The sequence below is a fragment of the Prinia subflava genome, chromosome 11, assembly GCF_021018805.1.
Source record: "Prinia subflava isolate CZ2003 ecotype Zambia chromosome 11, Cam_Psub_1.2, whole genome shotgun sequence".
NCBI lineage: Eukaryota > Metazoa > Chordata > Aves > Passeriformes > Cisticolidae > Prinia > Prinia subflava.
Window position 1 is genome coordinate 21,539,194 of NC_086257.1, and position 138,606 is coordinate 21,677,799.

Sequence of the window (138,606 nt, forward strand, 5' to 3'; positions counted from 1 at the left end):
GCTGGTGGTGCTGTCAGCTGGAGCTCACCACGGTCTTGAAAGTGAAGCAAAACAAGAGGGAACAACAATTGGAGAAGGTTTTCTCTTTTGCACAGATGTAGTCTGAGGGGAGCTCCTGGTGTCAGCCATCCACAGCTCTATCCAGTGTCCAGGGAGTGGTAAAGCAGCTGCGGGGAGCCAGTGGATGTGAAGAGAAACAACAACAAATGGCAAGCATGGGGACCACAGACAAGGACAGGAGAGCAGCTGCAGCTCTGAGTGTTGCTTTCAGGCAGTCAGAGAATAAGGAAAAGAATAAAACCAGGGTTTCAAAACTGCTGGTTGTGAGGAGGGCAATCAGCTGACTGCACTGTGGCTCTGTACTGTATGATGTGATGTGCGCTGGCCAGAGTGGCAGGAAGGGAACAGAGCATCCTGTCATCCTGTGATGACACCTTCTGCTGGCCAGCAGCAACCTGGGAGAGGTCTTTTCTGTGCCTGTTTGGGAAGAGAGGGACTGCAAGGAGACTTCAGTGAGGGAGGGAAGAGAGCAAGGTAAAGCTGTGCTGGAGAGAGGAAGGAATCTGGTGAGAAACTGGGAAGATTATGGCACTCATCTGGAAAGACACAAAAGCTGCCACAGAGGTCAAGGCTGCAAAGGGAAATGGAGATGACACATGGTCCGTTCTCCTGGCCAAAGACAGGATCATGGACATAGAATCATAGAATAGTTTGGGTTGGAAGGGACCTTTAAAGGTCACCTAGTCCAACCCCTACCCCGTCTGTGTTTATCTGTGCAATGTCACTGTCTGTATGTCCCCAGAAGGTCACTGCCATTGATGCAGCTCCTGCAGGGTCACTCACTCAATGTTAGGTAAACATTGGCCTCTGCACTGAACAGGTTTCACTGAAGGATCCCACCTTTAAGTTTTATTAGCAGATATTAATTTCAGTTTTTGGAGGATGAAAGGTCTCTCTCCACTGGAGACACAGCCCTCGTTTGGAATAAGTCCTGCTAGAAGCTATAGAATGAAACTGTAACAGAGACTGAAACCAGATCCTCCCCAAGCATCACTGGAGATGAACCCAGTTTGGATTTGATGTCAAAATGGTCCAATACAGACACAGACAGGGAGTATTTCTAGGGAAAACCAAACAGCAGAAATTGAGAAACAAAACTGCTAAAAGGAATAATCTTGATCACGAATTTCAGCTATCCTCTAAAGTAGCTATGGATATAAAACATTAAATATGTCCTGCACCTGATACCTGACTCCTCCCAGCCGGGCCGTGCAGAGGGCTGGACAGCACAGCATGCTGCAGTGCATGAGGCATTATTTTAGTCCTAATTCTGCCTGTTCCGGGATTACAGCGTTAACACCCAAATCTCACAGTGCAGCTCAAGGAGAAAACAAAAACCAGGCTCCCCACGCTCCGTCCCTGGGGTGAGGAAAGCCCTGCGCTGCAGGAGGCAGCCAGGACAGTTATTTTCAGCCCCCAGACAGTTTGGGAGAGGCCACCCGCAGCCCTCGGGACACTCGGACAATGCAGGGAGGACTCGCAGGGAGGGGAGGTGGCAGCACGGGGGCTGAGGGAGCTCTCCCGGGGCCGGCACGGCCCGTGGGTATTGCCGGCGGTCACATGCGGCAGGCGGGGAGGGGAAGCGCTGAATAATTGAGGAGCTGCAGCGCCCTCCTCCCTCCCTCCCTCCTCCATCCCTCTCTCCCTCCATCCCTCCGTCCCTCCCCCTCCCTCCGCCCTGCGTGCGCGGCCGGGAGCCGGGGTCGGCGGTGCCGGCGCAGCCCCCCCGCCCCGCCGGCTGCAGCAGCGCAGCCGCCCCCGAGCACCGCCCGCCCGCCCGCTGCCCTCCGCGCCGGCGGTGAGTGCCCGCTCCGCGGGGAGGGAGGGAACGGGGGGCGGCTCGGAGCCCCTCGGAGCCCCTCGGGGTGCGGGGAGCGAGCGGAGAGCCCGGGGAAGCTCTGCCCGGCGCCCCGCGGGAGCGCGGCCGCGGCCCCCCCGGCACGCAGCCGGAGCCGGCTCCGTGCCCCGCTGGGCAAAGGGAGCGCGGCGGCTCCTCCGGGCCACGGGCAGCGGCCCCGGGGGACCCCGGCCCGCTTCAGCATCGCTCTGCGCCGTGGTTACGAGTGCCGGGCACTCCGCGGGGAGCAGGCGGGGGCGCCGGAGCCGGCGGCGCGGGATTGATCGGAAACGGGGAAGAACGGAGTGACAGGAGGGACAGCGGGTGGCCTGAGCGGAGCACGGCTCTCGCTACAGGTGACCGCACGGAAGATGCCGAGGGAAGGTCGGGACGCTGCGGGAGGGGGGCGATGAGGGGAACGGGATCCGAGAAGAAGGGAAACAGCCAGGGAGGCGGGAGCGGGCAGGTGAGACCCGCGGGGCCGGTGCCACCCGCTGGGGCCGGTGTCACCCTCGGGGCCGGTGCCACCCGCTGGGGCCGGTGCCATCCGCGGGGTCGGTGCCACCCGCTGGGGCCGGTGCCATCCGCGGGGTCGGTGTCACCCTCGGGGCCGGTGACACCCGCCGCGGCTCGGGGTCGGTCACACGGCGGCCGCGGCTCCGGGCCGGCGCTGTCCGCGGTGCTGAAGCCCCGACGGGGCAGCCCCGGCCCCGCCGCGACCCCGCACACGGGCCCCGGTTCCGTCTCCGTCCTTCCCCCCGGCGCCTGTAAAACTCCCTGCGACTTGGAGGCCGGTAATGGAGTTGGCTTCCTCTTTACGTCACCCCGGCTCGGTGCTGTTTGTTGATTCCACACGGGTATTTTGGAGCTGCCTGGTACCAGCCGCCTGCCCTCCTCGGGCTGGGCGAGGGGTGCTCCAGCAGCACTGTGAAAAAGCCTGGTCTCTGCTCTCACAACTGCTCTGCACCCGGGTTTTGTGGTCTATTAAATGATAGTTTATGCAGATCGACTCGGTGCCCTCCTGTCATAGCACCGGCTCTGGAGAGGAGGGGGAAGCCGGGTCTGGTTGACCCCAGAGGTGATTTTTGTCTCAAAAGAACCATGTCTGATTTAATCTAGTGTATTAAGTAATTAATCCTCCCAGTGTCCCTAAGTAGCAGGCAACTGTATTTTAGCATGCCAAAGCATTTGTTTAACTGCCCAAAAACTGTCATGAGACTGAAAGTCTGATTGCTAAAGATATTTATATGTGTTTGTTTTATTGGTACACATTGCTGAGGCATGTGACTTACCAGAGTTGAAAAACATATTGTAAATAAACAAAACCCCTCCAACAAGCCAAAAATAACAGTAGAGGGAAAAGTTACCTAGATTAAACTCAGTTCTTAAAATGTACTGCTCCATGGGGAATCTCTGTTGCATGAGAACAGAGAATTAGGGGGTCTTGCAGAGGTCCAAGGTCTGATTTCCCATTTTCATCTATTAAAGCTGGTAAAAATTTCCAACAAAACTGTTACTGATGAGTAGCAGAGTCAACACAGAATCTTGGGTCCTCTTGACATGAACTCAAATGTGCAGTACATATCTGAGAAGACAGCACAGATGCAATAGCTGTGATAACACAAGTCATTGAACAAGAACAAGGAGGAAAAAAGCTTGTTTAGTTGCTCTTCAGTGAGTGGAGATGTAGGAAGGAATTTTTACCTCAGCTCTTGAAATCAGACTGCTAGAGTATAGCAGACATCAACAAAAATGACAACAAAATTGGAAGTAAGGAAAAAAAAAGGAAAGGAAAGCCAAAGCCTGTCAAGAGAGAGGCCCTTATAGAGCAGGAATTACATCACCTGAGAATTCACTTCATTAATAGGCAGGGTGGGAGGTGATGTGAATCCTTGAGTCTTAGAGCCTCTACAGAAAGAAATTACCAGGCACTGAGTTATTCCTCTGTCTGCCAAAGAGAGGCAGAACGTGAACTAGTGCCGAGATGCTAAAGCCAAAACATTCCAGTTTAAGGGAGGGATCACATTTTTGAACAGAGGAGTGCTGATGACCTGATGGAGGAGCCATCAGAAAATGTGCTGGATTCTCCATCTGTCTATGTCAGGATTTGATGCCCTCCCAAAATATGCAACTTAGCCAAAGCGAGTCATTGGGCTCCCTGCTGGAGTAATTGCCTGGAAATTAATGGCCTGAGATTCAGACAGAATTAACTCTTTAAGGGAGGACTTAATGGTACCTTTGATCCTTAATTCCCCAAAGGCACGGAGATGTCACAACTTAACTTCCAGGTACTCCAGCCACCCCTCTAGATAAGTACAACCCCCGCAGTGGGTGGGATTTTTAACCACATGCCAAGAGCAGAACAAATGAGTGACCAACTTCTATTTTGAATCCTCCAATTTTCCAGCTGGTTTCATTAATTAACTCTCCCCCAAAAGAATCTCTTTGTGCATGTTGCAGTAAAGGGAAGCATTTTAAAACAGAAATCATTCTCCTCGGGGAATTATTCATGACTCTCAAGTCAAGACATATCCTTCTCTATTTTTTTTTTTTTTTTGATTATACAAAAATGATGAAAATTTATTCTTTGTGTAACTTCAGAGTCTCAGATGGGATCATATCAGAAAGGATTGCAGCCAAAATCATTTTAAACGATATATTTGTAGGCTGATTTGACATTACTTCCTTCTGAAGACAGTCTGTTTTCTCAGTTCTGAAATCATGCACATATAATAAAATTTCCTCCATGTTCCCTTAAAGGCAGCAGGAGATTTTATAGAAAATTCAATGAGAATAGGAAAACCTCCTAATGGCAAAATTAACAGGTTTTCTCTGAAGTCCTGCAGTATTCAAGCAAATAGGATGGCAAGAACTTACACAAACATAAACGCAATCCTGGGCTCTTCATGAAGCCAAGCAAAAAAGAGGATAACAAAACAGTCTGTAACTGACTTCTTACTCCATAAATAATCAAAACTTTCCTTTCAGAGCACCTGAGCTATTAAAATCATCACAATGTTTAAGCAACATATTGTTGTTTGGATTATTAAGACATTTTAAAAATAAGAATGTAAAAACGAAGCAAATAATCCTTCAGCTGTGTGAGCAGTGGGATCTGTATGTCACACAAAAACAACATTAGCAGGGGGCAGCATTTGTGACTCTCATATTAATAAAAAAAAAATAAAACCCCCAAATCACTCCCAGATTTGTGTCCTCTATAATATATAAAGCCATGGTTGGGTCTGGGCTTGTCAGCCCACGAGAGAGAGTAGATCCAGGTATGCAAAGTATCCAGAGCCCAGAAATACAGCAGGGAATTTTCAGCTGCTTCCTATGGATATGAAAACCTGGCCAGAGCCTTGCCTCAGTCCAGGGTGAGTCTGCTGAACTCATTAAACCACCCACGAGTAAATGGGAGCAGACTCAGATCCACAGAGACTCCAAAGACATTTTTCATTTACAAGGAATGAGACGTAGCTAAGCTGTGGTTGTCAACGGGAAAATGCCAGAACTGAAAGAACTGGAAACTGTAATTTTTCTCTTGTATGTTGAGAAAAATTCTCTTGAGTTTTCTTGGCTCATTGAATAGCAGTCCTGTTTCTAGATTATGCAGTCATCTTCAGGGGACTGGGTGCTCTGGCCAGCATTTATGCTCCCACCACAGCCCATCCCTTGCTGTCAGCAGGCTGGAACATCTAAGAGAAAGCTATTTTCCCCCACAATAAAACTGTCAGAGCAAAGCCCAGGCACTTATGAAACAAAGCCAGCGAGGTGGAGCCACACAGCACATGACTCTGTTGTTTCTGTTCCTCTGCACAGTCACAGTATCAATAATTCATTGAAAGTCATGATACCATAAATGAAATCTACCTGACAGGTGAACAGAAGAAGAGCTTTTGCAGCACACGTTTCCAGCACCACATCCTGATTCTGAGAGGACAGGATCAAAGGGGCTTGCTGCCTACAGGGAAATGGGTTTCTGTTGCCATGCTACAACTCTCTATGGGTGTATCTGTGTCAAAACTTTAGTAAACATCTATAAAACCACGTGTGTGGGCTCAGGGCAGCCCTCTCAGCAGCCATTGGCTCTTGTTTATTGGTGACCATGACCTCAGTTAGTGGTTTGGTCCATTCCTCCTGCACATCCTCAGCTCCCTGAGCGTGGGCCCAGTCTTCCTCAACAAAGTTTTTAAAGCTGAGGATGGAGACACCCCTTTGTGCATTATTTTGTGCATACCTGGGCACATTCCACCTGCAGCAGCACAGTTAAAACTTAGCTTTAAACGTGTACCTGAGCATTACTGAACCAGGCCTTAATGATGGACCTGTTGAGCTGTGCTAGATGAGCCACTGCCCCGTGGTGCTCAGCAATGCCAGGGTGGCTCCAGGTAGGATTTGGGCACCCTGATCTGGTAGTGAAGGAAACATCTGCCTCTCCTGGCTGTCCTTCACTCCCAGGTGGGAACAGGCAGGAAGAACCAGGCACAGGACTTGCATCACCCCAGCCCTGGAAGCACCTGGATTCTCCAGAGCCTTGTCTAGGACATCTGGGCACCAGCAGGTGTGTTCCACTCATTAAACAACCAGCTGGGAAGCAACAGGGACTGGGAGATGTGCAATTAATAACTGGGGTCACCAGCTCTGCTCGAAGGAAATTAAGACAGAAAGAAGCAATATGTCAAGTTCCTTTGGCTGAGAGCTCTGGCACAAACAGGAACTACAGCAACAATATTTCAGCAGCTCTTCTCTTACTCGTGTGCAGGCACACCAGTGGAATTATGCCTGCCAGGCAGGGCAGCACACCCTGAGGACACTCTACTGACTGTAGCTGAGAGACAAAAGAGCAAAGAGGTTGGGTTTTGTGGCCTTTCTGCTAAGGGAGACTAAGACCAAGGATGCAATTAACTACTTTAAGCCAAGGTAATCATGCTGGCTCTCTCTCTCACACTGATTCCCTTGCTACATAAGGACATCGTCGGGCAGTGCCTGTGCGTCACTCAGGAATATTGTAACACTCTGATTTTTATGCTATTATCACTTTTAAGAACACATAATTCTTCATTTAATTCTGTTTCTCTACTACCGTCCTAGAGACTCATTTAGTGTTAGCTGTGAGTTTGTAACTCACTGGGAAACGTCAAAAAGCCCTCCTGCTGCAGCGCCAGGTATTACTCACACTACACATCACTGAGGTGTTGCAGTGCCTTTGCCTGACTGATGATGATAAATGACTAAACACATGAACTCTATTCTAAATCATCATCTTTGATCCACTTGTGATCACATTACTCACATAATCGGTTGTGCTGAAACGCAGCAGAATTACTCATGTAAGGAAAGGGGGGTTTTGTCCCAGTGAATAAGAAGAATAAGCAGCAAAATGTAATAAAATCAGCAGGACCTGCTATTCACTTCCTTGGAAGTGCATTGAACCTCAGGCTTCTGTTGAGGAATTCAGACACAGAGGTTACAACCAGCCCAATTCCCCCCAGCTCAAGGCTCGTATTTGCATATGCAAAAAGCTCCCTTTGATTTGCATATTCTACTACTGCTTCTTCTGGAACCTTTCATAGGCTTGGAATTGAGGAGTGTGTTTTTCCATCTTCTGAGGAAAGCAGTTTTTTGAGATCCTCTCCTGCATTAATTAGCTGATAGCCAAAACAGTGGAAGTGGGGCAGCAAGGCATAATCAATTACATTTGTATAACTGCTGATGAACACGATAAGTAATTAATGAGACCATGTGCACATACAAAAGATAAGTGCATCTGAAACTCAGCAAGAGCTGAATGGTGTTTGTAAGCTTGATGTGCTTACTGTGTAAAAGGCCAGTTCAGACTCCTACTGAATTATTACAGAAAGGTGGAAAGACTGCTGGTAAGTGGGAGTCAGCATTGAGAGGAAAAAGCCCAGCAGTTTCTTAGTGGGGAATAAAGGAATCTCTATAAAACCAGCAATCTTCAAAATAAAACCAGAGATTTAAAAATAGTGGATTTTCAGGTCCTGTATTTGATATACAGGGGAAATTTTTCCTGGTTTGGATGACAAAGCCTCAGTATTAAATCAGTTCTTTACTGAAGGATTTGTGTTTTCGTCATTGGGTTCAAAATGCTACCCAGAAATTAAATAAGTTGTCATAATGATGTATCAGCCAGACTCTTGCAAAAGTAAAAATCCATTTTGTTTAGAGAGGCTCACACATTCATAAATAACGCATTCTGTGAATTATGTCAAATGAAAAAAGCTCTCCTGTCTGGCCTGCAGCGAACCATAATGACTTTCATTCTGCGATGTAAAAGTATGGATCCACTGAGGAAAGAAAAAGAAAACACAGCCAAGTAATTAGAGATTTCCTCTTGTGTGTTGTTAAAGCAAAGACAGTTTTTAAAGGAGTATAATTCTAGAAGGAACTGTCTGATAGCCCAGGTCTACAGTTTCAGTGATCCAAAGGCAGCTGTTGCCTACTCTCACTGTGAGATTTGGTACAGAAAATGTGTTATCTCATCAAAGTGGTGATTACTGAATGTACAACCCAAAAACCCCAAACCAGGGAAAAGCTCAGAGTCACAAACCCGAGGCTGCAGCCATCCCACTGGTGGCACTGGCAGTCGTACTGTTAGAGGAATCCATGCCCAGCATTGCAAATGGGCAGCTCGCTATATTCCAGAAAAATCAGGTGATGCCTCTCCTCTTGTGACAGCTCAGGGTCTGGAACTGCTACTCCCAAAAAACGATGTTTCAGAAGGACGTGCCAGCATATTTGCAAGGCCAGGTTGGATGGAGCCCTGGGCAATCTGGTCTAGTTGAAGGTGTCCCTGCACATGCCAGGGTGGGTTGGAATGAGATGATCTTTAGGATTCTGTCCAACCCAAACCATTCTGTGGATCTATGAGTCTGTGTGAGACAAATCTGCATTCCTGGACACCCCTCCCATGGTGTTTAAAACGCCTGAACCTCAGTGGTCAGTACTTTGGTCCTTGAAAGCCTGAGCAGCCAGAGCTGTGAACCCAAACTTCCTTTAGGAGTTCCATGTGTTCGACATCACTGCAGTTTGTGACTGCAGAAAGGTGGGGGAGGCTGAGCTCAAGGAATTGGAGTCAATATCTGCTCTTGGAGTGCAAAATCACACAGCACCATAAACAAGCATTTGAAAGCACACAGAGCTTCTAGGGTCTTCCTGCAGATGAGCATGTGCAGGTACAAAACCAATATTGACTTCAACAAGGCACGTCTAGGGGACCATTAATAATTTTCAGCATTGTTTCTCATCTGCTTCCATAGAAAACCCAGATAGATTAACCACCACACGCTTCTTTAAGGCAGTAAATTTCTCCATTTTACTGGTGGAGCAACAAATTTTACTAATTTTGTGTGGTTTCACTACTCTCCTAGAGGGAGCCTGTCAGAACAGCTCCAAGATGTTCCTGGTTCCTCACCTCCTGCTCAGCTAACTCATCTATTGATTTGCCATTTCCCTGCATTGATGCAGTTTTTAAGGCTTTTACCTTCTCACCTCAAGACAACAGTGACAAACAAGGCCTTTTTGCAAATGTGCAAATTGATTACACCTCTTTCTCTGTAGCTCTCTTATTTTTTTTTTCCTTCTGGTGGTTAAATAGCTTTGTTGCAAACCCAAATGGAGCACTTCATGCATATTGCATTATTTACAACTGGGCTCCCACAGACTCTTTTATCTGTCACACCCTGCACACATTCCTACACTATTCTGCACCGTGGGAATGATTGGTACCCATGCAAAAAGGGCAGAAAACAAGTGGAAAACCAAAATGCCATTGGACTGGAGCAGGTGGATTTTCCAAGGGAAGTGTCTGCAAGGATGTGCGTGAGCATCTCCAAAAGGAACATTTCAGCTTCCATGCGTGTGCATCCAGCCCTCAGGAAGGAGGAAAATACTGCTCCTTTCAGTCCCAGAGCTGTTCCCACCAGGGAACCCAAGGGAACCTGGACCAGCTGCTTCTGAAGTTGGCATGTAATTAATCCTGGCAAAGTTTAGAACAGCTCAATATCAAGGGATCTGCTGGCCTTCCCTGTGGCACGCTCCAATTTCACCTCTGAATGTGTCACCTCATCTCCCACCTCATCCAGGCAGGAAGATGAGCCCTCAGCCACCAAAACCTTCTCATTTCTCACCTGCACGGGCACAGATCAGTGCTCAAATATTGATTTGCTATTTACTTAGGATGAGGGAAACACCAGCTGCAAGACAAAAAGAAGCTTTGACATCACTCCTGTCCTTCCCTCTGCCTTTTCCCTGATTATCCAGGCAGTCCAGTCTCCCCAGAAAGGACAGCAGCTAAACACTGTATCCCCCCTGAAGGCTGGAAAGAGGAAGAAAGAGTGATCTCTCTGTAGATGGTAATTATATCTCTAGATGACACATTTATGCTCTTTTAATACTTGCATTATAGATTAAATACAAAGTTTAGGAATTCCTGGGGGCTGCCTCTGGGTGCATGGCATCCTTTCGTTGTCTTTGGTCAAATTAAACATTTTGCGTTTTATTTTGCTTATTTGTCAAAAGAAGATAATGATGTTTAGCCATCTTAGAGCAGTGCTAACACTGCCAAAGCACTCAGTATAACATTGAAGGAAATACCATAGAAAAGTGCTGTTCAACCTCTCCACTTCCATTTTGCCATGAAGACACACAGAAAATATCCCATTTTTTAGTTGATGCACAGAGAAAGTTGGTCTTAAACCTGAAGTGTTGTCAGTGGTTTAATTTAGAGACTACTGTAGTTTAAATTAACCACAGCTCCACTCGAACTGCTCGAGCAGAGGTAAAAATGGAAAGATTAAAAATAAGAAAAGCCCAAAATTACCAGCAAAGGCACAAGGCCAGATTGCTGAAGCTGGAGCCACGTGAGAGGCGCCGGGATGGGCAGGGACCAGCCCTGGCTCTCGGCTCCGTGCCTGGCTTTTAAATCGCTTTGAGGAGGGCTGCTGATGGGGACAGAGCCAGCTTTTACAGTGGCAGCCCAGCTGGGGAGCGACACTGTAAAAACAAGCACATAAAGCTCCAAATCGAGTCGTGCTCGTGATGAAAAACATCGTAATGAAAATATTTCTGCGACGAGCAGCCCCGGCAGAAGGCATGGCCCGGAGCCCCGCACCGCCCGGCTGAGTCAGGCTCTCCCTGCTGGAGGAGCCGCAGTGAAACCCAGCCCCTGCCTCTCTCCAAACCTGATATCCAACTAAAGGGAAAAGGGAAGGGGCAGCAGCCAGGTCAGCCTAGCACTTTTGTTCCTCTTTTCTCTGGGATTACTGTCAGGAGCTGCCTTTTCCATCATCTTAGGCTACCTCCAGCATCCCTTTGGGGCTCTGTTCGTCCGGGGGTGATGCCCTGTTGGAGCTCTGAGGGCTGGTGCTCCTGCACCATAAAGACCAGAATTAATATTCCTGGGCCCCACCACAGGCACTGCCTCGGGGCTTGATAAGAACCAGCTTCAATCCCAGATTTTTGAAGCACAGGTCCCCTGGGCAAGGAGAAAAGGACTTCCCCCCTAAAAACCCCTGCAGCAAACCAGGCACTGGTGTCCTGCAGGCCAGGGCCAGATCCATGCTGATACAGCTGCTGGAGGCATCAGCAATTGTTTCTCTGCAGTAATTAATCTGTGAGCCATGGAAAACCAGGGAAAACCCAGCTTTTCCTCCTAACGAGTGCCCCTGCCTGGCTTTCCATCAATACAACAGGAGCTCTCTTTGTTCTATTTACCACCATCGATATTCTGTTCCTTGTTGCATTCCCAGCAGATTTTAACAGAGATCTTTGCTCATGGATACCCCTACAGGCTTTTGGACAGAGGGGAGTCAGTAACAGAAAATCAAAAGCCATCCCAAGGCACAGGTGTGGTTTGGGGACAGTTTTCTGGAGAAGCTGGAGCTATGGGGGGCAACGAGGATGGGAGGTGCTGGGGGGCACTGTGCTGCATCTCCCCAGCAGAATGAGTTTTACATGAGCAATAATTCAGCATCAACACAGACACTAAGATCCATGCCTATAAACACCTAGGCCTCTCCTCCTGGCTTGACTGCAGTTTTACTCAATTTACCCTGATGAAGAGGAGTGTTTTGGTACAAACAGTGGTGTTGAGAAGTACGTGGTGGTAGCAGCAAGTGCCAGCCAGTGAGGAAAACCAACCCAAACAGGCTGATGGTGGAGAGCTGAGCAGCTCCAAAACCCAGCTGCAGCTTGTCCCCTCTGAGCCACAGCTCCCTTCATCTTCCTGGGCTTAGGGTGAGAAGATTAAAAAAAACCAAAACAAAACAAGTAAAAATTACTTTTGCTTCTGACTGTCTGCTTCTGGCCAGGCAGGGTTAGTGGAGCAGAGCAGAACTGAGCTGCCTCTCCCCATGGAGGTGGTTGCCACCCATGACATATTTTATCTTAGTTTCAAATGGATGAAAGGAGCTTTTCCAAGCTACAGAGCAGCAATATGCTGATCTTCTTAAACAGCTGGAATAGTTTTGAATGACTGCTTTAATTGAGTATAGCAGCAATTATAGAGTTATTTCATTTCAGAGGTTTTGAAAGGGTTTGTTTTTTCCCTTGATGACTTATAGGAGAAGACAAAACCCCATGAATTGCAGGGCTCTGTTGGGCTGCCATGCAGGAGGGCCTGGTCACAGCCCAGCCCCAGGGAGCTGGAACAGCTCAGCAGCCTAAATCTGGGTGCATCACTAACCCATCAGCCAGTTCCTGCTTTAAATTTAAACCATTTAAAATATTTAAGGGTTTTTCTCATCATTTTAGCAGTTAAGATTATTCCAGGACAAGACTACCATGTCTTCCTTATGGGGTTCTTTGCGATGCTGGTGAGAAAGTAATTCCTGTACCATGATGTGTCTTGAGAGTGAACTGGCCCGTCCAAATCAGTCATCTCTCTCCAGTTTGAGGAATACACTAATTTTTCCATTGTGGATGTGAATTCCTCCAGTAAGAAGCGTATGCCAGCCTTCCCAAAGCCCTCATCAGATACCCAGGGACACGATGATGAAAAACTGGGCTCCCAATCCCCTGAAAACACATCCCATGCCAGAGCATGACCTTGTGGTGGCACCAAGGACCAGCCTGAAGCTTTGGTCCCTTCATCCCACACCATCCTACCTCTTCTGAAGACCCAGCTTCTTGACTAGTTTAAGTCAATTCAATGCAAACCCTAGCAGAGCAATCCAAGTATTTCCAACTCACCTAAGAGAAGCCACAAAGTTCAAGGAAATAACTAAATAAAGGATGGGAAGTGGGAAGCACAGTTAGACCTCTTTTCCAGCCCACACTCCAGAGGTGCCATGCTTTGGAGGAAAGGAGGAGGAATTTTGGGTGGTTTTTCTCAGAGTTGTTTTCCACATGGCTAAAACACATTCCTTGCAAAGCAGAGCCACTGTGGAGGTGCCAGGACAGGAGCACTCTGCCCTGAGGAGAAAAGGAGGCTCAGAGGGGACCTTATTGATCTCCACAACTGAAAGGATGTTGGAAGCAGGTGGGAGCGAGTCTCCTCTCCCAAGTAACAAGTGACAAGAGGACAAGAGGAAATGGCCTCAGGTTGTGCTAATGGGAGGTTAAGATTGGATATTATGAAAAATTTCTTCATGGAAAGGGATGTCAAGCACTGGATCATGCTGCCCAGGGAATTGGTGGTCACCACTCTTGGGGGGATTTAACAGATGCAGAGATTTGGCACTTGGGAATCTCTGGCTCAGCTGTCTCCTCTTCCAAGACAAAGCTTCCTTTAAACCAGAAAGTAAAACCTCACCTGTGAGCCAGCCCATCCCACAACCAGCTGAGCAACCCAAAAGCCAAACCCAGGTTTTATTCTCAACCCAAAGATCCACATTTGCTCAGGAGCAGTAACAATTTCTCATTATTATTCCTAGCTAGAACATGCAGCCTTTTCAGCCTGTGGTTGCTCGAGGTAAAAAATCAACACAATTAGAACAGTGATCAACCAAAACGTGAAATGAATGCTGTGTTTCATTTAATAAACTTCAGCAACACAAGGCTGCCTTGTGGACACAGTGTAATTTGTTTTGGATGTAAAGATGGAAAAAAATAATTGTTTTGTCTTCAAGGCAATTAAAATAAAAGAATATTTCTGTATTGACAGGAAAGAAGCTGCCAGGTAAAAATTCATATTTAATAAACTATTCTTCCTGATCCCTTGTATTACCTTGCAGCTTGTCAATTCTTCTTGGTTTGCTCAAAATCAAGAAGTCATCACTTGGAAGTCTCTGCTGCTGATGCTATGAGAACTACACAGTTTGCTAAAGAACAGCAGGAAGGGAGGGAGGGAGGGAGAGAGGGAGAGGCAGTTGCTGAATCGTTCTTGAAAATATGACTGGGGATGAAAAAAGCACAGAGAAACAGAAAACCAAGATAAGGCCAATGTTTTTGACACAATCCTAGAGCAGATGGGTTTAAGCAAGATACTTTAAAAGTATTAAAAATGTCTGCAGCTGGCCATGCTGTTTGTCACTCACTCTCCAGTGGCCAGTGGAGCTCACACTGCTCCTGCTGAGCTTCTCTCCCAGTTTGCCTTAACTACAGAGAAGCTAGACCCCAAAATATATTGCAGTTACACCAGCAAAACCATATCTTTCAAATTAAAAAACTATTCCTTACACAGTATTTAAATAACTGTGAGAATGAAGAAACCACACCAGCAGCAGCATTGGTCACAGTAAAGCTCTGCCAGCACCAACAAAAACCAGCTTAGAGGGGGGCCCTTTTGACTCTTCCTTATTTATTTGCCATTTCAGTCAAAACCTCTGTTCCACTCTCTTGCAGGGCTGCCAGTGCAGGATGGAGACGCGGCCGCAGCCCTGAGCGGGTGCTCCTGATTCCGTCTGTGACTCCCCTTGCCCAGCCCAGCACCATGAGCGGGTTCCTGTCCCGGCTGGACCCCCGGCGGGTGCCCTGGGGGGCGGCGGGCCATGCCCTGCGCGCCCGCGTGCTGCGCACCAAGCCCGTGGAGTCCATGCTGGAGGGCACCGGCGCCGCGGCCGTGCAGGGCGCCCGCCTGGCCAAGGTGCTCACCACCCTCGACCTCATCTCCCTGGGCGTGGGGAGCTGCGTGGGCACTGGCATGTACGTGGTGTCCGGCCTGGTGGCCAAGGAGATGGCGGGGCCCGGGGTCATCGTGTCCTTCATCATCGCTGCCGTCGCGTCCATCTTGTCAGGTGAGCTCTGCGTGGGGTTTTGAGTCGTGCCCTGCATCCTCTCCCTTCGTGGGTGGGCACCTACTCAGCACCACAAGCACCTTCCCCACCAATTAAAAGCTGTTTCCCATATGTCTCACACAGCTCGTGGGGTGCACTGTCCCTCATTGCCCAAATATCAGACCAAACCTTGTGCTGGGAGCCAGCCCAAGCACGATTATCCTGATGAGCTGCCAATGGCTTCTACAAGGATGGAGCCTCTGGGCAATATTTTTGAGACATTTGAGAGTTTTGCAGAGTATGTCCCAGGCTGAGAGTGTGGCCAAGCCACAGCACTAGAGCGAGAGTTTGTGGGAAACTCAGTTCCAACAGGAAGAATTGGGCAGTACCAGTACCAACAAACTTCTTTTGCTGACATGGCTAACAGTTAAAAAATTCCTCAATTAGTTCTGGAGTTGATTTCATTGGCTCCCATTCATGCAGGGTCAGTCTGAATTTCCAAACAAACAAAAAAACCCCCAAACAAATGTGCAGGGAGAGAGAAATTATGTATTTTAGTGAAAACATGGTGAATTCTATCTCCTCCGTAGGAACCCAGCTGAGCATATGGCTCGAGCTGCAGTTTCTGCATGGAGCCAGTACTGCTGGCATTTGTCCTTTCCAGATCAGTGCTAACACGATGATGTGATGTTCCTGCTCTCTCTGCTCAGAGGACTTTGCATGCTGTGTCAGTCTGATATCCAGCTTTTGTCTGTGGGTTGGATAAGGAAATCTGAGCAAATGACAAAGGGCTTTGATAACAGACAGGAAGAGCCAGCACAGCAAAGTGACCCAGATCAGCTTTTCAAAACTCTGGATTTTTGTCATGAGCGGTGGAAGCACATCGTGGTCTTTCCCTGGAGGTTGCAGTGCTGCTCCATGGAGATCCCACCAGAGTGAGTGGGAGTATGAACACCTGATGTCTCTGCAGCCCAGAGACACGACCCTGGCCCAGCCCAGGGATGAGCCTCAGGCTCTCTCCACAGCCCACAACAAGAGTCCAGAGCCTGCAATGGGTTCCAATGCTTATTTGAGTTCCCAATACAACAAATGTACCAAATTGCCTGTTTTTTATCCAAGGCAGTAGATAGCATCAGTGTCTCTCCTTTCCCACTGCCTGCTTTCTCTCCTCTGCAGAGGTTTTGTTGGCCGTGGTGCAAACCAAGAGCAAAGGGAGCTTGGGTGGGTCTCTGCTAACAAAAACACACTGTCCTCCAAAAGGGGTTTTTTCACCCCAGACATGAGCCTTGCCCCGCAGCAGGAGCTCCCCCCGCCTTCGCCCACAGGAGCCTGCACTGCTTTCATCTCCCCTTGCTTTTGTAGCCCTGGGGAAGTGTTTTGTGAGGGATGCAGTGTTTTGATAGTCTCCTTGGCTGCTTCTGCACTTCATCCTTAACGCTGCTGTTGTTTGTAACAGCAACACTTTTTTGGCAAGTAAAAGCAAGTAAGAATTCAGGAGCAGGACAGGCTGTTAGACTCCTTGGGGATGTGATTTCAGCTCTCCCATTGTGGTCATGCCTGATGTGCCAGGCACTAAGTTTGGGCAAGTGTGCATGAACAGATTTTAAGGAACTTTTACTTTATCTATCACATATCACCAAGTCAAACCCCACAGCTTGCAAAAGTGAGCCCAGAAGGCTTTTGGATTAAAAAAAAACAAAAAACAAACAAACTTAAACCATCCAGAAGGTCATGTGGCTTCCCTGGGAGACAGCTATAGGGAAACCCTGCCATTGGGAAGCCTCTTTGCACTATTAAGCCTTGTTTCAGAAAGGGATTTTTCCAATTTCATCTGCTCAACAAATTCTACTTATGCCTTCCATAGTTTTAAGCAACACATACCCCACCAGGTACTTACAACACACTATAATTGATTAAACTGATAAATTAAATCAATCTCTTTTATTCTTTCACTAGAAGGCATTTCATTTATCTCTCAAGCAGAAACGCTTGCCCAGCTTCCCTCCACAAAGCCTCCAGTGCACTTCTGCCATCAGCTGCGACCACCAGCATTCCCCACTTTCAACCCTGTTTGTCCAAAACCCCTCCTGAGCAAAAATCAGCAGTTTGCATCTCACCCAAACCCATCACTGTTTTCACAGCCTTTTCTACCAGCCAGTTCTTGTCCCTTTAGTGATTTTCTCTCCTAAAGCAATAACTCATTTTGGAGCACAGTGCCACACTCTTACCTGGCACAGGATCAGCAGCAGCCAGGATGCACCATGGAACAGGGGGAGCTGAGCATGGGCCTCAGGTGCTGCCTGGCTGCAGGAGGAGGGCTGGGCTGAGGGGCTGCAGCTGCCTGGGTGGAGCTGGAGAGCTGGGAGTCCTTGCTCTGTGGGAGTTTCCTTTATGGAGCTGCCTTTTATACATCAGCACATGGTGATCATGAAATGCAATGGACAGGCTCAGTGGCTTGATGAAAATAATATGCCTTCCTCAATAAGTTGGCTGCTCCCAGTTGATGAAAGATGGTCCCTCTGGATTTCTTGTGTGGCAACATGAATTATTTGGAGTTACCTCCAGAGCAGCTGAAAGGCCCCTCTCAGAAGTTATTTTTCACCTGAAACATCACAACCATCGTGTCATTGCCCTGTGGGATGTCTCATGGCTCCTGTGTAGCCTTGTGCCAAGTATCAGTGGCAGGGTCAGCATCCACATCACAACAACCACCATGCCAGCACACCAAAAACACCAGTTCCTCATGCCACCAATTGTGCTGCCCCGTGGCTGTTCTGTGGATGGGATCTTGGAAGGACAAAGACCACTCAGCTGTGTTTATGTCCTGCTGAACAATGTCAATAAGTGTATAATTACACCAGTCTAATGACTGTCACACCAACTGCACAAGGGTAGAAGATATTCAAGGAAAAGGAATGGTCATCTGTAGAATGTTTGCTCTTTCAAAAAACCACTGTGTTTTCTTGTTTCCTTCAGAAATTGCAAATACTCTTGATTGAGGGAAAGAAGATAAATCTGTCTCCAAATTAAACAGCCGTGACAGGGAGGATGTACCCAGCCTCTCTCTGCAGTCCCAGAGCTGGGCTGGCTGTGCAGGAGCACTGGGAGAGCTGTGTCCCTCTGGATACAGGGGACAAGGTGCTGAATAGCTTGAGCTGCCAAGGAGTAACTAACACAGCTTTATTTTGTGGTTAGATTGTAAAAATAAAATAATAATAATAATAACAATAGTAATAATAATACAGTGCAAATACAGCAGACATTAGTATATATTATATATACATGTATGTGTGTGTGTAATACATTCTGACACCTAATGCTGATATTCTGAACCAATTGCTGTACCCAACCCATAGTGATAAACTGCTCTTCTATTTTGGGATCCTAGTAGAACAATCAAAAACTGCAACATTTTATACATATTCATTTCTTTGCTTTGGCATTATCATTGTGTATCAATAACCATCCTCTTCAATCATTATCTTGTCGTTGGCTAAAACAAGAGCTGCCTACAAGAAAGGGTATATATATTTTTTTTTCTTTAAGGCCATCAAAGAGAGAAACTAGATACTTGTCTCCATCAGAGCACCAGTTTCATAAATCATTCAGGCCTGTAGTTATCTGTGAGCGCCGTACCTTTGCCGAGTGCATGCATTTTTCATCAGCTTTGAATAATGACAGTCGGTAGGGCTGGATGGATGATGGAAACGTCTTGTGGCTCCTGTTGGGCTGCTTTACAGAAATCAAATTTTGAAGAGTCCCATTGCAAAGCAACCCACATTCAAGTTAAGCAGTGAATGGAATATAAAAATCCTCCAAAAGCGAGAAAAGAAGCACCACTAAATTCGGCTTAACAGATTCAATAACTCTGTGTTTGTACAGTGTAAAAATGGCACTTAAAGTAAGAGCAGCCACCTCATAACATTTTTATAAATTATTCATTCCCCTCTCTATACTAACCTGATTGCAAATTTGAAGCAATTATTATCTTCTAAATGGAAAATATCAGTTGATAGAGAGCTCAGTAATTACTATGTGTTTACTCAATGGTAGTAACAGCCTTAACCAATTCACTCATATGAACATTACTGGGGTCTTTGGGGCAGGGGCTTAATCAGTGTTAAACATGCAGGACCCTTCCAGCACTTGTCCTGAATAATATTTGGGGAATTTGAGACTAAGTACATCCATTCCATTAAACAAAAGAAGTGAATGGTTGTTATGATACATCAGCGTGTCAGGGTCAGGTTTTTATTAAAAATTAACAAGACGTAGTAAGCACACAAGGAGTTGGAAAAATAATAAAATCTGATTAATTCTCCCCCAAATGTTTACAGTTAAATACTTCTTTTTGCTTTTCTTTTCTTTTCTTCTTCTGCACAGTTAGTTTTGCAAATATTCTTTAGAAGACTTAAATATAATATTTTTTAAGTGTTAAAATAAGTCAAGTTCTCTATGTAAGAGGTCTTCAAACTCCTCTTGCCTGTATGAACAAGAGCAGGGATGATCTGGGCAGTGCTCATGCCTGGATCTGCAGAGCAATAATGCAGGGTGAGTGTTTGGAGACTGGAAGTTTGGGGGGAGGGAGAGGTGTAGCCTTCTGTGAGCCCTCCTATGGCGTTTTTCTCTGGGATGAGGCTGTGCAGCCCTGGTCCAGGATCCCATGTAAATCTCTGGCTGGTTTGAACTGTGTCTTCTCAAAAAGAAAGACCCATCACAACTTGATTTTAGTGGAATTTTTTCTGGTTTTTAAGTCAAGAAACCAGGGAAGGAGGGTCACCATGCGATACCTCTATGTTCCTGATGTTCACTGCAGTCCCAACACCTCCTGGCACCTCTGGGAAGGTGACACCAAGGCGCTTTTGCTCCTTCCATTTCCCAACCGCGTTCTCTTCACACCGCTCCCTGTTTTTCCGGACAGGCGTTTGCTACGCCGAGTTCGGCGTGCGGGTCCCCAAGACCACGGGCTCTGCCTACACCTACAGCTACGTGACCGTAGGTGAGTTCGTGGCCTTCTTCATCGGCTGGAACCTCATCCTGGAGTACCTGATCGGGACGGCGGCGGGCGCCAGCGCCCTCAGCAGCATGTTCGACTCGCTGGCCAACCACACCATCAGCCGCTGGATGATCAACAGCGTCGGCACGCTCAACGGCCTGGGTGCGTCCTGCTGGGCAGAGATACCTCCATTAATTAGGGCCTGGAAAGTAATTGGAAGCTCGTCAGGAGTCAGACATGGATATTAGGGTTCATTCATTATTTAGGGTCTGTCAGGCTCTGGTGCTTTTCCTCAGCAGCCTGGCGCACAGGCAGGATTGGAGGGGATGAGGTGCACGATACTTTGAGCTCCTTTGGGGTGAGCTGGTGTTTAGAGCACATGCACAGAAATAGTCGAATGTCAGAGGGTAAGGGCAGCACAGAAATACTTCACCCACTGCAAACACTCTGCCTGGTCCCCTTGGGGCACACAGGATTTTGCTGGAGAGCACAAGCTGGTGTCTGCTGTACTGCCAGGGACTGGGGGCTGTGGTGGTCCAGTATGACCAGCAGTTCCAGCAACAGCCCATGAATCCCACCAGTAAGCAAACCAGCCAGCTGTCCTGTACCTGTGTCATGAAAACTTCATGGCTGATTGATTTTTAATGAGTACTTGGCAGATACATGTTATGCAAATTGGGACACAGTCATTGGTTTGCTGTTCTCCCAAAAGTCTGAACGGTGTCTTGAGATATCAAGATTTATCACCTTAATTAAACAACTTTAGCTAGTGGAGGCAGGGGCCTCTGGAGACCACTTTTGCAATGAGACCAAAGAGTTCTACAAAACTTCAAGGTCTGAAAAGTGTTTAAAAATCCTCCACAGGGTACCTGGATATTCTGTAGAGGGAGAATAACACATCTCTTTTCTCTCACCTAGGGAAAGGAGAGGAGTCATACCCCGACCTTCTTGCTCTGGTCATTGCTGTCATTGTCACCATCATTGTGGCCATGGGGGTGAAGAACTCGGTGGGCCTGAACAACGTGCTCAATGTCATTAACTTGGCAGTTTGGGTCTTCATCATGATTGCTGGTCTGTTCTACATCAAAAGTGACAACTGGGCTGAAGGGCAGTTCCTGCCGTTCGGATGGCCAGGGGTAAGTGCTGGCAGCACAGAGGGACACACAGCACCTAAGTGCTGCCACACACCCAGCTTTGTTCATGGTGTACAACCCCAATTCTGCTGCACCCTCCAGAACCCAGCCCTGCTAAATCCACCTGTGCTTTGGCCAGGGACCTCCAAATCCCAGGAGTTCAGGCTTGGATCCAGACCTTCTCTCTCCACCAAACCCAAAGAGTATAGCAATGCCTTGCCCTTATCTCCTGACTCCTCTTAGCATAAACCCAGAACTTTTCAAAAATGTCCTTCTGCGGAGCCAAACTCCACATGAAAGTATCCCCAAGGCGATGCCACTGATTTCCAGGCCATGGAGCAAAATGCTGTGGCCATCTGAGACAGGGTGCTCCAGAGAGCTGGCTGAGCCTCTGCAGAGCGAGGACATACTTTTGTTGGCTGGTTTTCAACAACAATGTTCTCAAGCATTTGTTTTGAGCACTTCATAATGCCACCTGCCAGTACTTATTTTATGGATGTTCCCTCAAAGCTTACTGAGAATTTGGACATATTTGGCTTTTTTAGCTTGCTTGCACTGGTTTTTATCCAAGGATGAACAGAGACTGAAAATATCTCAGCTGGCCTAAACCCAAGATAATTTCTCAGATTTACACTGCTCGACTCCACTGGGGTTTTGTGCAGAAAAATAAGCAAGAAAGTAATGTAAACCAAGAATCTTGATTATTGAAAGGGTCCCAAACTGCCACACAGTCGCTGCACCTTCCTCCAGTAAATCAATGCCTCTTTGCCAGAGAACAACAGTGAGGAGAAGAACCTGAGGCTCACTTGAGAAACAGAGGTCATATTTACCTTCAGGTTGTGTTTTGTGAATTTGTGAATTGTTATACAATACGAGTGAAAAAGAGAAAACAGAAAATATCTGTTTTGCTCCAATACAATGCACCAAATATCTCTTGAAAGAAAAAAAAAGTACTTTTAGAAGATAGCAGGAGCGTAGGGCATACTTTAAAATTATAATCACAGACAGTCCCTGAAAGAAGTGAGTTTTACTGTGTGCAGTATCACTGGACAGCTGAGATGACAGAAGTGTGATGGACAGGTGATACCCAGCAAGCTGCAAGGGTTTCACAGCTCCAGATCAGCTCACTCACAGCCAGGCAGTCTTTGCCCTGCTCCAGTGTTCCTTTCCTATAAATGTCCTCGTTAATATTGTATATTTTAAAAAATCACATAAAAAAAAAATAACCAAACAGTACAAATAATTCATCATCCAAGTGCTCCAATGTGTGCTCCTAACCTGTCTGCAGCTTCCAAGCAAAACAGAGGTTGTTTGGGAAGCGGCTCACATCTGACAGCGGCTGCTCTCTGCTGCTTCCTCTGCAAGCAGATCTTGCTGCCACATGAGACATCTTGCTAAGGCAGGACATGTAAACATGTTCAAGATCCCCACTCATAAAAATGGATTTGGGGTGGAGGATTGTGAAAGCAATGGTTGGAATTGGTTGATTGTCTCCTGTTGGATGTCACTGGCAGGATCTCCCAGCAGATTCAGGCACTGTGGGCGCGGGTTTGTGGGGTGAGCTGCGGATGCCTCCAGTGGCTCAGGGCACAGACTGGAATCTTCCCCAGGTCAGACTGGTAAGTTAGGGGTGCTCCCAGGGTCAGTCCCCAAAGCTACATGTACACCCCCTACCTGTGGCCACTCACCCTTTAGGCTCAGACAAGGCACAACAACAGGGCTGCTCCATTTTTGCTCAGCTCCCTCTCCCTAGCTGAGTGCTGGCCTCTCTCCTGTCACCCAGATGTTTGATCCTCCCCACAGGTGCTCAAGGGGGCTGCCACCTGTTTCTACGCCTTCATTGGCTTCGACATCATTGCTACCACGGGAGAAGAGGCAAAGAATCCCAACACTTCCATCCCCTACGCCATCACAGCCTCGCTCGTCACCTGCCTGACAGCTTATGTGTCTGTAAGTAGTCCCTGCACAGGTGTGAATGTACATAAATATGTATGTATTCATATATCTATGTATATATGTACTATGTGAGTCCCTTCTGGGCACCTGCACAGTGCCTGCCAAGGCTCCTCTCCATTTGTCCCCAGGCTCCTGTCACCTGACAAGACCCCTCTGCCAGCTGCAGGGACCTGGTGGCAGGCAGTTTTATTCTCATCCCCATCCACAGCTATTTTTGCACCCAGGAGAGAAGCAAAGACGGAGGAGCAGCAGCATTGCAGCATCCTTTCTCTGTGTTTCTGGGAAAAGCAGCACTGCCTCTGCTGGAGATATGGGAGACGATCCAAATGAGAGGAAGGATAGGCAGGGATGGCTCTGTGAGATTGCACAGCTCTGCACCCCAATAAAAGCATGTTTGTGCTCAGAGATTTTCCTTGCAAAAGAAAAAAAAATAGTTATGAAGGAGAAAAACCACTGTTCTGATAATTTCAAAGAAACTCACCCACTACCTCTCCTGTCTGGGAGTAGGCTTCTCATGAAAACAAATTCTTTGACTCAAACAGAGTCAGAGTATTGCTCTGAGCAATGCAATCTGGATTTGGGGTCAGCCCCTGCATTATTTCCCACACTGGAATGCAGCCATACTGAGTGTTACTAACCCTGGCAGTCCCAGCAGCCTCACCAGTCTCACCAGTCCCACCTGACTCCTGCATCACCCCTAAGCAAGGTTCAAACATCCCCTTCTTGCCTTTGGGTAGCAGAGACTCAGACCCTACAGCAAAGTGCAAACAGCCCCAACTCAGCATTTTACATCCCCTCCACCCTGAGACTCCCCAGCAGCCCCCAGTGCTGATGCTGACACCCCTGTCCTGCTCCTCTCGCCTTGCCCAGGTGAGCATGATCCTCACGCTGATGGTGCCCTACGATGCCATCGACACTGAGTCCCCACTGATGGAAATGTTCGTGGTCCACGGCTTCTACGCAGCCAAGTTCATCGTTGCCATTGGGTCCGTGGCCGGCCTGACTGTCAGCTTGCTGGGCTCCCTCTTCCCAATGCCCAGGGTTATTTATGCCATGGCTGGTGATGGGCTGCTCTTCAGGTCAGTCATGCCCATGCTGGCATTTATTTTTGGGATCTGAGGGGAAATTGTGCTGCTGGGTTTGGGGGTCCCAGCTCCCCCAGAGTGTTGTGACTACAGGGAGCAACGGGCATGCATACACACAGTGGGTGCAGAATGGGGCATGAGCCAAAGCAATATCCTGGGGGAAAATATCAGGGGCAGCCTATCTTACAGTTTCTCATTTGGTCCTGGTACCTGGAGATTCTGATTATGTGAGGATGAGGAGAGCAGTTTATGTGGATAAAATCTGGGTCCTTATTTGCGAGTATCCTAGTGCTCATTGCAGAGCTGTCAGACCCAGATCCAACTCCAGATTCAACTTCAGCAATGTTGCCAGTCCCCACCTGAACCAAAGTTCCAAAAAGCAACAAGACCTGAAGGGATCCCTGAGACTGTCTCCTGCAACCAGGGAAGGGTTCTTGCAACAACGAACCTCTGTGATTTTAACTTTCTGTGACTGTCCCACCCTCCAGGTTTTTGTCCCACGTCAGTTCTTACACAGAAACCCCTGTGGTGGCTTGCATCGTGTCCGGGTTCCTGGCAGCTCTGCTGTCCTTGCTGGTCAGCCTGAGGGACCTGATTGAGATGATGTCCATTGGCACCCTGCTTGCCTACACGCTGGTGTCCGTCTGCGTCCTGCTCCTCCGGTACCAACCCGAGAGCGACATCGACGGCTTCGTCAAATTCCTCTCCGAGGAGCACACCAAGAAGAAGGAGGGCATCCTGGCCGACTGTGAGAAGGAGGCTTGCTCCCCCGGCAGTGAAGGAGAGGAGTTCTCCGGCCCGCCAACCAACACGTGCGGGGCAAAAAACCTGCCGTCGCTAGGAGATAACGAGATGCTAATTGGGAAATCAGATAAATCCGCCTACAATGTGAATCACCCCAATTATGGCACAGTCGACATGACCTCGGGCATAGAGGCAGATGAGTCTGAGAACATCTATCTCATCAAGCTGAAGAAGCTGATCGGCCCTCGGTACTACACCATGCGGATCCACCTTGGGCTGCCGGGTAAAATGGATCGACCGACAGCGGCCACCGGCCACACGGTCACCACCTGTGTGCTCCTGCTCTTCGTCCTGATGTTCATCTTCTGCTCCTTCATCATTTTTGGGTCGGACTACATCTCCGAGCAGAGCTGGTGGGCTGTCCTCCTGGTGGTGCTGATGGTCCTGCTCATCGCTGTGCTGGTGTTTGTGATCTTGCAGCAGCCAGAAAACCCCAAGAAGCTGCCCTACATGGCCCCTTGTCTGCCCTTCGTCCCTGCCTTTGCCATGCTGGTGAATATCTATCTCATGCTGAAGCTCTCCACAGTCACATGGATACGATTTGCTGTCTGGTGTTTTGTGGGTGAGTCCCAGGTTCATTTATTTTAACTTTTTCACTGACACTCTTTTGGAAGGGTGTTGATAATAACAACTTCTCTAATTAGAGTGCATAGGCTGATGCCTGGGACATACCTAGTTCTTCTCACCTGCCCCTTGCCATCCTGAAGTTCTCAGAAATCTCATTTTATTCAGCCCCTGAACCACAGCTAAATGGAAAATTACACCTCCAGAAAACATCAGTTTCATGACTCCACGCATATGTGACTATTTTGATGTCTTTTTTGATGCAAAGTAGGCGGGTCCTGGAAATTGCCTCGCAGGCAGGTTTTGTACAGAAATCAGTCTGATTTTGCTATGTCACCCACTTGAGCTTTTCAGCAGCCCACACCAGCATTTCAGCACTGTGTTTCCAAAGTCCAGAGCTGCCCAATCCCAGAAGCCCTGGTCAAGTCAGATCTGTAGACTGTATCTCATTTTAGCCCAAGGTTTTAACTTTGGGTTAGGGACATCTTAGGACTCACAGACTCTGTTGTGGACCCTTTTTTTCCCAGATTTAGGTTTTCTGACACATAACCAGGACCTCAACATATCTGTAGTGCTTTACATTCTAACCCAGTTACTACACAAACCAAAGACAAATAAAGCAGCTCTCATAGCTCCTCCAAGCTGAGCCATTGTGCAGGAGCTGCTCTCTGAATTTTTGGGCTGGAAAAGACATACTCAGTGCTTTTTTGGCCCTTGAAGGCAATACATGAAGCTGCAAATCCAGGGAAAGTCCTTCTACCTGGAAGAAAAGATTACTCCAAAGTGTCAATTTAATCTGCTGTAATTAAGCACTTTGCCCTGTGGGTACAACTAATACCTCTTGAGCTGCCAGCAATGAGTCAATTAAACCTCTGCATTAGGTGTGATGAGCTCCACCAGCCCTTCCATGGCTGTTGGATGGGACATCTCATTGTTTTTTCTGGGAGAGATGTGTGGTCCTGATTTAACCTCACATGAGTCCCCCATAGCTAGTCCATGGCATGTGGAGTCTGGATTTCTCTGTGCAGATGTCTGGGGTAGGTTAATCCCATGATCCACTGGAAATCAGATCTCTGGATATATTTGCTGCCAGCAAAAGTATTCGTACAGGAAGATGACATCAGGTAGGGCTAGTGGGACTAGTGAGTAGTCCAGGTCCAACCCTCTTTCTCTTGCCCACCCCAGGTCTGCTCATCTACTTTGGCTATGGGATGTGGAACAGCACGCTGGAGATCAGCGCCCGGGAGGAGGCCCTGCACCAGAGCACCTACCAGCGCTACGACGTGGATGTGGACCCCTTCTCCGTGGAAGACGGCTTCTCCTTCGCCCCCGAGGGCGAGAGCTACCCGGCCTGGGGCCCTTCTGAGGACAAGAGCTTCTCCTACCAGCAAATGGCGGGCGCCAAGGAGAGCCATCGGACAAGTAGCAGGCCGAAGAGCAAAGGCCGGCACAAACCGCCGTCGGATGCTCTGATCGCCAACGACGAGTTGGACTACTCGCCCGAGTAGCAGGACAGGCAGCGGGGCGCCGCGCCGCCCAGGAGATGAGGAAGGGTCCCCGTGGCTCCCCCGTCCTGCCCCATCCTCCCCGGGTCCTCCACCGCCCTGCCTGCCTCCGGCACACGGGACATGCTCTGCGATTGCCGATGACCCCGAACCAGAACCACCCGTGGTCCCAGCCCCGTTCACTCTGGTGAATGCTGGCTGATCCCCCCGCACCGGCTGATCTCCCAGCACCAGCTGCACCAGCGGGGGCAGCGGGGTGGGAGATGTGCCAAACCAGGAGGGTGTTGAGAGGTGGAAGGAGCCGCATGAGGGGACAAGTTAAATTGTCCCTGGGGAATGTCCACCCATGGCCGCAGCGGTGGGATGCCACTGTGAAAGTTTTGGCACTTTCTTGGCATGTGTGTTTTTTCCTTTGAACCACCTAGAAGTGATAGCTGAGCCAGAGGCATAGAGAGGTGGGTAGGAACAAAATGGAGATGGACACACTCTTCTCTGGGAGTAGCTCAGAGATGCGTTGTTGGTTCCATCACACAGTGTTTCCATGGCCCGTTCTGGCACGCTGCACAGAGCAGTGCTTCCCTCATGTCCATCCCCACACCCCAAATCCCAATACTGTGATTCAAAATTAGTCCATGTCTCAGTCCAACCTTTAAGTCCCAGCACAGCCCAACACTCCAAATCTGTGGCTGGGACCCTGATCCCATTCCTGGTCACAGTGAGGGCTGTGACACACTCTTGGCTCAACCCTCTTTGTACGAATGGTCAACAAGGACTGCACATTCCTCTGAACGTCACCAGTCTGAGGTTGGGCACTGCTTCCACCACCTTGTGTGTTTTACAAAAATGACTGTGCAGTAATTCTCTCACCATGCTGGACACCTTCCAGTGCTCACTCTGCCCTCAGTGGTCCAGACATCTATCCATGCCCTCACAAAACAGCAACATCCATGGGTCAGCCACATCCTGGCGGGGCTGGGCCATGGGTAGCAGGTGGAGAGGACTGGGCGGCTAAATCTGTCTCCCTACTGCCGTCTGCACCTTGTACAATATTCTCTGTTTTTCACCTTGGCTTGGTGGGTGCTGTATGAAAAACACTGAAATGCTGCTCATTTCGTAAGTGTCCGATTTCAGTCTGAAACCAAACAGAGCTGGTGGCTTGCAGGGCAGAGGTGGTCAGCAGGTGGGTGTTAAACCCCCTGAACATGGCCATGGCCCCCAGAAGTGCCATCAAACTCCCTGCTGCCAGCGTCCCCACAGAACTGTCAGTCAGCAGTGATGGGGTTTGGTCAGTGATTATCAGCAGCTCCAGCTGTGGAGCCCATCATGCTTTGTGCAAAACGCTGTGGTGGAAGAACATCTTTTTGAATAAACAGTAACCAAAACCCATCAGACAGCAACTCCCATCCTCCCCGCAGCTGCTGAAGGCCGCAGATGCATCCATCCCAGGGCCTCCAGTGCAGTCCAGACCAACCCCCAGTACCATGGGCTGCTGCTGGCATCCCAGGGGACAATTTAACATCAACAGGGGCAGGATCTCCAATATAGAAATATCCTTGTGGATATTGAGAACGGTTGATGCTTTGGTACACTGGATGAGGCTCAGGCTCCTAAAACACCTGCCTGGCACTCTCTGTGGGCAAGCAGGTGTAAAGGGTGCCAGACTGTGCCCATCCCCATCACTCCTGGGATGCAAGGTTTGGTGGAGATGCTCTGCTAGGGCTGCAAAAGTTTCCCTCCAGCTCCTGTCCTGACAAACTACAGTCCTTTTCCCAGTGGAGAAGAGTTTCCAGTTCTGCAGAATTTAACCTGGAGTGCTCCGGGCAAGCCAAGGGAAGTTTGGCCTCTGCAGCAGCTTCAGGGTGGGAGTGAGGATTTGGCTAAAGGACCTGTAAGTTTTGCTCTGGCATCGACACCTGCTGTCCACCCTACCACGCTTCTGCCAGCAGAAATCCTGAGTGTGTCCCACTGAAGATCTGTTGCAATGTGCACCGCTCACGGGCCGGCTCGGGAAACCTCTGCGGCGACGCTGAGCCCCTCTTGCGACGGCCACCGCTCACCCACGCTTGGCTGCTCTCCTCCTTGATGCCTTAGAAGTACCCAAGAGAGATGGCACCTCGCAGGTCTGGCTTTATGTTTTCAGGGAGAAAGATTGATGCTATTTTCCTACCAGCTCTTGTACTATACCGTATCCAAGGTAGTCGTTTTGGTCCTGCTTCCGCACGGTATTTGGGCATCTGCCGAGCCACAAACTCATGCCCAAGCACCCTGTTGAGTCGAAGCCTGTTCTTCTTGCAGCCTTAATCTCTTGCTATGGAGCAGTTACCAGTACCAGTGTCTGTCCGCTCTAGTTACGCCGTATAATTTGGCAAGGGCTTGACCCCTTGCTCTTTGGTGTCTGTAGGAACTTCTCCATTGGATCTGAGCAGCCTTTTGGCTGCCCCCATTCCTGTTCACCCATCCTCCTTCCCTTTCCTGGGGAAGTGCTGTGGCAGGATGGCTGTGCCCCATCCTGGGACCACCAGGGAACAACATTTGATGTCCTGGCACAGTTGGATGTGGAGGGGCTGCTGTCAGCCCTGGCTGTGCTGGGGGTGGGAGCTGTACCCTCCTCCTGAGCCGACCACATCCCACCCAACAGAGGTGTTTAGGAGAAGGTGACCAAGTCACAGATCTTGGGGGTTTGCCAGAGGCCAAGGGCTGGTTTACAGGGTCCCTGCTCCCTGTTCTGGATGGCAGCTCCTGGGAGATGTGCGGGTTCAGCCTCTGGGAACTCACGTGCTGTCTCTTGTAGCACCATTGGGCTCTTCAGTGGGCACAAGCAAAGGCTGAGAAGGCAAAATGTCCAGGTGTGTCCATCGCCTCTGGCACTGCTGGCCAGGGGGCTGGGAAGTGGTGCAAGTGCTTGTTTTGCTGTATCCCCAACTCCAGCCTTTCCCCTGGGTGCCCTGAGGGAGTTTCTCACATCCCTGAGCTGTCAGGAGGACATGGCAGAGCAGGACCATCCTGCTCCCACCTCTGGTGAGAGGCACAAAGCCCCCTGTGCCTGCCTGCCCTCCACGGGGCACACGCCCTGAGGGGCCAAATGCATGGTACAGATGGAGCATAAATACCTCAAACCTTCCAGGCCGACTCAAGGGTCTCAGCCCCTCCACAAATTCACTCTACACAGTCATGACCCCTTGCTCCAAGGCCCAGCATCCTCCACATGGCAGCGAAATCACACCCCAACAACATGGGACGTTGTAAATCCAGCTTGTAAATGACCTTCACTTCATTTTGTTTGGTCTTTCTGATGTGTATCTTGCTTTTTTTTTTTTTTTTTTTTTTGCAGGTGGTACTTTCTGGTGTAACAATTCTCTGCAGTTCTGGTATGAAGTTGGTGTATTTGTTAAAAAGTTTGTTCTATCCATTTTTTTTTTTTTTTGGTGATTTCCAGAAGCCCATTGGTGCATTGTACAATGGGGTGTTGTAGTGTGTCATGAGAAAGAAAAAAATATGCAGATATGTTATGGAGTGATTTTTATTTTCAAACGACTGTGTTGTTGACAACTATACATATAATACATATATATAATCAAGATACTAAGAAAAAAATCTAAATTTACCAAAATCTGTATATTTTAATAAATGCATAAAGCTTTATTGTGTGCCTTTACATTTAAAAATTGAAGAGGAACTAAGAGATTTGTAAGGAAGTCCAGAGACAAATGTGTCTTAGAATTAGTTTCCATAGTAATGTAAATCTTTTAAATGAAAGACTAAACCAAAAAGTAATAATAATAAAAAAAAATCCCATGTAAATTTTGTTAAGCCAAGCAGTACCTGAAGTTCTGATATTTTTTCAGTGCTAAACTGAAGGTAAAAATTAACAAAATCTTGCTTTAGGTGTTACAAAAATTCCAATTTAGAAGATCCATTTCAGTGGGCTCATTTTGTTATTTACTTGCAGTGTTGCAAGAGAAAATGGTTATTCATTTACATTAAAAAAATTTAAAAAATAAGAAGGGAAAAACCTAAAGCCAGTGACCACAGGTTGACTACTGCAGTGCAAAGGCCTGGAGTGCACCAATGTCTTCCCCCTGCTGGCACTCGCCTTTCCTTGGGGGAGCTGTGGTGTCACAATGTCCCCTCCCTGCATGGCAGCAGGGCTGTGGAGAGGCAGACACAGCTGCCTGTCCCCTTTGGGGTGCTCAGGGCCACCAGTGTGCCCCCCCAAGGGCTCCTTCCTGCTGTCCCCTGTTTATTTGGGGAGTGGGGAGCCTGCCAGGTGCTCTCCCCATCATGGGGATGGGATCAAGAGCTCCAGCTGGTCCTGGTGGAGCTGGGGACAGCTCTGCTGGGCATCAGGGACTGTCACCTCCACTCTGGGGTGACCACCATGGCTCACAGCCACCACTCCACACTTGGTGTCAGGAACGGTGTGGAGCAGTTTTTCGATCCAGGAGAATTATATTTGAGCCTATTTTGAGGCTTTGGGTCAGCAAATGGGCACTAAAAGCCTTCATGAGCCAACAGTGCTGTAGCAAATCCAGACCAAGACAGCCCCACAGGCAGCAGGGTGTTTGAGGGGGGGCACAAAGCAGGGGTTTTAGCTTTGATCCTTTAAATCTAGAAAAGTTTCATGTTCCTTGTGCTTCCTCGGCACACTTCCCCTCTGTGGTGCCAGCACTAATACCCGCCACATTCTTGGCTCCATCCCCTCGCACCCCATGGCTGCAGATGGATGTTTTCCCTGCAGCTGCTGGGGGCTGCTTTGCTTTGTTTGGTTTTTAATAATCTTCCCTGAAATAAAACTCTCCTTCCTCTGAGGAGCACTCCCAGGGCCTTTTTGGAGTTGGATTTGGGGTCGGATGCTGGTGACCTGTGGCAGAGCACACAGAGCCCCGGCACCACCCCCTGCCAAGGGTCCCCAGCACCAGGATCACGGAATGGGTGAGATCGGAAGGGACAAGGTGCATCCTAAGGCTTGGGGCAGAAAACAAAATCCCGTAAGCGCTGCCTGGCGGGGCTTCCAAACAGGTCAGCACTAAAACCCTCCCCGCGGCATCCGACACAGGCATTCCTGTGCTTTCCCCTCCCAGTTTGCTCCAGGGCTGTTTGCAGGCGGCATTCCCTGGGATTTCTGCTCCGAGGTGTCCCACGCCGCGGTCAGTGCCGGGGTTAAGAGGGCGAATCCGCGGGCACAATCCACAATCCCCGGGCAGCCTGCACAAGCTGGCACGTCTGTCCCCCCTCCGCCCGGGCACCCGCGCATCAATGGCAGCACTGACAGCGCCCTGGGGCTGGACAAGAACCGCCTGTGCCCTGCTCTGATGTCATGGGCACCGTGTCCTGCCACCGCCGCCGCCCGCCCGGGGGACCCTGCACAGACCGCACAACAGAGCCGCCTTCAAGGCTGCTCGGTGGGGAAGATGTTCGGGCTGCTGCCCGTCCCCGGGCCGGGCAGGAGAAGGGTTCTTGTGGAGCACAGGCAGCCTCCCTGTGGCTCCTTTTAAATGCTCCCGCTTCCAAGGATGGGAAGCTCTCATCCTTGCCCGTGGCTGCATCACTCAGTTTGGTTCTCCAGCTGAAGCAGACCGAGGACAGTCCATAATGCACGAGGCTTGGCTGACAGCCTTGTTTTCCCATTAGTCATCACCCCCAAAAACCTGGATACTCAGACCCTTCTCCTCCTCCTGCCTCTCCACTGGGGCTCTGCTCTTACCCATGACTGAACAACAACGATCCCTCTTTTCCTTCTCTTGGCTTACACAAATTGTTTGAACTAAGTTAACATCTCTGGGAACAGATGGGATTTTTTTATCAGTGTAATTAAATTGCTACAGCCTCTGGTATGGACAGAGTTAGATCTTGATCTCACACAGTTTTAATCAGAGCAATGACCCCAGATCAGGCTCCTACTTTAGTTGAGAGCATTTTCAGCAACACGAGGTCTCAATTTCACAGTGCTCGGGGTCATCTCCACAACTTCAGGGGCTTTCTAATTCTTCCCAATATAAAGAAACCCACGAGGGGTACCACTGGTACAAGCTACTACTGGGAGCATTGAAAGAGCCAAAGGATAAGATAATGGACAGTCCCATGCAGGAAGATTACTCATGTTTTAGATATTCTTCATTTAATGCCACAGCAGAGCAGATTTTTTTCATCCTGAACTGCTATAAAAAAAGAAAATCTTCAAAATCATTGGCAACACCCTGTAATGGAAAAGCTGGCTATGGAAACATGCAGGAAGGAAGGAAAAAAAGGAAGTCAGGGGTTGCAGGTACTCTGTTATTTATTGTACAGTATTTCACTGAAAGTACAAAGGCATCATCAGTACTCACCAGAATTGTATTGTAACAGGTACATTATACTGCATGTTAAAATATGCTGCTTTAACGAGGCAAGACAGAACACAAACTTAGAGTAAGAAAGAAAGGAGTTTAAAAAAAATGTAAAAATACGTTTTTAGTAACTGATCTGTACAAAAAGAAAAAAAACAACTAAACCAGAGGGCAGGGATTAGAGCCCCCAAAGTCATTTATAACTATTTAAAAAGGCACTGTTATCTACCATGTCATTAGGACCTTTGGGTTCGGTTTCCTTCATACTGATGACTGTGGGGGTGGGGGAAACACTGTTACTAAAATGGTCAGACTCATACAAAAGTATTTACAGAGAAAGGCAGAAAAATCCCCTCCTCTTGTTCCAAAAGAGAAACATTTGCCCTGTGGGAGAGGACAGCCTTTCTCCCTATCCTCTCCCAGCAGCCGTTCCAGAGCCGTGACCTTGAGTGGGAGAAATCAAACAGTGAGGATGGGGGAGAAGCTGTCAGAGTCCTCCTAACAGTGGGGAAAGTGTCTCTCTCATTTCTGTTTTATTGCTTTAAACTCTCCTATAATCAGGGGAGCTAGAACATAAACTAAAATCCCTAAAACCCACACCACAACCCCAAACCACCCTGTCTGCAAGAAGATGGGGGCAGGTGGCCGGGGACAGAACGGTGAGGACCAAGAGGTAGGGCTGGCTGGAGCTGTCTTTCTAGAGAAAGAGGGGAGGGGACAACAACGCTTCGAACTACCAGACATTTGTGCTGCTTTTCTAAATCTGCCCCCGGGAGCCCCACAGCCACTTGCATCAGCAGGAGCAAACCCAGGGCCAAACACGAACCCACCGGCCAAAGCATCCGACGGCGGTGGCGGCGCCTACACGTGCGCGCTCTTGGCGTGGGTGGGCGAGCTGGAGCCCGAGCCGTAGTAGAAGCGGTTCTCACCGAAGGTCTGCGCGTCCCCCGAGCAGCAGACGATGACACAGCCACCGAAGAGGCAGAGGGCAGAGCCGATCCAGCCCGTGTACAGCGAGTAGCCGAAGCTCATGATGGTGGTCTCACGGTGGGCGCACACCGGGAACCAGATGGTGGCCACGACGCCGCACATGGCTGGGGACAGAGGGGAGGGACGGCGTCAGTGCTCCGAACTGCTGGAGGCCTGGGCACTGCAAATTTTGGACTTTCTGTGCTGACCCCTAGGGAAGCCGTGCCTTTGACCTCAGGGCTTGGAGGGGGATGCCAGGGTTAAATGGTGCAGCTGGGATTGTGGGTGTGTACTTTGGATAGAAGCGTGTAATATCACATGGTGGAAAACTTGGAGTTTAAGGTTTTAGAACATAGTAATATTTATAAAGCAAGATGGAAGTTATATCGTGAAGGCTAGTCCTTTTTTACCTTCTTCACACTTCTGGGTGGTATCTTGTAATTGGATAGAAAAATCTGCACTGCAGGCCACGTGTGGTTACTTATTGGGTTAAAAGTAAAAATAATTTAGGTGTCATTCCATAATTGGAGAATCAATCCTTTAAAGACCTTGTAGAGAGATAGAGACAGAGCAGTTTTCTACTTTGTTAGCTAGAATTCACAGCTTGTGAGACTGTACTCTAGATAAGAATTTAAAAAATCTGAGTCTGAACACAAAACATGGTCTCTTGAGCGTTTAATCCTGACTCTGACAGGAAAAGAAGATTAAAAAGCAACACAAACTGGAGGGAGTGACAGCAGAGTGTCACCCTGCCACGGGACACATGCACTTGGGGACAGAGAGGAAACCCATCCCTCCTCCCTTCCAGTCCCATGGTGGGACCCAGAAGCAGCAGCACCAGGGCAGAGTGTGAGAGATCTCCAAGCAGGAGGCAACCTGGGAGCCTCAGGAGGGAGAGATGGAGAGGGAACAGGCAATCTCTCTCAGACACCAACAAGAAGGAAAAACAACTGCTGCCTGACACTATATAGTATATTAATTAGAAGGGAAACAGATTTGTTCCCTAGAAAGATCTCAAAGAAGGAAAAATGAGAGTCATCCCTGAAACTGATGTTCTGGAGAGGTGCAGAATTAGGAATGGATTAGATACGAAGCAAGGCCATGAAAACCATATGGATCAGTGAGAGAATAAAATCTGTGGACCAGTGTGAAGTGGTTTAAATCCCTATTTCCTCATGGATTCAAGTGCTGTGTCCTCAGCCCATGTCACTCCTCATGATTGCAGTGGCTCTACTGAGTGGTCACATAAACATCACCAAAATATCCCAGCACTCTAACACAGAGTTTGGTTTATGAAATATGAGGAGAAAATGTGCAGGGACAAAATAAGCAGCAGTTAGGCATTGCTGGGGCTTTTTTCATGGAAATGTCTCGCAGCCCTGGAAAACAGAATCTACTTCTCTGTGGAAAATTCCTGTCAAGCGACAGGGACAAACCCAGCAAGGCTCTCCAGACATTTACTGAATTGAATACAAATGGGATCTGAAGAGTCTGCAGAAGCAAAAACAGGATCCTACCCAGGGACTACAGCAGGTCAAAAAATAGCAGCAGGCGTCACATTTTACTTGATATTCCACAGGGTTTTTTCCACAAAAAGCCAGGAGGCAGCTGCAGCGGTGCTGTGAGGTGACATGAGAGGGAGACAGTCCCCACAGAGTCCCCACATGCACCGAGGGCAACGGGAGTTGATGGTGTTAATCACCTCCCAGGAGCAGGTCCTAAAACAATACTCCTTGATGGCCTGTACATCTGAGAAGAATTAATCTGTCAATATTTACTTGCCTCTGGGACAAGCTGTGCAGGACTCCATCCTTGTGGCTATCAGAGAATCAGAGCAAAACAATAACAGGGCCGTGGCAGCGTTACAGATTTCCACCGACCGTGTTAAAAGGTATCTGGAGGCAGTGTCAGAAAGTTAAGGTTGCAAGAGGGAAAAAGAAAGGGGTGAGATTAAAAATAAAATTGTTTAGTTAAAGCAGAGAACAAACCGTAGCTCCTGGCCGGTACAGCAAAAAACCCATCCCCAAAGCTGCAGTTATTGTGAGAGAAAATATTTTCTTATGAAAAAGAGAAGAACATTTGAAGGATGCTTATAAAGCCAGAAATAATTTTGGACCTCCTCAAAGGAAGGGCCCCGCAGCTTTGGAAGGAATTTTGGAGAAGGCAGGGAGGGGAGAAGAGCATTTCTCCTGAGTGTGGAGTGGTCCTGCAAACAGCTCATGAACCTCCAACCCTTCCAAACAAAAATGTATCAGCTGGGAATCCACAAAGCATTCTAATGGGCTCCAGGAACAAAGCTGCTTTGTTGTCCGAAAAAACACAATCATCTTTTCTTTCTCTGTCAGCAGTAAATATATATATATATTTGTCTATAGACTATAAGAGCCTTATCTCTCCAGACCCTCCCCCACAAGACAGGACCCAAGAAAACACTTGCACTGGGGTGAGAAGAGCTCTCAGGGATGCTCACACAATGGCATCTCTTGTGCGTGTGGCTCCACTACATGTAAAACCACGTTATTTTAGTGCTGACAATACCAGAAAGCTGTGAAACACAAGCCAAGCACTTTGCATGGGTTCACTTGACCTCTCTGTCCTCGGAGGCCACCAGCTGCCGTCAGTCACCAGTGACCCTGGTGCTGAGCAAGAGGAATGCCCTGGGACAGGACTGGGTTTCATCGCTCTGCATAGATTAGGCTGGGCTGTAAATCCTCCAAGGGGATGGGAAAAGGACAGTCAGCAATCGCAATATCTCTCCGTGGGCTCAAATTTTATTCTGTCTGTACCACAGGGAAAGGCTGAAAAAAAAGGTGATTTGACAAGAAACCCAAAGAGGTTGGAAAAGGAGTTTTCAGGCAAGTTTCACATTCTAAAATGGCTGCCTACATGGAAAAGAAGTGTAGCTAGAAGTTGTTATCCCTTTTCTTGTGCCAATGCCGAGACACACTTTGCATCTCTCTAAACATGAAACCTTCAGACAGTAGAGCTGCTGTAGCCACTATAGCAGAAAAATAAAAGAAAGTCTGCAAAGAGAAGGAATATTTTCTATTAGAGCAACCAATTCAGTTGGGAAAACAGGCCTGATTTGTGGCACACGTGTGGAAATCCTGCCTGCTTTTTGCAGCTGGAGTAGGCAACCTTGTAAAAGCCACTGCCTCTACCTAAAACATCCTCTCAGCACTGCGTGGCATGAATGCCCTTGCTCCATCAGATTGCTGTGAATCCACAGGGATACATCCCAGCTCCCAGCGTTTCAAAGCCTTTTTTAACTGTGGATTTGCAGTAGCTCAGTCTGCTGAAACCCTTAACACTCAACATCAGAGATGTGTTGGAGTCAGAAGGACGTGCACAGAGACAAGAAGCACAGAAGGTGCTTGGGGAGGTGGGGGAGAGGGAACAGGATTGTTCTTACTCAAGGGACAGTGAGTCCCTGCCAAATTCCTTAACAGTAAGTTAAAGGCTTTCTGCAGAAGAAAGAATACTTTTCTTTCACATCTAAATTTAACTATTCCGAATTGCTGACTCAAAGTCACACGGATTTCTCTTTCAAAGCATTTAGTTGAAAAAATAGATACCTTTTTTTTTTTTTTACTGTGTTCAAGGCAATCTTTTTATCATGATATCTACGGTTTTACAAGTAAACCTCCTGCAGTCTTCAGAAAAACTCATTAACATCCTTTATATAGCACACAGAGGTTTATTTTGTAGTAGCAATTCCCACTAACATATATTTCATCTATTTTCCAGTGTCTGAGCCCTTCTCCTCTATTGGAAAAATGCACCCTTGGTTACCAGCAAGGGGTCCTTCAAATTAGTATCAACCACATGGGCTGGGCCAGGGTTTTTCCATCAACACCAACGTGTGAAATGTTTTCATACCAGCTCAGAGCAAACCTCTGCTGACGGTTGTTTTCAGCCATAAATCAATTCTCTGGGTCAGATAGGATCAAGCAAAGCTATAAACACATCAGCAGCAGAATAGCAGGGTGTGCACACAGGTTGCACTCTGGCAGCCCGTGATTATCAGTGAACAGAAAAGTCAATGGAATATCTGAGCCCATTGTTTTCCTGGCAACTTTTCAACTTTTTCTATATATTTATAATTTTTTTTTTGGCTCCATGCTGTGTTTCAATCCCTGTTTTCCCTTATAACAAATTTCAGTGACAAACTGCCATGCCCTCCCTGGGCAGCAAGTGAAGTTTGCCATGGGGGCAGCCCCCCTGTTTGCATCCCCACTCCCTATTTCTGCTGCATTAGGGAATGTTTTGGGGCCCATTTTCTTTTAACCAGAGCTCTGGGTGTTGCTCTTCCCTAAGAGGAAAACTCTGAAGCCTGTGATGTTGTGGAAACCATGAGTGAGAGTTCAGGGGCTGGCAGGTGAATAAAAACAGTGCAGAGCATGTTACTTCTAGAATATAATGGATTTTAACTCAGTATTGTATCTTTCAGGGTCTGATCCATGTTTGTCAAATGCTCTGGAAGGGTGACACCTCATCTCGCAACTAACAGATCATTAATCATCTGAAATAATGTCAAAGTCCTAAACTCTGTACATTATTCTTCTTCCAAAGGGACTGTCTTGCAGATGAGCCTGGAAAAAAATGGGCTTTGTAACTGTAAATGTGTGTTGGTTTGCTCTTTCTTTTTTTTTTTTTTAAAAAAAAACAACCTAGGAGCAAAAGAAGCTTATTTATTCTTCATTTGTGATCTGACAAAAAGAGCATTATTGTAATTGTAGCTAAAACATTGTAACCAGGCTGCTGATCCCAGCTCAGATCATTCAGGGCATCAGTGACACCAGTAAATCATTCACCTGTAGGTGCTTCAGAGCTCACAGGGGTGAAAATCAATAAGATCTGATCCAAATCTCACCCCAAGAGCATTTGTCTGCCAATGTCTCTGTGATACAAATGTGAGAGATGTGATCTCTCACGTTTCCTTTCCTCACAGGATCTAGGTAGTTGGAAAATCATGTTCTGAGGGAGAGGGGAACCCTGGTTATGGAGCACCCCAACTCTCCATCATCCCCTCACATCTGTTCTCCTCCCTGATGTCCCACTGCAGCGTGACTGGCATGGGACAGTGGCACACCTGACACCAAACCCTGGTGGGACACTGCAGCATAAAGGATTTTACTTGTTCTGATACAGTGACACACAACCCTGTCACTGCAATTTGTCATACACGAGCTGGTCCTGCCATCCTCTCACCCTTTGGGATTTTTAGGGGCAGTTCTCCTGCCTCCCCAGCTGCAGCCATGCAAGCAGGGCTGACCTGCAGTGTAGTTCTCCTTGACTGGAACCAAAATCTTGTGGTTTTTGTGGCAAAGTGCAGCTCTGCTGGGCATTCCCATCCTGGGCAAGGCAAATCCATCAGAGCAGACTCCTCCAACACTAAAATTTCATTCACAGGCAGAAAACCTCCAGTTTTTCTTTCACTTTTCCAAGCCCAAATACATGAGTCAAGGTTCCAGGGCAGGGATGAAGGTGACATTCCCACATGGCTGTTTATGATTGGGATGTCCTAGACAGGCCCTATAAAGCTGATGTTAGGACATCCAGCTGTGCTCCTAAACTCTAGGGGCACCAACAGGGCCCCTTGGACTCAATCCCTCAGATTTGGGATGTATAGACTTGTGCTAACCACAAGGTGATGGAGGAGGGATGACTTGCATGGAAGGAGCATCCAGAGGACAGCCCTTCCGAGTGTGCAGCTTTATTCAGTGCCCACTTGAAAAAAAAAAAAAAGAAGAAGAAGAAGAAAGAAGAAGAAAGAAGACGGGCATGATGTCAGTGCTGGCTGCCAGCGAGCAGCAGAGCCACACAAAGAGGCCACTCTGCCTCTCCCCTCCTCCCCTGCACAGACGGGTGAAAACAAGGCCCCGCAGGCTGTTGCTGAGATGACGAGGCCTCAAGAACATGCAGGTGTTGCATGGGGGACAATGAGCTCCACAGTCTGTGCTGCTCAAAACAATCTCCTCCACAAGCACCAAGGACGGGAAGAAATTCCCAGGGGAGCTCGGGGGCCAAGGGGGTTGGGAGGCACAGAGGGCATGCCAGTTCTGTTCCCGTGCCAGTCCTGTTCCCGTGCCAGTGCCATCCCTCTTCCCGTGGCTGTGCCATCTCCACGCTCCTTCCCCTATGGCTGCCACAGGAGCAGCCCCATTCAGTCAGGGCTTCCCTTCCTACACGTCTCAACTTGCTTTCCCTAGACGTCCAGGGAAAATCTGGAGGCTCTGCCTTCCCTATGAGTAGCTTGGAAGTTTAGACCCTTTCCCAAAAATCCCTTCCACAGCGAACCAGCACAATCCTACAGGCACTGCCCGTGTGAGATGGCCTTCCAGGAGAAGCCGTGCCCGAGGACACCACAAGGCAAGGACAGAGGGATCCACAGCCCTCTAACCCTGCTTCACTCCCTGCCTCCTGTCCTTGTCCTCCCACTCCCGTCCCTGCCTTTTGTCACCCACAGGCTGCAGCAGTGCTGGGGAGCTCCAGGGCCAGCCCGGCCTGCAGGAGCCCTTCCAGGAGAACACGCTCCCATCCAGGAGCAGGGGACGGGGTCCTGCCCTCCCCACAGAGGAGCCTTCAGCCTTACCCAGGAGGATGATGAGGATCCCTCCCAGCTGGGAGCGCCGGTACTTGGCGGCCCCGGGCTCGTGGCCCATGCGGATGCAGGGCAGGACTGTTATCAGCAGGAAGATGGCAGGAAGGCCCAGGACGGAGGCGGCGATCATCAGCGCCCGGCACGCCTGGACATACCCTGTGGGCAAGGCAAGGGTGAGGGGTTTGTTACTTGGCACGAGAAAAGGAGGCTCTGCACAACAGCTCCTGTTTGGTTAGAGCCCAGTGTAATCAAACTGAGTGAGGGAAATGGGCTCATCCCTGTGTGAACATGGAATCCTCACCAGGCATAAGGCAGGGAGGGTGCAGGGAGGGAGGGAACACGGGATGTGCAGGCTCATGGTTTTCCAACAAACAAAGAGCACTGCCTGGAAAACACAGGCTCTTCCCAGAGAGACACCGAGAAATCATGGAGCTGGAAAATACGGGAAGGGAAAGTAGGAGAAATCTTCTCTAGGGAGGAGTTTCCTATATCTTTTCATAGCGAGAGTTTGATTAAAGAACAAGAATTTAAACTCTTCAAAATCAAACAGCAGTAATTTAAAGCCTCAAAGACTCTCCCATCATTCAGAGGGCTTGAATAGTTGAAGACCCTTGAGCTGCCATGACCAAGGGCCACGTTATCCCTCTGGATTCCTGTGGGTGTCACAGGATCCCCTGGCACTTCATCAGCTCCCATTGCTCTCCCACCTGTCCCTGTGCACAAAGCAACAGGAAACAACAGGGACCAGGGGCTGTGGCGGTGCTGGGCAGGACCGTGACATTGCTGCCACTCTGGGAGGGTCTGTGTATCATAATATATGATTTTTAAATATTTATATATGATATGTATATCTAAATTTTATAATCTGTATTTTATATGTAATGTACATATGCTATACAAAAGTTACATATAACTAAATTACACCAGGTCAGATTTGTCCTTTTCCCTGGTGATCTCCCCCAGTTTTCAGGACAGTCTCAGCCCAGTGAGTGTGTGGGCTCTCTGCCCCCTCTTATTAACAAAAAGAAGCTGTCAGATGCAGACATGGAAATTCAAGGTGCTTCAAGCAACACCAGCAAAGAAGGCCCTTAAGCACATCCCACTGACACACAGGTACAACACCAGGAATGAGGATTTTACTCTTTGTGGAAATGAAGACCCTGTGTGTATTGAACATTTCCTTGATTTTTTTCAAGAGGAAACTTAAAAAAATATTACCTGAGGAGTTCAGGATATAAAAGGAGACCCTAAACAAATGAGATGGCTGTACCCAGTTTGGATTCTGTGCAATCCATCCCAAGTAAATGAGAATACAAACAATTCATTTTAAAGACTTGACTCAGACAATGAAAGGCTCTAAATATATTTCAGCTATTGGGCACACCAGGATAAATTTCCCTCTCATGTCAAGCTGTAGGTATCAAACAGGCTACAAGCAGAAACTTCTTGGTTTGTGATTTGCTTCTGCTCGAGGGAAGATTTGCTCTCTGCTACTGCAAGACCTGTTCACTTCTTTATCAAGTTGCATTCAGTAATGTTTCTTTGGGGCAAAATCTTCCTCTGTCTTCTCTGCTGGATCAGATTTAACAACAGAAGCAGTAGGGAAGGCACTTTTTTATTGCTAAAATAAAAGTAAGCACACACAGAGAAAGGGAGAATGAGAGACTCAACATTGCTACGCACTGTGGGACACAGACCAAGCTCTGTAACAGAGAGAAACTCAGGAATTATATTTTTAACCTCGTCTAAAATTATTTTCACAACAATTTACACCAGTAAATAAGGAAACGTGAAAGAAAATTACAAGGAATCATCATTTCTGCTCTGTCAGCTTTGAGAGAGGCACCTTTGACATGCTAGGGGAGTTGCAATGTAAAACACAGAAGAACGAAGGGCTGCAGAGTGAACAGTGATTGAAACTGGCAAGCTCACAAACTAAACTTACAGGGAGAAGACCTCACAAGAATTTGGCAGGTTCAATTAGCTCAAAAGATGTATTAATTAGCTCAAAAGATGTATTAATGCTGATTAAACACCTTGCTTAATTTTGCTTTGGAGTAAACTAGATGAAAGTTACTGTATCATTAAAAAATAACAAGTTAAATATAGTTACATCACTTTGCTGTGTAAAAGTTCTGTCTTGCCTCAGAATCTGTGGGAAGCACAAGACCATCAAGACTAATGATGATCTTCTGAAAGATTAAAAGCCATAGCAGCATTAATAATAGATGCTGAAAGATTCATTATGCTCCAAATCACTTTAAGGAATCAAACCTGAACATTTGTAATAGTTCACCATCCCCTTGAAATGCTCTATTACACCTCAGCGTGCTCTGTATGTTTTGCAGAGCAATCCAGAGACAAGACTTGAAAGGAGCAGTGAGATTTGACTGAGAGCAATGATTAAACATTAACTGGATTTTAGTAGCCACAGAAAACACGAGACCTGGGTACGATTAAAACCAGGTGTAAATCAATGAGAATCATGTTAACAGCTATCATTCACCTTCTTTAATGCATTTAATGGCCCATCTGCCGTGCTGATGGAGCTGAAGGAGCCTCACCATCACCTGCAGTGCTCCGGGCAAGGCTTCAGCCCTCGCTGGGAGTGGGAAGGGAGGGTGGGCCACACTCACCTGGCAGTATGAGGATGTCCACGAGGGGCTTGCAGTGATAGAGCCCCGTTGCCATGACACAGTCTGCCCACAGCCCCTTGGACCCCAGCTCGTCCATCTTCCTGCAGGTGGTGATGGTGTAGCCGCAAGTCACCACCCAATCGTTGGTGGCCGTGGCCACAACCACCCCGATCCACCCTACAAAACTGCAGACAAATCCAGCCAGGTGCAGGCAGGTGGCCACCATCTCTGTCCTTTGGCGAGCAGAGCTGGACAGGACAGCGCCCACGGGGGTCAGCGGAGCCGCCCGGAGAGGATGGGCTTGGGCAGGACGAGGTCCCCGATCGGGCTCTGCTGCGAGCTCTGGGCTGCCTCTGCCCAGCTCCGTCCCTGGGAGGGGTCAGAGCTGCCTCCAGCCCCACAGCGCAGGGGAGGAGCCAGGGGGGAGCCCCAAGTCCTGCCCGAGCATCCCGGGGGAAGGAGGGTGTGGAGAGGGGGAGATGCGCCATCACACCCAGCCGGGCTTGGAAAACAAGCCCGAGGGGTTTATTCAAATGCAGACGGCCCGAGTAATCGAAATTTAGCATAAAGAGAGAAAAATTAAGGGCGGTGTTTGCGAGCCGAACTTTAATAGTTACACTGGTACCTCCTCGTGGAAAGATAAGGGGAGAAATGTGCTGGACAGAGTTATCAAGCGGTGGAACTGATCGCTCACCAAAACCATCAGCACAGCTGCAGTGAAGGGGCAAAATCAGTTTGGGATCTTTCCTGTTGTTTCCAGTAATTGTAAAAGTATAAAAGACCCCTCACTGCTTTCTCTGCTGTGCCTGGGCTTTCAGAAGTATTAACCAACACTCACTGACTCTCGAACATTTCTTTAACAGCACCATAGCCCCACTTTTGAATCCTCAAATTAAAATGAGCTGCTTTTAACTCAGAATTCTAGTCCGGGTAAATTTACTATATGAATTTTAGTACATTTGATAAAACAGGAGGAGCCCGCTTCAAAATGCCAGAGGTGGAGAAACTTCACCCTATCCCGTTCTGCATGGGGAGAAGCAGGCAGGCAGGACATTTTGCTGACTTCGCTCTGTATTTTCTCAGCACAAATGCACATTCTCGGATGCCAGCACATCTCTGAGGATGTTCCATGGCCGTGTGTCCCCCTCCAGCGCTGCTGGTTTTGCGAAGGGAGGTTCGGAAGGAGGCGATGCCGCAAGCCTGCAGAGACCACTAGCGGAGAGCTGCCCGCGGTGCACGGCAGGGAAAAGCGACAAAAAAGTGACACAACAATGGTTTCCATTCACTCCTAGAGCCGCCAGGGAGAAAGAAATACGGGAAACGCCGCTCCAAGATTAAAGTGCTGGGAGTTGAATATATCCTGCTCCTCACCCAAGGGTAGTTTTGGCCATTCTTTAACAAAAACACCAACAAGAGCATCCTAAACTTCATTTGTCACCTGCTCTTTAAATCCAAAATTCAAGGACAAGAGGCCGCAGTTTTCTGTCAAAGCTTCATCTGAACACTGGAATACTGCCAATATAGTTGAAAATTCTTTTTCAAGAGAAGCTTTTATAATAAATATAAATTTATTAGTTGTTTTCACATCTGTTTTCTATTGTTGGTTACCCCTTGGGTTTTTTCTACACCTGGTTAATGATATTTCTGTGAAACCAAGCTGCCAGCTGGCCTTCCATGAAATTTCCTGATGTGATTCCACCTTCCTGCACAGCTTATCCTTCTACTGCACCCACCTCAGCTGGAGTGTGCTGTTACTGATAACCAAACACAAATTTATGTTGTCTAGGGTTCAGTTCTAGGTGGATTTAATCTTCCCCTAAAAAATATTCCTGCTTATTTATTTTTCAGGAGATAAACTTGTCATCTTTTAGGTGAAAGTGATGTTGTTGCATTTCTTGGACTGAGCAATTGCATTGGACAGATCATGTGTCACCTCCTGAATTCATAAGGAGATGACAGATTTTGTCCCAAAGATAGTTTTGGAACAATTTTACACAGGGAATAGTGCAGACACATCCTAATGAACAATATAAATATTTTTAAAATGCTGCAAGCTATTCACTGGCATGTACATCCTTCTGTAATTCAGTCTCCTGAATTAGATGTCAAACATTTTTTGTTTCCTTAACCACAAAAGTTTCTTAACTCCATGATTTCCTTCACAAATGTATTTACTGAGGAGAGTGCAGGAGCAAGGAGTAAATTTGGCACTTTGGTAATCAGGACTATTCAACAGAACTTGAGCTGGTGTCCACAGGGCACAGTGTGAATTATTTCATTAATGTCAATAGAGACAGGAGACATTTACCATTTTGTCAGGGTTATAAATCACATCAGCCACAGTTAAGTGAATATAAGTTCAAACGAGGCAAGTGGACAATGATTTACAAGATCAATAAAATAAGGAACAACACGACTTGTCAGCTATGTGCCAAATAAAGTGATACACTTTGGGCAATAGTTTTAAAAGCTGCCTTTTTAAAAGCGAGGCATTTATTCCAGCAACAGTTCAAGCTCCTTAGAAATCAATCTTTTTACCCTTCACTCCCAGAGCTCTTCCTTGATCCGCATTGTTCTCTCTGACAAAAGACAGGCGTTGCAATTAGTCATAGCTACCCAAGCTATCAACACCCCAGGGCTTTCTCATCCAAATGATTCACCTTGAACCTTTTCTTTACATTTTCAGCCTCATTGTGTCTTCCCTGTTTGGAAATACAGCAATATAAAAAAGCAAGATGGGATGTAGAAATAAACAAGTTAAAGTCAGTTCTTAATTTTGTTCTATACTAAAGGGTGAGCTCATCATTGTAATTTTCATCTTTCTCCTCTTTTTTTTTCTCTTTGTCTGTGAAATACATGCAAGCCCACGGTAGCATGAAGGGTTTGCAATTATCTGAAACATCATCAGGATTTCCTATATGGGAGAGCAGTTCCTTAAAACAAAGTAATTTTGCACTGATTAAGGGGAAGAAAAAATACCAAAATGTGTGTGGATGTGCTTTCTTACACAAGAAAAAGTTCCCAATATGAATAAAATCTCCTAGAAAATTTCCAAAATATTATTTGCAGCAAAAGTTACATTTTTCTACAATGTAGGGGAGGTTTAAGTGACCAACAGAACAGTTTACTGTTGTAAGTTGTGGAAATTCAATGTAAATGAAAGACTTGTGGAAGAATATGCAGCTTAGAAAGTGCTCCCTCTTTTCTCCTCAATTGCTCCTTCCCTCACCTACTCTGATTTTTCTGCTGTTTAAGCTCCCTGATGCTACACAGAAATGTTAAGGTGATATAATCACACGGTTTACAAAAACCAAGAACTCCTGAGAGTCCTTCACCATCAGAAGTATCTATTTTTTCAGTAAATAGAGTAAAATCCTCATTTCTGATTTTAACTTTGTATAATCTCAGCATTTAATCTGGCAACGTGTGGTTTTAATCTCATTTATTACTGAGCTATGGAAGAGAGTTGTGAACAACTCACACATTGCTTGAGCAGTCAAGCAGCAACAAAGCTGAGCACCAGAGAACTTGCCAAGTATGCAAGGAGTTCTATTTTCAGGTATAAACACCAAATTTATGCCAAGATACACAAAAAGATTGGTGCCAATGTCTTTACAGAATCTTAAGAGCTTTAGAACGTGGATCCATGGGAAGGGATGGCTTTGATCTTGCAGACTTTGCTTAAAATCCCTTTTAGAGAACTGGGGACCTGCTGCAGGCTGTGGGAGCTCTGCTAACAAGTTTCAGTGTAATCAGATTTTAATTTACTGTAATCAAAGCAAGGAAAGCTCTGTCTTTAGAAAAGCAGAGTTAAATACCTTCAAAGAGCCAAGTTTAGAAGTCAGTCTTCAAAAATACAACAGAGACAAGTGTTCTGACATTACAGTTCTTTATTTGCTTTTGAGTCCACGATCTATACAGGTATTTACAAGGCATGGAAATGGATAACAGCACAAAATACAATTGAGGTATAAGCTAAGAGCACAGTATGTCATGTTTCAATAAATATAATTCAAAATTTGTAAACTAAGTGACCAGATAGATGCATCTTGTCTACTAAAACCATATAAAATATCTGTTAAATCTCACGTGAGGTAGAGGACAGTTTTGTGTGTCATGTAATGCAACCACAGCAATGCTGACAATAAGACTGTACATCATTGGCAAAGTAGTAAAAATTGCTGAGTGCACTGATCATTTTTCACAGGCTTTTCCTGTGGTTTCAGAATATTCACTCAGCCTGTTGCCTCGAGCTAACACGGACTCAGTTGTTTTGCAGCTACTTTCTGTCGTTTGAGAGAATTGTACTGGCATGTCAACAGCAATAAATACTTTAGAGTGAGGATGAAAACACAAAAAACGTTCTGTCAATCACAGAAAGCAACGTGATGGCAACAAAATATTTCAGACCAACTTTTTGTTATTTCCTAGGATTTGTTTAAATACAGTACAGCTGTGCTTTCCTTTAAGTGAGGTATCTCTTAGAAGAAAAAAAGTTCAATTGATATCATTACACTTAATTTTCAAATAGCAAAATTTTATACCGTGTTTGCTGTGCTTGATGAAGTGCTTAAAACTCATTTTTCAAGCATTTTCCAACTGAACCACTAACCCTGAAAAAAACCAATTTGCTAAGTATTGGAGACACACTATAAAATCATCGTGCAATTTGTAAGCAATAACTGCTTTCACAAAAGCTAAAAAAATTACTGGATTTTTTAAATAGATATATGCAGCAAATAGAAAATTCTACAAGCTTTCTGTAAAGAAAACCAATGAACACTCACACTACAAATGTAATGAGCAGAAAGAAAATTGAAATTTTGCAGCTTTCTGCTGCTTCCTATTGATGGCTTAAATAAAATTACCAAAATATTGCAAGCACAGATTAATAGGTAGGAGAAATTACATCTTTTGTCGACTTCACCGTGTTATAGAAAACTCTGTTGTGTGGATTAATTACACGAATTAAGTGCAGAAAAAATACAAAGTTGTTATCTTTACTGACAATCAAAATATATACTCTACAAACAAGTGAATTCTAGGAAGCTGACCATGACAACATTGCAAGGCCAACTTCCCAACTAATGCTAGGAAAGGTTTCCAAAAATTTCATAACACATTCTAGCTATCCCGTCCCCCAGTACGAAACAAAAATGTATGAATAAAACATTGTGACTTCTAAAATACAGGCCAAGATTTCTTTCTTTTCAGGCCACCAGTAGCTTTATGCTCCCACCCAACTTTTCCTACATCACTAATTGCATGATGCCTTTACTATGTACAGATGGTTTTACACCTAAGCTATCAATATATTAAATATAGAATAAAATTAGTTTAAGAATGTGAAACATAACTACATTCATCTAAATACTCAAACTGAATGATATGATTTACAAAACTAAAACACAGACTTAACTAAGTTTGGAGATTTAGATAAAAATCTCTTTCTTTGAGGGACACCTGGTTACACTGTGAGGGTGTTTCCAGACTGCCAAAATTACAAGAGTTTTACCCTCTAAGCTCTTATATTTTATTGATTAAAGTATACAAAGCATGTTAAAATTCTCTTTTATAAAAGTATAGGAGCAAATTAGGTATTCACCTCGAATCCTACTTATTCCAAAAGGTGCACTAGGCAACTTCCATCTTGGTGTAGGTGTTTAATAAAGCAACTTTCAAATTATAGACAATTTTAGGACTTTGTTCTACAGGCTTCATGTCACAACTACCTGGGAAAATTACTTCTTGCCTAAAAAAGCAAGCAATGACTGAAGGCAAACCAAATAATACACAAAATGAGCATGCTATGACTAAAAGCAAAGACCTCATGACTGATTTAGTCTCTACCACTAAGTGTGCACTTAAGTGAGGGCCCTCAAGTGTGCATTCCAAGTTCCTATGTCAGCCTATAAAATGAACCATTCAATAGCATTAGGATAAGGTAGCAAAAAAAAAAAAGGTAAACATATATTTATTCTAAAACTTAAGAGCATTATTTACAATTTGCTAAAAAACTATCTTTCAGAGACTGTGAGCACACAAAGGTCTATGGCACATTTATGTATACATTATTACTTAAAATCAGTATAAAATCAAGTCTACATGTATGAAAATTGTTTATGTTACGTCAAGAGCCTGAAAGTAGCATTTAAGAATTTTAAGAGGATTACAATAATTTAAAATGCATTCTAACTTTAGATTAACTAAATGGAATATTTACAAAGCTACTTTTAAGGTCATTTTAATAAATGTTCCATTTGCTTGACCAGACAGATGTTCAAAAAACGATTAGGAGGCCTTATCTGCAATTGGAATTGGTGAAACTTCCTATAGCTGCTGGAGCTCTTGCAACAGTGAAAGTTTTGGTACAAAGGGTGGCCACCAGCATTTTCAGAGGCTCCAGCAGTGCAGGCTGAGGCACAGGAACCTGGGCCACACCAGCCCTGCAGTGCCACTGCTGAACCAAGGGGCACAACTGAGCAGGAGTCACAGAGCACAGACAAGAATGGAAATGGAATATTCACTGTCCTACATAATCCCAATGTTTGGAGGGGTCTAAATATTCCACAGCTAAGCCATGAACACTGTGGTGCATCAGTCACTGCAGCTGTGAACAAGCTGTGGCTTTACCCACACAAACAGCCCCAGCCTGCTCCACAACACTGAGAAGCAACACAAAGGGATTCTCTCCCTCCATCCTGCAGCAGCAGCCAGGTGAAACTGTCCCATTTCCCTGCTCATCCAACACGGGATGTGCCAATCCCACTGGGCAGCCTCAAGCTCTGCTCCTAAACCATCACACCCCCAGCAACTCTCCTGCCTGCTGTCCCTGCATGCACGGCTCTGCTGGCTGCACAGCAAAACATCCCTGGTGTTTTTACAGCCAGTGCTTAAAAACACCACAACCAGAACCAGTCAGTCAGCACCTTGCCCTCCAAACCTAGCTGCAAAGGCCTTTTCCTTTTTAGTTTATAGGGTTTTTTCATTTTTTTTTTCAAAGGAAAATTTTGGAGTTGGGAGCTGAAGAAGAGAAAAATATAATCCTGGTCTTCTTTTCTGGCAGGAACTAGATGATCTTTAAGATCCCTTCCAACCCAAGCCATTCTATGATTCTCAACACTGACAAAGAAAATTGGTTTTTTTTCATCTAACCTGTTTTACTTGTCAGTGTAAATATGACACAGAGCTCATAAACAAAATTGTACAGTTATTGAAAAAGTCATCCTATGACTCCGTGACATTTAATTTACCACCTCATTTCTCATTCAGTTTAAAGATATGTGCAATTTTATCTTTCTCTGTGATATTCAGTCCTGTTATATCACTAACAGAGAAATAAAAAAGAACAAGAGTTTTCAGTTTTACTAATTGAGGGGGGAAAAAATCAGTGTAGGCTTTTACTAGTGGTTTTATCCAAAATTAACTGAATTATTAAGAGAATATTAAACTTAAGTACCTCAACACCAAAAACTAAAAGCACAAGTTAAAATTATGTAGTGAAACACTAGAATTACTAAAATATTCCTATCATTGACATAATCAGCTGACATCTAGCAGCTGTATCCAATTTTTTGGAGAGAAGTGCAAAAAAAGTTTTTCTTCATCCAACTTTAGCCATGCATTTAACCCACTAGGAACCAGACTTCAGAAGTACTCAGACATTATCTATATACATAAAACAGTAATTCTGTACAATTACACATTTCCCAATGTTATAGCTTAACAAACATGCTGTATTTTCTTAATTCATGGTAACCCTACCATGCCATTCAAATACAGAGACTATCAAAATGATTTTTCAAAGTGCCATACCTTGGAATTTTATATTTTAAGTTATGATCACAATGTCAGTTAAGGCCTGTTCTATGTAATGAAGGAAAAATCCACAAGTTGGCAAGAAGGTCAAAGTGTGGAGGCTTAGGGTACTGAAGAAATTAATACATATTCATTAATAAATATTATTTTCCTTGAAAGCATTAATATCTGAAAAACAGGTAAGTCAGGCTTTCTCTGTTCCTAAAAGGAAAGGCCCCACCTTTAAGCCTTTTATTAATGTTTCTTTCATATGTATTCTAGAGAAAAAAAAAACAAAACAGAAGAAAACTTGTGAATTTTTAACTTCCCAAGATTCCACTGTAATTGCAAATTTTTTAATTCACAAAACCAAACCAAAACAAAAAAAACCAACCCCTAATGTTTTCTTCTTCCAGCACAGCAAGCAAGTGCCGGCTCTAACACTCTTTAGATTGATAATGAGTTGTTAAATAGACAATACTGAAAAGATCAGCTGACTTCACACAATGAAATTATGAGAAAAACTCATGCTGGTAAATCTCTTTTGATACTCAATCATCAATCAGTTGTGGCAATTTTGAGCTCTGCCTTACAGACAAAAAGCTGCCTTTACTTTCCTCAGTTTGAGAATATTTAATTCTCACTGAAATCCAAACTATTTAAGACCTTGAAGAATTGAGGCTATTTTTAATGTATTTTCATACCTGGATGTGCAATTGATAGCAAAATAAAGATATCCACATATGTTTTAACAGACAATGTTAAAAGGTGTAGAGTCCTTAAGACTGCATTAGAAATAGACAGAAACTGGTCACTCTAATCAAGAGTTTCTTATTTTTCATTGTTTGAGAAAAACCAGTACAAATCAATGCAGATTTTCATTGGCTAGGAAAATCTAAAAATGTCTATCTATCTATCTATCTCTATTTATATCTATGTATATCTTCATCTGGACCTGTCTGGGAAGTAGAAATCCATAGAGAACACCTTTTCTCAGCACACAAAAATTGTTCACAATCATTAAAACCAAAACACCCTGTTTGAAGGACACAGTCATGCTTCCTCTTCCAATTTCTATTTTCCTTTCCCATTTTTGGAAGATTTCAGGATCTGTAGCTTCAATTCTTTTATCATCATCTCCAGCTTTTCCCGGGCCTCTCGCTCCTGTCTCAGTTCATCCTGGAGCTCTTGTCTGTCTGCCTCTGCATGATCCAGCCTCTGCCTCAACTCTGCCAGCTGTGAAACACAGAGACAGAAAGGCAGAATAAATTTTAGCAGACTCATTTAAAACATCAAAGGGTCACAGATGGCCACTCCATGCATCCAAGTACTTCAGTCCACCAGAATTATGAGTTATCAAGAATTAGGCACTTACCTGCTACACCATTAGCGAACAATGTCAATGTGCAAAGTTGCATAAATATCATACCATAATTTTAAAAAATGAGGAAATCTAATATTTAAATGCATATAACTTGTAGTTATATGAACTGTCACACCAACCTGTCAATAGCACACAGAATCTACTGGGAAAAATTGTGATGATGTCTGCATGGGATGTGTCAAAAATCCCAGAACTGCATTTTTCCATTTCCCAGGTCCATTTCTCTTACCTGACAAAATATTACTTCTTTATTTTAAAGTCTGAATGTATTTCTAGAAGAAACAAAACAAACCACCAACACTGTCTTCTGACATTCCTCAGTATAAATGAAATATTCAGAAAATCTTGAACATAACCATCTGTGTGTGTGTGTGTTCAAATATAAACCTGAGTCCACACAAATGTTTTTGAGATGTATTTTGTGTTTAAACACTGAATTTAAGTATTCTGTTCCTCTTTGGAATACAGCAAGGCTCAAACTTGTTAGAATGTCACCAAAATTATTTACAGTGACATCTGGAAACATCTTTTCAAGTGTGGGAAAGTTCCTTAATGCTTATACTATACTACCAGCAATTACAACAGGGAGACTGGAAACCAGCTCTCCTCTTTCCCATTCATTTATGGGGTTATTTCTTACTAAAGACCTCACTCCATCTAAAAAAATCCATTTATCTTTGCAGTGATGGGTATCTAGCTGATGTACATCATCACTGAGCATCCATCTCACTGAGGATTGAAAGAGAGCTCATGAGAAGGGAACAGCAGGAACATAGAGGGGATTACTGGTGTTCAGAATGGGCTGGGTGAAGAGAAACACCACATTTCATCCCCACTTCCTTAAGCAGAAATACCTCAGCAGTTTTAGACAACAACAGGCTGTTAATGCAAGTCCTGACTGTACCAGGGATGCAGTGAAATGCTGCAGTGCAACAGTGCCCACTGCCTGCATGCTGCAACACGTCTCTGGCTTTGGTTCCAGCTCTAAGGAAAGGCTCCAGGACTGGTTATTCTGCCCTGCTGTGAGTGACAGGGTGAAGCAACTATTTCAATAAACAAAAAGGGGGACAAGCCAGTGCATATTCAGACAGGCCTAGAAAGGGAAAGAGACTTTTGGGCAAGTTGCAAATACCAAATTCTTAATTCTGTTTAATGCATAAGGAGAGTTCCTCCCAGTCCATAGTTCTCAGAAAAGGCAGCCTGGGCAACTGCTTCAAGAACACATCAGATGAAGGATTTTTTAAAATGCTGTATACACAGCTTGGGGAAGTTCCCTGTTCTCAAGACCTCTGTTTAACTCTGGTGCTTCTTGGAACCAGAACCTACTGTAAGATGTGAGAAATGGAAAAAAAAGGTTCAAATTATACATTGTGAACAGGTCTGCCACGGAGGTAATAGAAGAGAAAACTTTTACACAAGGAATGTATGTAATTTTCAATGTCTAACTTCAAAAGAAACACATAACCAATCTCCTTGGGGAACAATCCAGAGTTTTCACCCTCCAAAAGAAGTAAGCTGCACAAGCCCTATAAAATGTGCTGTACATGATGATCCCCATAAATTGGAACACGTTGCTACTTGCACTAATAGGGCTTGTACCAGATGTTTAGTAAATCAGGCCTTAGTCAGAGAGGATTATTTCTGGCAGCAAAGGCCAGGAATCACTGGAGTGGGATGTCACGAAATTAAATTCATGAGAAGGATTTACGACGTGAGTCTCTGCCCTACTCACCAAAAATACCAAAACCTGTCTCTCAAGTAGTGCCTGTTTCTCACTTTGAGTCAGTCAGAACAGGAAATACACACAGTTGTGAACCACAGAGCTTTACTGAGCCCAAGGTTTGGATTTTGCTCACTTTAAAAATGAGCCTGTTAAGACTAGTTTTCTATGATATGGTGCAAAATAAAAAATTTAATCATAACTACAGCTGATTCCAAGGTTCCCTTTGTCATTACCTATTTTTTTTTCCCATTGGAATAAGCTCCAACATAAAGAAGCAACAGCAAAAGCTAAAAGGAAAGTGAGAGAAAAAACAACTCCATAGATTTGGATATATCCAAGAGAAAAGAATGAGAGACATTAATATGATTTTCATTTCCAAGAAAACTCTTGGCCAAATGTTTTTAGTAGAGCCCAGAAGAGGCTGCAGAAAATACTGCTGAAGGTTCTAGCACCAAGGAACATGAGGAGCAGCAAGGTGTGCTGCTAATCTGACAAAAATATGGTTCAGAGGTTTGGATTTTCCTTTTTTTTTACACAAAATAATGACAGCGTTTAAGTCTATATCACAGGCAGCCCAAATACATTAAAACCAATTTGTTTTAAATGAGGATTTAACAGACCTCATGTTTAAGCTTAATATTTCATCAATAATATCATATGTTTCTATAAGTTACATTCTACCTCAGTTTCAATCAAGGAACAGGGAAATAAATATTGCTGTCACTGACCTATTTTGGTACCAGTCTGTGGTTTCAGAACACACAGAAAAAAATGAAACCTAAAGCTGGCTGAACAACAACTTCACAGTTTCCTGATATAGTAAACATGTTTTGTTTGAAATAAACCTTCTTTTCTCACCTGTGCTGCATATTCAGCTTCTTTATCTTTTTCCAAATTAGAGTCACAGCTACATTTTTGCTTCATCACTTGGTCCAGTTTCTTCTCCAAGTCTCTCTGCTCAAAATAAAATTCTTCCATTCTTTGGGCATGCTCTGCTTGCAAACATTCGAGTTCTTTTTGTAAATTCTGCTGCTCTTCAGTCAGTTCCTTCATAGCTTTAGAGTTGCTTAACATTTCCACTTCCTGTAAAGAAAGATCAAGATCACATACTCCTTTCTTCTAACACCAGAAAAGTAAAAAACTCTGAACTTAGAAGTGTTTCTGGAACCAACGAGTCCATAAAAAGACCATTTGTAACTACCAATAACAACAGCCTGATAATGGTATTTATCTACTTACCAATGACAGCACGGAATTCTGTAACATGCACCTAATTTTTAAGAAATTACTTATACTTCCAAGTACATGGAGCTTACAGAAACGAATTTGCACTTCCAGCAGTGAACCTCAGGAAGCAGCAGCACTGATTCACTAAAATATACTTTGAAGATGCAAGGGTAGCATCAGAAAACAATATGAAGCGTTTGACTTCTTTGTCCAGTGACACTTAGATATTTTTAAACTCATAATGTTTTTGAACTTATCTACAAGCTTTACCTCCAACAGCAGAACAACTTTAAAGTAGAAGCTCTAGGGCCCTACCTGAGCTCCTAGATTCTGAGATTAACATTTAAACTAAAATAAAATAAATTAAATATTAGGTCTGTTCCATGGATGCAAGAAACAAAGACAGTATTTAACTGAATTCAGAAAACAGAAATGTCACAAATGAAAAACCAGTTTCTAAAATCATCCATTATTAAAGAAAAGACTAAAAATAAAATCCCTAAAAGCACAGATTAGCAAATGGGAATAGGAAGGTGATGATGTTTTTTATATAGGGCAGTGATAAGACCATTCCTAGAATACAGACATCTGCATCTTTGAAAAGCTGAAAACTGAGACATTTTAGAAGATACAGCAAAAGCAGGAGCTGTTTGGACCCAGCAGCTGCAAACTGAAGAGCCACCACTTATCAGTGGGCTCAAAACTCATGAGCGTAAGGGATACTGAGGATCTGGTGCCTGAATTTCAGCTGAGGGAAAGATGATCTGTGTGCTCTGGTGTCTGTAAATGATGCAATCTGTGATGCTGCCTGTGGAGCCAGCAAGCTACTCCAGCTCCCTGCTGCCAGGGGGAAATGCACCCAGACTGTACCATTAAATTACTGTACATTAAATGCCACTGTACCATTTGGAGCTGCTGCTTCCTCCGCAAAATCACGTTCAGCTTCTCCTGCTGCTTGATGTAGGTTTTCATGACTTCTTCCATGATCCTTCCCTTGTCATCCTCACAGCTGATGTCTTTCATGAGCGTGGGGGACAAGGTTCGTGCAGCAGCCCCTCCCTCAGCCCTGCCAGATTCTCTGGTGGTTTTGGAAGAAGCACGCTCGGACTTCCCACCTCTCGCAGGACGAGCTGACACAGGAGGATCTGCACAGGAAAACACAGAGAACAACAATCACACAGAGTTCAAATTCCAAAGTGACAAAAATGCAAAGAAAAGCGAGACTACAAAAAGGTGGAGGGGAATTTTGGAAACGCCAAGTGACATCACAGAATTCTAGCTCACTGTAAAGCTTTCCAAAATTCCGTGGTATAAAAATCAATATAATTTTCACTACTCACCTAAACGTTTATTTGGCTGCTCCACACCAGTTTTCAAGTCAATTTTTTCCTGTTCTTCAAGAGAAAGCTCTGGATAGGAGGCAGCTTTTTTGTGCTTTCCACTACTGAGCTTCTTCTCTGACTGCCCAGATGAGGATTTATTAACTTCTGAAGTTTTTACTGTTGTTTTTGCAACGTCCTTATATTGAGATGCAAGAGACACATTCGGGGCAACCACTTTATCACACATATAAAGGTAGTAACTGAAACAGCAGAAGAGTAAAATTCATAGTGAAAGGTTAGACATAATAAATGATGGCTGGTTGAGAGCAGTAAGTTTTATTTAACATGAGTTCAAACTGTGAAAGCATCCATGAAAAATAAGATGGAAGAAAACTGTGAAAGAAAACTTTCAAACATCTCTTGGAAGTCTTTTCTGGAAGGAAATTAAGTTGTCCTCATGGTAAATAGGCCCTGTGCAGCTTTCCACATGCATGCATTGTATTACAATATGAAAGATCAAAAGTTACCTCTGCCATTTCTACTAAGAAAAGGGAAATTTTGATTACATTTCAATTGTATTGCCTGCTGAAAAACACCCACAGGTCACGGCTTGAGTCCTATACCAAAAAACACTCATAAGCAGCTCATTAGTATTTACACTAAGACATGCATAAAGTTTAGGGTAAATCATTCCTGTGTGATACCTTAAGAATTTTCCTGACAGTTCAGGAAAATTTTTTTATTCAGTTTGAATTATCCCTAAATAGCCAAAAGTATTTCAATACTTGACAGTGCTTATAGTTCTACATAGGAAAGTCAGTTACCTGGGGTGGAAAAAGGAAGGTGGCTGAGGATCAGTTTCTGCTTCTTGCTTTATAACTGGATACCACTGTGGTAATTCCAGGTTCTGCTGTGGCTCTGCCTAAAGGAAAGGAAAAAAAATGGTAATTGAAACACGGATGCAGGTTATTTACATTTTCATAAACACTCCTCAGAGAAATGGCATTTATACCACTAATACAGATACACCAGAAAAACTGGGGTACTGGGAAATGGGGTGACTTTGGCAGAGATGCAAGCCACAGAATTTTCTTTGATCTCCAATTTACCATTGTGGGCAAAATAGCAATGAAATTAAAGGAAAACCTCTTTACAGACTTACCTAAAAACTCTGCTGAGTTTCCAGAACTCTACTAAACAAGTTTGGGGGAACAGAAAGCAGAAACTAGGATCCCAAAAGGTGTAGCAACCTTTTGTAATAATGTGTCTATATAAAGTAAGCACCTGCCAGATACTTTATTTCAAAATTAAATGGAACAGTGTGCTGGTGTTCCAGGGACAGAACCTCCTTCAGTCGTCACAAATTTTTATCACACAAGCAGGCAAAGCTGCTCCCAGTAATGTGGAAATGCCATTTCCTCTGCAGTAGCAAACAAAATTAACTCAGGTGCATCAGAATATATAATCTCAAAAACTTCTGTGTATTTTGCATTTGGAAAGCAATTCTTGTTCTGTGTGTCTCAAGAAATGCTTTTGGAATCACTCTTTACTCAAAATTCCTGGTGATACTTTGTGCTCCCCTGCAAAGTTGCTCTTAATTTCAAGTGAAAGGTAGCTCACCATATATTTACAATGTCCTCATAGGTAAGAAATGGAATTGTAATGTCACTGTATTAAAACAGCCTTGGGATGCAGGGGTTTGGGTAGGGTGTGGTTGGCTGACCCCAGGCAGCTGCCAAGCACCCACAGAGCTGCTGCCTCAGCACCATCCCCAGGGCATGGAAGGGAAAAGGGCAAGGAAGCTCCTGGATCAAGATAAAGTTGGTTTAAGAGGTGAAAGAAAGAGAAAAACAGAAGTGAAGCAAAGGGCATGGCTCAGTCTCTCCCTCAGACAACTGCCCAGCTATCCCTGAACAACCTCTACCTTGATGTCAAACCCTCTTTCTCCTCCTTCTATCCCAGTTTTTATTGCAGTAGCCAGAACATTGGTATTTTAGCCACAGATTTAGCCACAAATCCAAAGCATAACACCATACAGGCTGCTACAAAATAAGTCAACACCATTCCAGCCAGGCTCAGTACCTTCGATAAGCTGCTCAATTAAAAACCAGCCTATAATGCTAAAAAAATTACATAAACCTGTACTGAAACCATTATGGAGTGTTCTAATATCTTCACAACTTCTTATGTGCTGTGTTATCAGAAAAGTTTCTATCTGCACACCCTGGAATAAACTTTCAGAGAATTTCATCCCTGGCAGTGGAAGAGCCCCAGTGCCACCAGTGTGAGCTGAGCCATGGTCTGCACAGCCCAACACCCCCCGACCCTGAGCAAAACTTCCAAAACTCCCAAAACTTGGGACCAAACCCCACCTACCCCACCATGAACAAAACTTCCAAAACTTGGGACCAAACCCCACCTACCCCAGCCTGAGCAAAACTTCCACCCCGCCAAACTCAGCTCTCACAATGAAACTGAAATTCAACCCCACCCCTGCAGATCCTCACTTCCAACACTGACAGAAAGGGAGGGAGGGCACAAGGAAGAGAAGCTCTGGAGTTGTAAATTCACATAAAGGCTTTAAATATATAAGATTTGAATAATCTCTAGAAAAATGGCCTCATCCTGACACTTGTCAAGTTTTTTCTACTTACTCAGATCATTCTAATAATTTAAATAATCACATATAATCTACTTACACTGCAGCTAGTATGCAGTGATCTCATTTTAGCTTCAGACTGCATTTGTCCATATTTGAGGACTCACATTCTAACATGCTTACATATTTACATGTGAAATTATCAGGTCATCTCTATTTTCAAATTACTAGGTCAGATTTTTGCTGCCTTTTTTTTTTACCTACTTCAAATGGAAACTGAATTTACTATCTACCCATTAGTGTGAATCTTACAAACTAATTTCATAGCATGCAATCAAATTTTTACTTAGGAAAGAAAATTAAATGTTACGTGTAAATAAATGAAGTCTCTTGCTAACAGGATTCTTCCCTCACCATTCAGGTAAATGAAATAAGGCACATATATATATATATATATATATATATATATATATATGTATGTCTATTTCATTACCCAACAATTTGTTTATTTTAGATGCTCTTAAAAATTCTGTAAATATAACAAGTTGAATTGAATTACCTCTACTCAAACTGTTTAAAAGAATTACATTAAAAATGACTTATTTTTCTTCCAGGCTAGTGGGACAAAGCTGTTCTTTAAGGTAAAAATATATAGGTAAGTAATGGTTTCAGTGCAATCATAAAGCCAGTAGTTTTAGCAGAGATTGGATTTATAAGACAATCAGGAGAAATGTTAACCCCCACGTTGTGCCCAGCTCGAGGAATCAGAATCAAGACAAAGTTTTAGTGCAGAGATGAGGAGAAACTGTCGCAAAGTCAAAGGGAACGAGGATCTGTCAGTGCAGGAATCAGCAGAGACTCGCTGACAGCTGTTCCATGAAGAGCAGGTGGATGTTGCACTGCAGTCTAGAACTCCACAGAAAATTACGACAAGCACACAGCTTACAGCTTTCTTATTAGCACAAAGAACAGAAAGGAATTCATCTCGAGAGTATTTTGTTCTTAAAATATTGAAACAAAAGGGTATTTGGACTGTGAGTGAATAAACTGAGAGTGAAATGCTACGGAGAAAGGCAAAACATGGGATCTAGGATGCTCCAAAGACTATGGAATTTAATTAATTCATTATTACTAGATGGGGAAAGACCTAGCCAAGGGCAACTGTTCTTCCTGGGCCCTCCAAGATAACCACAAAGATGTGTCAGCACTTCTGAGGACTGACTCAGCAAAGGTGGTGAGGAGGTGACAGAACAGCCAACAGAACATCCTGCAAGTCAATTCCCCCAGGAGTGTAAGGAAAGGGAATGTCTACGTGCTGTACCTGATACCTCTCCCACAACACAGAAATGAGGAAAAGAAGTTGTGGCTGCTCCATCCCCAGAGGTGTTCAAGGTCAGGCTGGATGGAGCTGTGAGCAATCTGACCTAGTGGAAGGTGTCCCTGTCCAGGGCAGGGGCTGGAATGAGATGATCCTTAAGGTCCCTTCTATCCTAAACCATTCCCTGATTCTATGAAAAGACAACTGAAGCAGCCTAAGCACCCCCAGGACAAGGGAAGGGAAACCATACTCTCAACACTGCTCTCTTAAACTCTTTTACTCTCTTGTACATCCCAGATGAGTATCCACAAGATGGAAAAAAAACCCCAAACCTCCCCCACCATGGTATTTCGTTCAGGTTTTCACAGCTTCTGACTCTGGTTTCACATGTTGCTTTGTAAAAAAGAACTAGACAGGTCTGCAACAGAAGACTGCAGAAAGTTTTACAATTTCATTTGCACCAGTCCAGTCCAAATTACTGCCACGAATTTCAGCTGGTTTTTTTCATCTTTGCACATGAAACTGAAAGATCTCATTGTCTGAAATCTGCTGCTGAGGGAAGAGGAGAAGCATTTATAGGTGTGAACATGGAAGACTATTTCCACTCATGCATCCACCATGGTGCAGCTCGTTTCCTACACTGGCATTGCAAGAATAAAGCCTGCCATGTCTTTATCAGTTGAAAAGCAAAGTCTCTTTGCTAGGAGACTGCATCTTCAAATAATTCAGCATGTGGAAGCATGCCATGCTGCAGACTTCCATGGGAATCTGCTGGTAAAATCTCTTCCTGCAGACTGGCAGCACCGTAACAATACCTGTTACTACAGTCAGCCTTCCTGCAACACCAACTTTTCAGAAATTTGTGCTGCAAGGTGTCAGCTCACAGCACCCCTTTTTGGGCTCCACCATCTGCGCTGCTCTTGCTGCTATTTTGAAATCCACCACAAAACATCCAACAGGCAACATGGATTTATCACCAAACCAGCACCCATCAAAAAGACACAGAAACACTGAATACACTGAAAAGAAACACTCATGGGGCAGAAAACATTAAAAACCCATTAAAGTTTAAATTATACCCCAAAATTGTGCTTTCTAGGAATGGGAACATATATAATATTAATGTTTCTCTGCTGCTTGTCCTATTATTTAAAGTAGAAGCTCTCCAAGGGACAAATAAGCTCTGTATTTTGGAACCACAGCACAGACTTGCAGCAGTATTTTAGGAAAAAATAAGATGTCTATTATTAACTATTGTCAAGATACCGGCCCACAGCTCATTACTTGGGCTGCTTAAAACCCCCTCTTTTTGGCATATTTCACTGCACAAGTGGTTTGAACATAAAGCTCCTGCTGAACAAGCAGACTTTGGGCTTCTAAATAGCCATTTAGCAAAGCACCATTACCCTGCACACAAGTCATGAGATGGATGGCCAGCAGGCCAGGTTGCCATCCAGGCCGTGTGTGCATGCTGGAGTACAAATCACAAATGAAGAATTCATTTGTAATACTTGATTTTCAAGCTCATTTCTGCTTTGCTCAGCTGCTGCAGCACACATCACATAAAACCTACTCAAAGGTCAAATGGGAGAATAAAAATTTTCACAATAGTCCAAATTTTCCAGAGTCTGTATACCTTAGGACAGAATAAGAACCAACCAAGCCAAGCCAGCTCGAATGGTTACTTGCAGCCCAAAGAGGAAAGAAATTACCACCCCTCTTAATGAGAAATGTTATTTCCATGGTGAAGCTCTCACAAATTTAACTTAGGCTTGATGTGACAAGTATTCCCACTTAGAAAAGCCAAGTGATGTGCTTCTAAAACAAGTATTTACATGTGAGCAGAAAGAGATCTGGGAATTTTACACCACCGGGTGAACTTACTTTGGACCGAGTTCTTTTCTGATTTTTCTTGCTGAATTTCTCCTTCATTTCCTCCAAAAGATGCTTCAGCTCTCTCTCCTCTGATGTGCCTAGGTATTTTTGGTTAATGTGCAGGTAGCAGTGCCACTTGGCTGACTCAAACCCCCAGTGGCAGGTCCTCTTGTCCGGGGATCTGTGCGAATGCATCACGAAGGTCTGGGGCGAGAACATCCCGTAGCATTCCAAGCACTGGATACACGGATCATCCGGGGCAAGGTAGAACTGAGGTGCAAACAACCCCTGGCACTTGCCCAGGCACTCATGCTCTACTTCGAAGGCACTGCCAGTCTCTTTCAGCTGGGCCAAGCTGTTCTTACCAGGGAGGAAGCTGCCGCTTTGGGGGAAAGTGCGAGGGCGCAGTAAAGCGTTGCATAGTCTCTGAGCGTCCGTCAGCGTAATGAGCCCGCAGGACGGAGCGTTGAAAGGAAGGATTCCCAAAACCTTCAGAATGTGCAGCTGGTCAGAAGTGCACCTTGAGCAGTAGATATAGAGCTCGTCACACACCGTGTTGATCTGCTGCAAGGAAAAGTCTCGGAGGACAGAATTCAACACTTGAGGCAGGCAAAGTCTTTTTTCTCCTCCGACTTTAAAACAAGAGATGGATTCCCCCTCCAGCAGGGTCTGAGTGAGTTCCGTGGAGCTGTCTGGAGGGATGAGCAGCGGACCAGAGAGGACTTGTGGTGATGGGAGAGGCAGGAAGACAGTGGGTGACATACTCTCCTGGGAATACCGGGCTGAAAAAGCTGCAGGCCCACCCAAAGAACTCTGGCTGCTTAGGTGGAACTGTGCCAGTGTATGTTTCAAACCTGGATTTAAACTCAAAGGCTCAGGTAGTGAAGCACTGTTTGGCTTGGCAGTTTCCCCATCAGCCTCCACCGGAGTTTCGTCATAGTCATCCAGGTTTTCCTTCTTTATTGTTGGCAATTTATTTATTACGACCTGTACTTTGTTATTTACATGCATTTCTGTCATTGCTTTTTTCAGTGGAGGACTCCCATCCTCTTGGATTCTGCTCCTTTTTTGGTCTGAAACCAGACCTAGAGGGAAGTTTATCTGTGGGCTTTCCATTGTTAAACACTAGAGCTTTAATTAAGTCAGTCCTGAATGTGCATTTTCTTGCTTTTTCATATAAAAAATAGTTTAATGTGATCTTGGATTACCTCAGGTACACCAAGCTGCACACTCCTTTTATTAACACGTTACTTCTTCAGGATCCAACAGTAAAAACTGTAACTCATTTTGCATGTAATACCGTAAAATTACTAATGAGTAAAATTATTAATAACTATTTCCTTAGTTATTTGTTCAATTTTATAATATAAAACCCCCAATGCAATATGCATACAAAATGTTTTCTTCATACACTATCCACTATTTTACACAGTAGTCTTGTCCAGCAATTTAGTAAAAAACAATGCGCTAATGCGTGTTCATCCTCAATCATTTTTTTCCTTTAAAAAATATACTGTCTTTTCAAATAAGTCTCTATTTAAATATTAAAATAGAAAATCGGCTCAGTTAGAAGAATGTCAATCTTAACGCAACTGATCCAAAACGTAGTTTAAGTTGTGTGAAAATTTTATTCAGCACTTTCAGCTCCCAGAGATCAAACACAATCTTAAGGGCTTGCTTTATCGTGCTGCTAGCTTTATGATTTCACCACCACTGTGACAGCTACTACAGCAGTTCACAAATAAATCCTGAAATTAAAGGCTGATCCAGATCGACGGCAAAAGCTAAACGTCCCTAGAGAGTCACCTTTCGCCCAGATGTCACTGGTGTGTGTCAGAATTTTCCCAGCCCAAGTTATTAGTAATAGAGGTGAGATCCAGGCCATGGGCTGAATTCATGCCGTGTGCTAGCACAGACTTCTGCCAGTCCTTCCTGATAACCTGTCAAAGAGAGAGAGGCCGATCACAAGCAATCCGACTTCACCCTGTACTTAAAGGGGCTTCAAGAGAGCTGGAGAGGGACTTTTGACAAGGGCACGGAGTGACAGGCCAAGAGGGAATGGCTTTAGACTGAGAGAGAGAAGGTTTTGATTTGATAATAGGAAGAAATTATGCTCTGTGATAGCAGTGAGCTACTGTCACACAGAAGCTGTGGCTGCCCCATGCCTGGAAGTGTCTAAGGCCAGGTTGGACGGGGCTTGGAGCACCCTGGGGTAGTGGAAGGTGTCCCTGCCCATGGCAGGGGGGTTGGAAGGAGACGATCTTAAGGTCTCTTCCAACCCAAACCATTCCGGGATTCCCTGCCAGAGGCAGGGTGCGTTTTCCGATAACTCGCGGAACACCGGGACAAGCCCCCAGCCCATGGGCGATACCGGCGGGGGAGGGGGCGGTCCGAGGCGGCTCTCCCGGCGTGCACGCCCGAAAGAACGGGAGCTCGGGAGAGCCGCGGGCCGGGCTCCGGCCCCCCCATCCCGGGCACCGACCCCTCGCCCCGCGGCCCCTCCCGGGACGCCGCATCCCGCCGCTCCCTGCCGCGCCGTGACTCACCTCGGCCCCGCCGGCACCGCTCCGGGCACGGCTCAGCCCTTCCCCCTCCCGCCGCCGGGCTCACCCCTCCGCCCTGCCCGGCTCCCCGCTGTCCCCAGCCGTACCGCGCCGCTCCGCCGCCCCCGTGTCCTTCTCCCCCCCTGCTATCCCCGGTACCCCTCTCCCCGCCGCCCCCGCGCCGCCTCCCCGCCGCCGCCGCTCCCTCCCATCCCCCGGCGGGCGCTCCCGCCCTTCCCCCTCGGGCCCCGCCGCCCCGCTCCCCGCCGTTCCCAGCAAGTTCCCGCTGCTCACCCGGCGCCGCGGGGGCTCCGGCGGCCGCGGGGAGCGGAACAGGCGCCGCGCTCGCGCCGCCCACCCGTGACCTCACTGCGGAGACCGAGACGGCGGCGGCGGCGCGCGGGCACGAACCCGCCGGCGGCGCGCGCCGGCCCCGCCCACTGTCTGGGGCAGCGGCGGGAGCGCCCGCCCGCCCCTCCCCCGCCCGCCGCCGCCTCAGCGCCGGGAAACCCGGCCCGGCCCTCCCCTCCCCGTCGCCCGCGGGGCAAGCGCAGGAAGAGAAATAGAAAATAGAATGTTAAATAAATAAATGTAATATACGTTAAAAAGTGAACATACATGGAAAAGTGTTGTTTCTGGCCGGCTTCCCCTCAGCCCGCACGGTCAGACACGGCCCCGCGGCGCCCCGCCGCCGTTCCCCCGTCAGCGGCAGAGAGGGGCCGGCTGAGGGACGGGCACGGAGCGGCAGCTGGGGCGGAGGGGAGGAAGAGCGGCCATGGCAGAAGGGGAAAAGCCTGGCGGGAGGAGCGCCAGGCGCTGTCGGGCGTGTCGCTCCCCTGAGGCGCGACGGCGGCGGCGGGCAGAGGCCGCCAGCGAGGGGCTCTCCGTGTGTATCCCTCAGTGACTGTCCCGCAGCGAGGCTCCCTCAAAGAAGGTGCCTCAGTGGCTGTCCCTCAAAGATGGTCCCTCAAAGATGGTCCCTCAGTGAGAGTCCTTGAGTGACTGTCCCTCAAAGAGCGTCCCTCGGCAAGGGTCTCACAGTGACTGTCCCCCAGCGAGGGTCCCCACAAGGGTGGGCTGTGCTCTGGCACCCACTGCTGGGGCAGGGAGACGCGGAAAAGGTGGGACGGTGTGATTCAGGGACGGCCTGTCCCTGAATCAATGTCACACACCGCTCCCTCCAGCCACGGGCTCGTAGGAAACGCCGAAGCGCAGGAGATGTTTTGGGAAGCGAAATGATCAAACGGCGGAGAGGCGGGGAGGATGCTCTTCAGGGACAGCTTAGTCGCTGTACAACTCGTTCATGTATTACAAGTTTCTTCTGCCTGCAAGAAGCCCAAAGCTTTTCAGTTTACATCTTTGTGAAGACAGCGCTTCGGCTGGGATTACGGCGCAATCCAATTTGCCGTTTCCTTTCATCCCACGCAGTTACATATTTTGATGCGAGTACAAAAGCACAGCACACGAAAATGGGGCGGTTGTACAAGCGCCAGGCACCGCTTAGCACCGGCCAGCGCTGCGCGGCCGGCGGGATCCCTTCCCGTTCCCTAATGCCGCTCCAGGAGGATTAGGGCACAGCCACCGAACCTGCCTCGCTGCTGAGCAGCTGAGAGAGGCGTGTGGTGCTCTTTAATCCTCGACTTGGCACCTTTGATATGCTCACGATTCCTCTGGGCTGGCTGATGAAGAGGCCCTTGAGCATCACTGCAAAGCTGCTTCACCGGTCACCTCTTAACTCGCACTTAAACCATCACAGTAGCTGCGGTATCTGCAACAGTGTCTGCAGTATTTTTGGGTCTGAGTGATCTTTAAGGCCTCTTCCAACCCCAACCATCAGGATTTTTGCAAAGAATACTAACGCCCAGTACTTATTTATTAAGCAGATATAAGGTCTGCTTAAAAGCCACACCAATATGGCAGAATTAAACAAGGTTTCTGAACCCACCAGCTTTTGGAGCTGATTATGAAAGATAGGAACCTATGAGGGAATTGTCTAGACATTCTAGACATTCCTGTCTGCTTCACCCTCTTGGACTTTAGGACCTGATTTTAAAAAAATAAATCTCTTCAAATACCAATCAGTGAAATGCACTATGTGATAATCCCTTTTGAATTTACTGAAGAAAATGTAACATCTAACATCAGAGCTGGACTGATCAAAGTCTGTGTGGAAGGCAACATATGTAGGCAGATATTCCATTTTTATTAGACCTCCTGATGTCATGGAAGCTTAGGATTCAGTGGCATTGTTTCATTTGTTGGTTTTGGTGTTTTTTTTTCAGGTTCTGCTGCAGAAATGTTCCATTTCAGGTTACAAATTCTGGTAACTATTGTGCTGTAATGATAGTGTTGCTATAGAGCTACAATAATCAGGCAATGGAAGACAAAGTTCGTAGGTAGAGGATTGTCTAAAAAAAGGTGTTAGCTCTGCCTACAATTTCTAATGTGGACTGAGAAAAGCAATTCTGAAGACACTGCACAACTAAAACCTGAGTTACAGACCTTTGCAAGTGGTAATAAAGCACACTAATAGCACAGGAGGAATCTTGCTTTGATTAATAAAGTGTCTGAATTTTCAAGAAGTGCTGAGGCTCTGGGGAAGCTCCCAAATTTCCCTGATACACAGTCCCTGAAGATACACAATTTAACTATGAACTGTGCCCTGGAGAGCACAATTTAACTGTGAACAAAGACGATGCATTTTCTCCTCTGAGGAGATCATATTGTGCTTTTAAAAGAAAAAAATTACGTTGGTAGTCATGTTTAATAGTATGTTGTAACAGTTCAGACTGTTAGCTAATTTCGGCAGACACCACATCCTGCAGGACAAGTCACAGTGGGGACAGTGCACAAAACTTTCACTTCTGAAAGACTTGAACTATTCCTCTGGTGTAAGAGGGGTTTAAGGCCAGAGACTTTACTCATCCGTAGAAGTCAAACATGGACACCAGAAATTCCTAGTTCTATTTATGCCTGAAAAAGCCACCTCCCACAAAAGCTACACAGACCTGGGACACAGATGCTGCTCTGCCTTCAATTATTGGTGATTAAATGCTTAAGAGTCCACCTTTCAAGTGTGCAGTCCAGATCCCTTTATTATAAGCAGAAAAAAAATTTAAAATAAACACATAGGAAACTCTGTAAAAGAAATGCAAGATATGGTAAAATCTGCTCTTTTTCAAAGGAGCTCCAATCCCTACCTTCTCTCTTCCTAGGAAACATCATTATTCTGTGGCCAGTTTCAGATTCCTCTGCTGCTTCAACGCCTCACACCATCCACGCTGAAGTGAGGACGCTTGCTTAGCACTTACCAAGTGTATATATAGATTATCCAATCTATTAGCTTCCTTCATGGAGTGCCTCAGCATAAACAATTGCTCAGACTGAGGCAAGAGCAGCTGGGCACCCAACTGAACAGAAACAGGGAGTGTGCGTGGGGGGAGGTTAAGCATGTAAGATATGCAGCCATCTGCAGCACTCGCCAGGATTGCCGACGCACACCCGTGCTAACAGGCAAGACAAAATCTCTTTTACAAGATACTGAAATACAGAAATTAAACTACTGCGTCTGTGGCAGGGTATGAGCTAAGTGCCATCACCCTCTGTGTCAGGAAATCTGAGAATGCAGGGGAGGAGTTGAAGAAACAAAGAAATAAATCATGCAGAAGTAAGTGCGGCAGACGAGAGTGATTCTCTGAACTCCAAATCCCAGCTCTGGCAGCTGAGATGACGTTGTACGAGTTCCAGCTGAAAGAGGCCTTTGGCGAGCAGGCTAAAGGAGCATTTTGTATTTTCCTTTCAGATTTCTGTCTCTGCGCAGAGGATTGATGCCTCACTGCTTCTTTCTCATCACTGGTGTTGGAAGGAAAGGCAGAACGTACAAATATGGTATTTTTCCAAAGGACAAGATGAGCATGAGGCTGGGGAATGATGCTGGAACAGAACTTGCATTCTCAGACACATTTGGTAAATGCAGGGTGAAAAAGGCGTTTCTTGGGTTGCTGTGGCCTATCCCAGTGCAATTTTCTACAAGAAATGAAAAGATTGGAACAAGGCTCCCATGGGATAAGGATAATTTAAAAGGGTCAGATGATGACCTCAAGAAAAGACCAGCATTTCACCGTATTTCTCTGAGATTTTAACACACAGAGGTCTAATATAAACGTTTTATTTAAAGTAAAAAGTGTGCACAAATAAAGGGAATGATTACACAACAACGCTCAAGACCACATTCCATATGAAACAGGAAAATAGTAGTGACAATATTAACTATCAGAGCACCCATAGGAATCCAACTCGTGTACAAAAAGGAGGTTACTCCACATAAATACATCATGCTTCTGATGCAGACACATTATCCAAAAAACAAAACCTACTGCACTGGACTGTTTACACTCAATGTCCCTTCTGAATATTTATGACAGTTGCTGTATGCTTAACAATGAAAAATAACAGTTAATATCATGGCACTTTGGAGAAAATTAAAAGTTTAAAAATGGATTTACAGTAATTTAAGAGATTTGTCACTTTGCAACATTCTTAATGGTTAGATATGTAAATAGAGAAAGTATTTTTTTCTGACACATTATTAAAAAAATTAACTTTTGCTTTACTCTTCTGTGATGAATAGCAGAAATGTCCTTCCTTACATAAAGCCATTTCCCTTAATACTTGGTAGGAAATTATGCCACTGTAGAGACAAGGCTTTTCTTGTTTGCTTTAAATGATTCCCAGGTTTAATATCAGTTATGCCCTGACATCTAAACTGATCATGTGGGCGCAGGAGTCAGAGGCTAAATAATCACCATTTTAAAACTGCACATAGAGCAGTTCACTTGACCCCATTAGCTGCTCTTTAAAGGAAGGTTCACTCTGATATTTTACATTTGAAAAGGTGCAACTTGAATTAAAGGAAACCTGATTTTTAACAGTGAGGAGGTTCAACACTGCCCCAAAACTGAAGCCCCTCAAATCACTTTCCAGTTTTGAAAGCTCAGCCCAATACTAAAGAGCTTCCTATTCACATTGCAAAGAAAAACATGAACTCAATCTCATGACACCAGTGTGGTTTTGTGCAATCTCTCTGCTTGCAGCTGACATGGAAGTGAACAGACATACACCAGAAAACTTGTGCTATGAAATTAGTGTTGTCGTACAAGGATTTTCATGGAAAGACACTGGCCAAGCAAAAATCTACTAAAAGCTTCAGGTAATGTTTGCCAACTTGTGCTTACAGATTCTTAGATCTGCTTTCAGTGACGCTTAGCCTCTCTTACAGCTCTTACATAACACAGATTCCTTTCCTTAGTGTCTCTTAATCCCTTTTCCCCAAAACAATAATAATAAAAAAATGGTACATTTGGCATTTCTCCAGTCCAACACATTCATAACTATTGCTTTAGCATTAAAAATAAGAATTATCTGTGCTGTATATTACACTGCTTACTAACATGAAATGTAAGAAACACACCTCTTAGTCCTACTTTGACCCATTCTTTCAATTGCTTTCGTTGAGCCTGCTACCAACATTTCAGGTTTGATTTTGAGTCAGATCACTATGTCTAAGGGCAGAAGTTAAGGGACTCATTGTGGACAGCACTTATTTTATTCTAGATATGCTTTTTCTACTGGCAAGTGGAACTCACTCCCAGCAGAGTGGCAGTAAGATAGAAAAGGAACCGATGCCCTTTTCCAGGCTGTACCGTGTGCAGTTCTGATGCAGTTAAGACAGCAAGTACAAAAGCAATAAATAGTATGAGGTTCAGTATTAGCTGCCCATTACTGCTGAATTATGCTATACAGATTTTAACTTCTCCAAGAGTTAACGGAATTCTTTAATTAAACTGACACTTGATGCCGTGTCCAGCCCTTGCTGAAAGGGCCAGGCTAGAAAGGCACTCTTTGTATCAGTGCACAATTCCTAGTGTGAGTGTTGGAACAAGGTCTACCAATTCTGATATGGTGTTAATAGTGTCCTTCATGGTAGGATCAATATTCCCCATGAAAGAAGCCAGTCTTGACCTATTCAGTGTAAATATCTGCTCTCCCTGCTGTCATTTCAGTCTGAAGGGCATGAACAAAGCTCTAATTTCTATGTCTAGAACAGGGAAATCAGATGTTCAGAGAGAAGAGATTTGGAGCTACAGAAGTGATAAATTCTTACTCATCTTGCTGAAAAATCTGAAATCCTTGAAGGATAATTTATTATATCACCTGATGCAATTAGTGTTCATTAAGCCTCAAAGCCTTTCCTTGCTCAGGACACTGGACTGGCAAACTATACAGCCAGACCCTTGGCTCAGTCAGGAGCCCCAGAGACCAACTCCTGAATTAAAATTCATATTTGGCAAAATTGTTAGAAAAGTCTAACATTTTAAATCTGGCAGCTGAAGGTTCAGTATAACAACTGTCCTGGACAATGATCAATACAAAAGGAAAATTCACACTAGGTGGCAAGGGCAGGATGTCGAGTTACTCATTTTATGCAAGTGCATCCAAATGGAGAGATGTTTATCCATGCAGAAACAAACGGAGTAACAATTGGCACAGTTCAGAAATGGAGAATTCAGACACATTCCTCAGCTGACATCAAAAGAGGATTTATGTATTCAAAGCCTTCAAATTCAGACTGGTCAATCTTCTTCACAATATCACTATTAGGATTAAAAAACAGTCATTAGTTGAGCAAAATTAAAAAGATGACATTAACTGATCATTTGACTTAAAATTTAAACCTGCTCAGAGGACTGCAATTGAGAAAATTTCCCTTCCCTCTTTTGTCCCTTTCTACCTTTACAGTTACCACTGGGTTTTTTTTAAGCCAAATAATAGTACCAAAGCACAAAACCCCTCAAAAGCAGAGACTGGGCTTCACTCACTCTCCCACAAAACAGTCTGCAAGGTTTGCAGTTTCAAAACTTGCCCTAGACAGTCAGTTTTGTAAGGACCTGAAAACATTAGGATGTGATAGATACTGCACCTGCATCAGCAACTTTTCTAAACTTTGTTTGTACAGTCTGCATTTAGAAAGGGATACAGAAGGAAGTTGGATTTCAGACCTGATTAAGGTGCACAGGTAACATTTAATATACACTGTTTATGTTTACCTACCATGTGAATGTTATATAAAACCCTATAAAAATTCCTAAAATGTGAACACCAGTGGCTCAATCAAACTAGAAAGGTCCTTCCCTCCTCATCCCAAATCCATGGGCCTGTCATGAGTAAGAAACCACAAAATCCACTACCAAAATCATGCACATTATCATGAATTCTGTAAAAACTTTTCAGCCAGGATAATCTCACCCCACTACTAACAATATAAAACACCCAAACAAGTTAAAAAACCCCCCATGTTCTCTTCTCTGAACTTCTTAAATTCTACATTACTTACTCATCATCTGGAGTGAGCTGCACAGGTTCATTGGTGAATTGGGAATCAAAGTTATCCAGACCAAATTCTCCAGATATATTTGGTTTAAATGGAGGCACCACTTGTTTTTGCTCCATCTAAGAATAAATGCACTTAGTCACACTGAGAATGAGTTACAACCTATTGTATTATTTTTAAAGAAGGCTGGAAATTACTATTAAGTCTTTTTTTTTATATACTTTCTACAATCATTCTAATAATCTACTACACTTACTGTGTGTAAAAGGGAAAAAAGATTGTATATTGTAATTCTGGTACAACATAAATTAAGAGCTTAATGTTTTTGAGCTGAAGGTTCTCTTTTAGGCTCAAAAAAACTTTGTCAAGCTCAAAATAATTTTGTCACTGTATGCATAGAAACTCATCCAAGGCAGGGACACTCACGTACCAGATCCCAATCAACGTTGCGGAAGAAGGGATGTCCCTGGATATCTGCAAACCCTGTCTGAGGATGGCAGCCCAAGCGCTCCTTCGGATCCTGTGCAAGGAAGAAAGTATTTCTAAATGGAAACCACAGCCTACACATGAATAAAATGAATGTTACAAATCCCAGGAGAAATGAAACACCAGAGTTACAAGGAACACCAAAGAACTAAATTAGCATTATTTATTTTGGAAACTGCTCTGATTTACCCTCTGAAATAGGCAGGAATATATGGAAGCTCTTAACTGAAATTCATATAAACGACTTTACTGCTTTTCTTCATTTTCCTTCAGATATGTTAAACATTCCATAGATTTCAGAGCAGGCTTGGTTAGATTACTAATGAATTTGATTCTTTTCCTCCACCTGCCCTTGCTCTTCCCTAAACAGATTATGCCAGGAAATCATATGGGGCAGTAACTGCAGTTCCTGGTCAATACTGTGGAAAGAAGCTTATTTTCACAAGACAATTCCATCTCCAGGTACAAACATGCACACACGACCAGGGAGCTGTAACAGTGTGCACTGAATGGTGTGACTTCTTAAAATAATTTAACCAAATCTGGTTTCTCCCGTATCTCTTTCTTCCCACTCACATAACACTCACTAAAAGCCAGCAGGTGCTTGGACTCATCATTCACCTTCTGACTCTCAGGCTAGAGAGGTCTCAGAAGCACTGAGCACATCCTGCCTCTGCATCTCCCTCCAGGAAGTCAGCAGCTGTCCAAGTGATTTGCTAAGCTACTTCTCTCAGAACCAAACTAAACCTGGTAAGTTTGTTTAATTCTCCAGGTTACAGAAATGCTTGGAGCATTTCTATGCCTTTCACTTTGGCATTTACTCATAATCCCAGCCTGAGAACCAGGAGCTTCAGATTTCAAGAGAAGTATCTAGAACAGGGCCCCCAGCCCCACTGAAATTCTGCTTTAGGCTCTCACCTTTCCTACCCTGTTTCTATATCTGGCAGATAAAGTACATCAGCTCTTACCTTGTTAAGGAAACTCTTCAGAACACCTGCTGCTTTCACAGAGAGGGATCGGGGAATTCGGATCTGTTTTTCCAAAATTACTGCAAGAAAACAAGGTTCCTATCAGCCTTTGCATCTTTGAAGTCAGTTTGAAGGTTAGGTAGAAGCACAGCACTGAAGGGCAGGAACACTCATGGTACTCACCTTGGAAGAGATAATCCTCTGTGTTCTGATCAGGGTTGTCAGAACTCCCGACGATGTCGAACGGCGACCGGCCCGCCATCATCTCAAACATCAGCACACCAAGGGCCCACCAGTCCACGCTGAAGCCTGGAATTCAAGAGAAAACACCACTGGAGATACTTCACAACCAAAACACCAACACCTCTGGGGCTAACAACAGACAGAGAACGAGATCAAAAATACAAGTACTGCCATTCTTTCCAATTAGCTGAATGAAAGAGATAATGACTGTAGCAGACATTACGTGGATCATTATGTTCACAACAGAAGATGCTGAACAGAGGAAATGCAAAGAGGTTAAAGGTTGGTGTTAAGCCCTTAACAAAGGTTTAGATAAAACTTAAGCCTAGTCATTACTAACCAACAGTGCATTATCCAGGGTGGGAGATAAGGCCAAGGAAGAACTGTGTGAGTCTTAATAACAGCAGGTCAGTCATTCTTGGAGCAAAGCATATCTCCCCTACTATTCACTGCTAAAGGAAATCCCAGTAGCCAGGCTGGGGCTGATACAGTCTGGCTGGCCTAGAAAGCTTGTGATATGCAGGAGTATCTGAAGCCAATATGAAAGAGACATTTGATTGAAATAGGATGGTAGATTAAAAAAAATATGCAAGGGACATCTACTATCTAGGCCTTTTGCAATGAATTTGTATCTGATCTATCCCTGCTGCCAAATGTAAAGCTCCAAAACCAAACAATTCCAGACTGCAAGTATATCAGCAGTAGTATCTAAAATAGTTATAAACACTAAGGAAGACTCGAACTATTCTTCAAGCCTGTTCAAAAGAATTTGAAATGTGCAATGCAGAGTATCTCATTTGCTTTGTGTGATGTTGTCTGCTCTTCCTTTGAAGGCTTTATTTACTTTTTCAGACAGGATGTTTAAGTGAGACTGATTATGTGTCTCATGGAGATTTTTACTTTCGACTGCTTAAACAACTCCAATAAGAAGAGACAAGTTGAAAGTTATGAAGTAGCAACAAGAAATTCCATTTACCATAATCCTCTCCCCGGAGAATTTCAGGTGCAATATAGTTTGGAGTCCCACAGAAGGTGCTGGTTGTGTCACCAGGCCTCAGACCTTCCTTTAGGAAAAGATGGGAAGAAAATACTTTACAGTTAACTGAAGATCCCACACTCTTCTGCTAAGAGCTTCAGTTTGAATTAAGTCTTGAATAACCAGCATTATGGCAATTTCATGGCAAAGTCAGAGCCATGCTCCAGTGTCTTTGTAGTGACAGAAGTTTCCCCAGAGGAAATGGGCAGTGCCACAGAATCCAAACAGGAGCAAGTGATAATTTCAACCTCTTTTGCCATCACCTTATCCTGAGTATTTCAGCCAACCCTTCCCAGACGAGTTGACCCAGCAGCTTTATGAAAACATAAATGGTACATGTAAGTGTAGTCTGTGCACTCTGGCATTTGCCTTTTCTCCACATGTGGAATTGAAATAAATATACATAAATGAATATATGTGTGCATTGTGTACAAAGAGAGACCTTGAAATTTCACTTTTTAGTCTCTGCATCTTTTAATTTATAACAATTTCTTAATTGTTGATTTTCCCGGTTAGCAAGAAACCAGATCTTACCTTGCACATGCCATAATCTGTGAGTTTAATATGCCCTTCAGAATCCAAGAGCACATTATCCAGTTTTAAATCCCTGTAGATTATTCCTCGCTCATGTAAATAATTCAATGCTAGACTGATTTCAGCAGAATAAAACCTAGTGTAGAAAGAAATACTGATTACTCAAGTAATCAAAACCCAAAGCACAATAACACAGTCTTGGTAATATACTTCCTATACATAATCCCAAGTATTGTATTCTTTTTCCACAGAGAAGTGGCAAATTGTTTATAATCATACAAATGTTTCTATGCACTTCAAAAATTGTTTTTTGCTAATAGTAATGTCTCCTGCAATCATCCCTTTTATCTCACCATCTGAGATTAAGCATATGCACCAAGAACTCAGCATTTGCCTGGACAGCTGGTAGTGGTTGTTGTACAAGAAACACATTGATATCATTAGACATTTAAAAAAACCCCACAAAACTGTTTTTGTAGAAAAAAATAGCAGACTGAAGTCATACAGAGTAATGCCAATGCAAACAACATCTACGTGCTTCCTATTACAGTTCCTTCTCGAAACAAAAACACGGTGGCTTGCAGCAGCAAAAGGAGGATGCAGTTTCACATTTCTTAAATCCTTAACATCTGGAGAGGATTTGCTGGCTCATCCCTCATAATCTCTGCAGTGCTGCACTGTGTCAGAAAATCACTGTTTTGATGCAAGAAATCTGGAATGAGACACACCTGGCATGTTCCTCTGGCAGCTTCCTCTGCCTCTGCATATGGAACATCAGATCTCCTCCATTGACATACTCTATAACAAAGAATAACCTGGAACACACAGGATTGTTACAAATGATTGTGTGCACGGCTGAAAGAGGTGTGAGATGTTACAGGTCTGTTATAGAACAATGCCCATTCCACTCCTCCCATCTCTGGCACCATGGCTGGTTTTACCATTTTCCCCTCCTTTGAATAAATTCCCAAAGTTAAAAATCAATTATACAAAGTTTCTCTAGATAATTCCTTCATTGCTAAGAAATGTAAGTAATCCTTCCCATATTCCTCATCTATTACAGGTACTGATTGTCATTACTACATCATGACTGTATAGTCAGTATATCATCAGTTTCTATGCACAAATCATAAAAAAAATTAAAAATCTAGTTTTCCTGCCTGATCCTTTTAGTCCCCTCTGTTTGTGGTTAGTATTGTAAATGTATTACAAATACTCTTTCTTTTCACTTCCCTCCATTAGCATGTCACCTTTTCGTAACAGCAGGGATACTGTTTAAATAAAAAATAACTGGATTTTATATGAACTTAAAGATATTACTGTATAGAATAGAAAAATATTAATTTTCATCTCTATTACTCAGTTCTCCTTTTGAAAACTCCGATTCTGTTTTCTGAGTCTTGCTCGCAGATTCATCTTCAAAGAATCCAGGCAAGTTTGAGACAATTATTCCTTAGTTTTCATACTTCTGATTTTCATCTCCTCAAGCCTTTTTTCCCTTCCATTCTACTTTCTCTTCTATCACATATTCTCAATGCTTTTTTTTCTTACTAGCTGCACTTCTCTTCCTGTCCAGAATCCTTCCCACCACATCTACCAGTACTTTACATTCTTCTGCATTTTCCCCATCTGAAAACCTTAGATGCACACAGCATTTGGATCACAAAACACTGTGAAAGTTTACAAAACATTGACTTTGCTTAACACTTTATGCTTTAAATTTAGGCCTTTGAGGTGCCTGATAGGATGAAATGCTTTCAATAAGACTATTTAGTTATTAATTTATGACCTTTACCTGCTTTCTGTCTGGAAGCAGGAGTGCAGTCCGACCAGAAAGGGATGATTTGAGGCCTGTTCAAAGACGTGTTTCTCTGTCTGAACCCAATCAATATCCTATTTTTTGAAGAAAAGTGACATTGAGAAAAGGATTGTTGCACTTCTTAGGTCAAGTATTAAGGAAATTAATACTACAAATAATTGGCAGAAAGACATTCAAGGGCTTTGCTGTCCTTGATTTACTTGCAAGAAATTAAATATTCTATAGTTCTGTAATGTGAAGCAATAGCTGATAGCACACTTTTTATTTCCAGAATGTCCTCTACTCTTAGCCTCACTGTGTAACCACCTTGGGAATGAAAACACACTGATCTATAAAAGATAAACTGGTGCAGGGAAATGTAAAGTAGCACCAAGAAATGCAAAAGGAATCAATGGTAGACTGAGAAATAAATGCAAAAGCTCTTGGACAGCAAGTCACAGTCACTCCAATGTTTTCAAAGTAGCCTAAAAAAACCCAAGGGAGATCCCCAATAACAAGAGGATTTTAGCAATTTAATAGTGCTATTTCTGACACGTTTTCACTAATCACCATGAAAAGGTGTTAAGATGGGGGTCTGATTTAACAAGCAATTACAATAACACGGTGAGATCTCTTTGTGACAAAACCCCAGACTTGAACAGATAAAAATCAGACTCCACCTGGCTACCTGCCTTGTGAACCTCCTACAGAGCAGTACAAGAAACCACACGTAGAACTCTCACTGAGTGCTGCAGCCCAGACCTGGCTCCACCTCCTGGGGGGACACTGGAGCTGTCTGGAAGAGCTGCCCAGCTCACTGAGAACACCTTGCCCACCTCATCATCATTGACGAGCTCTTTCTTCACCACCTTCATGGCATAAATGCGCTCGGTTTTCTTCAGCCGAACCAGCAGCACTTTGGCATAGCTGCCCCTTCCAATGACTCGCAGCAAATCAAAATCCTGCAGGCCCAGACTGGAGGAAGCTTTGCCACTTTCCCTAATGCTCATTGCCTGTGGATAAAGATACACTGAAATGAGGAAGCCTTGCCAGTGTCAGCAACTGCAAAAGTCAGCATTTCAAACAACACTTCAAAATTAATGTAAACCAGTAATTCAATTAACACTTGTTATCTTAAGACTGTACTGTCCTGGAAAGGAATGTGTTGGGAAACAAAGGAGGCAAAGGAGACTTGGCAGATAAGAAACAAACCAAACTGGAAGAATTTGGAACACTTTCTAAATCAAAGCACATCTCAAGTCAAGGTTCAAAATAAAGCAGCGTGCAAGCCACACATGCACACATCTCAGGAGCAACTCAAATGTGCCCTCTGTGCTAATTTTCAGTTTGTGGCAAGTTAAACTCCTACAATCTTGACATTGAGATACACAGGCTCTAAGACCTCTGAAGATCCTCATGTGATTTAGATACTCTGTGATTCTATGGACAGAGTTAGCTTGGATAAGATATTTTACCTCTTTTTCTTCACCAACATGATCCAGGCTCTCATGACTCGAGGGATTGTATGGTATCACTGGAGGTGCAAGAAAAAATTATTAGATTGATGCAACACATCAGGGTTTTCTTCTGCCTTAAAATTTCCAATCACAGAAACACACTTTTTAATGCTTCTATTGCAAGTATTCAAAACTGATAGGTTTGCATTAGGACCATCACTCTGACTGCCACAAAAAACCCCATGTTTGGCCACCACTCCAGCAGAAGCTCTGCTAATGCTGTTAAGGGTTTGGTTTGGGGTTTTTTTGCTTAATCACAGCATTTGAAGTATTCAGCTTACTAAATGTAACTGACAGCATAAATTCTTCTTTGTTTAGTCAAGTTTCTGAAACTGGTAAGAAATGGAAAACTGGAATTTTTATATTTCTAATCCCCTTAGCATTAAGAAGCTGTCTTACTTTTCTTATTCTATGAAAAAGTAAAAATGGCTTTTTAAAATAATTTTACTTCATAGTTCAAGTTTCAGCAACTTATAAGTCATTTAAAGAAAAAAAAATATTGATCTTACCTGTTTCTACATTATCTGAATGCACTGATGATGGATCCATAGGCATTATTGGTTCCTGCAAACATTGACAGAATTTTTGTAATGGACTTTCCAAGTGTCAGACAGATTATTTTAGAGTCAATAAATGAAATAAATGACCCCTGAGGAATATAATCTAGCTACTTTTTAATTTGATTAGTCAACATAATTACTAAAACATACACAATAAAATAAACAACTGCATTCTTTATTTTCCCTATTTTCTGGAAATCATGACACGTTTCCAGAAGCTGCAGAAGTGACAACTTGGTACAACAGAGAAAGAAGTACAGCAATGAGAAGTGAGATAGAAAAACTCAGGTCCTTCAGCAGTATATATATATTAGTCAAAAGAATTCTCAAAATAAAGACTTGTAGCTGTTTGCTTTATTAAACCAGGAGCAATAATAACCTCAATTTTTCTCAGGACTTAAAAATTGAAGACGATTGAATTTCTGGGCAGGAAAGTCAAAATTTCTGCTCTTCATATTTCTTTGCTGTAAATGGGAAACAATCCAATAATTTATTTGGAGAATTTACTCCTCCTATCCATTTTTAAGATCTAAAATAGTGTGTACACATATATATGCTATGCAACGCCCCTGTGAAGGATGGGATAAATGTCCCTTACATGCTTATATGTGACAAGGGAAGTAATGTCAGATGTGCAGATCAGACTCCTGTCTTGCTACAAATTGCAGTTTTGCTCAGTGAATCCCAAAGTTTCTTGCAAAAGTCATGGTAACCATAAAAATCGTGTTTCAACTGCTGCGATTATTTGCAGGCTGCAGTTTGAAAACCAACAGTATAAAATGGGGAAGGGGTTATTTGTTTGATTGGTTGGTTGCTGCTTTTTTTGAGACAACTGATCAGGTGAGTTTTACTTACTGGCTGTAGCGTGTGTCGGCCACATTCAATGTTGACAAGTTTGTGACACTTCTTGTGAACAAGGAGTTTGCAGTTGATGCATTTGTAGCCCTGGCGGCCCAGGCCCCATATCCTGTCTGTGCAGATGGCACAGTGAGCTCTCTGCAATCACAAACAACTAAACTCAGTAAAGACCAAAACTGAAGAATAAAATTAGCCAGCCACACTTGCATTACCCGAGCTCATCTCCTCACTTCTCTGTAGGTGAATCCTTACAGAGGAAGGTGGGAAAGCAAAAGCTTCAACACCTTAAACAACCAGACAATGTGAATAGCAAGATCACCACTCGCTGAAGGACATTCACAAAACAACTGCAAAGATCCAGGAAAACAGGGTGCCTATGGAGGCAAACTGATTTAACTGTGGTGCCTTGACAGCCTTTAACCCAGATGAGGTCAAAAAACAACAACAAAAAAGCTGACGTTAGACATGAGGATGCCCAGATGAAGTTTAGTGGAGACGATCTCAAGCATTAAGCACACAATACACTAAGCTTAGAGAAGAAGGAAGGATTATTGAAGCTGTCAAGGGACCTGACTTACTCAAATATTTTGGGTTTGGTTTTTTGCTGTTGCTGTTTTTAAACACAGCAGAGCTTTCCTGGTCCTTAGCTAATTATATTTGACCCTTGATTCCTGAAAACATTCTGAATGGTTTGTTATTTTCAGTCTATTACATGGCACCAGAAACAGGCTGCCCAGAGAAATATCTCAGCTTTCTCCTTTATAAGTCATGAAAGAAAAGTCTGTGCATCATAAGCAAGTTCAGACCATTTTACTCCCAGAGGCTGAAAAATTGAAAATCTACTTTTAGTCATCTCATACATTCCAGTTTGCCCTCTGGAAAGATTTTAAAGGAACACAGGAGCTTTGACATTATGCTTTCAGAGTGTATGTAAAGTGAATTGCAACCATTTTGTTTTGGGTTTTTTTTCTATTTCAAGTTCCTGATGATTTAATATTGTTTAAGTTTCCTGAAGATACAGGATTACCAGAAGTGTATAAACAAACAACAAAGATGAGAATAAAACCACCTAATAACTTTTGAAGGCAGTGGCATCATCACTATGAAAATAAGACATCCCTGTTTCATGGCTTTAAATCCCCAACAAGAGTCTCACCCTGTTAAATCGTTTGGCTTGGAAAGTGTGACCATTTGCACAATAGAGCTTTCGCCACCGGCGGGCGCCTCGGCGATAAATGGACTCTAAGAGGAAAAACACAGGATTATACCCAGACAAATACAAACACAGAACTACATCATCTTCTCCTGGAAGTTTCTGTGTAGAGTAACTTGCAGAGTCAAGTTTCATTCCTGCACCTTACAGAAATAGAGGAACTGTTCGACGTGCCTTTTTTTTTTTTTTAAGTTTTGGAAAAAATTTGAAGTAGAATATCCTGATCAACTCAAAGTTAAATCTGATTTTTTCTGAAGTTAAAAGGAACAGTGAGTCAAGAGAAAGTAAACTGTCCAAACAATACAAACACTTGAGTGCAAAGTATACACATACCTCAGCTCAACTTGGGCAGAAGCTGTGGGGAAGGGAAAGGAGGAAGGAAGGTGAATTGGGAGCACAAGTCCTGATTTTTAAGATTGCTTGACAAATCCTCCAGTGTTTTAAATCCACAGCTGCCACTATTAATTTTTTTTTCATTTTTTGACTATTACTTTATTTTTCATTACTTGAGGCATGTCAGAAACCAAAAGTGAAAACTAAGATATGAAAACCTACACTGAGCTGTAAATCTTTTTCTGATTCAGTCTGCAACCTCATTTTTCAGATAACCAGTCCAAGTTAACTTTTAAACATGCACATTTAGATTGGTCAGAGATTTGGATAGCAAGCTGACAGATGCTTGTGTGCATAACACACACACACTCCTTTTTATAAAACTTTAAGACTGGGGGGAAATTATCTCTTTAATGTCTACAACATTAGTTAACACAATAGAGGTTTTTGGAGAATCCTCCTGATACCACCTAAACATCAATTTCAAAAGAATTAACCACAGATTTGTAAATAGTGGCACAAGTCATTATCACTGGTTACAAGCCTATACTCACAATTGTCAGCCAGCAATCTGGCAACTCTCCAAAAGACAGAAATAGGATAAAAAACTGTCATGATAGAAGAGGCAAAAGCAAGGAAAGCAGAGTGACATGGGTAGTTAACAGGAATGTGAAATGCTTATTAACAATGATTCAGAAGTGACAAATATTAACTTTAGCAAGACTTCCTATTCTTTTTAAATATTTGATTTTTACAGATTTGCATTATTAATATTCATAAGTGCAGGATGTCAAACCAAGGAACATTAAAATCTGCTAAAACAGGCAATCTGAACTGATGTTCTGTATTTCTTAGCTGAAATGCCTACTTACTATCTTCTCCTGGACAAGGCATGCCAGGCCGCTCCGGGACACAAGGAAATACTGTAAGAAAGACATCAACTTCTGATTAGCTTTCATTTCAGACAGAAAACAAATCTTTGGGTTAAATACAACACTCCTGAAAGACATTCAACAATCTAGAGAACAGCACTGACTGCATTTCAACAAAAACTTCTTTAAGAAAAGGTGAGCTGCAAACCACCACAAACCCCTTTTGCTGGGTATAGCAGTGACATACATGAGAAATGCATGCAAAAAGCAGAATAAATGAAGCCATTTCTCAAAGAGACCAACTAAAAAAATTAATGATTTTGGTTCCTCATGTGGCCAATCTTCACAGTTAGTCAAGATTTCCAAATACTATAAATGTTTTATATAACAGTGTCCTAACAGTTACATAGGATGTTGACTATGTAAGGCTTTTTTCCACAACTTATTTGGTTTCAGTAACCATCAGAGAGAAGTATAAATGTGGACAGGCAGCTCTGGTGCCAGTTTAATCAGAAACTTATCAAACACAAAAATTAATGGAGAAAGGGCAGATGAAAAATTTGATATGCACAGAAGCAGTGAAATGTGCCTACAAATGTATTATATTGTTCCCCTTTTTAAAACTCTCTGTGGGAAGCTGGAAAGCTGACTTTTCCTTTCAAAGGATGATAAACTAGAATTTCTGCATATTTTTAGGAGGAGCCTGTTAAGACACTGTAGTATAACACACCAACACTTCATAATGATGATTTTGCTGCTCTAATCTCAGATAAACCAAAATTGACCTTCTACTGATAAAATGTTACAAATAGCTAGAAAAATATTATGGAGAAGCTGCCAAAATAGGCATATAACCCTGAACAATAAAAAGTGAACAATTACACATTAAACACGGGCATGGCATTATTAAGTTTAAAACTGAACTACTTTATTTTAGAAAAGACAAATTTTCATTCATCTGGCATCACAAACAGAGCTCATTCATTTTTTCTCCTAATAGAGATGCTGCTGTAAAGTACTTATCCGTAATTACCTTCAGGCTAATGTATAAATCTAATGAATACGTAAATTGTAAATTTATTCCTTCTACCATTTGCTGCCAGCAAGTGTCAGAAGGCACTTGGGCTGAATGAATGAAGAAACAGAGGCTGGATTTCATAAATAAACTAACAGCAAAATATTTTTTCTCCCTTAATTTAAAAAAGAAGGGCTAAAAGCACAGTGAATGGTCATCAGCATCCCTTGGCAGGATGGCCACAGGCCTGAGGGGAGAAGGGTGTGAAAGGCACAGGAATGGATGGTAAGAATTCCATTCATTCACAGGTACAAACACGAGCAGCAGTAAATTCCAGTAAATTTCACCTACCATGGATCAGAAGCTCTGAATCCTTGTTTAGTTCATACAACCGAAAGGCCTCTTCTAACTCCAGCTGAGAGGAAACAGTACATGGATCTCCTGTGGAAAGAAAACAGAACAACACAAAACTCAACCCAATCAGTTCTGTACCATTTGGTAGTTCCCTCACAGTTGTTTCCAGGATAATTATTGTAGAAAAAAAAATCCAATATTCTCATATGTGGTAGTATTTATATTTAACACTGTTCTAAAAAGTACATCTGAGAGGAATCATATTGACTTCTTTCAGAGGAAATAAAAACATGGGATATTCCCAAAAGACAAGCAGATCATAAGAACAGAACATCATTGCTACAAGTATGGTTACACATTATTTCAGTACAAGAGGTGCAGACTATATTCTAGCACCTAAAAACCTTCTAAGATTACCTTTCATTTAATGGATTTTTAATTAGAACTCAGTCAATTCTGCTTTTACACTGCTTCAGCACTGCCAAGACTTGCACCAGGAGCTGCAAAAGCAGTCAGAGCTTGAGTCTCTCCTCAAAGCTCAATGGAAACCTTTGACAAATAACACAAACTAAGTGCAACATCCTGTTTTTCTGATTTGTAACTACTACTTTCACACAACTATTTGAAATAAAATCCCTTAAAGAAAGGACACCAAGGCAGAAGAAAGTTGGAAGTTGGCTGACTTTATTTTTTGTTTTAATAAAATAACTACAGTTTTGTTGACCATTTGTGATGGTGCAGACTAAATTACATGCCAAATGCTTGATGATAAAGTTTCTCAAACAAGAATGTGTTTTCATTGGTGTCTGAGGCAGATTAGTAACATTATAAAAAAACTAGCCTCCTAAAAGAATAAACCTTTTTCAAAATAATACTGTAACGGAAACATTTTAAAAACAATGTTGAATCTCAATCACCACTACCCCAAAGAAAGAAAATACTTCTAGTTATTAGTTCAACTTGTTCCCCCCCTTCATCTATACAAGATGTTCTGTGTAAGGGACTTATCTCTGCCTGCTCCAGCATGAGCAAAAGTTCATTTTTTAGCCTCAATCCCATACAGCAAGTCTGCCTTCCCATATTTCCATTTTTTAACAGAAATACTGCTTTCTGTGTCTTCAAGTGGCAAACTATTATGGGTAACCAAACAGGAGGAAAGCAGAATAATTTCCATCCTCGATCCAGTCTGGAAGTTTTACTGCTTTGAATCCTCAAAGTCAGAAAGTTCACAAGCAACAGACCATTAACTATTATCTTTGTGTTTTACACTGCAAGGTATCTAAATAAATATAGCCACTGCTAAAGCTTTTCAGTGGAACCACTCAGCCAGCAGCAAGAGGTATTTCAACTCACCCCACAAAGGTTTCTCCAGAGAACTTGTTTTGTTTCAAATGTATCACAATGCCTTTGTTTCCAATGTGTCCCCAGAACAGGAATGACACGGACCTGCTGGAGCCAGCCCAGAGGAGGTCACGGAGTTGATTAGAGGGATGGAGGACTCAGCTATGAGGAAAGGCTGGAAGAGCTGGGATTATTCAGCCTGGAGAAGCTTTGGGGTGACCTAATTGTGGCCTTCCAGAACCTGAAGGAGTCAACAAGGAGGCCACAGAGGGACTGTCTACAAGGGATGGAGTGACAGGACAGGGGAATGGCTCCACACTGATGGAGAGAGGTTTAGATTGGATATTGGGAAAAAATTCTTCCCTGTGAGCATGGTGAGGCTCTGGCACAGGACGCCCAAGAAATTGTGGCTGCCCCATCTCTGGAAGTGTCCAAAGCCAGAGAAAAGGGGGCTTTGAGCAACCTGGGATTGTGGAAGGTGTCCCTGCCCACAGAAAGGGGTGGAATGAGATGATCTTTAAGGTCCTTCCAAACCCAAACCATTCTGTGGTTCCATGCATTCTATGCTATTGCTAAAATATAAATAATAAATGTAAATGGTCCATTTTCAGTGTTCTGTTTTTATTTAGCTTCCTGCACATCACAATCCTCCAGATGAGTCCTTGAAGCTACCTACAGTCATTTTCCACCAAACCACTTCCCCCTAGAGCTGGACACCACAGTGCCCACCCACGGCACAAACTTACACTGTGCAGAGTGAGGTGGGAGGAGAAGGAACAATTGTGTTTACTCAGACTCATATGAGAATCAACAAACCAGTTCTTCTTCATTTGTTTCTGACACCTGTGCAAACAGTTCTGTTTCCTTTTGGCAGAAGCAAAAGAGGGTCTCGAGAACAAGCAAACTCAGAACAGAAGGTTTACAGACATCTCTCTCAACAGGCTTGAGTAGTACAAATATTGCAGTCAAAGACAGATGGGATACATAGGAAAATATTTACTTTTGAGTTATATAGCAAGAAACAACAGACTGAAGACACACACAAGGCCAGTGTCCATCCCCCAGGATGTTTCAGAAGGCAGTGTGAAGCTGAATTGACTAAATATGGAAAAAAGAGAAATTTGTCTAAAATCAAATCAAGTTCATTCTATTTTCCAGTTGTATCCGAAGACTTTGGAAATGACTCCACTCAATTAAATTGTAGCTGTCATTGTGTGCCATTACCTCTATGAAATCAGAATAGTTACATGTGAAGCCTTCATGTTGCAAAGGCATTTACTGTATGACAAATCAAAACCTTAGTGGCCAGGTAAATCCAGTTTAGTCAGGAAGCAGTGATGCCCCAGACCCCTTATCTTCTCTCAGACTATAAAAAGCATGAGTAATACTGTAACAAGCACCAGCCTACTGCACACACATTTCCTCATGCTACTGTTAAACAGTGAACTTCAGTTTAGATGAAGAAGATGTGATACAGGAATTTTCCAGTAAACCAAAATAGGTTTCTAGAAAGAATATCAACTGGAAACACTACAGAGTGGTGCTGAGAGAAGAGGCAGGGAGCTTGGCAAGAAGCCATGCATTGTACATGCAAGAATTATTCACAATAAAGACAAGAGGATTTGCTTTAAACACACTCCTCATTGGCAGATTAACTTTTTCTCCACTGACATTAAATTGTAAGCCAATGATTAACACAAACATGGACTGCTTGTGAAAATCAAATCCTACACATGAAAATAGTTCAGGCAAATTGCAACCTTCTTTTTTTTAATAAACCTATCTCTAATTAAAGAGCAGATATTCACACAGAACAAACTGTGGCTTCAAGTAAATTATTGAATCTGTATAAAATGGTTATTAAAAAATATATATTTCCTGCTATGACTGACACTGCAGAGTCCTCCAGTGAGGCGAGGAGTTCATTATCCTCCTGATGATAAAACAACACAGCCAGCTTATTATAAAGTAAATGTTCAACTCCCAGGAGCTCTGCTGCACAGTTCAGTCATAAATACTGTTCATTTTACTGTACTGCATCTGCCCAGTATAAATAACTCTAGAATGCTGAGGAGAAGAAAAAATCCCACCTGCTCAGACTCCCAAGACCACAATCTTCAACACACCTGCCTATATGGCACTTCCAAAAATCAACTCTGCTCCACGTTTAGCTTTAGACTCTGAATAAACTGGCAGCAGCCCAATTTGAAACAGGAGGAAACAGTTCCATAAGCACCATTCATGCTGATGGCTGCATGCAAACACCAACCACAGCCAACAAATCACTGCACACTGCAGCCTTTTATGTACTGCATCAGCTAAAATAACTGCACAGCAATCTCATAATTCAGAGGGCTCTTCGTTGTAGCTGTAGCTCAAAACCGATGTGTGGAACAAACTAATTCCTCTGAGAAAACAGAACCTACAAATAACCTTTTAAAAAATTACTGCTGTACACACCCAGCTCAATGGATGACATCTGTTAACAGGGAGAACAGACTCTGGACTTTTTTCATCCAAGGTAAAATCTAAGATGGATAATGTAGGCACTAGAGATGAGTGCTCAGTCAAGGTTATCACTGCACTTTGATGAAAAGTTACTACACATCATTGGTATTTGGAAGAAGTTTTATTATTAGCTATGTGTTTACAGACTTTAGGTTGCTAAAGTAACAGCTGATAATAACATGTGAGATATAAAGTTTTTGGTTACATATACGACTCAACTATACATTAAATTATATCAAGGTTTTAGATAAATACTGCAATTTGTATAACTTAATGTCTATTTAACTCTTTCAAAAATAAAAGATATAAAGGAAATCTTCAGCAGTATAAAGGAATAGTTTCTGTTGCCTTCATAAGAAATCTTAACATAGAATTAATATTTTCATAGTCACTGAGGTCTTGTTTAGTTTATAAAGACAGAGAGCAAGCTACACACTAAGTAGTGCGAAGCTTCATTAAGCTTTACTTAAGGCATTGGATAACTTATTTCTGGAGTCAGATTCTATGTTTTATAAGCTTATCTTATGAAGGCACAGGGAAAGAAAAAGATGTCAGGGACAGAAAAGCTGGGAAGAGCAATGTATTGATGAGCATTGATTTACCTTCCTCATCAATCCATTTCATGGTGAAAAGCTGCTCGTTGTCAAAGGAGCACATGTCTCGAACTTCACTGCACAGCCCCTCGAAGGAGATGGAAGGCTCAAAATAGGTTATCATGATGTCCCTGAGAAAGAGAAAAACAGATTTCAGAAACTATTCCACAAAACATAACATAGTCATCATCTCTTAACACCTTCCATATACCACCAATATTAACCCCATCCCTGATGCAGCTCCCTCCAAAATGTTAAAGTAAAATAAAGTACCTAGGTCCCCTTATAGCAAAGTCAGGCTCCAAATGATTTTTATTACTCGACATTTAATCCTTCAGGTATCTGCTCCAGAAGAAACTCAGATTTTATGCCTAAGTAACTATGAAGTGAGTTGCAGCAGACATTAACCACACAGAGAAATAAGATCTCTTACACCAGTGGAAACTCAAGAATGAAATGCTGCAAATGTTTAATAATGTTCAAAACATATTTCTGGTTTTACTTTCTCTTTAACAGTTCTTTTGTTATTAGTATCAAAATATAAAAACATGATATAACTACTCCAACTAAATTTTGATTGTGTAGATGTTATGAAAAATTAATGACAAATATTAAACAGATTTCCTAGCAGATTTGGGGGCATGTGCAAATATTCAGAGTTCCTTTAAAAAAGTAGTGGTGCTTCACACAGTGAAGGAGAAGGCTGACAGAGAGCCATATACTTAGAATTGAAATGTACTGCTTTACTGTTATGCAGAATGGGTAGTTCTGTGATAATTAAAAGTGAGTTAACCTGGTTTTAATATATGAGCAAAAAATGCTGGTCCACTGTGTTGGCTGGGCCTTAAAGGAGTGACAACCAAAGGAGTTGGGAGACATAGAGGAAAGGTGGAAAGCTGTTCACAGCACACTCCTCAAACACAGCATAAAAGCTCCACGTTTGAGCTACAAGATTAATCTTCCCATAAAAGCCTCACCCAGCTGGATTTGCTCCTGTGGGTGCCAACACCTAGGAGTGTTTGGGGGAGCTAAAAAAATAACTGAAGCAACAAAGCTTTTAACTGGTCAGAAATGCCATCAAGGTTTGTACCAGCCTGAAGTGTACGTATGCAGCAAGTTAAATATCTCTAAATCCCCATGTGCATGGGCAGATCGAGATGAAGAAGGTGGCTTAACATAAAAAGCTGTGGTTATGGAACTGGAACAACGCTCAGGAGGGGCAGAGAGCTCACAAAAACCAAACTGCTTGCCTGAGGCTCCTCTGAGAGCTGCAGCAGGAATAAAATCAACTGGCAATTTCTAAGCACTGTGGAAGAACAGTGAGCCTGCTTCTGGATTTATGAGCATCATCACTTGGGGTAGGCTTAGTTAGGGGACAGACTCCAGTAAATACGGCAGACGTGTGCCCAGGATAAAAATATCTCTTCAATAATCCAAATAAAGCAGCCAAAAAGCTGCCACGTGAATTGGTAGAGGAATCGCTCCTGTTCTTTCCATGTGACAAAATGCAAAACAACAACAAACAAATAACCAGATCCTGGTATTTAGACACAGCACAGTCATTTAGAGCAAATGGGGCTTTATTTGAAAGCCCCAACCACATCCATCCAACACAGCAAACTCAACTCTCAGACACAAAGGTCTCCCTTTGCATCTTCTATCGAACCAAGGCAGATCTGAGAGTGTGTTACTGTCACAGACGCACGGGCAGCCTCCACACAGCAAGACTCCATCAGAGGCAATGCCTTAACCTGTATTTCCTGTTTTTCCAGGAAGGAAATAAGGTACTGCTTACTTAGCAGCTCCACTAAGTTACGATCCCTTCATTTTAGCACAGGTATATTCACTGTGGAATACGTTTGTAAACAAAAAGAATTAGTTCTGAAGAGTGCTGAGAAGCCAAAGTATTTATATTTATATATATTTACATTGCAGGGGTTTCTGGGATTGAACTAGTCAGTAGAGAGTTTGTTAAATGACTATTACTGCTAGAAAAATAGAAACCTACAGACCATACTTTTTGAGACTGTAACCACTGATGCTTCAGCAAAAACTGAAGATTAAATTATATATATAATGGCAAAATCTGTTCAGCACATTTTCAAATGATTCAAGTTCACTAAAAATAGATTTATCTGTACTGCACCAAACAGGAAAAATCACAATGTTAATGTGTACTGAACAGCCTTGGAATCTCTTCATATTTTTAAAGTAAAAGCTGGTACAAACTCAAAAAAAAAAATTCTCATACTCCTTGTTGGTACCTTTAAGTAGCAAACCAGTTTTCCCTCAGAAAAAAAAGAGTTTAATTATTTCAGAATTAAAATGTGTTCTCTAGATTACTACTCTAATACCTCTAGCAGGACACATCAAACAGTTACCAAATGATCTGGAATAGCTCTTCTGCTCTAGAAAACACTAATCAGTCTTTCAGAGAGCTCCGGTCAATAGCAATATTAAAAAAGAAAGATGATGTCAAGCAACAACAAGGTTCCACAAGCAATATCTACATTAAACAGGAACTGAAAGGTTACAGCTCTCTCTGCTTTATTTTGCCATTTGAACTCCACTGATGACCCCGACATTTCCTGCTGACACAGGTCTCACTTCCACAATGGTTCTGCTGTCACACCTTGGTGTCTTCACACTTCTTGCCCCTAACTCAGCACCGATGATACCATCATTAGGAAAAACCTGGATTCACTTAAGCCAAGAAGAAGTTAAACTCTATTGAGAAAAAAATGCATTTTAAATAAAAGTTAGTTGGCCAAATTAAGGGACAAAGGAAACTGAATATGGACCATAGCCTGATGACTTGCATTAAAAATACAAAATGTTTTCTTTTACTGAGATGTGGGAAACATTCTCTTGACAATAGGCCTTTCCTTGTGATGAAGATAGGGTTATACACTGCTTGGAATAAGCATGTTTGTCATAAAGCTATTGCAAGGTGAAATAAATAACTTTGTCCCCTCTTGGCACACATAGGAAATTAGAAGAAAATCTAAATCAAGCACACCTTCTGCACCACCACATCTGGAGGTGCCAATCAACTCTTACTATGAAAGCACCAGACTTTTTACAATTTGTTTTAGCACTATTATAGTTGGTCTTAATCAAGGACCTGTGAGTAGGAAACATGCAAATATACAAGACAGCACTTGTCCTAAATTACTTTCATTGAAAATGCTATCACTTCTGTCTTTTATAAATATTAATAAAGATAACTTATTCATACTACTAGAAGGTCTGAGTCAATATCCTGCAAATATCAGAATCAGTAAAATATTAGGAAGACAGAAAAGGCAAATGGTAAACCTAAGCACACTAAAGAACATATTTTAAATACATATAGAAGACCCTATTGTCCACCTTTCCTGAGATCAAACAGCTTTCCTCACTTGCTTTTACAAATCATCCAAGAATTGTAATGTCCTTTAACAAAAAAAACCAAAACCATCCAACACAAAAAACCCAAAACCAGTGCCAACAATTAAACTCATTTCAATATCTGTACCTCATTTTTCAATCTGATCTTAAACCCCCCAGAGAGAACAACCCTGTAAGAACAAACACTACTGCTTTAGACTTTTCCAGCTGCAGCCTCATATATCCCACGTTATGTATGGGGAAATGTACAGATACATTATACATGTTACCCACATATCCATGCATGTATCACACACCCGGGACAGTCATTAAGGCTTTTGAAAAGGTCTAATTAGAGCTCCCTGCAATGAACCCTCACAGGACTCCTGGGGAATTGTGTCAGTGTCATTTCTGTACCTTGAGGTGCAGCCACTGCCATTCACAACCATTTAAGCATTGCTTTCCCCTCTGCAAATCTGTTTTTCTGGAAAAAACATATTGTCAGAAAGTTAAATCAATATTGAAACAGCAAGAAGGGGGGGGGAATGTATTCACGGGCTTAGTCCAAAGCATTCTTAAACTGAACACTCTCCTATGAAGAACTTGCTTGTCAACAGACAACAGAAGACACTGTGCTGAAGAACTGATCAAAAAGTGCCCAAGATAAAGAAAAATAAAAAGAAATTATGCAAGAATTCAAGAATCCTTAAGATATTAATTCCTTGGGAACCTTTATGGAGGTATATTTTCACTTTACAATTAAAATTGATTTTCTACTCATATAACCAAAGTAATTAAAATTAAGAAGCACGTTTAACATGTGTTATGAGAGGACTGTCAGGTGTGCTCCTCATCTGAACCAAGTCAAACTGAAGGCAAGCAAAGCATTGGTATCTGCCCCTTTTTATTAAAAATCTAACCTACATTTCAGCCTACACAGCTAAAACCAGCATAAAATCTATCAGGCACTGAAAGAATACATGCTAGCAGTTCTAATCATGACAGAAGAATGGTTATTATAGCTGTTTGGTTTTGCTTCTTTTTTAAATCAGCATGAATTCTACAGGGTTCTTTGAGCACGAGCAGTGAATTATTCCTACCTGTTCTCCACCTGTACCCCTACAACATAAGTATGAATGATGTAACAACTTCTTGTGCTGACCTGACAAAAAGCATCTCCAGCAAATGTAAGACAAAAGGCAAACTTTGAATATCATCAGAGCGCTGAAATGGTTGTAATTACAGATGCTGATCAGTGCCATACACTGGGAGCTGTTGTGCTTTGTTATTGCATCAACAAAAATCCACCTTTGGAGTAACAGAGTGAATTCCTAAAAACCCCTCAGGAACTTCTGTTACACACACTGCACAGATCACAGTAACTCTTTAAAATATGTAACACTATTTCAAGAATTTTAAACAACCAATTCTATGTAGAAGATAAGCACAGTTTAAATGAGAGAAGGAAATACCTGGAAAACTCAATGCCCTAACTCTCAAGTCTCTGGGAATTCCCCATTCCCTTACTCTCATGGTCTGTGCTCGTTTTTAGGAAAATTTTCGGTCCTGTTTTAACATATTTCATGAATTTAAGATAAATAATTACCACTGCACAGTTCAATGAAACAAAGACTCTTCAAAGGGTCCTGTGTGAAGTCTTTGTCTTGGCTGAGAAAAGCAATTGGGCTCCTGGCCAGACCCAGCCGAGTTTTGGGGATTCAGGCTCAGCTCTTTGCCCCAGGCAAGTATCCCAACTATCAGATTCCGAAACATTTCAAGAACAAATCTGTGCTTCTAAGTGGCTGGGTTGGGTTGGCTTGGTGGTTTTTTGTTTCTTTTTTTTAACCAGAAACTCTTCCTGGAAGATGAAAAGACCTTCCCAGCCAGACTTTCCCAGTAACTTCTACAACCCACTTAAATGCTTCCATTAAAAGGAAATTAGGAGAGATTAATGTTTCCTGATTAACACTGTTTCCCATTAATTCCTCGATCTAGCTCTGAGACAGTTTATTTGAAGAATGGGGGAAAAGCTGCCTTTGGTATCAGCATTGAGTTCTCAGTCTCCAAGTCATTTCAGGGTAAGTGCAGGTAAAATGTTTGGCTTTGATATCCACTTGATAGTGCAAGTCTGAGAAGGGGATTGAGACTTTCTGTTGTAAGAAAGTGGAGAGAATGATTTGCTTGTATCTCAAAATAAATCATGACTACGGCATTCAGCTTGTTAGTTTGTTGGTATTCACAATGGTTAACCAACACCCTCTATGACTCAATGCCATTATTAAACTGATAACTGCATTAACAGATAAAAAGTCAATGGACAGGGCTCAAAAGAAACATTCCAGTGCCTGTGAAATTATTAGCAGTGTCATGAGCCAGCATTCCTGTCCAATGTAGCACATTTTTTCCTTACTCCCACAGCCCTGGGCTGCTTCCTCCCTGTTCTTGCCCCACAGCCTCCCTGTGCTAAAGCAAGAATCCATGTGATTGCATGTGGAAGTGATCAAGACTACTACTGAACCAGCAGAAGAAAAATAAATGGTTTTCACTCAGAAGTCCCATTTTATTTCACCGTCTGACCAAACGAACACCTCTACTAGTTCACAGCCAGGTAAATCTTTGCTTAAGAAAAAGTGCATTAAAAAGACTGTGAAACAGAGCTCAGAATTTCATGTAGGCAGTGTCTCACACTTTAAAGCCAAAGACTGTGCGAGTCTTTACAATAACTTCTAAAATCTTCTGTCAAGAAAAGCCCAAAAGCAGACACAAGCCAGAAATCAAACACAGCAACAAATACCAAATACTCAGTGTAGTTTCTATACCTCGTCTTAAAATTACACAGCTAGAGATAGCAGAGAGTAAATACTGAAAATGTAATACACATCCTCTTGTGCTTAACATATATAACTGGAAGGAAGCTATCAAGATCATCGTGTTCACTCTTAATCCAAAAATGCAACCTACATTGTTTTCTGCTTAGATCACCTCCCCTCAAACTTAATGGCCCAATGAACCACTGGCAACCCTTGCACTGAAACTTATTAAGTCGTGTAACTGTTACTGTTTAATAGTGGGCTGTGAAACCAAGGCCGGACGTTTCTTTTGCTTTATGTGTTATTGCTGGAGAGCTACTGAATTAGGTCCACAAAATTCAAGTTTCCATTTCGCAGACACCTAGTATTTTGGTTTTGTTTTTTTTAACAGCAGAAGCATAAATGACAGTAGGTGCATCTGAGTTACCATTCACAGACTCTCCTGGAAGTCGCTCAGTCTGTGGCAAACAGTCTAAAGACCCATGAAACAAATTTTCATACAAACATCCTCTTCCTTTAGTCCTGAACATCACTTAACATAGAAAGACCAAGACCAAAGCTGGATCCCGAACATACTAAGTGAGACTTTTGGCGTCTGTTATGCAGGAACATGCACTTATTACTGGCAGCCAAAGCCTGGGGGTGAAGGGAAGCAGGGTGAGCAGGGCAAAGGCTGCTCAAGCACATCCCTGCTCACCGGGACGGCCATCCTAGGAGAAGGGAGGATCCGACTTCCACCCTGAACCGTGATATCAGTCCTGCGCTTGACATCCATTTCAGCATGGCTCGTTGGCTGGGGAGTGTTTTTCCTCCGCTCTTTCCCTCCTCCCCTACAAGAGGATACCCAGGGCTAGGGCTTCATCCAGGTGTATCCTCGGGAGCCCGTCCAGGGGAGCCCGGGTCGGGTACCCTGAACACCCGCGGCGCCGCTTCGGACGCTCCTCCCCGCCCGGCCGTCCCCGGGGGCTCGGCGCCTGCACTCACCCCTTGTAGTAGGCTTTCACCCGGACCTGGTGGGCGCCGTCCCCGCCGAGGCTGCCCCCGAGGCCGCCCGGAGCCGACATAGTGCTGCCGGCGCCGCCGTCCCGCTGTGTCGGCATCGCCCCGCAGCCGGGCCGGGGGAGCCGCAGGCTCGGAGCCGGGGAGCCGCAGGGTCGGGCCGGGCCGGGGCGGCGGCTGCGCGACCCCCGCGCCTCCAGCGCGCCCCGCCCGCGCCGGGCGGCACCACCCGCGGGAACGGGAGGGGACCCCGCAGAAGCGGCGGCGAGACGGAGCACGAAGCTGCGCAGGGCGGCGCGGAAGGGCAGCGCAGGCTATCCCCCGGCGGGGCGCAGCAGCCGCCCCGAGAGCGGCCGGGCGTCTGCTCTGCCGCCCCGGGACGCCGCACTTAGTACCGTGCGCGTCCCCCCGCGCTCTACATGGGCTCTCTCCGACGGGACTCCACACCTGTGGAGCGGGATACTCCACGATGCAACGGAGGGGGGGCAGCGGCGGCGGCGGCACCCAGGTAACCGGCAGCCCCGCAGCGGAGCCGCCGCAGCGGCCGCTCCCGGTCAGGCGGCTGCGAGCGCGCACACAGGCCCCTCCGCTCCCGCCGCCGCGTCCGGAACGGAGGCGACACCGCGGTGTGTGTCAGTCCCCCACCCACACTTGGTACGGCCCAGCGCGAAGCATGGCGGGGCTGCGGGCGGCGCGGCGGCAGTGGCGCCGGCGCGGCGGGAGCGGAGCGGGACGCGGGCTGTGGGGTGCCTCAGCCGCGGGTGGCAGCCGCGATAGGGAGCCAAGGAGGAAAACTTGTTCTACCCAAGGACCGGTGCAGCTGATCCCCAACAGCGAGGACAGCAGGGGATTCTCCACCTCATCCTGAGCACCTGCGGTGTTGTGGTCCTGCTCCGAGGTGTGCTCCATCCACAGAAGAATGTGCTGCTGCTGGAGCGAGTCCAGAGGAGGCAAAGGAGAGGGTCCGAGGATCGGAGCTCCCCTGCTCTGCAGACAGGCTGAGAGGGTGCTCAGCCTAGAGACAGCAAGGCCCCAGACTCACCAGGTTGGACGGGGTTAGGAGCAACCTGGTCTAGTGGAAGGTGTCCCTGCCTATGGCAGAGGGTTGGAAGCGGGTGGCATCTGAGGCCCTTCTGCCCCCAAGCATTCTGCAATTGTCCTTGCTCTAAGGTAGAAAGAACCAGAGATGCCCATAGTTGTAGTTCTAGGATGCTGTCCACCCATGGACCAGGCTCTCCACCTGAGCCATTACATAAAACCGAACCCATCCCAGCATTAGGGAAAACAGCACCGGACACATCTAACTATGAGCCTTAACAATTGTTCACACCATGACTCCTCCACTGCTGTGGTCACTGCCACCCCAATTTGGGAGGTGACAGAAAATTCAGGTTTTTAACAGGTCCATGGCAAACGGATTTAGCAGCAGGCACAGATCTGAGGGGCAACTGGAGCTGTTCAGAGGCGATGGCAATGCGTTCCTAACAAAGACTGCTGACCAAAGAGTTTTCCATGGGAATTCTGAAGACTCCCTGCAATGTGCACTGCCCACATGTGTTCATTTCAGGCAAAGCTTTAATTCCCTTTTATCAAATGGCTGAGATTTTTTAAAGAAAGTAACATGAAGGATGTGTTTCAATTAGGGGGGTGAAGCAGGGTTATTAACAAAAGGTGTTTTATTAAATGTGTGAATCATAAGCCACCTTATCACTGCAAGCAGTATTTGCTCTCAGCTTTGCCATTTTAACATCAATAGCTTTTTTGACAACACACTATTTGTTGCCTAGGACTTCCTGAACATATTGATGCTTTCGGCAGTCCTAAGAAAACGAGAACCTTTGGTTTCTTCAATTCTGGTAAAACAATTCCTTTTCCCCACTGCCTCCTCCAGTCAGCATCACATCTGTTTGTATTGGAGCATCATGGAGTTCAGCTCTTTGTTACATGAGATCTGCACTTTCCAATCAACACACTTGTTCTTCCTCCTGATTGTGATAAAACAACTTAAAGCCTTATTTACTGTTTACCTTGATTATGGTTATAAAGTACAATTTTTTTTGTCATGCTACCTGACTTTCCTGCAGTGGTTGGGGTTTTTTTAAGTCAGAAAAAAAGTTATTTGCTCCACCCAGCATCCACAGAGTCTTAGATCACAATTGTACAACAGGACGTACCTTGCTGTATCTGAACTCACCCTTACATTGACCAAGACTTCCAAGACATTTTCTGTTTCCTACAGGATTTCCAAGAGTATTTCAAAATGGGTTATCATTTTCCCTACACCTTCATTTTTAACCTATGAAAATTTCCTTTTCTCCTGCTGAATTATGTCATCTTTTATAGAAATTAGGCATCCTCATTACACCTGTGGAATTGTCTCTACTTGTCTCAGGCATCCCACCTGTGCTCAGTGCGACTGCTTCCCCTGTCAACAGTTTAAACTCATCTCTAATGCCTTGGCAGGTATTTGAGTTTTGTTAGACACTTGCTGAATCTCTTTTATTTGTAAGGACTTAGCCTGAAGACACCTCCCATAGTCATCCAAATACAGGCTTCCTGTACTTACAGTACAAAGATTTGTAGGTGCGTATGTATCAGGTGCTAAAACAACGAGGCGTGATGCAAGAGACACCAGAGGTAATTACTTTAACTCATATTCACGCAGTGCTTTGAGCTGGTGAGTGGCAGGAAGGGTGGAAGGAAGCAAGCAGAGCCTTAGAAAGGAAAGCTGAGATGCTCTCACCGTGATTAGGATGGATACAGTGCTGACAGTGTCTGAGTAGCAGCTGCTAAATGTAGGAGCCACTTGAAAGAGGCTCCCTGTTTTGTAACACATAGAAGTCGATAGGTTATCATCGCATATTTCAATTCCCTGGCCCCGCCACGGGTCTCCCTCAGCCCCGGCCCCTCACGGGCGCCGCCAACATGGCGGCGGCTCCCGTCACGTGCGCGGCGGCGGCCGCGCCCCGCGCGCGCGCGGCACCTCCCCCGTGAGGGAGGCGAGAAAATGGCGGCGGCGGCGGCGCCTTGAGCGGCGCGTCCCAGGCGAGTGTCCCGGCGGGGCGCGCGGAGCGCGGGCAGCGGCAGCCGCGGGGCCCCGGCCGGGCCGCGGGGGCGGGGAACCCGCACCCTGACCGCGCCCCGGCGCCGGGCCGGCCCCTCCCGCCCGCCCGTCTGCCTTTGCTCTCCTGAGGGGGCGGTGGCGGGGCCGGGCTGGGCGAGGCGGGGGCTGAGGGTGGGTCAGCCTGGCCTGGGCAGGGGGCGGCCGGCGAGGGGGCACCGGGGCCCCTCAGCGCGGGGCCGGAACTCCACACGCTGTGGGGCGTGTTCCCACAGAGCATACCTTCGTTATCATTATTATTTTATTATTTCGGAGCCCTCAATCAAATACTGAAATGCCTGTAGGGGTTAGGCTTGGAGGAAAATTTTATTTCGTTTGGGTTTTTTATGATTTGTCCCCTTGGAGTTGCAGGGAGAGGTTGTGGAAAAAAAAAAAAAAAAAGAATAAACCATGTGGTTGTGGATGGTTGTGGTTGTGGTTATGGGTTGTCAGCAGGGTTTGCTATTACCATGGCATTTACCGAAACTTTCCAAAACATGAGTAATGGCATTCGTGTGTCTGCTGTGAGGGTGATTTGTTAATTGTTGTAGAATAGGTACTGTTTTAGTTCAGGTGGTTGTTCTGACCAAGAAAGATACAAAGAAACAAAACTTTGGAATATTTACCTTATGCACAATGTAACTTTAAGTTATGTGGTGTCTTGTACTGCTACTGCTTGAATAAACAAATATTTTCAATATAGTTTTTTGTTCTGCTTTGTATTTTGGGCTCATTTAAATGCGTAGTGCTTGTTTTAAGTCAGTGTGGTTTCTGAAACTTACTTTGCATGACTGAGATTATTTTGCGTTAAAGTTGCTCAGGGAGCATGATTGCAAGGTCTTCATCATTAAATAAAATTAATTTTCTTACACGTTAGCATCATTGATGCCTGCATAAGGTGAGGTGTCAGAGATGGAGATGCTGAGCAAAAATTTAGGAGCTCCTTACTGTACATCCTCTGTGAGAACAACCTGAGCAATGACAATATTATTTTTGAAATAATTTTGAGCAAAAGGATTAACAGCTCCCATGGAGTAAACTTGTGATGGAATAGTTACTAAGTGGAATATGTTGCACATCTTGCCTATAACACACCAAAAATGTGGCTGAGAATGAAGGAAATAAGACATGCTTTAAGCTAACTTAACTGGTTGAATAACTCTGCAAAAACTAGCTAGACAATTTGTAGGTGTAAATATTTTGAGGTGCTTTTAATGTCCACTGGAGGAGACAGGATTGTTGGGGTTTTTTTAAGATACTTTTCATTATGTGAAATTAATGAAAAGTGGTTTTAGAGATGATGCTGGGTTTATTGCAGTTGGAGTGGGAACCGATGCATGCCCTGAGTAGATACACAAGTGTCATCAGCAATGCACAACAGACCTGCATTTTTAACAACAAATCATATTTTTTCTTCAGTTCTAAAAGCAGGGACCTTTGCTTTTGAAGCATCCTTGATTGCCACGAATTTTCTTTGATGGCAAAGTCCAACCAAGGGCAGGCAAGAGGTTTTTAGGTGACCATGTGTGTGTTACAGTTTAGTTGTTGCAGGTCCCCAGGAACTGCAGCATCATGTGCAGCCTTCTGCAGGGTAGTTGTGTTTTGGGAGGTGAGGGTGGCAGCCTGGCAGTGTGTCCTGTTCTGCCTCCAGCTGTGAGTTCAAACTCCTGATTATTTTCCCATTTGATGCAGCATCCAAAGGGCGGTTTGTTAAAAACTTGGCAAAGCTGCTTTTTTTCTAGTACATTGCAGCTCTCTCTGATTCTCTGATTATTTCTCTGAGCCCCTCTTTATGGTAAGAACGAAACACATCTTCTCAACCCTCCCTTTTTCTGGCATCCTTTGGAAAGCAATAAACAGCTACTATGCGATTTCCTGTTAATCATAATACAAGGGCTGAAAAAGAAACTGCAGTAAACACCCCCATAAACATATATTGAGGTCTGTGATTCATTTCAGTTATGAAGATGACATTTTGTGCTCTGCAGCAGAGGGAAGTCACATAAGGCTGGGGAGGATCATTTGAGGTGCTTAAATAGGAAGTTTCTTCCTTGGTTCTTGCTGTATTGTGTGAGGTATTCCTGTTAAAAGGATTTTTTCCTGTTTCCTTTCCCTCTCTCCCCAAACAGAGCATTTCACTGGTGATTTTTGCCCAGAGCAGGTTTTGCTCAGTGTCCAGGGTCAGCCAGCACTTTCAGTCCTGGGCTGTGGGGGTGAGGGAGGTGGCACTGCTCCTGTGTAGCTGCCTGGAAATCTTGGATGTGTTCCTAAATTGGTTCTTTATTGCTACTTTTGATGGATCTTAGAAAAATATAACTACACCTCTCAAGAGATTGCATCAAGTAATAGCAAATGCTACAAACTAAGATTAGATATTAAGAAGCAATTCTTTACTATAGGGTTGGTGAGGCCCTGACACAGGTTGCCCATGGAGGTTGTGGCTGCCCCATCTCTGCAAGTGTTCAAGGCCAGGTTGGATGGGGCTTGAAGCAAGCTGAAAGGTGACCCTGACATGGCAGGGGATGGGACGAGATGATCTTCAAGGTCCCTCCAACCCAAACCATCCCATCATTCTGTGAAACTTACCTTTTGACAATTGTCCATTCTTCTGTCTCAACAAAACATATGTTTGCATTAAAATCATCATGTTCTGGCCTTGCTAGTGAAGCCCTTGTGTGTCACTCCCGGCAGGCTGGACGGACGCTGCACAGCTATGGAGAATGAACCCAACACAACGACGTGTTCTGCACCCACCACCACCGTCACCACCACCTCCACGTCCCGCACGCCGCTGCCCCAGATCTCCGTCTACAGCGGCTCTGACAGACATGCTGTGCAGGTACTGGGCTTGGGGGCTCCTCCCTGTCCTCTGCAGAGCTCTAAACACAGGCAGTGTGCAGTACTGGACACAGGATTAACTTGTCATAGTTGCTGTTGTCTTTCTCAATAGTTGGATTGCTGGTTTTCAGGAGATGTTTGCTGGAGGGTCTCAGACCACTTAAAGATAGCTCAGGTTAGGCTTGTCTCCCAAATGAGGAAGGGAGAAATGCTATGATAGAAAGTTTGGTTTGCTCACTGTTTGCTGAGGGTACAGATTATTGATATAAACCTTTGCAAAATAAAGCTGTTTGTTTGACCAACGTTGACTAGAGGGATCCAAGGTATTTGTGTGGGTGTAAGTGCTGCTTGGGATCCAGCCCCCTCTTGCTGTTCTTGAAATGAGGTCTCCTTGAACTCTGTCCAGTCCATTCTGTTGTGTTTGATAATTGGGTTTCTCACACACTGCTCAGATGTCTCAGAAAGCAGAACATGATGTAGGATGTGTTGACAAGCAGCTGAAAGGCTGGGATGATGTGTTGGGGATGACGTGGCATTGTCAGGCTGTCCTTGAGACCGTGAATATATTGATGTTGACAATGCTCTGTGACCTGGTCAGGAACAGGGAGAAAGCAAGTTCAGTGTTACATAATTGGTGTGAGAAAAAATTATTCGGTTTTATTTCCTTGTAAGGGTAAACTTCAACATCATGTCAGCATGGTGTGTGCTTTGTAATTGTAATTAATTACCTACTGATTCATCACAGGTTATTCAGCAGGCCTTGCATCGTCCTCCTAGCTCAGCTGCTCAGTACCTCCAGCAGATGTATGCAGCCCAACAGCAGCATCTAATGCTGCAGACTGCTGCTCTGCAGCAGCAGCACTTAAGCAGTACCCAATTTCAGAGTCTGGCAACTGTTCCACAGGTGAGAGTGAAGATTGCTGAAAAAGAATTGTGTGTTATCTAGAATAGGGCTACAGTCGTTGTCAAATGTAATAACAGCTTAAGTGCCTGAGCTTAATGCCTCCTGATAATTCACTTTTATATTTTAATGATGTTGTTATTTTAAATTGTATCATCCTCCAAACTGTTTGGAGGATTTTGTCTTAGTGGTGTAGATGCTCCAATAGGCAACCATTCCATGCTTTATTGCATACATTATAATGCATCATGTAAATCATCAAGCAGTAATAAAATAAATATTAAAAATGGTCTTCAATCTTCATCCCATGATTTTCTCTAAAAGTTGGTGGGGGAAGCAATGAATGGCATTGTATCTTAGTGAAATAAAAAACAATGAACATCTGGCATCTTAGTGTGTTTTACCTCACATCTGGCTGCATTATAAGTAATGGCAAAATTAAATTTTAACCCTGAGTGTGAAAATGTAGGAGGTAAATGACATTTCATATCTGAAACACAGTTTTTAACATCAGTGATCACTGGAGGAGACCCATTTTGAATTAAAGCAGTTGCAAGATTTCCTTTGACTTCAGTTGGCCTTGGATTGAGAATATGATCTTGCAGAGAGAGGTGGTTGTTAAAGATTTTACACAGGGAAACGCTAAATGGAATTAAAGACCTCAGGGATATGGATGTTTGATGTCAGAACTGGACTGACTCACTTTTGCTCCTGGCTTTTTCTTCTATACTTTTTTCATTGGATTGTGGTAACATGTTGATTTGTCTTTTTTTTGTTGTGATGGATTTCTATGTGGATATACAGTTACTGAGATAGAGGAAAAAAAATCGGGCTGGGAAAGGCTGAGAAGTTTTGGTTCTGTTCCTACAGAAACCTAAATCACTCTCCCTGTTACTCACCTGAGGGGCTGGAATAGCATCCTGTGATAGGCACTGGATGTGCATACATAAGTTACCATTCCAGAATATGTTCTTTACAGCATTTATAAAGTTTGGTTTTATTTTTAGAAGATTCTAATCACAATAAAATTATGAGTTTTGATAATGACAGTTTTTTCTGGTATCTCATTTGAAGTTCTGAGCACCATAGGTAGTGAGATCACTTACCTCCATCGTTAGCAGTTTGGCAGACTTTGCCTCTGATCATTTTTCTTCAGTTCTTGATCTGAAAGAAATATATGCCTGAAATTTGGTAGGACTTCAAGGAATTTAGCACCTTGCAGGTAGCATTCCATACTGCAGAGTGCCCTTTGCTGAAAACTATTTCCACTGAGTAAAGCACCTTACTGTTAACCCCGAGAAAGGTAAAGGTGGAGAGGGCTGTTTCTGATGGTTTATGCAATAAAATGAACATCACTTAAGCACTTTCTGATTTCCCTGTTTGACACGTATTCTTGCTATTTAGGCAAGCCTGTCAGGTGGGAGGCAATGTACTTCCCCCACTGGGAGTGTCACTCAGCAGTCAAGCATGTCGCAGACCTCGGTACGTAACTGCACCAAGCCCTCCCTCCATTCCCAACCCTGCTTGGTTGTTATATGGCTCTAGGGAAAACCAGAAAACATTAATAGCGTTTCAGGTTGTATTGTTAAAATTAATCCTACAGACACAGTGAACAGAAGTATGATGGCTCTGTAGTAATTGCTGACTGTAATTGCAGTGTTGGCTTCCCCAGTCCCAGACCCCTCTTGGTGCTCTGAGGGGCAGCTGCTCACTCCACAAGCATCAGTGGCTGTTCAAGCTCCTGCAGAAATCACTTCCTGAGCTCTCATCTCTTACATGATTTCTTACTGGATTTTCTGTGTTAGTTTCTTTATTCAGGGCACTACTGTAGGTGAAAATCATAACTGTGTATCAGGGATTAAACAGCACTAAATCTAAAGAATCCAAGTCAATGCTCACATATATTTACAAAACTGATTAAATGTTTATAACATTCATTCTTTTATTGATTCTCATCTTTTATCATTCATCCTTTTTGCAGTTTCACTTCCCATATTCTAGGCATGTGCTCAGGTTTCGGTTGTGAGTGGCTCTGTGTTCAGTTCGTGCTGTATTTCTTCAAGTGCCATTGTCAGACATGCACAGTCTCTTCTGTACAGTTTTACAGTTGTCTGAAGTAGGATTTGTTAGTCCTACAGACATCCTGCTTATTAATCTCACCCTCAAGCTGTTCATGACTCCAGTGCATAGCTTCAGTGATTTAATTGTGTATTTTTTTAAGCTCTCATAGCTTGGCTTGGCTTACAGTTGTTAGAAGTAAAACCATTTCTTCATTAAATTTCTGAGGGAAAGTCTATTAAGATGTCTGATGTTAAACTAACAAAATAATTGGGCTGGGGTTTTTCAAGGAAATCTTTTAAGTAAGTGATGAAAAAAGAGCTGGGCACTTAACTCTGTTAGACTGGTTAGAGAAAAAAAGAAAAAGCAAAGACACAACAGCTTCTTTTTTTAAGAAGATGCTAAAGATTGGTTTTTGAGGAGTATTTAATATGAAATTAGAGAAGGTTTTAGTCTTCAGTCATTTTTCAGTGTGCATATGTGAAATGAGTATTGAAAGTCCATAAGCGGTGGCACAAAGAACTGCCCTTATCAGGTTGCATAATAGAAGATAAACAATCCAGGCAGTTAAAGATCTTAAATATTGAAGTTCAGGTGTTTTTCTTAAAATACTGAAATCTCATTCTACATATTCAGTAAGTGTGACTTTCTATGAGGCATATTTTTGAGACTTCATATCATTGTTTATACTCTTAACTGCTAATTTTTATTTGCTGCAAAGTGGTTGCTTGCAGTTTAAGAGTAAAAAGGTACAATCTTGCCAGAATCCAATTCTGTGATGATTGGCTCAATATATTTTTGATATCTTCACAGTTCAGAGATTCCAACTGCCCCTGCCATTTTTGTCAAGGGCTTTCTGGCTTTAGACCCTAGGGTGATGGAATTTCCATGACAGAAGCAATATTTTTGTTTCCTTAGATTAACCTCTCCACCTCTCCCACACCTGCACAGATAATAAGCCGTTCTCAGACCTCCAACACCACCAGCAGCAGCATCACCCAACAGACGATGCTGCTGGGCAGCACCTCTCCCACCCTGAGTGCAAGCCAGGCTCAAATGTATCTGCGAGCTCAGATGGTGAGTGTTCATTGCAGTCCTGGCAGAGTTTGGCTTTGGTCTGCCCCTGTTGGAAGATCTAAGCTCTCTTTCTTAAATATATAGATATTGGGCTGCTCTTTTGTCTTTTTTTTCACTAATCTGTAGTATTGAAAGATAAGTCCTCTTTAGTGCTTGTATGAAAGTTCATAGATGTGTTTATTTATCTCAAAGATTTTTCTCAATATGCAGAACAAATATATTATTATATTTGGTTTAAATTATTCTCTTTTTTTTGTTTCTATTCTTTATTATTTTCTTTCTTTACTAAAATTGCCATGATAAATAGTTATTAAAATTAATCTAGAAGTAAAAAGCTAAATCTTAAAAGCTGTACATCAGTATGTGTAAGTTATGTATCTCTTTAAGATACTGCATTTCTTTCACGGATTTTAAGAATTTCAGTCTGTTACCATGTATTCTTTTCTTCCTTAACAGCTTATTTTTACTCCTGCGACCACTGTGGCTGCTGTCCAGTCTGACATTCCTGTTGTCTCCTCGTCCTCCTCATCTTCCTGTCAGTCTGCAGCTACTCAGGTGAGCTTGTGTAAACTTATTCAAGGTCTGCTCCATCGAGTGGGACAAAACTGAAAAGTAAGGAAATGTTGTGCTTTAGTTTTTCTTGCTTTGCTTTCACCCCAGAGCAGAGAGCAGATGAGCTGCTGGAGGGGCTCTGCCAAACTGCAGTCACCTTGCTGTGAAGGTGTGCTGGAGGATTTGTCCTCACTGGGGCAGGATGGCACTAAATACCTCCTGCACGGCAGTGACAAAGCAAGCACTGTTGTCTTGGTTTGAATGTGCCCTGTGGTGACACACAGACAGTGAGAAGTGAAATTAAACTGGCTGTTCATCACACAGGTAGTAGCTGTTGAGTGAGGAAGGGATTATGTAATCAAAATAGGGAACGGTGATAATAATTAGTCTTCTTTTTCATGTAAAAGATTATGTAAATTAGTGCTACAAGGGTAGGTATTATCCTTGAGAATGAAATTTTAGCTCAACACGTAGGATTGGAGATCTGGGATCGTTATGTATAGAAACTGGGTATGGTATAACCAGTGAAAATGATCCCTGACTGATTTACATTTCAGAAAGCAAACCTTTTGTTTCATGTGACATTGGAGGTGTCATGATGAGAAGGGAGGTTAATACTGGTTAATTTGGGAGTTAATATAGAAAGAAAGGTCTCAGTTTTGTTAGCACACAGATAGCAGAGAAGACTGGTCCTACTGACCACCCAAGGCTCTGGTTTGTGTTGGTGTCTGGAAGCTCACTCACAGACCACTGCACTTCTGCAGTGTCTGTAAAAATTAAATTGCCTTTGCTTAACATGCCTTGTGTCACTTACTTTGAAGGCACAATAAAAGAGAAAAATGAAAGTTTTAATTCAAATTAATTAACAATTTTCATTTCTTTTAAAAATCCAATAAGGGAAAAAAGACTTCTGTATTTATCACTGAAGTAGTAAAGATCCCTATCCTTCTCTAAATTTTATGGCTTTAAAGATACTTTGATATTCAGATTTTTAGTTTCTTGTGATCACATGGGATGAGAAGCATTACAAAATGTAATTTTTTTTGCTGTTTTTGTCTGATATTTATCATAGCCATTTACAGAGTTTGGATCTTTTCATGTTTTGCTCATTTCCCAGGTTCAGAACTTGACGCTGCGCAGTCAGAAGCTGGGTGTGTTGTCAAGTTCTCAGAATGGCCCACCAAAGAGCAGCAGTCAGAGTCAGTCGCTGTGCCCCAGTAAAGCTGTCAGCAGCTCCAAGGGCAGCCAGCCAGAGCCCTCAGAAAGCAGCAGGAAAGGCGAGAGCCCCGCTCCCGAGTGTCGGAGCACGCCGGCCACGCGGACATCCAGCATCCACCACTTAATCACACCAGGTGGGAGCAATGGGCAACTGTGGGAAACTGATTGTGTATCACAGTTCTGTCAGAGTTCAGTGCTCTCTCACTGTGTTATTACAGATATTCCACAGGAACAGAGTTCAGATTTTATTAGTAAATTCACGTATTTGTTGGTATCGGATGTTGCACAGGATTTTGATTAAGAAGAGGCAGGAATGTTCTTAAATCACAAGCACAATATAGCAGCTGCAATACCCTGTTGAGTGACAGCACAAACATGGATCTCATTCCTGGTCTCTCTCTGTGTGTTCATTGTCAGGACATGCCATCCCATCTCTGGGCAGCAAAGTATGGGCTGAAACCACCTCAAGCCTCTTGCTCCCATCCTAATGCATTTTATTGGTGGTTTGTTTCTTTTTTCTGTTGTCTGTTTCATGAGAATGTTCTTATATCGAGTACCTTTATAAACCTGTAGGTAACAATGCTCAGAATGTTAGTACTTTGTACTGAGATAAATCAAAATAACCTGCACTTGGTTAGAGAGGCACTTACACTGCATGCAGGATATTTGCATCTTAGCTTTATTATTTTGAAGAAATGATGGTAGTCTTGACAATTGGTCTGAGTTCTGTGGAATGCAGCTTGGCTTAATGACAGCTTTTAGAGAAAGAGTGGGACTTGGAGGCAGACATTCTGGAGGTGTTGAACCCTAATGCCCTCAGAACTCACATTGGTAAGAAAAACTACCCTCAGTAGCAGAACAAATCAAAAAAACTTACATAAATGAGTTATTTTTCAAGTGGACAAGACAAAGCAAGAAGAGGTTTGCGTGTGGAGGAAAATATGTGCTGTAAGAAATGACTGGTGAGTCACTGGTTCACTTCAAGGTGATGTGATTTCTCTGGAAGCTGCACTACTTTCAGATTCATGCCTCTCAATTACTGTGTTCAAGTTCAGGGAAATGCCTTCAATGGTTTAAATTTATACTAAACTCCTGGAATTTTATTTAGTCTCTTAACAGAATTATCTAAAGTTTAACTTAACAGTTATCAGCAAATCCTGTTGTGCTTATCATTTCTCTTCCAGTCTGTTTCAAAGCAAAGGTTAAATCTATTTAAAGTTGTGTGAAATTCTTAAATAGAGCAGCATCAGCAGCATCCTGAACCTAGTGGTAAAAACATAAATTTAGAATTCTTTTTAGAAAGTACATATATGTAAAAACCATGGCCATTTCATTTATTCATTGCTGCATTTTCCTTTGGAAATCGATATACTCCCCTAATAAATTGTTCTTGTGTTCTGTGTGCTGTCAAAGAAGATATTTTTAAACAAATATTGGAAGTGTTAAAAACATTGTGCTGATCTTTAAAGTGAGAATTTTGAGGTATTTTATAATATTTTCCGAACTTGAAGAAATAAATACTAATTGCCACTTTTTTCCCTTCCCTCACAGCTTCATATTCTCCATTGCAACCTCATTCTCTAGTGAAACATCAGCAGATCCCACTTCATTCTCCACCTCCAAAGATTTCCCACCATCAGCTGATCCTGCAGCAGCAGCAGCAAGTCCAGCCCATTGCACTCCAGACTCCTGCGGGCCCGGAGCCGCCTCCGTCCCAGCACTGCCTGCCGCTCCCCAGCCATGCGCTGCCTCCGGCTCCCGGCGGCGTCCAGTCCCACTGCTCCCCCATCCACATCCATCCTCCGCCCCTCACGCTCTCTCCCACCCCATCGCAGTCGGCTCAGCAGTCAGTGGTGGTGTCCCCTCCGCCGTCGCACTCTCCGAGTCAGTCACCCACTATAATTATTCACCCTCAAGCCCTTATCCAGTCGCAGGCCAGCTCCCTGGTGCCGGCGGCTCTGCAGCCCGAGCCGGCCGCTCCGCAGGCGGCTGCCGCCACCCCCGTGCGGCCGCCGCCGCCGCTCAGCCTCCCGCCGCACCTGCCGCTGCCGCCCTCGTCCGCCGTGCACATCGGCGCCGTGGAGCCGCCCGCCCTGGTTTCCCCGGGCCAGCCGCTCGTGTCCTCCACGCCGCACCAGCAGTATCCAGCCCTGCAATCCGCTCCCATCCCTCTGGCAGCACCGCCTCAGCTCTCGGCATCCTCAGCCCAGATTCAGCCGCTACCCCTACAGTCTGTGCAGTCCTTACAAGTGCAGCCTGAAATTCTGTCCCAGGGCCAGGTTTTGGTTCAAAACACTTTGGTTTCTGAGGAAGAACTTCCTGCTGCAGAGGCTTTGGTCCAGCTGCCATTTCAAACTCTTCCACCGCCACAGACCGTCGCAGTAAATCTGCAGGTGCAGCCGTCAGTTCCGATTGAAACTCCAGTGGTGAGTGATAACATTGCATCCTTTATTCTTTCTCTGGGCTTCTCCAGAGCTGTGAGTCTGGCCCTTGACTTCAAAGAGACCTAAACCAGGTGCTAGACAGAGGACAAGAAACCTCTTGATTACAGAACTGAGTTTTAAAAAAACAATAGACATTTTTCTTCTGTTTCATATTTTGGTTTGGAGGTGGTTTTTTTGGCTTTTTGTAATGGATCATCAGTCAAGAATATCAACCAGGAACCATGACAGTGTAAATTTAAGATCTAAAATCTTGTTTCTTAATGAAATTGCTATGTATTTGAAGTTAAAAAAACTAAATATATGGCAATACTTACATAAATAATTTTGGTAAATGGGACATGAGGATCATAAATTTTTACCTCAATACAAATAGATTTTGATTAGGACAACAATCTATACTAGGTGGAAGGTGTATATCAGGTTATTAAGATGATAAGTGTCTAGATAATTACTTTTGTACCAACATTTAAAATATCCTCTTCATAAAAGAATTGGGGAATTTTGATGCTGTTTTGGCAATTCCCATCACCACCATTTAATTTAGTTCAGTGTTTGTCTCAGATGTCTGCAGTTGTAATTGAAGGTTTTACCTTCAATCACCGGATTAAAATCAGGAAAATAAAATGAGATGCAAATAAGGCTGACATTTAAGATGGCATTGCTGGGATTTAGTGGTAAAATGCTAATGAGATTAAGTTGAGCAAAAGAATCAGCAGCTCTTTCAGGGTTTTTTGAGGCTATCAACAGGTCAAGGATGGAGATGTGCTGTTCATTTTCAATTTATTTTAAGAGGGTAATAATCTCAACTCTGCTATTTCATGGAGAAATTGGGCAAAAGAGTAGGAGCCAGGTTTGCTTTTGACAGGATGGTGTTTTACATTTTAATCAGCTAAACTGACTGTCAGGAATTTATGTAAATTTTATTTCAATACTTCTGAGGGAAAGACCTTAAAATCTCTTATAACCACTAATGCTTGATAGTCTTGGTGTACTCTTCTGAAATACTCAGCTTGATTACACTGCTGTATAAGATAGAACAATTTGCAGGCTTGTCATTAAACTTGCATTTTGCAGATGTATTTAAATAGCATCAAATGTATGTGTAAATAAAAATAAGAGTAAACTATGCACATAAGCTATTGAAAAAGTCAAGTTCTCTGTTCTGTTTGATTGGAGAACTGTGCTTCTTTATGTGTTGCCGTAACAAAATATTTTAATTTTACTGTCGTAGATATTGTGGTGTCCTCAGCTCATTGTTTGGTATGCATTTTAAGAACTAGTATTTCATTAAAAGATTAACATATTTGAACTAGTAATTGATTTTTAAAACTGTATTTATGCAACTCTTTTAAGGTGTTAAGATAGAGTGGAAATCTCTCTAAAGCAATAGTTTGTTGGATGCAGATTTACCAAGTGGAGAATGTGTGTGAAGAGGAGATGCCTGAGGACTCAGATTGTGTCCACATGGCAAGGACACCCACACCACCCACCTTGTCCCCACCAGCCATAACCTTGGGCAATGGAGAGGCTCTTCATTCAGAAGATCCTTTGTCAGGTGAGGACAAATGCCAAACTAAGGTAGCTTTTGTTTTTGTGATTTGTGTAAGTAATTAATGGCCAACTGTGTTTGTAGTTAGCAGGTACCGAGTAAAGGAAAATGTTTGCATAAGGAGGGTTTGTGGAATAATCTGTTGAGATAAACCATCTTGTTTTAAAAGTGGAATCTGTAAAGCTTAGGGAAGAGCCAGTGTTAGGGCTTGATGGGTGCAGAGATGGGTCTTGGGGATTTTTCACCTCTTACTTCCAGATTCTGAGCCATAAGTGATAAAACATAACATGTTGTGTTATTTTTTGCAGAACATGGGGGACTGCCTTCAGTGACATCATCAGTCAGTGCCTCAGTAATTAAATCTCCATCTGATCCTTCTCATGCCTCTGTTCCACCACCACCTCTTTTGCTTCCAGCAGCAACGACAAGGAGCAACAGCACATCCATGCCCAATAGCATTCCCAGCCTAGAAAATAAACCTCCCCAGGCTATTGTTAAACCCCAGATCCTGACCCACGTCATCGAAGGCTTTGTGATTCAGGAGGGGTTGGAGCCCTTCCCTGTAAGTCTAAAAGTTGCTCGGATATTTTTTACTACTAATCTTTGAAATTAACTCTTTGTGAGAATTATGTTATTTGTGGCTAGTAGAAATTTAGAAATTGAATTGTGTTTCAGATGTTGATTTTGACCTTTTCTCCACTGATTGGTGACTTGAGTAGTAGGCTATATCTGGAGATAACTACAGAGAGTGGGTTTGGGCTACATTTGGGATAACTTTGTTAACTAATAACTAATTTGTCTGCCTCCTAGATCCCTCAATTAAAGTGATACCTTAATTTAAATGTCAGAGCTGAGTCTGTGTTAAAATTCTAAAATGCTACAGTTTATTGTTTCAAGCACTGGCAAGCTCTTAACTGTGCTAGGTGTAATTAGTGCTGTGTCTGGTAAGAATTACTGTTGAAAATTTTAAATCACAAACTGATAATTTAAAACCTGTCTTACTAATTTACTGTGTGTCTCATTTACCCTCTCCTTCATTTCTGTAGATATAATGTGTTTCTTCCTTTGTTAAATATAATTGCAAACTCTGCAGAGCAGGAGTGAGCCTTAATTTATTTGAGAAATGAGCTTTGGCACGATATAATTGCGCTTCATTGATAGGAAGTAGAAACTGATCATCATCTCAGTTACAACTGTTAAGTCACAAATACTGGTTTTAATTATTCACTGTTGTGAATGATGTTAATTACTCACTGTTGCTTTGCTTTTATTGCACTAGGTCAGTCGTTCATCTTTGCTGGTGGAACAGCCTGCAGAGAAGAGCTTGCTGGTGGAGGGGCAGATCATGAGTGTGGTGTGTGTTGAATCAGACTTGCAGAACACAAAACATGCAGACAACTCATCAGACACAGAAATAGAGGATATGATTGCAGAAGGTTTGTAGGTTTTGTTTAAATGCCCATTTCCCACCTCCCATTCTGTGTGCTTTGGAATGGGAATCAAACAGTGGCCTGGCCCAGAAAAACCCAAGTTATTCTGTGAACACACATTTCTGTGTGAATTCATCTAAGATTTGAAAGTTCAGAATTTTTTAGCCACCTCTGGGTTTTCTTTCCCACATCTTGTATCCTTATTGCACCAGAGCTGTTTTTGGTGATCTGCTTAAATTTAGGCTTAATGCAACTCTTCTTTCATTCTCTTAAAATAGTTCTATTCCCTCTTCCATATCAAAACTCTTTGCAGCTGTTATTTTGTCCTTAATTTGTTTCATTAGATGTTAATTCAATTTTCTTTTCAGCATTAACACTATGCTGTGCCTCAGATTTCAGACAGCTTGTCTGTTTTGTGGAATTATCCAAACACTCATAGTTTTGGGTTTAGTTACTGCTCCTGACAGCTGGTGTTAGGTTTATGTAGAGAATTTGTAGCTACTCATTAGATGAGCTGGTAGGAAACATCCAACATCAAGACACATCCACGTACACAGAAGTTGAATAGAGGAGATTTTCTGATAGTAAACCAGGGTATGATTGTGTGTGTGATAGAAACACCCTTCAAATACCCTTCTCAGTATTTGCAGCTCTTTGCTGTACTGGTGCTTTTTGGAGAGCAGGAAAAGGCCATCTCACCTCAGCAGTAACAGAAAAGCACTCTGTAACAATAGGCTGTAAGCCAGCAGATGCCATAATCCTTTTCTTCATTGCATGCAGCTTATCTTTTTCACAGATTGAATGTTATATATATTCAAGATTCAATGTTTTCTTTGCTTTCACAAATCCCTTTGGTTGTAGCAGCTGCTTATTCAAAGAAAGTACTTTAAAAGGTTAATTCATTATGTCATTACAGGAAGAGTCTGCATTTAGACTGTGGAAGGCCTGCTTCTCATAATTAACTCTTTATGAAGTAATTCATGAGGAATGTAACCCTTCTTTTTTAATTGTTTGCTATCTTTGAGGGCAGATTTGCTCATGGGTGGCTTGAAATTCTACAACAAACTGATTAAGTTCATTGAATAACTTAATTGAAGGTTCATTAAGGTTCAGTTTGTTCAAGATCTTTTCTAGACAGAATGAAATCTTACGACTTGCATAGCTTTGCATAATTGTCTGTTAATCAAAGTGTTTAATTGAATTCGTTAAATATTGAAAGATCTTTTGCCTGCTTGAGGTGAGACATGAACATAATTTTGTGTCATTGAAACTGACTTCATTCCATTCCTTCTTTAGAGGGACTGGATGAAATTGAAAATGATCTTCTGAAGTGTGAATTTTGTGGAAAAATGGGATATCCCAATAAGTTTCTGCGATCTAAAAGATTCTGCTCCACATCCTGTGCCAAAAGGTAACTCTATGTAGTTATTGTTTATCATTATCTGGTTAATGGATTAATCTCTCCTGGCTAAGAGAGCAAGAATTCACAGTCAACATCTGAATGCAAAGTCTTCCATGACAACAACTGGAAAGTTGATGTTTAATACCATAAGTTTTAGAAATGGGGAATAGTTTCCCATTTCTGGTTGTCACTTAGTTCTTTTTGGCATCAATGTGTCTGGACATGACCTTTCTCATATGTCTGTTACATTCCCATTTAGGTAGTGGGAGTATGTATTTTTGATTTGGTACTGCTTGGGACACCACCAGCAAAATAATCTTAAAAAGATTTAGTCCTTTAATTTTAGCATGGGATTTTTGCCTCTATCCTCCTTTGACTGGGTATCAGCTAGGTAGAGAAAATGGAACCAGAAAATACAGTGTGGTATTAGGTTTTAGTGGACAGCAGTACCCTACTATGCAATAAAATGCAAAGGTATTTCTATCATGGAAAATTTTTAAGAATGGGAAGGACAGACATCTTCCAGGGGTAATCTGGATGTACTTGATCCCACAATGAGATGAGGGTTTTGCTTACATGGCCTTTGAGATACCTTTCTCCTGTATTTCTATAACAGCTGTTGCTGTAATTAAGCAGCATTTCTACAACACTGTGATTTTATGGTTACTGAATTGAACTCAGTCCTAAAAACCACTAGTGCATTATTGAATATATCTTACTTCTTTAGGCACAGCCTTAGTTGCACTAAGAAATTTGGGCTGTTTCCATCAGACAAGACCAGTCGTTGGAATCGGAAGTCAGATAGCCAAAGTCTTGGGCGGCGCGGGCGTCGGCCGAGCGGCCCTGAGGGGGCGTCACGAGATCATTTTCTTAGACAGGTCTGTGGAATATTTGCTTAAAACTATGGCACTGCTTTGGGAATTGCAAATAAAGCCTAATACTGTAGTTACTGCATTTTGCAGCTTCCAATTACTTATCCATCTGCAGAAGAAGATCTGGCTCCTCATGAGGACTCTGTCCCGACGGCCATGACCACGCGCCTGCGGAGGCAGAGCGAGAGGGAGAGGGAGCGCGAGCTTCGGGAGCTGAGGATGCGCAAAGTGCCAGAGAGCATCGACCTCCTACCCGTGGTGCAAACTGAGCCCTCAGTGTGGACTGTTGATGAAGTTTGGGCCTTCATCCATTCTCTGCCTGGTATGGAGTGGGCAGTAACTTGTTCTGTTGGTTTTAACAATGAGGTTCCTTGCTTTATAGCAGCACTGTGATGAGGAGGTGGTGTGGTAACAGCAGCAGTGTTAGCTGGTGATAGCGACTGGAATGTGATTTGTTTCCTCTTGCTTGTTCCTTCAGCACAAATCCCATGTTGATAGAACTAGTCCCACTTCTGCTGTTGCATCCCAGCTGATGGCGATTAGAGCTGTTCCTTCCTTCAGTCTGACTTCTCTCAAGAGGTCAGTAGAGAGATCAGATGCACTTCCTCCCTGTTACACTGCTTTCTTCTCTTCCCTCCTCACTTGTTCCTTCTACTCTTCCTTCCTCCCTTGCTGCTTATTCAGTAGAAAAAGCAAGAGCAGTGTTACTTTCCTTGATACAACAGAAAAGTTTGGAAGACCTGTCACGATACAAGTCGTTAAAAAAGAATAAGCAAGTTTGTGCTCTAAAGTTAAAATTTATTTTGCATAGCTTTGCTCAGAGATCTTCTACCTAGAAACTGCATACTGCGAGTCTCAGTTTGTTCTTAGAAAAAATAACCTGGTTTTTCCTTGTGCACAAACCTTTCCTTTAGCTCAATATTCACAGTTACCTTTATGTCATCTTCAGGTTATTTGACATTTATCATATCCTAACTATCATAACCTTTAAAGCTTCACTCCCCAGCTTTTCCCAAGGATGCCATTTTATCTTGTCAGACACTGTAACCCCTACAAGATAACAAGGCAGATCTCCACAGCAGCAGTCATACCAGAATTTTTGTTGCTTTACCATTAAAGCTCAGGCTACGTTTGTTCCTAATTTTCTACTTTTTCTGGAATGCTATACCATTTTTTTGTGAATCCCATCAGACTATTAAGGAATATATCTTCACTGCTAAATCATAGACATTATCTGATTATGACAGATAATCTTTTGTAGTAGGTCAGGCAAAGAATTGAGTAAGAGATGTCTAAAATCAGCAAAAGTCATCCTTGAGGTGCCTGTCTTCTGATAGTTTTTTGCAATTCAGTAACACTGCTTCTGGGAACCTGCAGTGGTGTAGAAACAAGCAAAGCTCCTTAGGGTTGGGATGTGATCATTCCTGTTTCTGTACTTGAGCTGTGTTACAGAGTGTAGCTCTGTCACTGCTGTTTTCAGTTACTGTTTTTACGGATTTGAGGCTCTAATTAATTCAATAACTAATCCTAGCCTCTCAATAAATGGTAGTTCCTGTGCTAGAATAATTGAAGTGTCACCTAAACACAATTCACTTGCAAATATCAAATCAAAAATTTTGTTCTTGAAATGTAGTTTCTGTTTTGAAACCATTACTTTTACCATATTTCACCTGCCACTGGATCTGGTTTAGTTTTTCCTAAGCAAAGTGATCTTTGATTTTTAAAAAACTTCTCTTTATTTGTATGTAATGAAAATTTATTGTAATTACTCATTCCTCACCATATGAATGCCTAGTTTCTCAAATACTTAAAAAAAAATCAACAGATATTTAAAGTTGTATTCACAACCTGCCAGAATTTTTATTGCTATGTTGCTGCATTTGGCTTTTTTGGTAATTTTGGGGTTTATTCCTTTCGGTATATTCACAAGTCACTCTCTTGAAAAAATATTTTATCATATACTTCCAAGCTTGATTAATGCAGGAAATAATACAGATGATTTTCATTATGGCATTTTATGTTACATATCTGCTTGGTGCAGTCTGTGCAGGCCATCTGCCATACTGTAGGAGATGGTGATTTGTCACTTCTCCATAAACATTAGGGACATCTGTTTTCATTTACAGCTTTCTTTGGAGTCTGTGGCTGAAGTGGGCTCGTGTCCTTGTCAGGCTTTTCCTGAGTTCCTCTGGAGCCTTTTGGAGAAGTCAGTGTCCAGGACACTTGCACTATTAGTTGCTTCTTCTGGGGGAAGAGACAGAACAGCTTAAGCTGAGCAGAATTGTTCTCCTTTCTTTCTTCAGCTGCAAGATAAATGACCTTTCACCCGCTCCCCACCCTTTTTTTTTGGCCAAGTTATTGCACAACAAGCAATTGCAAAATGCTTAAGAATATACCCAGATGTGTTTGGATGAAGGAACTGCAGTACCTTCAGCTTCCATCCTCTGCTTTTCCAGAAATGAGTTTGATAAAAAGTGTTTAAGAAGTTGCATGGAAATTACTTAAAGGAAAAAGCTGGCAACAACAAACAGATTCCTATTTCAATAGGACCAGTTTTGTTCCTAAATGTAGGAATGTCTCCTGATCTCTCAGACTCTTTGTAAATGGTGTGGTCTGACAATCACAATGTTCAGGTCTCAACTCAGACATGCCGTGATACCTTTCCCAGAAATACCTAATTCTTGACTTACAGATGTTTTATCTGTTGTCAGCACTTCATTAAGGAAACCTTGATGATGATGGCAGAGCCAATTGTTGCATGAGGTCTGTTTAACAAATCATTAAGAAAAAAAATTGTGCTTTATTCTTTGTGAAAAGCTATCTTTTCCCAACCTTGAATGTTACAACCTTCATACAGTAATAATCCAAATGAATTCAGGTTTGGATGTTGAGACTTCCTTGCATGTTTCTTTTCCATTTGCCTTGTACACATTTGTAAATCCATCAGGAAATTGGGCTATCTGTTCTTTATGGAATTTAAATCTGAACACACAACAGAATACAAAATTAGTTGCTGTCATCTAGGTAGAAAGTTCTTCACAGTAATTTTATATCTCTCTAATAGTGTACTTTTAAAACAGGAAAATGTAGAAATGCCAAAAACTAAGCTTACTTGAGGAATAATTGAAATCAGAAATGGAAGGTGGAGCACAAATTCAAGTGTGTCTGTGAAGGACTCTGAGACGGATGGAGAGACTGCTGGATTGAGAACACAAATGTATTTAAAAACCCCATTAAAAACATGGCTGGGGGAAAGAAGCTTCAAATAAACAACTGACAATGAGTGCTCTCATGGATGTTGTTAGGAGACATTTATCCATCTAACAGAGCAGCCATAAAGCCAGGCAGAACTGGCTGATTCTGCTCAGCACATGTCCAGAACATCTTTGGAGAAACCTTCATTTCCACAGTGGCCTTCAGAGGAAAGGGTCCCTCAGTTATTTGGGCCAGTCCAACCCATGCAGAGTCTTTTTTTATGTTGTGATCTTGTGAAGTGAGTTACTGCTGTGTATAGAATATTCACTGTGATAACCAGTGATAAATATCTTCATGGAATGGTTGTGCCAAAACCCCTACATCAAAACTTTGTTTCCTTAGCTCTGGTGTAACACACAGATGGAATTAACTCCTTTTGGAAATTGTAGCTATTTGGATGATCTCATTACACGTAGCAGTATAATAGAGTTATCTTTTATAGAATTAGATAATAGTATCTTTTTATTGCTGGAAAGAACCCACTTGAATTATGTTCCTGATTGCTATTTCAGTGCTGCTTTCCTAATCTCCTCCAGTGATGAGAGGTTGTTCCTCTTAATGAAATGAAAATTCTGTCTTTGCTGGGACTTGAAATTCCCAGTGAGTAGTTCTCCAATAAATACAGTGTAATTGGAGGCTGTAGTAAAAATTACTTTCATATTATTTCAGAATTCCCATCATAATATTGACTCTTGCATGGAATTTATGTTCAACAAGCTAAAGGGATGAGCACTGGAAGATGTGTAGCTGAAAAGCTCTGGTGTGGACAAAAGAATTGGATTTAAGAATGGACACTTCTAAACCAGTAATCATTTTTTTTTATTGCCTTTAGGTTGTCAAGATATTGCAGATGAATTTAGAGCACAAGAAATTGATGGACAAGCTCTCCTCTTGTTGAAGGAGGATCACCTTATGAGTGCAATGAATATTAAGCTTGGACCTGCATTGAAAATCTGTGCACGTATCAATTCCTTGAAAGAATCCTAGGAGGTGAACATGAAGGTTTAAACAGTTTCTCAGTGACAGAACTGACAGTAATATGCCAACATCTTCACTCTGGCATGAGTGTTACTGTGATGTTTTGTTAAGTAGGTGGGGCTCTCCCCACATAAAGACTTTCAAACGTTCCTTTGATTATACCAGGAGTCCTCTGTAGTTTTCAACAACTAATAGGTTTATAGTAAAGCCTGAGTAATGCTTTGAGTTGAAATTTTTCATGGAAAAACATGAAGTGAAATATGCTGTGATAGGTAAGGTATTCCCCAACACGTACTTCATCTTATGAGTTATGATTAACACCCCAGTCCCCACCCCAACCTAGGCACCATTTAAATTGTGTTGCTGTATTCTGAAAGATTTTTCCCACATACAGCAGTGTTTGGACTGAACTAACAGAAGTGTCCACAGGCCCTGTGGAAGCACTAGTACCAGTAAAATGCTATGCATTTAGTTGTGCTCTCTGAGTTTGTTTTAGTCTTGAGCAAATTGTTTGTACGGGGTAGGTTTGGCAGTTGGTTTTCCTCGTGTAGGCTTACCCTCATCTCTGCCACTATAGTATTTTCTTGAAGTCTGTAAAATACTATAAACCATGTAGATGTCTCATCAAAATCCTCCTGATCAGGCTACTGACACTCCTGCCAGAGGTAACTGAAGCACATGTTACTTTACTCTTTGAATGCTGCTATGCACTAAGGGGGCATTAAGTGTTAGGTTTGTAGTTTCAAATGCTGCTAGTTAAGCTAAACCAGCAGTTCTCAAATGGGGGCTCAGAGTGGACCCTGAGGAAGTGTGTGAGCACTCGAGGTTCAGGTTCCCAAATGCCTGGGTGTGAGGGGCTGGAAACTGCAGCCAGGACCAGCTCATGTTGGGACAAATTGCTTTAGAGACTGGGGGTAGAGAAGGGACAGCATAGCTCAGATGGTCTTTTTCTTGATACCTCTTCTAACATGTCCTTCCCTGTAGTGCATTCCCATTGCCTCACTGGAAGCTTCCAAGCACCTTTTCCTTGTCCAGTGGCCAGTGTGAGCTGTGCTTGCTGTGCTCTGAGGAGGGAGCAGTGAGGCCCCCTCAGAGTTTGTGCAGCAGCTGCTGCTGCCATGGAGGGGCCTGGAGCTGCAGGTCAGCAGGAGGAATGCCAGCATTGGCAACTCTGGGAGAAATATCCAGGGGCCCTGCTTTGTCCCTCTGGGAGGAGATTTTGTCTGGGATGCTGCAGACCCAGGTGGTGGGATTTCATGTTCCCCTCCATCTTCCCTCTCTCACACTCTGTGGAACAAACACATTTCCCCAGTTACTGATGCTCTTGGAAGCTGCCTGGGCTCTGAGGCAGCAGCACCTTCTTGGCCTTTGCTTTCCCACCACAGATGCTCACGGATGTATTTTGTCCTCCTGTTCCCTCCCTTTTGCAGCTCCACTCCCCTTCTGTACAGACCTGGATCCCCAAGCTCTTGTTTAGGGAAAGAAGGCTACGTGTGCTCATAGTCATTGTGTATATTTGAATTAAATATGTGTATGTGTCTGCAGATAATGTATTTTTTTTATTTTATGCAAAGTAATGCATAATATATGGTTGTGTAGGGAGGTATTCAGGGGGCTGTACAGTATTCCCGAAGAGAAGAGAAACTGACCTAAAGTTTGAGAACTGCTGCCCTAGATCAAAAGGAGTCAATGCACATACACTGGCTGAAAGGCAGGTTTGTGACAGACAGATTAATCTGTATATTATTTAACGGATGACCTTAAAGAGTCAGTTTGGATTACAGAAAAATCTGTGCTTCATTTTCCTTCAATTAGACTATTGCTTTGTTTCCACTAACAGATTTTCTACCATTACTTGTGGAGATCAATGTTAGAGTCATTGTTCTTAATTACAACTGTTAGAGCTTGCTAATTGCAGATGTTATTAATGTTTTTATTAACCACTGAAGCTGCAAGTTAGGGCAACACATTGCAGTTGCAGGCTGGTATGTGGTGAGAGCTCTTATCCAAACGGCACCAAAGCTTTAGAGGATGAATTGATGCCTGGGTTTATTTTGGAGGGAAGTCGCTAAGCACTTTCTAATTTGTTTGGTTTTTTTTTTTTCTGTTTTCAGTTACTGTTGTAAAATAAACTTCTTAGTTGAAGTTCTGATGTTTGCTAATTTGAGAGACATTCAAACGATGGAGACAGTCGGTTCCCATTTGTAGCATTTCTGTAAGATACACAGTGTAGCATATCTGTAACATATGTTCTAAAGGATATGTTCTGTTTTGATGAGCTAACTGAAGACTAAAGATATCTTAGATATTTATCCTTTGGCTTCTGTCTTAAAGTTTTATTATTTTTATACAGAAATCTCACTGGCTAATTTTTAATCTGTCTTCTGATTGTACTGTTCTTAGGCAATGTAAAAAGTAGGGACACATAAATGTAATTTGATAATGGCTTAAGGTGTACTAGAAAATGTGGACTTAGGGGTCTTATTTAGACCTGTAGTTAATCAGTGTTACATGCATGAGAATTTCATGGCTGCTTTAATTTTGCTTTATTAGGCAGCTTTCAGGAGAGCTTCTCCAGCTAGTGTTTGTGTCCAGCTCAGCCATAATCACTGCCAGGTGCCAGGAGCTCAGAGCAGACCCCAGTAAGGCACATCTGGTCCTGTTCATCTGGTATGTAACATTCCCTGTGGGTTTGGGAGAGCCACAGAAAATGAGTTATGCTTTAAATATTCATGAATGCAACAGCTTAGAATGTGGGCCTTATGCATATTGAAAGTTTTTTTTTCTTCTTCAGTGATTTTGGCAATTAACTGGAACTTAAAAGCAGGCACAGCTATACCAACCTGTACTTACAGGAGTGCGCTTGTATGGGAGTGTTTGCCAGTGTAGCTGTGTCAATAAAATCAATTTGAGAAAAAATTCACACTTATATGTGAAAGTAGGCTGGAAAATTTCCAAGTGCAACTGAAGTCTACTTGAGAAACTTATGAATTTGCTCAAAAAAAAGTAGTATAATACTTAGAGTAACAGTCCTCCAGAACCAGAACATTTTATATACTGTCCACTTACTGTTCAGATAGGTGAGGTTTCCCCAGGTTTATACTACCATTTCCCACGGCTTTCTCACACATTAGGCTGTATCTTCTTGCAAAAGAAGTATTAAATATTTTAACTGTATTTTAACACTTGTTCCCATGGGATGTGTCTACAAAAAACCTTTTTTATTCTCTGTTTCCCGGGATTTTGATTTCTGAAGTCTGTCTTTCAGACTTCTGCTGTTGCAGGCTGCCCTCACAGTAATGCTTGCAGTAGTTCAACTTCTCTAGGAATAGCTCAGAAAGGAGATACATTCCATGCCTTTTTCCCTTCCTTTTTCTCCACCACTCTCCATCCTACCCCTACTCCTTAATGAAAACTGCTTTGCAGAGCACTGGGCTGAAGGTGGCTGTCAAGATTTCACCCAATAGAACAGATCTGTGACACTTGTCTCAGCTTCAGGGTTTGTTTGGGGTTTTAAAGAATTGCTCATGAAGGATCCAAATGGGTGTGCAGCCTCCCCTGATCCCTGGCTCGTGTCACTCAGCATCCCTGCTTTGCAGCAGGAGCAGGGCACTCCCCTGAGGAGGCTTGGCTGTCTCCACGGACTAAAAGTGCCAGTTGTTTTGGCTCACCAGAGAGTGTGTGAAGGGTTTTTAAACAGGCTGCATTGTAACTCCATTCTTTACCCATTAACCCATCATATTTTTTCCAGAAATGAAGTTCTTGATGGAGGGTAAAGCCTTTGCTAGATCTTTGTCAACAAGACATTTCAAATGGAAGATTTATGTCCTGCAAGCATCCACTTCCTCATTTCTTTCCTGTGAAAGCAGGTATTTACCCCTTGACTTCCAGCTGTGCTTTGTCCAAAAAGGAATCCAGCCTTTTGGATAGAACAGATGGAGGCTTTGTAACTGCGGATGTGCAGGAGGAGGAAAGGATGGGATAAAACCAATTGTTTGGGCAGATCTGTGATAGCTTTTGCATCATTTCTGTATCTTGAGGTGTAAGGAAATATTCAGGTACAAAACCACTGAAGTGTGATTTGAATTGAAGTTGGTTTTGAGGCTGGACTGGGGTGTCACTGCCTGGCATGGCAGCAACAATTAATGCCACTTTCAGATGGGTGTTCCCATTCCAATATCACAATATCCATGCAGAAACTTCCACATCAAGAGCTCAACAGATTTCTTACACTGTGACAAATCTACAGCTCTGAGTGATCAAAGAATTCAGTGACAGCTGTGTTGAGTCCTGCTTTTGCAAATAATTAGACATCCCCATAATTTATAACGTGAGTCGTTCTTCTGATTATACTGAGACAGCTCGTATTAAAACTCAGCCTGTATAAAATCTTGCAGGCTTATTTTCTCACCAGTAGTGTATAGAGATGTCCTGTTAGCATATACTTAGAAATATATTTGTCATCATTAACCAGGTATTTCCTCATTGATTGTTTTAGGCTGCAGATAATGACTGTGCAAAACAATCAATCTAGGATAGTTTTTTAATATTTGCCTAAATTAGTTTATTAGAGATGGAGAGAAGCTAATATTTTAGAGTATTTTGTTTTAAATACACTGTTCCTGTTCAATGCTGAGTGGAACAGGTATGAGCAGAGCTATCAATGAATAATTTCAGTGTAAAGTGTTAATTGCTTATATCGAATTAATTTTCAAGTCACTCTTGCATAGTGAGCTGTAGTTTCAGACAGGAAGTACTGTGAGGAGAAAGAAATTTTAAATTCATTTAATGCTTAGTTCATTTAAGATGAGCCTAAATTAAATTAATTTAAAAATAATTTTCCTTTAGCCATGATAGTTTATTTAGACCTGAAATGTCCTCTGGATGGCTTTGCAAATGGTGACATTTGAAAGAGACAGTAGTGACACTCCAGACAAGTGCCAGCTGTGTGGGTTTTTCAGGAAGCTTTTTCAGGAAGCTGTCCCTGCTCTGAGCTGCTGGAGTCAGGGCCTGGGACATGGACTGAGCATCAAGGCAGTGAGCACACATTACCCTAATCCACGAGAACCAGCCTGGTTGGTTTTTACCATCCCCATCTCTTTGGAAATCTGACATTTCCTTCCCCACTCAATTTCTGAGTGTGGCATTTTGCTCTCTTGGGTGTCAGCTCTGGGGGCTGGGGCGTTTTGTGTCCTGCTTGATCCCCTGGGTCTCATGCTCAGCACTTCCACATGTGCTCAAGGCCCCATCCTAAGCTGCTGTGTAGGTTTGTGTAACCTCTGCATTAAAACACACACCTGCTCGTTCACTTGAAGGTGGCATGGGATTTTCTGATCTCTTGCAGCAAAGTGGAAGGGAAAAAGCAAAGTTCAGAGATGTGAATATGCTGGTAATTACAGGTATGGAGTAAGCTCATAGTCCAGCTTTTGCAGCCATGGATTTAACTTTTCTGAAGCACAGTTCTGGGAGTCAGTGTTATGAACAGATTTCAAGTTAAAAGTTTTTAACTTCCAGCAAGTATTCCTGTTGAATTATCCAAATGACTGTAGAGTAAGGAGCTAGAAAAATAAGATTTTAAAATATTTTTTCCATGTAGAAGTAATTGTAACTTGAGCACAATTGTGCATTCATAGAATTGTGATCATAAACACTGTTTAAGTGCAATACATAACACCGAAGGAGCATTCTAATTGTGTTTATGAGGCACTGCTTTGGTACATAGGGTTGTTGACAGGCTTGTGGTGTTGTTGCTAGGTAATAATCAGGGTGTCTGTGCTGATTATGGGATTAGGCTTGAAGCACAAATGTCTTCGATTGCTGAGGTTGATCTGCTTTGTGGGTGAAGCCTGGGCAGCCTGTGGAAGGCTTGTGTTGTACTACCCAGCCAGGATGCTTCCATCCTCTGGCAGCTTTTTGCAAATTCATTTTTAGAAAGAACAGTGAGGGATTCTGCACACCCAACTTCGTTTCCAAGCAGTCTTTGTGTTATAGAATGAACAAGCCAGTTCTGACCAGGAAAGTTGTGTGTAAAGATGAAGGGTTTTGTCACTGAGTGCCAAATACTCTGTTTAGAGTTGAAAACATGTAGGATATCTCATTAAAATCGATGTTGATTTGTAAGAGATTCTTTAAATGAGGAAAGTACAGAAGTCTCCCATAAAGGGTTAACACTTCAGCTGTTGTTAGCATTAATATCAAATAATCTCATAAGAGTTAAGGACTGTAAGGTATTTGAATGGTGTAAGGCCATTAGTTGCTGGCACAGCTGAAGAAGTGATGTACACAGGATATGTAGCAGTGGTTATCTGTAGTTCTTTTGTTTCAGATATTTCCACCTTCCTGGCATAGCTTCTGTCCTCTTTGGCAGTGAAACTGTCACCCTGTTTTAGAGAGGGATGGTCCAGGCACCAGTGTTGGGACTGCCCAGAAGCACCAGGTTAAAAAAAAAAATTGCAAAGGGGAAAAGACACAATTGTTAGGAAGGCAGTAGGATGGAGATCTCTGCACAGCTGGTGTCTTCCTCCATGAATGCCCTGAAAGGATAAAAGTGGGCTTGCAAAAAGAATTACCATTAATATGTTTTAAAATAGTCACTTGGCAGGCTCAAGTACCATGGTTGGATGTTGGTAGAGACCTGCAGTGCCACTGTTGCCTCCTCCATGGAGGTGGCAGCCTAAAAGTTGCTGTTCTTTGGCACTTTTTTCACAAAAAGAAAGAAAGAAGAAATTTGACAAGTAACACAGTGATGTAACATCAACCCATTAATATTTGCTTTGGCTGCATGTTGTGGATTCCCTGTAAAAAATGTTTAAAACTTCAAGTGGCTTTAGGAGCACTGCAGCTGCTGCAGGAATTCTGGCACGTTAGGGCAGCCGGGGTTGTGTAAACTTTAATTAGGGCTTGGGAAGCTGAACCACACTGATAAATAAAACATGTCAGCAGCCTCACCCAACTGGTTGCAGTTCCAGTTCTGTGCATGATTCTGAAGGTTGAGACTTATCATGCAAAACACACCTGAAGTGAACTTGAAAATAGTTTTGCCTTCATCTGGTGTTTAAAAGAGGAATTTCCCGCTGCCTGCTGAGTCTGTAGGGATTAGTTATTTCATGATTCTGAAATGCCTGGTGCATTCCTATATTTGATGTATTTGCTGATTTTTAAATGGAATTAGGTTTTGTAAATATTTTGTCAGCCCCATTTCAGTGGGTGTTCAGTTTCTATAAAACCAGAAGAAATGCTGTGTCAAACCCCTGTGTTTAGCCATGGTTTATCCTATAGCATCTCCAGCACTAACTAACAGCAATTATAGTTTGATAAAGCAGGGAGTAATTGCTTAGGGTTGTTTTTCCAGTTAACATTGCATATGCTTTCCTACTTTTAACATGGAAATAGAATTTCCTCTACGTACATTTTCCACCCTAAAAAATGAAATTTGTAGTGCCAAACACTTCAAATTATGTTGCTAAGCATTGCCTCCTCTTATTGCACTAGTTTTAAAATTCAGTTTTTGATAATTTACTGTCCTTTTGATGGCCTTTTAAGTAGGTTGTCCCCCCAAACCAGCTGAAAAGTGCTTGTCCCCTTTTGATTACATCACAGAAACCTCAAAGAAATTTCCTATAGACTGTGGGTGAAAGAAGCACTATGTGAGATAAAGTAATGAATCAAAATAATCAGATTTTGATATGTTTCAGAAATCAAAGATTAATTTATGATTGAGATGTGATTGTGTATTCTTAATGAGTGAAATACTGGAATATTCTTTTATAAGAAAATTTAACCCATGTAGTATTAAATTCTACAATCAAATCTATCTCTATAATTGATATATAATAAAGTAAATTATTACCCAAAATTTAAATTTTACAGTTGAAGAGCACACAATGAACTATGTAAAACTATGATATTTACTTTGTGAATCATTTTTTAAGAAGCACTTTCCTATTACCAACTAGCATGTGAATGAATTTTAGATTCTCTCATTTGTTATGATCAGTAAAAGTGACATTTCTTCAATCTGTTAATGGGTAAATCCATCCTACAAATGCTGAAACAAGGCACCTTATACTATGCTGCTTAAACTTGCTTGTAATTGCACCTTTTGTTATCTGCAGAGTTTTCTTAATGAGTATTCTTGTGTGAAATCATTGTTCCCTGTGGGTCTGGGGGACAGTTAACCAACCTAGAGCATCATTTACTTAGTTTCTCTTTCAATACAACATTGTATTGTGAGTTTAGTGCTTCAAAATAAATGCTAATTTCATTTGTCTGCTTTGGTTGTTTATTTCTCTTATACAAAATCAAATCAGGTCAATTGTAAAACTCTTAAGAATTTGAAAATTGAGAGTATTTTTGCTAGAAGCCTGACTAATTCTTTCCTTGACTAAAGTAGTCCCACTTCATATTTAACTATTTTAAAGTAATTTTGGCTTCAAAATAAACTATATTTTAATTTAAACCACTTTCAACCTTGGGCATGTATATATGTATGTATATGTGTATATATATATTAACCTTGATGTTTGTAGCTCTAATTATTTAATTTTGAATATGTTCATGTATTATAGAGGAGCAGCAGCAAAGAAAGAATGAAACAGCACCTCTCCTGTGGTTGTAGAAGTTGCACATCTTGCACTGGTTTTGCATTGGTTTTGTACTGTATAAAGTTTCTATTTCTGTAGGAGTTATGACTTTGACTAAAACAAGTTATTTCTTGTTAAACAGACAGCAACCCGTACCTTCTATCAAGCTGATAGAATCTACATTTTAACAACAAAATACATTTCAAAAAGTCATTTGAACCTTAGGTCAGCATCTGTATGTAAGTCCAGCCTCGAAGACTTTATTGCATTTTGTACTGTAAAACCTGAGATGTTTCCATTTAAAGGAAGTGTAGAATTCTAGTCACAAACATTAAGTGTAACTGAAAACTTGTCCTATATAAGCAGTGGTTTTTTAAACATGTAATTTGAATTCCCTGGCCTGGCTGTGCTTGCTCCCACTGGGACTCAGTGCCCTCCAGTGCAATATTCACTGAAGTATTGCTGGACACTGGACTTGTTTCCACAGAGTGAAGCTCTGGAGATGTTTCCTCGTGTTGTCTGTCAGGACCCAACCACCCAACATCAGAGCTCTGCCCTTTGCAGCCTGTCCAGCCAGCAGCTCATTAACAGATGACAATTACTGCGCCCGGCTTATCAGCTGCCTCTGTGCTTTCATTGTTGAAGGGCATAAAGCAGAATTTCCAGCTGACAAAGGGGTCTGTGCACCAGCCCTCCTCTGCCAGCTCCACGGCGTGGCACCGGCACCAGTAGGCTGCTGCCAGGAGGAAGCTGTTGATGAAGTACAGCCAGGGCACGTTCATCTCCACGTAGGCCGGGACCTGCACACCCAGGAGCAGAACCGCGGCCTGGAGAACAACAAACGGTGCCCACGTGCCGAGGAAGCACAACAGGAGCCTGCTCAGGAGCTGCCACTTAAAGGAGGTGTTGCTGTTGTTGGGCACGTAGGGGAACATCAGCACGGGCTGGCTGGAAAAGGAGAGGAGCCTGGCAGACAGCAGCATGGTTGTCACCTCCTTCCAGTGAACCAGGAGAGCTGTGGCCAGCAGCAGCACCATGGCACACGACACCCAGTAGCTCTGCAGGCTGCCAGAGAGAGGGCACTGGGAAGGGGAAGCACCATTCTGCATCTCCAGCTCTGCAGAGACAGCGGGGACTTCCAGAGTGCAGAAAAACCCGGAAATCCATATAACCACCACGGCAAATACATAAAGTAACTTCCGAGCTCTGTTAGGGAATTGGGATGTTTGGGAGACGGTAGTGCAATAATCCAGAGCAGCCACAAGGTACACGGGGCAAGGCAGGATCCCGTAGGTCAGAGAAGTGATCTGAGTGAGGAGGCAGATGTGGTACTCCGTGAAGCGCACGCCCCACAGCGCAAAGTCCTCAAAGCAAAAAATGAAGCAGATACTCAGCAGCAGTGTGAAATCAAGAACTGCCACCGAAATGCAGAAGTATCCCATAAAACTGGCTTTCACAGGCTTTGGCTTAATTTGCAGCATGAAGAAATCAAGGAAGACTTTTCCAAGCATGATCAGGACCAATATGTAGCTGATTTCAAGAGGCTGGCTGGTGTGGGTGCAGTGGTACTGACCAGAACCATTTTCACAGAGTCTGGCAGCCATCCTTTAGTGGTGAAAACAGCAAAAATCAATGTCACAGTGCACAGTGCTTCATCTCTGAAAAGAAAAAAAATGTAAAAATTTATTTCTGTGTAGCTCTACCAATTAGTTCCATCATAGCAACTGCCCAGTTTGTCTGAATTTTTCAAGCCTCTTAATGAAGAGTAAGAAGCCTCATTAACTCATTGTTAAATTATCAACAAGTGCCTAAATTTTGTTTTCTTTCAATTACGTTCTTGAGAGTTAGAAGGTTGACATAATTTACTTTTCTAGCTCATGACCCAAGGAAAGGTTTAGGAAATAAGGCTATGTTCCTTTCCATTAGAAGGCAGGGAGAGGTCTTTCTGTCCAGCTGGGTAGAGGGATGGAAGCTTCAGAGCTCCTGCATATATTCTGAAAAAATTACAGGACAGAAATCATACAAGACACTGTAGGAGATGCTGCAGCATGGCCTCTATAAGCATAAGTTTGTTATGCTTATAGAATTCATAGGAAATTGAGACTGCAGAAATATCCTGAAAGCAGAAAGAGCATCAAGCATCACCTCCTTTTTTGGTGCAAAAATCCTGGAACTCTGAGGCAATCCAAAGCACAAGGGCTTTATTAGTGAACTGAGCTTTTTTGTTCATCTCTAAGTACTGCAATGACAGAGACTCAGAGCAGCTGCTTTTCCCTTCAGACTTCCACAAGTTTCTTTATGACAACTCTTTCCAAGTGTTAATTCCCTAGGAAAATGAACATATAGTGGCTCTGTGTATGTCAGCTAGACAGCATGGACAGTTTGATTTCTTCTCTCTTTCCTCAAAGAAGCAGGATGGTGTTCACGAGAGCAAATCAGAGCTGAGGAGCCGAGGCAGCTGTAAAAAGGAACTGACTCTTAGGTTCTGTGTTAACACCAAATTGCTTCGATTCGAGCACACACCCGCGTTTTGTGACCAGTTTGCCAGAGTCATTTGTGACTAACATTTGTGTTAAAGCGCAACTGAGTTCGTGTGTCCTGAGAGCAGAGTTAGAGCAACTACACGTCCTTGGCAGCACAACCTGCGAAGCACCGATGGAGTTTGTTACAAGCCTACCTGGGCCGGCCGCTTCACTCTCCATCTGCACAAGCGCATCCTCTGAAACCTGATCTGTCCTTACAGTGCGGCTTCATTCCGGAGAGTTTTGTCTTCATGTGCTGGACGCTGCCGTTGTGTTCACAGAAAGGAGGGAACATGCACGCAAACGGGGTCCTGTTCGGTAAGATAATAATAACAATATCAGTAATAAATCATCACCTGTCCGGGCCGTGCGGGCACAGCCCCGTCCTGCGCACAGAGCACCCCAGGGCTGCCGGCGCCTCCCGCTGCCCGTCCCGGCCGCTGCTCCCAGCCCCCCCGGCGGGTTCCTGCTCCTCTCCGGAGCGAGGGGAAGGGAGGCGGCCCGGGGGGCTCCGAGGGGACGCCCGGGCTCCCCCGCCCGGCCCCGGCACCCACCTGCTGCCGCCGCTCCGCGCTGCCGCCCGCGGGGCCGCCACCTCCGCCCGCCCAGCGCGGGGACCGGGCGGGACCGGGCGGGCGGGAGCGGCGGGGCGGGCTCGTGTCGGGGGAAAAGGGCGGAACACAGGTGACACACAACATATGTAACACATATAGCACATGTTATACATGTAACAGGACATACAGAACATATAACGGCTATTAAGGAAACATAACACACATGATACATAACATATATAACATTGCACATATGCACATAAATAACACATGTAACACACACAGCATGTATAACACGTAACATATAGCACACATAAACAGAAATAACACCTGTAGCACACACAACACGTATAACACATAACATATAGCACATATAAACAGAAATAACACCTGTAGCACACACAACACACAAACTGTAACATTTAGCACGCATAAACATAAATAACACATGTAACATACACAGCATATGTGACACCCATAGTACATATAACACACCCACCCTGGGGAACAGGTTCTGTGTGTTGTGTTTGATCCCTTTGATCGCCTAGCAATGGGAGGTGAAGCAGCCTCATGGTGCCCCAGCACCGAGTGCAGCACGGTGGGACACCCAGATCCTTATGAAAGTGGCAGATAAATATTTTGGGTTCTAAATATGTGATGTGTGTGGGAAAAAGGGCGATGGTGGGGCATGAGGGTGCTTCAGCGGGACCCCTGGGGACCCCATAACTTGGCTGCAGGGCAGGGAACACAGAGGGAAGGTCCCTCTGTGCCACAGGGAAGCCCTGTGCCCACAGGGTGGGTATTGTTTGATGTATCTGTGTGTACAAAAGTATCAAGTGGCTGGCAGGACTTCTGAAAGCAATTAATTCTCTGGAGTTAAATTCAGATGTAATTTGTGATTTTTCCCCCTCTATTTTTTCTTGCCCCTCTCCTCCCCACTTCCTTCTCTTCCTTCCATGGTTCATCTTAAGGATTAAAGAACTTGAGGGGGGAAAAATGTTCTGAGGTTTGTTAGGTTTGGATTTTTTAGGAAAAACAAGATGATCAGTGCTCTGTAAAACCTGACAGCTTAAAGTAATCTTCAGCAGCGTCCATGCTGACCATAGTTACTTATCCACACATGTTCATTAGGACTGTGGCACAAATTGGAGTATAATAAGAAAACGTTTACACCTGGCAGAGGTATTGCACCTTCTGAGCACCCAGTCCATACGCAATATCTGAATACTGATGCTTTCATAGTAGTTTTCTTCTTACTTCTAACCCACAACAAAGCAATGAAAGTGATTTTCCCAGTGGGAGCAAATGAACTGTTTGAATGTCTGCGTTTGTTTCTGTTCATTTCTCTCCTTCTGACTGCAGGAACTGCTTCACAGGCCTGTGTGAGGAGATGCCTGGATACTGGGAAAGAGGAACCAGGAGGGGAAAGGAACACTTTAGACATTTTTTCTGCTGACAAAAATTCTACTGGGTGTGTGACCTGCAGACTGTGTCAGCTCTGTGCTCAGTGAGCCTCCTGGGGGAGTTCCTCAGTGGGGCCCACAGAGCGCAGTTCTGCCCACATTACACCCACCCCCTGCTCGTGGTGTGGCTACTCAGCTTCCCCTTCCCTCCACCACCCTGTACTTGTTTGGGAGTTTGCTTTAACTGGTTACTCCTGTTTTCTGCTCCTGAGTGTGTAACTCACCTTCCATCCCAGAGAAATGATGGTACAAGATGGGATTTCCTGGAAATCAAATGCAGGGCTTGATGCTGGCAGGTCCTTGCTGAGTCAGGAGCTGCTCACTCTGTGTTGGATAAGGGCTGCCTCTTCTTTCGCAGGAAAACTTGCAGGTACTTGACAAACACCATGTGCTAAATAATCCCCTGAGCCCACCCTGCTTGGTTAAAGAGGCTGCATTTATGTCCATGAGCAGCAATCAAAAGATTTAAGGAATTAATCTATATTTGCATGGAGGCAGCTGTGTGTAAAAACAAGACAGGAGACTTCTCCTCGAGGAGAGGGGTACAGGAAATAACACAGAGAATCCCTTATAAAAGCTGTTTGTGTTTAAAAGCTCATGCAGTGGTTCTGTGTTGTCTGTTTAGGATATTTGCATAGAGCCTTCCTTCCTTCTTCAGGGCCATTTCCTGCTATTGGCCGCTCATATTTTGGGTTCCGTTGTTCAACTTAATGGAAAGAGTAGGATTTTAGGGGAAAGGAACAAGAAAAATGACCACCTCTAATTTCAAATCTAACTGATAATAATCTTCTGAAAGAAGCAGTGGCTGAACAAACTGTCCTCACTGAACAGGTGTTGGGCTCCACCCTTTCCTGCGGAGCTCAGCGCTGCAGCCTCTGAAGCCACCGAGGAAGAGCAGGAGGGACCGGCAGAGTCCCTGCGGGTTGCTGCTGCCCGAATTGGGGCAGGAGGTGTCCTTCGGACAGGGGCAGCTGCAGATAATGAGCACACATTGCAGAAAATGAACTTTACAGGGAGTGTGAGCCGTGCTTCCTGTAGCACAGGACTTAGAGCTGAGTCTTTGCTTTCGCCCTGCTCTTCCTGTTTCAGATGTGCTGTGCTCTACAAGTTCATTGCCACCTGGTGTCCCTTTATGGCGTTGAGCAGAGGAGTAAATTTAAACCTCACCTCTGTGGTTTCAAGCAATTTATGTTGGCATCTTGGACACCTCAAACCGCGTGGGCAAAGACAGGGAGAAAAATGCGTCCTTATGCATTTTGGTGTCACGTGTGGGGAAAGTTTCACACTGTGAGCTCCTGCACAGATGATTGAGAACATTCCCACTGCCAGCGAGGGGCTGGGGGTGACTCACTCTGCTGGTCCCCACAGCCAGGGGCCCTGGGCCACTGGAATGTCCCTGTGGAACATTCTGGATCACATCTGTGTGTGGGGTGACAGCCGTGCCCGCAGCCCCCCTGTCCCCGGCTGTGCCTTTAACTGGTGCAGCCCCTGGGATTGTTTAATGCCCTGTCCGGGTTTGTGCCGTGTCAGCGCTGGATTAGCGACCCGAGCTTCGCAATGGCCACTGGCTGTGGGGCTGCTGGTCCTGAAAGGCTGCATGGCTCAGAGAGACTCCGTTTATGAAGATTTTATAATTTTTAATAGCATATTTAGCTAATAGAATATGTAACCAGTAAACTATTTAACCAACTTTAATTTTAACTAACTTTACTTTTAAAAAGAAAATGCTTGACCGATGTCCCATTTGCAACATGTTTTATTTTTCAGGAACCTTTTAAAAGCACAGGCAGTATGTGGTGGAATTTCATTTTGATCACTTGAAGTGCTCTTCTTAAAAGTAACAAGTTTGTTCTTAGGAAGACCTTGTTGAGGAACAAGAAACACATTTCCATTGTTATTTTAATTTGAAGGCTTTTGAAAACAGAATTCTAAGTCTGCTTATTCAGAGAAAATCCAGAAAATGCAGAAGAGAGCTGGTGTCAGCCTTGCTGGATTTTCAGGAGTGGTATTTCCTCGGTTTGAGTCCCTGCTGGGTGCTGTCACTGCACAAGGTGTAACCTTTCCTGCTGCTCATGATGTCACTGCAGTGTTTTTGTCTTGTCTTAGACACAAATAGTTTTTTAAGGAACTGGAAGAAAGTTGTTACAAGCAAAGCCCTAAAAACTGCATTACATGAAACAGTAATTTACTGCTCAGTGTTACAGAAAACTAAAATTAAGACTTAACCCAAAGTGGAGTGCAGGGTGTGATCAGACTCTGTGTTGCTCACAAACACCAAAGCAGAGCTAGAAATCTTTTGGAACCTTTTAGTATGTTACTACTTCTTCGTTGACTTAATTTTAAAGCAAATTCTGTTGTGGCACTTTAGTTTAAAAGGAAGCTAAAAAGGGGGGAAATGTAATTTCAATCTCACCCTCAGTGTAAAAGAATTAAAACTCCATCTTCTGACTCCCTAAAACCAGCCTAATTACTGGTTGAACACTCACATGTCAGAAAGAGAAAATAAGAATTTACTGTGAAGGCCAGTGAGAGTCACCCGGGCTCTGCTTTGTTGTTATTGATTAGCAAAGATGAACTGCCAGCATCTCTCTCCTAAGCACCCCCCTCCAGGCTCCAGGGGACTTCCAGGGATCACATGCTGAGCCTTTTCTATGTTTGCTTCTGTTGTACATGATGAGGATTAATGGTTGGTACTACCTGCAGAAAATCTTTGATCTTTATCTAAAGCAGGATCAGTGTTTGCCCAGTGCTGTTCCCTCTTTACTTCAACTTGCACTGAAACCGTTTGCACGGTGCTGTTGCTAACTCCAAAGTAATTCCTCTCTCAGAAGTCTTTTATCACAAAACAATTTCTTTTTCTGTGATCATTATTTTCACATTAAAAAAAAAAAATTACACATGGCAAATCAAATGCCTCTGTGTCAGCCAGGCAGTAATGGACTCTTTGTAGACACTATCAGGAAATGTGCCTTTTGTTTTCTTGCACCTGTTGCTGAATTACAAATAAAATAATCCAATGCTTTATTAAATAAAATGAGAAGCCCTAATGAAATTGTACCAGCCATTACCAGGAAGTCTATTGAAAACATTCAGCAGCTGCTTCAGTCTCAGTCCACTTACACTGCCAGGATTGTTTCACCCTTCTCCTTGTGCTCTGGGTGAGAAGGGCACAGTGCCTTGGACCACCTCACACCACTCTGCTCTTGCTCCCCGGGGAGGATTTGGTCACAATCAGTAATAAATGATGCTCAACAGTTAGTACCTTGAATTTGTACAAGTTTGTTAGAAACCAGTGTCCCAGGCCTTGCATCTGAGTGTTTTGCAAACATCAGCTTATCCTGACAGTAATAAAACAGCTAAAAATCTCCTGTTTGATTCTGATTCTACAGAGAGGGCTTGAGAATCCAATCAGTGAGTCCTTCTCATTAGAAAAAACACCTCAGCAGCCTGAGGAATGCCCTGGAGTGGGCTGGGGGTCAGCCTGGCTCAGCAGAGTTAAATGTCATCAACTCCTTTGCTAAAGGTCTCCAAGAGAATTGATCTGTCCCTGCTGTATTTAAAAGTCAACACATCTATCATAGCAGAGCTGGTGAGTAGGTGGAGACTTTTTCCCAGACTGTAATTCCTAACAAGAGCTGCCTCATTCTAAAGAAAAGGTGAGTCCAGCACTATTGTCTGTGCAAAGCCTTGCGTGAAAACCACTGAGAAGTTCCATCTCAACTGCTTTGGATCTTGGGAAAGGTTTGGTACAGACTTTCATGTACAGAGTGTAACAAAGAACAGTGTTCAAACATGCATGGTTCAAAGTTTGGTTTTAAAAATGTATGAGAAGTAGCTGGATGAAATGTCAGCCAAGGGATCCAGCCCTCCCTTCCCACAGCAGCTGGGAAAGGGGAGAAGGAGCAGAGGGAGGATGTGCAGGTCCTGAGCATCTCCTTTGTGACCACTGCGTGTCAGCAGGAAAACATCTCCAGAATCTGTCTCCTGCTCTGGTTTTGTGGTGGCTCAAATTTGTGGATCTACTCTGAATTTATGCCAGTAGAGCTCCTTGAAGAGTTTAGACTGGTATATAAGTTAGGCAAACACAAGCCTTCTAGAACTTGAGGAAATAATACACAGAGAATTACATAGAACTTTCCTACTGAACAATTTGATCTAAGTCAGGATAAGGCAGATTCTGGGGACAAGAGGGAGGGGAAGGATCAGTCCCTGTTACAAACAGCTGGGCTGTGTCACTACAGTGAGGCCCATTGGGACCAAGAGCTCATTTAGGTTCTGGGACACCCAGTGAAGGTGACGCCGGTCTTTGTCCTCACCATGGCCTCTCCAGGAGGAAAACAGGAACGCACCTTCTGAGACTTGGATTTTCCACAGTGGTACTTTTCTCCAGGTGTTTTTTAGGTGTATTTTATTTTGCAAATCACTTATGGACTGGGATATAGAAGTTTTGGCATGGACACTGCTTGGGGTGCCCAGCTCAGCAGCTGCCTGAGCGAGGCACTGGGCAGGGCACAGGAGGGGAAATGGGATTGCTCTGTGAACTGAGCTCACTCGAGCTGATTCTGCCAACAGGGCCAGGAGGGATTCCGGCAGGACTTCACCCCTGCCAGTCAATCACCTGCAGCTGCAAGAGGAGGTTTCTCTGTTGCCCAGGGCTGTTAATGCCAGCTGTGGGGCTGGAACATCGCTTTGCTGTCCCTGTGACCCTGCCAGGAAAGAATTACATCCTCAGAGGAGCTGCAGGGAACCCGGCAGGGCTCTGAGGGCTCAGTGCCACAGTGAGAACTGCCAGGAGCTGCAGCAAGGAGCATGAAAACTAAACCTGGCAGGTGTTTTCCTTTTCTACAGTTCATGTTTACACTGTCTGCATTTAGTGTTTACATGGGAAAGATGCTTCTGCCACCCCTCCTGAGTCCTGGGGAAGCGTAATGAGAGTGAAGTGAGGAACTGAGACATTCTCCAGTTTTCTTTATCTGCCATTCTTCCTGCAGTACAATGCTCAGTGAGCCTCAGTCAGTGTTATTTCAAACAGAAAAAGCTGAAACAAACTATCATCTATCTCCTATTTTTTGTACAAAACACACAAAAGATCTGCTGCATGATCCAGAGTAGGGGAACATAAATGCTTCCCCTGAACTGCTGCTATGAACAAACTTTACTGTTTGAAAATTGTTTATCATCCCCCCCTACTGTAACTTTTCTACAGATAGAGAAATAAGCAAGTTCATCAAATAATAATTTTCACTTGTTAATTGCTAGAGAAAAATCTGGCTATTTAAGGACCCCAGAACCCAACAGGTGAGCCGAGACTACTGTATCTGTACCAAAGCAGAGCACACTTGGGTGTAGCATCGCTGCTAAATACTGATCTGCATTAATACTCATTTCTGTTTAACCAGCAATTATTTAATTTAAAAGAATATATAGGACCAATCATATCTTCTCGCAAGAAAAAACCCCAGAAAATTATACTAGGAGGAATATCAGTAAGACCACTATAAAATCTTATTGCAGGAAGGATATTTTAGTAGTGTAGTTATTTGAATAATTTTTCACTAAATATATGTATATTT

The 138,606-nt window shown here is 43.6% G+C and overlaps 6 protein-coding genes across 13 annotated transcripts; 2 read left to right on the forward strand and 4 right to left on the reverse strand.

Annotated features, from left to right (window-relative positions):
• The first annotated feature begins 1,731 nt into the window (after positions 1–1,731).
• On the forward strand, positions 1,732–31,946 carry SLC7A14 (solute carrier family 7 member 14). 2 transcript variants are annotated; one of them, XM_063408361.1, is made up of 8 exons: positions 1,732–1,858; positions 14,705–15,096; positions 19,997–20,233; positions 20,990–21,207; positions 23,008–23,154; positions 24,031–24,239; positions 24,734–25,611; positions 26,799–31,946. In XM_063408361.1, the coding sequence occupies exons 2-8, from the start codon at positions 14,793–14,795 to the stop codon at positions 27,119–27,121; spliced, it is 2,316 nt and encodes a 771-aa protein (XP_063264431.1). In that variant the 5' UTR covers positions 1,732–1,858; positions 14,705–14,792; the 3' UTR covers positions 27,122–31,946. The 2 variants fall into 2 exon arrangements, with proteins under 2 accessions (XP_063264431.1, XP_063264430.1); XM_063408360.1 differs by lacking the exon at positions 1,732–1,858 and adding an exon at positions 2,127–2,253.
• Positions 31,947–33,320: 1,374 nt separating this feature from the next.
• Positions 33,321–44,036, reverse strand: CLDN11 (claudin 11). The gene is made up of 3 exons (XM_063408515.1): positions 43,654–44,036; positions 41,009–41,173; positions 33,321–34,538 (listed from the first exon to the last, which is right to left on the reverse strand). The coding sequence occupies exons 1-3, from the start codon at positions 43,877–43,879 to the stop codon at positions 34,306–34,308; spliced, it is 624 nt and encodes a 207-aa protein (XP_063264585.1). The 5' UTR covers positions 43,880–44,036; the 3' UTR covers positions 33,321–34,305.
• A 3,495-nt stretch (positions 44,037–47,531) lies between these two features.
• SKIL (SKI like proto-oncogene) lies at positions 47,532–66,571 on the reverse strand. Of its 2 annotated transcripts, none has more exons than XM_063408287.1 (7): positions 66,060–66,571; positions 62,908–64,838; positions 57,931–58,028; positions 57,125–57,366; positions 56,688–56,929; positions 55,416–55,640; positions 47,532–52,686 (listed from the first exon to the last, which is right to left on the reverse strand). In XM_063408287.1, exons 2-7 carry the CDS (start codon positions 64,012–64,014, stop codon positions 52,525–52,527), a joined length of 2,076 nt encoding a protein of 691 aa, XP_063264357.1. In that variant the 5' UTR covers positions 64,015–64,838; positions 66,060–66,571; the 3' UTR covers positions 47,532–52,524. The 2 variants fall into 2 exon arrangements, with proteins under 2 accessions (XP_063264357.1, XP_063264358.1); XM_063408288.1 differs by lacking the exon at positions 66,060–66,571 and adding an exon at positions 65,736–65,873.
• A 3,022-nt stretch (positions 66,572–69,593) lies between these two features.
• PRKCI (protein kinase C iota) lies at positions 69,594–96,655 on the reverse strand. Of its 2 annotated transcripts, none has more exons than XM_063408293.1 (18): positions 96,224–96,655; positions 89,070–89,191; positions 84,616–84,705; positions 83,250–83,300; positions 81,988–82,073; positions 80,829–80,969; positions 79,923–79,977; positions 79,372–79,430; positions 78,733–78,909; positions 77,894–77,991; positions 76,827–76,913; positions 76,099–76,234; positions 75,505–75,592; positions 74,469–74,594; positions 74,286–74,365; positions 73,262–73,351; positions 72,835–72,950; positions 69,594–72,094 (listed from the first exon to the last, which is right to left on the reverse strand). In XM_063408293.1, the coding sequence occupies exons 1-18, from the start codon at positions 96,337–96,339 to the stop codon at positions 72,007–72,009; spliced, it is 1,806 nt and encodes a 601-aa protein (XP_063264363.1). In that variant the 5' UTR covers positions 96,340–96,655; the 3' UTR covers positions 69,594–72,006. The 2 variants fall into 2 exon arrangements, with proteins under 2 accessions (XP_063264363.1, XP_063264364.1); XM_063408294.1 differs by lacking the exon at positions 96,224–96,655 and adding an exon at positions 92,847–92,893.
• Positions 96,656–99,197: 2,542 nt separating this feature from the next.
• On the forward strand, positions 99,198–128,181 carry PHC3 (polyhomeotic homolog 3). 5 transcript variants are annotated; one of them, XR_010081551.1, is made up of 16 exons: positions 99,198–99,283; positions 102,030–102,177; positions 102,922–103,080; positions 104,482–104,559; positions 106,054–106,212; positions 106,669–106,767; positions 107,882–108,116; positions 109,534–110,408; positions 111,831–111,981; positions 112,284–112,537; positions 113,255–113,411; positions 114,702–114,816; positions 115,535–115,685; positions 115,770–116,001; positions 116,158–116,258; positions 119,767–119,899. XR_010081551.1 is itself a non-coding variant. In XM_063408289.1 (15 exons), exons 2-15 carry the CDS (start codon positions 102,052–102,054, stop codon positions 119,919–119,921), a joined length of 2,946 nt encoding a protein of 981 aa, XP_063264359.1. In that variant the 5' UTR covers positions 99,198–99,283; positions 102,030–102,051; the 3' UTR covers positions 119,922–128,181. The 5 variants fall into 5 exon arrangements, 4 of the variants coding, with proteins under 4 accessions (XP_063264359.1, XP_063264360.1, XP_063264361.1 ...); XM_063408289.1 differs by lacking the exon at positions 116,158–116,258 and having other exon boundaries at positions 119,767–128,181; XM_063408290.1 differs by lacking the exon at positions 116,158–116,258 and having other exon boundaries at positions 106,087–106,212; positions 119,767–128,181.
• A 152-nt stretch (positions 128,182–128,333) lies between these two features.
• On the reverse strand, positions 128,334–131,313 carry GPR160 (G protein-coupled receptor 160). The gene is made up of 2 exons (XM_063408297.1): positions 131,172–131,313; positions 128,334–130,152 (listed from the first exon to the last, which is right to left on the reverse strand). Exon 2 carries the CDS (start codon positions 130,096–130,098, stop codon positions 129,079–129,081), a length of 1,020 nt encoding a protein of 339 aa, XP_063264367.1. The 5' UTR covers positions 130,099–130,152; positions 131,172–131,313; the 3' UTR covers positions 128,334–129,078.
• Between the last annotated feature and the right edge of the window lie 7,293 nt (positions 131,314–138,606).

Excerpts from the sequence above, each read along its gene's own strand:
- GPR160 (XM_063408297.1), bottom strand. The coding sequence starts at position 130,098 with ATGGCTGCCAGACTCTGTGAAAATGGTTCTGGTCAGTACCACTGCACC.
- SLC7A14 (XM_063408361.1), top strand. The coding sequence starts at position 14,793 with ATGAGCGGGTTCCTGTCCCGGCTGGACCCCCGGCGGGTGCCCTGGGGG. Across the intron at positions 15,097-19,996 it reads CGTCGCGTCCATCTTGTCAG|GCGTTTGCTACGCCGAGTTC; the intron begins GTGAGCTCTGCG and ends TTTTCCGGACAG. Across the intron at positions 25,612-26,798 it reads TGCTGTCTGGTGTTTTGTGG|GTCTGCTCATCTACTTTGGC; the intron begins GTGAGTCCCAGG and ends TGCCCACCCCAG.
- PHC3 (XM_063408289.1), top strand. The coding sequence starts at position 102,052 with ATGGAGAATGAACCCAACACAACGACGTGTTCTGCACCCACCACCACC. Across the intron at positions 113,412-114,701 it reads AGAGGATATGATTGCAGAAG|AGGGACTGGATGAAATTGAA; the intron begins GTTTGTAGGTTT and ends TTCCTTCTTTAG. Across the intron at positions 114,817-115,534 it reads TCCACATCCTGTGCCAAAAG|GCACAGCCTTAGTTGCACTA; the intron begins GTAACTCTATGT and ends TTACTTCTTTAG.
- CLDN11 (XM_063408515.1), bottom strand. The coding sequence starts at position 43,879 with ATGGTGGCCACCTGCCTGCACCTGGCTGGATTTGTCTGCAGTTTTGTA. Across the intron at positions 41,174-43,653 it reads GGACATCCTCATACTGCCAG|GGTATGTCCAGGCGTGCCGG; the intron begins GTGAGTGTGGCC and ends CCTTGCCCACAG. Across the intron at positions 34,539-41,008 it reads GATCCTCATCATCCTCCTGG|CCATGTGCGGCGTCGTGGCC; the intron begins GTAAGGCTGAAG and ends CTCTGTCCCCAG.
- PRKCI (XM_063408293.1), bottom strand. The coding sequence starts at position 96,339 with ATGCCGACACAGCGGGACGGCGGCGCCGGCAGCACTATGTCGGCTCCG. Across the intron at positions 89,192-96,223 it reads GTGAAAGCCTACTACAAGGG|GGACATCATGATAACCTATT; the intron begins GTGAGTGCAGGC and ends TCTCTTTCTCAG. Across the intron at positions 74,366-74,468 it reads AGAGGATTATCTCTTCCAAG|TAATTTTGGAAAAACAGATC; the intron begins GTGAGTACCATG and ends GTTTTCTTGCAG.
- SKIL (XM_063408287.1), bottom strand. The coding sequence starts at position 64,014 with ATGGAAAGCCCACAGATAAACTTCCCTCTAGGTCTGGTTTCAGACCAA. Across the intron at positions 58,029-62,907 it reads AGAAAAGAACTCGGTCCAAA|GCAGAGCCACAGCAGAACCT; the intron begins GTAAGTTCACCC and ends CCTTTCCTTTAG. Across the intron at positions 56,930-57,124 it reads GCAGCCAAATAAACGTTTAG|ATCCTCCTGTGTCAGCTCGT; the intron begins GTGAGTAGTGAA and ends TTTCCTGTGCAG.